A 144,179-nucleotide genomic window follows, 5' to 3' on the forward strand; every position below is an offset into this window, starting at 1 on the left:
GGGCACACCGTAGGGAACGGAACTCTGAAGCATCGCCGTAATCCCCATGAGAAACACAGATGGTGGGAAGAGGAGATCTAGGGTGTGCACTGAAGGTAGAGCCAGCAACACTTGCTGATGGATCAAACAGATGCAGAGTGAGAGGAAGAGACCAGTCAAAGCTGTGGTTTGGGGTCTGAGCAACCGGGTCAGGGTGGTATGTTTCGTGACATGGTTGGGTTTGGGAGGAAAAACTGAGCTCTCTGTGGTAAAACTTCATGTTGAAGCACTAGTAGACATCCAAGTGGATTTCTAGTCAAGTAAGCAGTGTATATGTGCATCTGCAATTAATGGAGAGGCCAGGACTGGAGAGACTGATTTGGGTATTTCAACCTGAGCCTGGATGCAGTGGGGTCACTGCGAATTGGGAAGAGAACAGGGCTCTTAGGAGAGGATATGGCAGAAAGACGGAGAAGGTGCAGCCAGTGAGATGTGAAGAAAACCAGGCGAAGGCGGTTTCCTGGATGTGGAGGGAGGTAAGTGTTGAAGAGAAACGAGAGGAAAACATACAGAAAAGTAACAAAGGAGTTGACAATTCTCCCCCACGTTTGGAAATGTGGCCCTCATTGTGGGGAGAGTACAGCACGGTAGGATCTTGATGAAGAATGACCCCGTTGAGAGGGGACATTTGAAGATACAAGAGAGTGGACTTAGAGTAAGGAGAGAAGACTCCCAAGTGGAAACAGGTGTTTACAAGGAACAGGGCAGGGCAACCTTCTCACGGGGAGGGGGCGGGTGGAAGTCCGAGTACGCATGCGCACAGGTGCGTGGCTCTGGCAGCGGGGATGTGAGCGGGTCCTCTGCTGTGATTTTCTCAGTGAAGGATGGAAGTCATCAGTTGACCATGAGGAGTGGGGTGGTGATGCTGGAGGTTTCGTGAGACAGGAAAATATGTGCAAGTACTTCTGGAAAGAAAGAGTCAAGTCAGGAAATACAGAAGGATGGCCGGTGATGCAGAGGGGCTGCTTGGGAGCTGCGGCCATACGTGTAGATCAGAACACCTGAGCGAGGGTAACCCTTCTTCACCCACAGTCAGCTGCTCAGACGCAGGTGTGCAGCGGAGGGAAAGCTGGTTATACTTTCTGAGTTAGAAAAAAGAATAGCGTTCTTGCAGATAAGTGAGACGAGGGGGATAGAGGTAAATCCACTGCGGTTTTTGTAAAAATTTCTGAAAGCAGAACTCACCCCCCCACACCATGGAGAACAAGTTAGTAATGCCTTCATAGAGAAGAGAACACACACAAGAGTCATTGATGAATTACAAGAGACAAAAAATTATCTATAGGTTTATTCATTTTCTTGTATTGTTACCAAAAACATGAATTATATTTTTACATCAGATTTATCTTCTTTTATTCAGTTAACACAGTTGTTTCTTTCATATCCTCTCCTTCATCAGCTTTATCCTTTTTTGCTTGTGTTTCTGGATGACATAAATCCTTTGAACCTGATGCTTTGGGCAACGTGGTCTTAGTTAAAGTGCCCTAGATAATTCCCAGGCTGTTCAGGAAGGCCGAGGGACTCTGGTTGGGTTCCCAACTGTGGCAGGTGTTAGTGTGATTTACAGCAGTATAAACACAGACCTTTCTGCAGGTCCATCCTTGCAGACTGCACTCCAGCACAATCAGAGCCTCCCGGGCTTTGCAGTGGAGCAAGTCCATGCACCTGCCTGCTGGCTAAGAAATCATTTCCTCACCTTGGTCTCCCTCTTCAAATCAAGTCTCAGAAACGTACCTGCTGTCTCTCAGTATTTGATGGGACCCCAGGTGCTTTCCCTTCTTAACACCTCCCAGTCAGTGGTTCTCCCAAGCTTATAAATCTGCAAGCAGGATTGGGCTTTATTACCACCTCCAGAACTGCCATGTATAGTTCGGGAAACTTCCAGTTTACTAAAAAAAGCCACTATTTAATACTCTCAGAAAACATGGTTACAGATTTCTCACTGTCCTTTCATATTTTCTAACTGAAAAATAACAATCGTTCTCTGGCTGACAGTTTATTTCATAGTGGCATCTGGCTCTGGCCATGTTATGAGATTTCTCAAGCAGCAACGGAGACCATTTAACTGAGAATGGCTCTCTTTGGTAGGAAGATTGTTAGAAGGGAACAATAAATGCCGTACACCAGCCAACCAGTGCCATGGGGAACTTTCTTATTTCTCAGAATGTACCTAATGGAATAAGGAAGGAAAATAACCCTGTTGACTATTTACAGTGAGCTAGGCATTTTCTGGTATTTCCCTAAATCCTTAGTTTTAAGGCCATTATTTTATCCTGACTTTATAAGTGGAGAAGCGGACGCTATTAAGGTTAAGTAAATTGCCTGAAGTAAATGGAACTTGCAAGTGACAGAGTCAGAATTTAAACTTGGGGCTGACTCTATCGATTTTGTTTTCCATTTCACCACACTGCCTCACCAAAATCTCAGTAGAAATATGATAAAGTCCTTGAAACTTTACCCTCTTGTTGCATTTAATTATGTCTATTAATGCAGAATGAGAAATATTGATCATTTTTTGTCTTTACAGGGAATAAATGGGAAAGATGGATTACCAGGTGCGCAGGTATGGAAAATACTGTTGAAAATAAATGTTCTAATGCAAAACTACATCCAGATTACCTGCCAGAGCTCCCGATCCAGCAGCTTGATGAGAAATCTTGATACACAGTGATTTTTAGTGCTGACATTTGTTTTTCAGGGCATCATGGGTAAGCCTGGAGAGAGAGGCCCCAAAGGAGAACGGGTATGTACATTCCTACTGTGATTGTTATTTAAGTCTGTCTCCACAACTGCCCCCTCATTTGAGTTACACAGTTATGGTCGTAGACCCCCTCGAAATCTCCGCATACGAAAAGGCTGGGGTGTATGTGATCCAAGGTCTCTGCCAGGCATAAAATGGGACCATTCAGGGAAACAGGATCAGGGCGTCTGGTTTGCTGTTCCAGTTTGGAAAGCTTCTATCAGCCTCCCGTCTCAGACACATGTCCTATTGTAACTATCACCCGTGTGTTCTTTACCTGAAGTAGGGTTTCTCCACCTCAGCACTGTTACTGTCTGGGGCAGGTAATTCTTTGTCATAGGTGCCTGTCCTGTGCTTTGTAGGATGTTTAGCAGCATCCCTGGCCTCTACCCACTAGACACTGTACAACCAAACTCCCTCCAAAAATGTCTCCTTGCAACTGCAAATGCCTCCCTGGGAGCAGAGGAATTGTCAAGACCCCCTGAGCTGGGGGAATAATACTAAGCTGAGTAAGGGGGGGGCTGGTGAGGGGGGAGAGAAAGACAAAGGGGAAAGACATATAGAGCTACTAGTAATGCCAGTTACGGCGTACGTTTTTCTTTGCATTGTTTTGGTTGTTGATGTCATTGTTGCAGCTTCCCATTCTTTTCTCTAAGGAAGCTTAGCATTTCCTGCTAGAAATGGATGCATTCCATGGCAACAGGTTCCTTGAGCACTGTTTTTCAGAGGGGTTCTAGCAAGGGCTTGCGTGTGTGTGTGTGTGTGTGTGTGTGTGTGTGTGTGTATGCATGCACACGTGCACACACGTTCTTGTGTACTGGTGTCTAGTTTACTTATTATTACCCAAATAATCCATGCTAACTGAAGGAAACACAAAAATAGAGATATATAAAGAAAAAACAAAAAAAAAGCCTACCATATCCCACTACACAGAGATAAGCACTATTGATATTTTGGACATATTTCCATCTCACTGTTATACATCATATACACATTTGCTCAATACATCGGTACAAGTGAATATATACTTTTCAAAAAATTGGTTCATACTGTTTCGTAAGTGAATTCTTTCACTTAATATATGACGACCATCTTTCCATGTCAGTAAATCTAGATCCACGTGGACATTTTAGTGGCTCTATGTTATTCCACTGTTTGGATATAGCTTTTCCAAGGTATTTGGAAAATACCCTGCTCCCTTTTCCTGGGTATTTAGGTTCTTTCTAATTTTCATGATAAAAAACCTTACTATAATGAACATCCGTGTGCCTAAACTATAGATAATTTTAATCGTGTTTATTTTGCGCATGCTCAAAGTGTGCTAGTAGTTCTTTTCTTTCTTTCTTTTTTAATCTTAGTCATCTCCGATATTTCTCCAAATGCAAGCTGGGTTGATATACTTGTGTGAGACATATTTTTATAACCAAGACAGTAGAATTGAAATTAGGTCCAACTGTTTTTCTTCTTTCTACATGGCTTCTTTCTATATCTGTTCATTTATGACCAAATAGATCTTTGTAATTGTTCATTCATTTTTATTATTTTTTAAATCAGGAGAAATAGAGTTTGGACTTCTGCAGAATAGTCACAAATAAAAGAATCATACGGTGAAATACCGGGCAGGTCAATGCACCATCCTTTCATATTCAGTGTGATCATCACCTCCTGGAACTGTGGAACTGAATGTTTGAAATGTGGTACTGAGACACCTGCTCAGTCACACACGTGTATTCTCTCATTCACATTCTCCCTCTCTCTCTCTCTCTCTCACCCCTTCCCTCTTTCATACTCTCATGCACAAACACATACAGTAGTAGACACCTTGCAGGATCAAAGTCTACATTAACGAAACTTCTTCTCAGATTCAGGCACATCTAATTTATTATGGCATCTTAATCAATGAATTCTCTTACAGTTTATTTACATTATTGAACGAATGACCTCAGTGATGACTCTCCACCCCAGTGACCTACTTTGAACCTTCCCAAAGGCTCCCTTTCTCACCTTCCTGACTCTTTAAGATACACTGCGCACGCACACACTCACACACACACATACACGTGTGCATGTAAAACACGAGCACAGAAACCAACCCACAGAAACTATTAAAGACCAAGCATACAGGAAAAAGCAGAAAAAAGGAAAAACACGTGATTTAGGAGAGATTTTGAGTGTCCTGAAGCTTTTCCGAGTGAAAACTTTCAGTGAGGAAATCTTCTTAACCATCTTCCTTCCTCATTGAAAAGGAGACCCAAGCCTGAAGTGACAGCCGCTGTTGACTTTCAAAAGTGGCATCATTCTAGACTGGCACCCGGGTACAAGTAACATCGTCACTAACTTTGTACTGAGTGCTTTCCACGTGTCGGCTTGTTCTAGGCACTTTACCTGAGTTCACTCACTTCTCAGCATCGCCTATTCAGTGGATACTCTTAATAACCCCACTTTAGGGAGAGGACGCAGGGTGCAGCGAGTTCGATTCATTTTACCCCAGGCCTCACAGCTAGTACGGGCCAGTATGAATCCAGACATCTGCTTTTAACCACAGCTAATGTGCTTCTAGAAGAGATCATTCTTATTCATTTTTTTCCTTAACAGGGTGATCAGGGAATTCCAGGAGACCGAGGCCCACAGGGTGAACGTGGAAAACCAGGCCTTCCAGGCATAAAGGGAGCCATAGGTCCTATGGGGCCCCCAGGAAATAAGGGCTCCCCGGGATCCCCGGGGCACCAAGGCCTTCCAGGCCACCCAGGCCTCCCCGGCTCCCCGGTAAGTGGGCGAGGAACTCGTGGCTGGGACTGACCACGTGTCCCTTTTACAACAAGAGCAGTCATAAACCTTTCAAGGTTAGTATAATGAACCTAAGCCGGCTTCTACAAGGGTGTCAATAGCTGTCATTTATTTCAGTTATGTGTGGACTCCCCCCTCTTAGTACTCACTAAACATCCTTCAATAGAGCCTCACAGCTAACCTGGGAGGACAGGTGACCTGTCCATCCACCTTGACGCATGCAGAAGCCGAGTGCCGACCTGTCCAACGTCACAGTTATCCAGTGGGTCAGACCCAGGCCTGACCGACTCCAAGCCCACACTCTTCAATACTATCCATAATGTCCCCTTACACTACCCAGAAAACACACGTCTGCTTCATGTTAACACTCCATTTTGTTGACAATCAGAACAACAAATCTGCCCTGTATGGTGCTTTGAAGTGGAAACCTGTTAGGCCAAGAAAGAGTGTTTGGCTAAGGAAGCCCATGTCCTTATGAGCATCGTCAGGAGGCTGGTGGATGGCCATTCCACGGAGAACTGAATCTGAAAATATCCACATCAGGAAGAAAAGGGTGTCCTAGCGTGAGGCCAGGGGGTTAAGGACCTGCCGTCCTCAGATAATCAGCCAATTCCAGAGATTGGGCCGAATTGGGCCTTCCCACCATATGCTTTGGTTTACCCACTCTTCCTACACTCTGCTTGAATAAAGCCTATACAGTGAACTCTCAGTGCTGTGTCAGTACGTGGTATTAGATGCATTCATTCAAGCTCATTTGCCCCATAAACAGTGAAAGTAAAATATTGAAACTGGAACTGTTCTGTCCCACAGAAATCATCACTTTATGAGTAACAACATACCTTGAAACCCTAACCGTCATGAAAAATAATAGCTCCCTTTTAAAAATGTCAAGGTATTATAGTAAAACGTTACCATTATAAATGTGAGATACCATTATAAATGTGAGATACCATTTTAAATGTTAGGTTCTCTGTCGAATTCATGTAGGTTTGTTTGTCAAGGGGTTAAAAATTCAACTGGCGTCGTTTACCTACTCCGCTTTACCAGATCCCGCAGCATTTTCTATCAAGGAAAGGAAATTGCTTACTACAAGTATGCTTACAATGTGCAGATTGCAAATGAACTTCACCATGAAATGGGTAAAGCTTAGTTTTATCCCATGAACAAAACCTATCAAAGAATCATTCAGTGTACTTGGAGTTCTCTTCCTTTGAAGATACATAATAAAATCATTTAGATATTGACTTTACCAGTGTCCAGGGATTAGTTACAGGTTAAAAATGTGCTTGGGGTGGTCCCGTCATAACACTGGTTCAAATTACTTCAGAAAATGAAGTAATAGGAAATGTCTTTCCTAATCGTGTGAAATCTAGTAGGAAGTATGTTCCTATCGCTGGTTACGGTGCCGGCCCACAGATTTTAAAGCATGTAGTTATGCACTTCTTCCCAGCATTTCTGTTCTTTATTCACTTGTGCTAGGTTCTGCATTAACAGGCCTTTTTTCTCTCTCTAGGCTGATGTGGTTTCATTTGAAGAAATAAAGAAGTATATTAATCAAGAGGTTCTGAGGATTTTTGAAGGTGAGATTTGCTTAATACACATGTCGGAAGTTTTCCCCCCTCCCCCCTCCCCTCAGCTGTAGGGAGTCCCTCTAGCAGCGTTCTCCAAAGATGGCAGTGCAGCTGCAGCAAGCTAAGAATCATTTTTCCTTTTGGGGGGGGGGGGCAAAGTGAGGGGAGAGGATACATTTCTAAATGGTTTTTAAAAATCAAAATAATATTGCATGACATGTGAAACGATCAGAAATTCAAATTTGTGTCCACAAATAAAGTTTCATTGGAGTGCAGTCCTACTCCTTCCTTTATGTATTTTCTTTGGTTGCTTTCATGCTGGACAGGAGGATTGAGTGTGGACAGGGACCGTATAGCCTGTAAATCCTTAAAGATGTACTATGCGACCCTTCGCAGAGAAAGTTTTCTGACGCCTGATGTAGATACTTTAATAATGCAGCCTAAGATAGCATTCCTTAAAAAAAAGTCTCCATATCACACTATTGATTCATTTTGAGTTTTCAGTTAACTAACAACCCTCTATGTTCCTTATACGAACTTTTAAAACTCAGGGGTTTCTCATTATGCGCTGCGTTCATTTTTACAACGTTAAGTGTGTGGTTTTATGTTTCTTCTTATTCAATTTCAAGTGATTGGTGTTCAAACATCATTCTCACCTGAAAATATCTTTTGGAATCTTGTCTCATAGGGCAGGCTGGCTGACCCTCATAACTTTGTGTCATTTCTAAATTTCCTAGGCATGTCATCATTCTAACTGTTGCTAGAAATGTTGACTAAGGAGGGTTAGGGCTAAATGCCATTGCGTTTGTCCTGCTCGTTCGTAAATCATCTATTAATCTATGGTATTAGCGGGTTCTGAATCCATACAGCTGTCTTAAAATCCACTCTACATTTCTTTATTTAGTCACAAGGATATTACATGATTTAATCAAATGATTTGCTAAACTCAAGATCACGTCCCTCAACTGTGAGCTTATAAGGTGGAAATTACTTGTCTTGAGAAAATAAATCTACATTGGCTCGTGGTTCCCGCTTCTTTTGCAAAGCATCCTTCCTTTGCTAAGCTAAAAATGCATTGTTGAATTTTGCAAGCAGTAGGATTACAAGATGCCCTGATTTCCTCTTAAATCTTTCACTGCCAACATGGAGTTAGCCTCTCTCCAGGAAGCCCTGAATATTTTAAGCAGTAGTTAGATTTAGAGACCAAAATCTCTCGGTGCTTGAGGGCACATTATCTTATTTCACGTGAGCACTAGAGAGAGAACAGATTAGCCCAGGGACTTTTGGTAGCTTCAGTTACAAAATAGAAAAAAATGTTTTTTCAAAGGTCATGAATTCATGCTGTTGATTTCACTTCACATTGATCCCTGCGAAGTACCTTTACCTTGCTCTGACATGATAGTTTATTAATACAATTGTCTGCTCTTTTTTTTTTTTGAGCTACCAGTTTTCTCTTTGTAATTTTAATTTTGCCCTTACATTTTAGGATCTCCTTTTATCACGTCCGTGATCTCTTATCTCAGGCAGCTTTAACGTGGAGCTTCAATTTCTTAAAATACTTTATATAAAAACAGAGTAAATAGTTCCGTAGTTAATTAGTCTAAGTTTTTAAAGGCTGGTTAAGGAGGTCAGAAAATATAGCCAGGCACTCTCAGAAAAACGTGACGTGCGGAGATACAGGAGGTGTCCGTGTTGCAAGTCCTGGGGACACTGGATAAAGGCAGAGCTCTGGTGGCCTGCCCAGCAGGGGAGGAGATGTGGCCAACTCTGCAGGGGAGGCTCCACACGGCCCTCTCAGGCCACCGGGTGGGTCCTCCCAGGAAGGGCTGTCAGCCTCCTGAGGACGGAGGTCACGGAAGCTGGGCCACTCGCCACCCATCTGTCCCACCCCCTCTCCCAGTCTCTCCCAGTCTCTCCCAGCCTGGTGAGGCCCAGTAGAGTGGTCAGTGCCCCCCGCAGAGGCCCCAGATGTCTTGGCGTCAAGACAATATTCTCAAGTGGCCCCAAAGCAAATTTTTTCCTGAGACTTCCAGACTCTGAGACTCCAAATGGGATCCCCTCTCTCTTTTTATCTCTGTTGGCCCCAGCCCTACAAAACCATCTTCTCCCGAACAAAGTTGTACCTGGAACCCAGAATTTAGTTATTCGGCACTTTAGTTCATTTGTCCCAAGATTATTTCAGGTCAGTCCATGTCATCTTCCACTTCAAAGTCACCTTTTCCATTGCCTCTGAACACCATTTATAAAAGAGAAAAACAAAATCCTCCATTTTCACAAATCTTCGAGCTCCAGGGTCACAGTTCTCTTTTTCAGAAAGCTTTCTCCGTAAAAGCCAAGATGAATTCTCACGTGTTAAAACAGTTAAGGGCTCCAGTGAAGCAGCCCCTGTCTGCGTCTCTCTGGCTGAACCACTTCACAGAGAGCTGTGTCCGTGGCAGCCAATCGCCTCTGCTCCACTCACCCCTGCAAGTCCTCAGCCTCGAGAGGGATTTTCTCTGCTCAGCAGCCGCGGGTCGTCTGCGGGGCTCAGGGGAGTCCTGCTGTCCCGCGTCATCATCCAGACCACAGCAAGGCCCTAGACCAGGCCCCGAAACTCAGGCTCTCCTCATGGAGGTTTCCAACCCCTTTGGGGATTCACAGGCGACCCCGCCAACATAGCACTCCCACAGATTTCACACTTGGGACTGTCACCCAGGCCACCGAGCCCTCTTTCAACATCCTGATGCCCCATCCCAAACCGAGCACGGTAGAAGAAAGATGGTTCTCCACCCATCCCAGGTCTGGGTTTCTGGCAGATACAATGCACAGACATACACCCAATCTAAAGTTGCATTAGATTCTTGATTTGATTGGCCAAGAGCTCAAATCCTTGTGCACGCAAGGTGGCCACACAGAAAGGGGACAGAAGCTGTGTGTCTCAGCTTAGCCCCTTTTTGTTTGATGAGGGCTCTGCAGCCAGATCTGAGAAGCTTAATTCTTGCTATGACACCCACCACCCTATTATATTTGGGGATTTATATCACCCTGCAGGCAGGATTTACCAACCTGGGCAGGCAAGTGGACAAACGTCTGACCCTCTGGGTTCTTTTTTTTTTTTTTGCAGTATGCGGGCCTCTCACTGTTGTGGCCTCTCCCGTTGCGGAGCACAGGCTCCAGACGCGCAGGTTCAGCGGCCATGGCTCACGGGCCCAGCCGTTCCGCGGCACATGGGATCTTCCCGGACCAGGGCATGAACCCGTGTCCCCTGCATCGGCAGGCGGACTCTCAACCACTGCGCCACCAGGGAAGCCCTCCTCTGGGTTCTTGAGACAAACTTAGAAACGACAAGGCCATACCGACATCTGTGGGAGGACAGGAGGATTGGGGCTGTGTCCCTGAGCAATGCTTCTCCCTCTAGATTGCCAGGGCCAGGAAAGCCCCTCACCTATGTTTTCTCCATTTTTCATACATAATTTCATCCACATATGCGTGAACATGTATGAATATGGATTATCCTGTCCTCTTGTTTCCAGGCTGCAACATCTCTACAATGAAGATATTAATTTATATATGTATTTGTATACACATATTTGTATATGTACAGTCTTCTCATAGATACACATAATTGGAGACGTAGATAGTTTTTAAAATTAGTTTCCACATCATAGTCTCTATCTCTTCCAACCTGCTTCTTTCTGTTTGTTGGGGTCTATCATTCAGCTTAGAGGGTTTCCTCAGTGCCAGCCACCCTTGGCCATGTGCTCATACCAGAGCATGGGTTCTAAAAACTGCTGGAACGTTAGGAGTGAATGGTGGCCTTGCCAACCACGAGCTTTACCGTAGGGTAATCTGGATGGTTTTGGGGGGTTTTTTTGTTTGTTTGTTTTTTAATTAAGGGACCTCAACTTCACTGTCTTGAAGTCTTTCCTTGTATTCTGGTCAGATTCCCCAAAGGAAACACTTGCATTTCCTGCCAGGTTGCCAGCATTTGGGGAGCCAGGTAGGCGGATAGGGCAGTGGTGGCCTCAACTCCAACAAGGCAATGCCCATTTCTTCTCCTTGTTTTCAGTAGGCAAGCCTGAGTCTCAACACAGTCTGGGGCCCCCAGTGCAGAGATGGTCTATTTACACTTTTCAGATGATAACCCTGCCGCCTTCTGCCGGGATTAGGAAGGGGCAACTAGGCAGCTGCACAGAGCAGAGAAGGATTTCTAAGATCATTTCTTAAACAGGCTTTCATCCAGTCCCCCTTATTTTAGTTCCCCTCCTTTAGCCCCACTTCCAGATGTAACTCCTGAACGTTTTAAGGATTTTGCGATTTAACACAGGCTGGTTCTCAGCTCCTGGTGTAAAGATTTGGTTTTCTTGAGTCTGCTAAGTCATCCACACTCTGCCATCTGGTTCTCGGCTTCCAAAGGTTAATGTCGTCTCCTTTCACATTCTCCCATTCTTGTGGTTTTCTGCCTTTAAAAGTAACTTACCATTGTTTTGCAGTGATTCAGGAAAGAGTTAAAGCAGATGCATGTGTTCAATCTACCATCTTTACTCATAATAACATTTCAAAGCAACAAAGGTGACAAAGAATTGAGCCAGAGTTAAATGTAGCAATAACAACCCTTGGACCATGATGTGCCACAAAATGAATATGAAGCCACCAAAGATGCTGTTGAATTAACAGCTAGAATGAAACTAGAAAATCATTCTCAAGACATGAAAGGAAATTACTCTTCTGATATTTTTGCCCATTAAGAGATAACTGTATCTAATTTTTGCTTCCACATTTAAGAGATGTATGGAAAAACCCCAGAACATTGGAACCAAAAAGTGATTTACAGAACAGATTACCAAGCCTATGAGTAAAAGTTATTTAACCTGAAGGGCTAAGAGGTAACAATATTATCAAGTAGATGACTGATTTCCCAAGGGAAGTACTCATTCACTACTCTCTGTTTTCCATAAGGGGGTAACAAAAGGAAATAAGTTGACACTATACCAAGAAAATGGGCAATTAAACATTTGAATGGGCATTAGGAGAAAAAAGTGAATTTCTCTCTTTGAAAATATTTACAAATTCTGTGAAATAGAAGGTAGACGTGGGCCAGATGACAAACTTCCGTCTCCGTATAATGTACTTTATTATCACATTAATATTAATGGCTGCATGATATTAACAAGCCCGTTCTCCAAGGAAAGCCAGCCATTGGTATCATTTGTTAGAATGACTGCTATGGGTTTGCCTTGGCAGATGGCCTGTGTGAGTTTGGTTTATGCAAGCTCCTATCCAAACTCTTCAATTTCCTGTCTCTTTAGAAAGCATAGCCAAAAACAGTTTAATTGACCAAAGATCCCTGAAAACAGAGGAAACGCAATTAAGAATACAAGTCTTTACAATTTATTTACCAGCTCAGAAACATATTATTTAAAATTATAGAGCATTGGAGTATGGTTCAGAGGAGGTAATTACCCTGTGCTAAATAACTGTTTTTGAGTGTATCTTAAAGCTAGATAATTTACAGCTAGAAGTAATTATTTAAAAGAACTCTCTGTTTTGCTAAAAATATTTAAAAGCACCCAAAGCAAGTTACTTACAAATTCAATTCCTACATTAAAGAGGAAAAACTAGTGCTATGAATATTTGTGTTTAGACATTGAAGATATTCAAAGAGGTATGTTTCAAATTAAGAAAAATTGTACTGAAATATATATCTATCTTTTAAGTGCAAAACAACAAATAATACGCACAGTTTCAAACTGTGATCACTGAATTTCATATCTTTTTATAAAACACCCAGTTTACGATGTAATATAAAGATATTCTATCTAGATTCAATGTGATGATTTGCAAAACTATATATATTAATTGCAAATTTGTTTTATCTGTTGTTACTGGAAACAAATGTATTAACATCAACCAAACATGCCCCAGGTGGAAAGTCAGGTAGTAAAAAGTTTTACTGGAAAGCTGGTGACTTAATGTCACTCTTAGGGATGACTCATCGGACCCTCATTGGTTTTCATCCTCATTGTCAATCAATCCACATCAGAGATTCTGGTCCTGTGGGTACTGGCATGTTTCCATTCGGCTTGCTTTGTGATTTCAGAATGTGAGTGTAGGGTGATTGCTCTTTCGTTAATTATAGCTAATACTCCACATTTGTTGGGGCTTTTCCCTTAATGATTCTATTTGAAAAGAATTTTGGTTTTATCTCCTAAACAGTGTAGGGACCTACATTTTTTTAAACAAAATTTTTATTGAAAGCCCATTGAAAAATAGGTTTTACTCAGGAGTAATTTGCTCTTTATCAAAAAACTGTAAAACATACACATCCTGTTTAAGCGAAAAGTGTCTTTAAAGTTCAACTAAGTGAATTAAACTGAGCGAAGAGACTGGAGAAAATTGAGGTAATTCTTTACAAGCTCTATATGGTTCGGCCCTTGTTTTTTCTAACTGGCAGCTATAGATTCTAATATGTTACTGTCATTTGGTTCTTAGTTGCAGAATAAACACTAATTTAATCAGTAAAACATTTTTCTAGAAGATTTGTCTACACCAAACCTATGCTGAATTTTTCACATGAAAGGGTCATTTCTTACTACTTACTAGCTACATCTTTGAAAAATAGTTAGTTTTACAAGTGAAATCATTTGAATTTTCTTTTTAAAGAAAATATGTGAAAAGAAAAAACATGTGGTTACTTTTTTATGTCATGGCAAGGATATGCCTTCCTCCAGTTTTCTATTTTAAATCTAGTTACATATATATTAGATTTCTTAAATATGAGCTATGTAAAATATAAACAAAACAAGCAAGTTTAAATACAGAATCCAGTGATACATTGTATTTATCATGGACTTTGGGTGAATTTGCATTAATGACTACCAAAATTATCCATATAGTGGCAAAATATTGAAAATGCTTTTGAGATGAAATTTAACTGAACAATAGTCTTATGTGGGGTTAATAACCAAGAATTCTACAATAATAAGTGTAACCGTGGATTTGATTATTAAAAAAAGTAATTCTGAGAATAATTATATAACAGATTTCTAGTCATCAAATAAAGCTTATTGGCAGTTAATCTTTATAGTGCACGGCACTTATAAAAACATGGATAATAATTCTTATTGGATATTGAAATGATAATCTCTCTCTGCTCTCTCCATGATTTCTTTTTTTTTTAACATCTTTATTGGAATATAATTGCTCTACAATGGTGTGTTAGTTTCTGCTTTATAATGAAGTGAATCAGCTATATGTATACGTATATCCCCATATCGCCTCCCTCTTGCGTCTCCCTCCCACCCTCCCTATCGCACCCCTCTAGGTGGTCACAAAGCACCGAGCTGATCTCCCTGTGCTATGCGGCTGCTTCCCACTAGCTAGCTATTCTACATTTGGTAGTGTATATATGTCCATGCCACTCTCTCACTTTGTCTCAGCTTACCCTTACCCTTCCCCCTGTCCTCAAGTCCATTCTCTACATCTGCCTCTTTATTCCTGTCCTGCCCCTAGGTTCTCCAGAACCATTTTTTTTTTCTAGATTCCATATATATGTGTTAGCATACAGTATTTGTTTTTCTCTTTCTGACTTACTTCACTCTGTATGACAGACTCTAGGTCCATCCACCTCACTACAAATAACTCAATTTTGTTTCTTTTTTGGCTGAGTAATTCTCCATGATTTCTGAACAAGAGCACTTAATGCAGAAAATGTTAAAGGCCCAATGCAAAGCCCTGCTTACAGAGAACGTTTAACTTAGTTAATAATATGACTTGTTTAGGAATTTTAGGGTGAAAATTTTTATTTATATTTTCATATTTACATTTTTTGGTGTTCATTTTCCAGACCCTTTAAATGTTATGAGTTATTAATGCACCAACGTCGTATGATGTAGAGTCACTTTTTTGTTGACCCTAAGCACTGACATTTGATGTACCCTGTAGGACACGCTCACGGCCAGACAGCCGAGCTCACCCGAGGTAGCAGTCTTACACAGTCCTGCCTCCCCTCCCTGGACTTTCTCTTTAGGACCCAGATGAACAGGGTTGGGCTCCAGGCAGCCTGGTGGATGAACAAAGGGCAGATGACAGTGATGTGTCCTTGAGGAGATTTAGGACGTATTCAGGTCCTAAAAGTCACATCACTCAACACTGACAAAAGATTTTTAAATGTTCTGGATAGTTTGTCAGCTTCCTGTAACTTGTGTGTTCTTAGTTTCAGCGTCTTCTTGAGGTTCACAGAAATGTACAGAGACTTTGCTGGTTTCACTCGGCCTGCAGTTGGCATTCCCTGGGCGCGTACTCCTCGGCAGCAATGCTGCGTTTGTCCCTTTGCCCAAATGAGACATCCTTCCTACTAAAACCTTGGCTGAATGATGGAACTAATTGGAAATCAAACCAAAAACAAAAAGGAAAAAAGAATAATATTGAGGGTGTATAATAGAACATTTTCTTTAAAAAGCATAAGTTGTTGACAAAGTAAAGTATTAGCCCAGTATAGAAATTAAACAGTACCATGAAATCATAATGAATAGGAAGCCAGTGACCCATCTTTTCAATAAATAAGCCTCTCTATCAATAATGCGGTTTTGTTCAAGGATATAAAGTGTCACATACATATGAGTTATCTATTGCTGCATGAGAAAATATCTCAAAACTGTAGTGGCTTAAAACAACAGTGCTTATTATCGTGCATTTTCTGTGGATCAGGGACTTAAAGGGTCACTTACTTGTGAGGTTCTCTCTCGGCGTCTGTCGTGAAGTTGCTTTCAGGGCGTCAGCCAGAGCTGACGTCCTCTGAGGGCTCAGCTGGGGCGGGAAGATCCACCTCCGGGCTCACTCACGTGGCTGTTGGCAGTTAGCTTCAGCTCACCCCCATTTGGCTCTCTTCATGCCCTCACGACGTGGCAGCTGGCTTCCCCCAGAATGAGAATCTAAGAGAGAAAGCAGCCAGGAAGCCATGAGGCTTTTATGACTTAGTGTCCCCACTTGCCTTTTTTCTATTCATTAGAAGTGAAAGGAAGTTCAGCCCACACTCCAGAATAGGGGGATTAGGCTCCACCTAATTCCATTTGGAAGGGAGTGTCAAAGACCTTGTCAACATATTTTAAACCACCACCGGCACATTCACAACACTGCTGGAAAGCGGCTTAAATGTATTATAACAACCATTTTTTAATATGAACCTGAATTCTCTCCTCAAGTCATTACCAGAGGTTAATTAGGCTCTAGGACAGCGGTCCCCAACCTTTTTGGCACCAGGGACTGGTTTCGTGGAAGACAGTTTTTCCACAAACCGGGGACTGGAGTGGTTTGGGGATGATTCAAGCGCATTACATCTATTGTGTACTTTATTTCTATTAGTATTACACTGTAATATATAATGAAATAATTATACAGCTCACCATAATGCAGAATCAGTGGGAGCCCTGAGCTTGTTTTCCTGCAACTATATGGCCCCATCCGGGGGTGATGGAAGACAGTGACACCCGACGTGTGTTGCTTATGTCCAGTCTACTCCATAAGATGCAGCTTAATTGTCACTTGCCGCTCACTGATAGGGTTTTGATATGAGTCTGCAAGCAGTTGATTTATTAGGGTCTCTGTGCAGTCAAACCTCTGTGCTCATGATAATCTGTATTTGCAGCCGCTCCCCAGCGCTAGCATCAGCGCCTCAGCTCCACCTCAGGTCATCAGGCATTAGATTCTCATAAGGACCATGCAACCTAGATCCCTCGCATGCGCAGTTCACAGTAGGATTTGTGCTCCTATGAGAATCTAATGCCGCCGCTGGTCTGACAGGAGGCGGAGCTCAGGCGGTAATGCGAGCCATGGGCAGCGGCTGTAAATACAGACGAAGCTTTGCTCCGCTTGCCTGCCGCTCACCTCCTGCTGTGTGCCCGGTTCCTAAAGGGCCATGGACCCCTGCTCTAGGGTATTGTCTGCTAGATTGGCGACATCTCTGAAGCACTGAAGGCTCTCAATCCTCTGATCAACACAATTCATCTGCATCCATATTCAAACAACTTTGTACAATCTGTTTTACTTGAACAATCAAAGAAATCTCTCCACGCTCAGACCAGTTGGTAAATTAGATGTGCTTAAATTGAAAACCAAGTAATTTTTTGTTGAATTTTATGTAAAAATATTTGAAAACTTTTGACATAAAAAGTATTTCCATAACATGCATATTATTTTCCCTTTCATCAATGAAGAGAGGATGGCTGTGTTCCTGTCCCAGCTCAAGCTACCAGCAGCAATGCTGGCTGCCCAAGCTCATGGGAGGCCTGGTCCACCAGGAAAGGATGGGTTGCCTGGGCCACCAGGAGACCCTGGGCCCCAAGGTACGTCTTTGAGGACAATATTTGTTTACCAACTCTTTAACTCTCAGTATTTATAACATGCTAATCACAGTTAAGGCAAAAATTATATCTATTTATATACATTACAAATATATATTAATATACACTAAAAGTATGTATATTAGATTATATATAATATATATACTTGGTATGTGTTTTATAAATTTATATAAAAATATGTATATATAATGATTTAATATAGGATATCTTGTTAATATTTGATATTCCAGAAATAAATTTTTAACTATTATTCATTCCAGTTTAAACCTGACTGATAATTTTCTGCTAATCTAAATGTATTTAATAACAATACTTATTATGATAATAACAGCAATAATGTGCTTATTTATCATTATTATCTGCAAATTTCTTGTCATTTATGCCTCGCTGTTAATGTAAGTAGACAACAAGAATCTTAGTATCTTAAAGAAACTGAGGAAAAAGTCTTAAGACCTGCTACTATGACTAGTGATTTGGGTCTGAAATACATTTTTGAGAAATTTTAGAATCCTTTTTCTTCTGCAAAAGTTGTGGATGGTAACTTCTGAATTAAAAAAACAATTCTCATGTTTCTAAATTTTTCAAAGCAAGACTTAAACTGGCAAAAAAAAAATTTGCTCCACTGATAACTTGACAAGAGACATGATCTTAAATGTAGCTTGGCTAAATTCAGCTGGCAAGAGCATTTTCTAGAAATGTGATTGGCAATCAGCAGAGGGGCCAAGGGGAGCCTGGTTTAGGAGATTCACAGCTCTGACAAGGAAGCATTAGATCCAATGAGAACGTACTGTGAGAGGAAAGGCCAGAGACACTGCTTTTTATGTGTTATTATAGAGGAACTCAAGGGCTCTCCTTGGAATAATCAAAAGCTTGTGTAAGGGAGAGAGACAAAGATGCTAATCTGGAAAGATGCAGGCACCCCAGTGTTCATAGCAGCACTATTTACAATAGCCAAGACAGGGAAGCAACCTAAGTGTCCAGCAACAGATGTATGGACAAAGGAGAAAAGAGAAAGTTAACACCAATATCACATAGGAATACAGTTCAAAATACCATATATGCGGAGAGTTATTTCCCTTTCACTAGTTCACTTTCCTTCCTACGGCTTCTCTATTTTCTGTAGGAAGGGCCCAAAGGTGATTGCCGTGTCCTCCCTCCCCTGAAAGAGGCACAGCTTTCCCCGGTCGTGGGGTCTGTTAGGATCCTAACTTCCCATTGAAACTGACAAGCCTTCTGGTTTAGCTAGCACAGTGCAAAACAATGGCAATGAATCACTCTAGTTTACCTGAACTGTCTTTTCTACCTAGTTTCTCTTAGGTCACAGAGAGTTTTGGCAGGGAATTGGAAGCAAGTGTAGAATCAGGTGTAGCCTTGTGTGTGTACCATTGTGTAAAGGGTGGTTAATTACCATCTTCTGCTAGTTGGGTCTGTTGTGAATTCAGAGTGTAGGAGACGGGAAGGAAGACCTTGATAGCCCATCTGAAGATGTTTGATGCCTCAAACCACGTGAAGAACCAGGACTGTTAACACCAATAGGAGAAAGATCTTGGACAGATGCTTCACACAGTGGCCATCTAAGGGGACAAGAGCAATGCATGGTCAGGATAGCAAGGAAAACCCTTCTGGAACTAGAGTCACCTGTCCACACAAACCCCTGTCTCGGGCTCCCTCCCATGCAGGGAAGGCCCACCTGGAAGGCCCATCTGGAAGGCTCTCGGGCAGAGGCCGTGCCAGGTCAGCAGTGTTCGTGCAGCTTTTGGAAACAAGACCTCTGTTCACCACTCATTGGCCTTCACTTCCGCAAAAGATTTCTATGGGTTTTATCTGCTGTGCTGCCGAGGAGACCTTATCTACTGTTTCCACTCCTGATGGGGCTTCGGATCCAGTTCTTTTTTTGTTGTTTTGCGATACGCGGGCCTCTCACTGTTGTGGCCTCTCCCGTTGCGGAGCACAGGCTCCGGATGCGCAGGCTCAGCGGCCATGGCTCACGGGCCCAGCCGCTCCGCGGCATGTGGGATCCTCCCGGACCGGGGAAAGAACCCACGTCCCCTGCATCGGCAGGCGGACTCTCAACCACTGCGCCACCAGGGAAGCCCTCCAACGTTTTTAAAAAGAATGTTTAGTAAAATTAACAAAACTCTTGTCCCACCGGAGGGTTCTGACAACAGACATATCTTGATTATAACTCAGGTGTCTCCTCAACGTTTGCATATCTCCTTTTCAGGATTTGTTACATGCCAGAAATGCAGCCAAAAAATAAAACTCGTGAAATATGGGAGTTTATAATAAGACTTGAAAGTCAAAATGACTCCTTGATCCATGGGCTGCAGAATGGATGTAGTGTTAGCAGGCATGAAAACAACATGAATCTTGTTGAACATTCTTTCAGCACCTGATCTTCTTGCAGTGAGAATAGATGCCAATATGATTCTGAGTTGGGTCACCTTGTTTGCACTTTTCCTAAATTCCCCAAAGGGCAATTGTTGATGCCTTTTTTTTAATTCAAAAAATTCAGTTTTAGATTTTAACCATCCTTTGGGTTTCGGATTATTGCCTTCCCACTGTGCTGTGGGAGGAGTGCTTTCCTTGGTGTCCTTTATTCCCAGCCCCCAAGAGTGGGAGTTGCTTTGGGGGGGGGGGTTACTAGGAGAAAATGGATCCAGCCATTCTATCCCACATCAATTTTGGAGGGGTGGTATTGGGAATGATGGTTCTTACTTTTGAACTTCTAAAGTTCAGCTGTTATTGGTTTGTAATGAAAGAAACCACCTGTTATGTATAAGCCAGTGGCCCATAGAGTAGTTGATGTGACTGATATAGATTTGACCCTTCAGATCTGTTAGCAGTAGGGGCCTTAGGAAATGGGAGGCATATGTGTGTCAGTATGGTGACGGGTTCAGTGGCCAATTAGTGGGCCAGAACAAGCAGGCCAGACAATGTGGAAGGCTTGCAGACAGCTTGTAAGGTCCCACATGAAAAGTCATCCTCCCAAATGCCAGTAACACTCTTTTTCTGACCTCATTTTTCCAGCGTGCATGTAAATGCACTGATTTACAATTTTAGAAGTAAATCCCTTGTGTTGAAAGGGAAATAAAGTCTAACACCTTAAAAACTCCAGCAAGCACAGTTCTTCAATGATGAGAATCTCTAGATGCTTTGGGTTAGGGCACTGCTGTTGTTTTATATTTTTTCCTACATAAGCTACACTGATATCAAACTCTCATCCTGCACCTAGGGGCCAAGAAAACACGTCTGTTTGCAGATAGACCAGCCTTTTAGTCTTTTACAAATTTCGAGAGAGGCCTACCCTAAAGGGTGAAAAGCTTAATTCTAGAGAATGGGGACGTTGTTTTTGACCTTATTAGCATTCCTATCTGAAGTGTTGTTGTGGAAAAAATATGTATAGCTGATTCACTTTGTTATAAAGCAGAAACTAACACACCATTGTAAAACAATTATACTCCAATGAAGATGTTAAAAAATAATAATAATAATAAGACCCTGGACTTCCCTGGTGGCGCAGTGGTAAAGAATCCACCTGCCAGTGCAGGGGACACGGATTTGATCCCTGGTGCAGGAAGATCCCACATGCTGCGGAGCAGCTAAGCCCGTGCGCCACAACTACTGAAGACCGCACGCCTAAAGCCCGTGCTCCGCAAGAAGAGAAGCCACCACAGTGAGAAACCCGCGCACCGCAACGAAGGGTAGCCCCTGCTCGCCGCAACTAGAGAAAGCAACGTTTTCCACATTTCCTGCGCGCAACAACGAAGACCCAACACAGCCACAAATAAATAAGTAAATAATAAATAAGACCCTAAGGCTTTTGGGGAGCCTTCATAAGGAATGAGCTTGGGACCTTATTAGGAAAGTTAAGAGTAGAAAGTTCTCATGTGCTTTGTGCACTTCAACATCTTTATCTGTTAATAGTGGGTCCGTATTTACCTAATGATGTGAGACATTTGTACAAACAAGTTGTTACATTTGACAGGACACGTGTAAATGTTACCTTATTATACAAATACACAAGTTATTGTTTCTTGTTTTGTGATACCATATGCACTGAAATCCATATGGAATAATATATTTTGCATTATATTGAAATTGAGAATTGAGTTTAAATATATTTTGCATTATATTGAAATCTGAGAACTGAGTTTAAATATGTAGCTTTTAGCACCTACGTTGTTCATTTGGAATTGTGTTCAGTGTCGTTAACCCTCTTGTTAATCGGAAGTTCATGTATCTTCACTTATTTTTCTTTCTTCCTCATTTTTTTAGCCTATGATCTTAAGCCCTCACTGAGATGACTTGAGAGCCACCTTAACGAGGTGTCTGTAATAGCAGGAGCTGGGTTGAACTATATTAAATATACCTCAGGTGGTAAATGTTATTTTACTGCAGAAGTGTTTAAATATAGATTTGGAAGGGTGCTTTCAAATGACCCTAAGTCCAAACATTTCTCCTTACTGCTCACGTTTGTTAAATGAAGGTCACTTACATAAAAGAAATCCTGGTGATATTTTAAACTTGAATTATGTATCTATTTAGTATTCACTCCACTGTTCTCTCTAGGATCTAGGATTGTATTGAATCTCTGTAACATAGTTTTCAGATATAAATGTGTGAAGATAGTCCACTGGGTGGATTTTCAATATACACCTCAAAATATTTCCTGAATGTATATCAGTCTGTTGCGAGAGAACACGCTTACTTTTTTGTCTCTCTTTTTGTATATCTCCCATTTAGGCTACCGAGGACAGAAGGGAGAAAGAGGGGAACCGGGAATGGGGCTTCCAGGGAGCCCAGGTCTTCCTGGGACCTCAGGTAATAGTGATATTATCATCTTCACAGCATGAGCAAACCTCCCAAAATAGAAGCCATGCCTGCTCCCCAATGGCCCTTAGGTATCGCTGCAGGCGACACTGAATGACCCACGTTGGTTGGAGGGAGGGAGGAAAAGCCATATGTTGACCCATGTTCTGATGGGATCTTTTATTTCATTAGCTCCGGGCCTGCCAGGCTCACCAGGTGCCCCAGGGCCCCAGGGCCCCCCAGGACCCAGTGGAAGGTGTAACCCAGGAGACTGCCTGTATCCCGTCTCTCACGCCCGTCAGCAGACGGGTGGGAAATAACCATACCTGAGGACGACTTGATTCCCAGCCATCCCTCCTTGACGTTGGAGCTTTCTTAATACTGTCAGACCCTCACGATTCATGGGTGACTTTTTTTTTTGATGTAGGCCAGACATTAAGAGCAAAAATTGGAATCCTATTCCTATAGTAATGGTGATATCAGCCTTTTTAGAATTTTTCCAAATTCATTCCATGTGTCTTGTTTCACCATTATTATGATTTTTATTCAGAGTTTTCTTTGAAATATGCAAGCAAATCATATCATTAGTTCTTCTTCAAGAGGAAGTGACATCTTATGATTTAGCAGACTGACGGCGATGTACGATTTATAATCTCATCAACTTGTATTTGGCCTTTGATTTCTGAATTTTACAGTTTCAGACTTACCTGAAAGTTTTCTTGGTGTTTAAATTTACTAGCATTGCTAAAAATCTCATCACCTTTTTTGATATAGTGCATTGTTCCTGCTGAACGTTTTTTGACTCCTTTTTATAGCTTAAGAATTCTTATACCATCCTGTATCCATTCTACTTATTCAGAGAAATAGATAGGCAATAAGACCTTCACTTCATAACTTATATTTTGGAAGAAAACCCAGGCGGCCGTTTTATCAGGGAGCCCAAAATCCTACCATAGCCAACTGCTGAAATGATTTTGTCGATTCTGTGTAATGAGCTCCATTCAAAGCAATCCCACCGGCATGAGTATGTCCTGCATAAGAAGGGAGGCAAGAAGTCAAAGCCCAGCACTGTGGCCCCTGCACTGAGTTTCTCATTTGGGAAACAGAAAGCTGTTTTCCCTAGAAGGTATCTGGTGGTGAAGGCACCAAGCTGTCTTTAGTACTTTCGAAGCTTAAAGGGCCTCGCAAGGTCTTTGGGCCCCTGTATCCATTATCCTTCTGACCTCATCACTCTCAGAGTTTAAGAACCAGCCATCAGAACAAAGGATGGGACTTGTAGCAGCTGGAAAAGAAACCCCCTTGACCTAGAAGATGAATGTGCGGTGTCAGCAGACACATATTGCCAAGCCCAGAAGCTCTGGTGGAGAAGGATGTTTCTCAGAAGCTGCAGCAAGAGGTGCGGGGCAGAGAAGGAAAGCCACGAGACCCAACATGCAGCCAGCACCGAGACCAAAGAGTCCACGCACTGCAGGGAAACAGGCACTGCCCGGACCACGTCCTCTGGCCAGGAACGAGAATGTGTGATTGCCAACCACATGGCTAAACGGTTCTTCTATTGCCTGGCTCTACATTATTTTGAGAAACTGTTGGTTGAAAACAATGGATTTCCTAGGGCACCGAGCATGAGGATATTGCTGACGTCTAAGTGGTGGGTCCCAGGGATGCTGAGAGCGCCCAGAGCCCCCCCGCTGCAGACATCCCATCCCGAGGCCGTCGGGGCAAGCTGGGGAAAGCTGTGAGCAGGGTCTTGTGGGGAGCGTTGCTACATGAAGGCGGCTTCGTTCAAACGCACCCAGGGTTTCAACTGGGTTTCACTGTAGACGGATGAACTGCTGGTCAGGTACTGTCTACGTGGCTGTGCGTACATGCAACCTTTTCATTATTTCATGTTGAATGATGCTGTATATTTCACTTCCAAGTTTATTTATTTTCTTTTCCAAGGTCATTTTATTTATTTCAAGTGTTGTTAACTTTAAATTGATTTTCTTCTTCATTTTCTTTCCTGTGCAATACCTACAATGGTGCTGTGTTTTAGACTTGACACAATCAGAATATACATACACATTTTCTTAGTAAAATGATCATTTATCACTCCCCCCCCAAAAAAATGTACAGAGATCTAAAATCTGGTGCTATGTGTATATCTTGAGCTTTTAATTTGTGGAACTTTAATTTGTTGAATTTTCTGAAAGCTTTACAACTCCTCTGCCACTCATAAATTTACTTGAACTTGTCATAAAGCTCAACATTTTATATGTTTTCAAAGATTATTTTTTCAAATTAGTAATAGTTTGGTTCTCCTTTTGCCTCTTTGCTAATCCGGAAGTATTTATTTTAGCATTTTACTGTTTTCATGAACTTTTTTGCTATTGGTGATCCATGTATTTTTGTTTTCTTTGAGTCGATCACTTCACAGACATAAGAAGACTCGCTTCACTTTCTTGTTTTATAAATTCTGCTTATTTTAATTCCAGAGAATATGTCACGTATCCTTTCTTACAAATGGTATATTTAGGAACCTTTCTTGTTCTAAATTCCATTAAGGCTGGGCTGGTTTATCCCTGCTTCAAGAATCTGGATTTATTCAGCTGGTTTGAGGAGCTGGTGCATATTACAAAGTAGAGCTGTCACAATGACACAGCCTGTTTTTTAACAACCGACACACGTGACTCAATCTACCTGGGGCGTAACCAGGGGAACAGGCTGTGTCACGTGGAGCGAGCCTCTGCTCAGCTGCCTGTGTGTCCACCGCCTCATCTCTGTACGCGAGATGGGGCCAAAAGCAGCAAGAAAGCCTGAGTCCAGCTAATACAACACCAAATAAAGCAGAGAGTTGGCAGTTGCCTGATTCTTTTAACAAAGAGAAAGGGGATAATTAAGGCCCCAAAGTCAGGTGTGAAAATTTCCCCTAACTGGCTTGGTGGTTGCCAATTCTCTTGTATTGTTTTTGTTTTTTCCATTCCAAAACCTTTGTTTACTTTCACACAGCTGTCAGTAATGTCCACAGCAGGGAAGAGGAATGACCACATTTCCTGAATTATCTCTTCTTTGGACTCCAGACAACATAATGTTTAAATACAAAATAATTTTGGCCATGATGGCTATTAAAAATTAAAATTGTGTTTACCCTATATGTTTGATTTCCAGTCTAACATTTTATACCAAGGTCAGTTAACACTGTCAGATAGAAATCTTTCTATGCAAAGAACAATATATGACTTCAGTTAATATTTATGGCCTTTGGAACCTAAAGGAAAAAGGAAGAATAATTCATGAGTTTGTTCACTGTTCTTTCCTACTGAAGACATTAACCATTTTTTCATAACAGAAACACAGCCAGTCTTAACCTTTGAAAGTTTTCACCTCATGATCAAAGTAATCTGATTAATGACTTTAAAGTATTGATAATCCCATATGCTTATTTCTATGTTTCATGACATTGTTGAAACTTTAAAATTGTAGTCACTTTTATTATAGAACTTCAGTAATTATCTTAAGATGTGTTATCTGTAAAAGATGCCATTTGATGTTTGGGTTATAAAATAATGTTTTATGAGTATGTTTTAGGAGTTAAATAAGATTTAGCCTTTCTGCAGTCTTTCTAATCTGTTGAGAACCTGTGATATACCTCCTGTTGTCCACAAGATGGTGTTTAAAGCAATTTGTATCAGAAGAACTGAACAGACTTGCAGAAATACAAATCTGGAAACAGTTTAGTGGGCAACAACTCAATCAGAACCTTTGCTTTTGCACTTATTCTTTTTTACTTTTGTAAATAATTTCTTGTTAATTTATCTTTTGTTATCTTGTTTTGTTCATTTATATTTTTCTTCATTTTAAGTATCTTTATGAAGCAGGCACAGTAACTCTTGATTTGTTGGCTGTTTCAATTTTATTTCGTCAGGGGATTTATATGCCTAGTTAACTTGCAAAGTTACTATTTGTAACTTTAGTTTGTACGCTACCCTCCTATTTTAGTGATTAACATGAAAACCCTTGAGGAATCATCTTACCTTCTAAACAGAAGAGAAAGTCTCTTTTGGCAAATGAAAAGAATTTGGCTTATCACAAGAAGTAGACCATTTACAGACTTAGACAATGTCCAAATCTCCATATTGTTCAAAGTACTTAAAATTTTACAATTAGATTTGTATAATTATATTTTTCTAGAAATGTATCACTGTTTACAAAAGTAAGGTAAGGAACACTATTTTTCAAAATACCATTTAAATTTTCCTAACACTGGTAATAATATCCTGATACTGAGAGCCTCCAGGTTAAGTTATATGCTTAAGTTTTTTCCAGTGAAGTCTCAGAATAGTTTTGCAGGTTTGTTCATTGCTCTCATTTTTAAATTATTTTTCACATTTGTCCGTGTCCACCTTCTTAAGACACACAAGTGTTTATTGTCACTGCTTCCCGTGTTCTTTCCCAGTACTCTAGTGTGAAGGATCAGACCCCTTTTTATACCCCTATCTCTCTCTCTCTCAGGGGTTACACGGCCTTCCAAGAGGGGGAGGTGCAGACAGAATTGAATTTGTGTCTTTTATGCCTATTACTTCAGAGCAACTTAGCCCATTGAATTGTATTCATTCATTAGTTGCCAGGTAAAGGTAGCATTAATGACATTAAATGTGTTTAACTACTAGCAGTCTCAGGAAACAAGACAAATTGATAACTTCAGTTTTATTGTGCGGTATAGCTGGAGCTGTAACCAAAACATTTCACTCAGCAAAGTCATGCCAGGGTAACTGGTCAAGCTCGTTAAATTGAATGAAGAACCAGATGAGCACAGAGACCTCATCCAGAGAAGCAGACCCAGAAGAGCAAAAATTTACCTCGAAGATAAGGCAGGCTTATAAAACCAAGCTAAGTCTAAGAAAATCTAAATGGAAAAAATGTCGTGTTCAGAACCAGCAGTGAGTGATACAGGTTACAACTCAAAGAGTTACCTACTTGCTTCACGAATTTGTCAAAGGAGAATACTAATAAAGTAGGAGGTTTCACTAAACTTGGGGGTAGTTCAATAAGCTTTGAGTTTATCCGAAGGGTGTGTGTCGCTTGACGATTAGAAGCATATGGGTATAAAGATGCTAATTACATGACAACTTTTTATCTGGCTGTATTATTTAAAGTACATTTTAGGGAAAAATATTTTTCGGTGTATTAATGTATTTAAATTCAGATTGTTTTATGGCATATTTTATAACTATTTTTAAGATTTAGGATGCATTTTTTGCCCATTTTGTTTGTTCCCTATCTTACCTCATCAAGCTCTTTAATTCAACATACTGATGTGAAGTGGAATGGCGCTAGTTTTTTGCTAGATCCCACATGGATATAATGCTTTGAGGCCTAGATTCCTGTACATTCATGATGCATGATGAGCTTGTCCGTTATCTCAGCAATAAAGGATTTGACCCTAAATGGGGGAATTCCGAGGTGCCGTTGTTAACAGCATCTCTTCTTTGGCCGAAGGCTCACATTTCCGTCATTCTGATGGGTCTCAACCACAGGGCAACTGCGGAAGCACTCACATGCCCCGCGTGAGCCACACGGATGCCCGAGGAACCAGCAAATGGGCCTGTTGCAGGGTTTGGCTCGACACCATGCTGGTAATTACACTTATGTTTGTCACGTGAATCAATGCTTAGGTCGTAATAATTAAGTTTATAGCCCATCTCCAGGGCAGCTCTAAAAAGCTTGGTCTAATGATTTCAGATGAGAATTAAAAGCAGAAATAAAGGTCAGCGAGTAGCCAGGCCTTTGTGACTTTTGTCCCACAGAGTGATCTGCTCACTAAATCACGTGGGCTTGAGCGAGACGAGAATGTCACAGTTAACTTTTCTCATAAACAGAAGCTCTTCCATCATGAGTGACAGGCCAATAGGCGACGAAAGGTTAAATACACAGCATGTTTCCTTAACTGAGATGAATCACACGAAAACATGCCAGTGGATTTAGATGTCCGCTTAGACTGGGAAACGATTTATGTAGTTCTTAACTGTCGTCACCCTCAGATCCCCTTATGACATAGTATATAAATTGACCACGTGCTCAGATACCTCTAAGATATTTTCAGGGCTTTTCATACAAGAATTTTCAACTTGGAGATCAGAGACGATTTCAAATACATCTTTTAAAAAGTTAGTTTCTTGGAGCCAGTTTCCATCATTTGTTCTTTCTCTAGGTATTCTTAGAAAACTTGGCGTCGAGAGCAGGATGCGAAGGCATTGTTAAGGGGAAAGTTAGCATGGATTCCCATTTATTACGATTAAAAATAGGATCGGTCAGCATCCGCTTTCTGATAACCGGATCTAACAAATACATTACAGTTCCTCTAGTTAACCATTTAAAGAGCACTTGAGCATGTGTATTTATAGTCATACATTCTTATGGTAAACCAATTTTGATTTAATATTTACCGAGCCATATGCATTGATGCCGCCACGTCCTAGATCACAAGCTCGCTAACAAAGGCCCAGTGCACCACTGAAAAGTATCTATTTTACTCTAGGAAAAAAACAAAGAGACTTGACCTATATTTATTGAACACAAATCTTCTAAAAAGATATTTTAAATAACTTATGTCCATTCCCTGTTTGTAAACAGCAGGATTACTAGTTGGCTAGTATTTCTTTTTTTCTTAATATTGCTTTTTCACACCTTTTGCCAGGGCTCCCAGAAAATGTTTAAAAGCAATTTTCTTGATATTTGGTGTGATTTTATGTATTTCTAGTGATCTTCCCCCCATACTGATCTATTTTTAAACCCAGAGATGTTGGATATCAGAGAGGCTGTAATAGCCAAAAAATTAAATACTACAAGCAGAGGTGATCTTCTAAAGCGGGGATTTACATTCAGCGTATTTCAGGCTGCAAGTAAATCAGATTTTATTTATGATGTTTAAGAATAGCAATATTCGTTTAGTCAGCTTGAAGTACTAAGTGTCCATAAATAATCAAATCAGTCATGAAACTGATGTGACTCATTCATACTCCTCTGCTAGACAAAGTCAATTATCCCAAACTATGCCAGGCAATTGATGTGCTCAGTCACCCTGGGAAGTGATGTCCATAGTTTTTAATCAACCTGTCAGATCTTTGGGATGAAAATCAGGTCAGGATGCCATAGAAGCACTGACTGGAAATAAATCATTTGCCCTTGGGTAAGTGACATGCCCATTTCTAACCACCTGTTATTATTCACATGCTCTTCTCAGCAACTCTGACACTTCATCCAACTTTGAAAAATAATCCCAAAGGTTTTGAAGATTTCTGTTTTGCTAGAGAGAGAGATTTGGTCTAATTCAGTATGCATCAACTCTCTTTCATGGAGACGATTTGTGAGATGCTTTTCTTTGCAATTTCTCTGTCAAGTATTTACTGCTTCTGTAAACTATTTGACCGAACTGGATTTACAGTGGATTGTTCCCACCATTTGGAATGTGCTCATTTTGCCCAATCTCTCTGTAAGTGGTTGTTTCCGGTCTTGCTGTGTCTGTGAAGCTTGCTGTACTGCCTTTTGTATATCAAGTTTGGAAAACAGTTGATTCAACTTTTCTTTGAAATTTTATTTTTTTTTAATTTTCTTATGAATCTGAAAGTATAGAACTGAGAAACATATTTATTTGGTTATCTAATTTTTCTTTTGTTGTATTTGACTATGTTACTCCAGTTAAAATAAAACCACCTTGGTGAAAAGACAAGGCAGTTTCTTTGCATTTATTTGACTATATGCCACAGTACCTGAAAAGGTTTGCCATTCATATGAAGGCAATTTTAAGTAGTTATGACAGATATCTCTGCTTCCAAAGATTCTCTCTTCCCCAAGAAGGAAGACCATCCTTCCCAGGGTGTCAGTGGCCCTGATCTATTGCGGCCAAGTTGGAATTATTTCCCTTAAACACAATCCATACCAGAAGCACAGAACTAGATGCCGTGAGCAGTTTAAAAGAATCCCAAGTACAGACTATATAATGATTGATTTCACCAAACGAATCGGGCTAAAGTTTTTAAATGTAAAGAAAGTACACCTGAGGGAAAAAAAAATGGCATCAAAGATGCTATTGGGGCTCACTCCCCTTGATGTGAGAGAATGGAGTGCCATAAACTAAAAAGATATTGGCTGTTTGGAGCGCAGTGCTATGGCCTGGGACAAGTCAGTCGTATGCACTGTGACATAAAATGAATATATTAAGTCTGATCGATAGTTAACACGATGTTGTTGATGAAACAGCAGGCCAATGTGATTATGTAAGTAGTAATAAAGCGCTTGAGTGGTCAGGCAATACCTATCTTATTGATAAGAATATAGTGCTTCAGCTGAGCTGCCTTTATAAGAAAAACGGCAAAACAAATCATTTTTGCATCCGTGAAGTTCTAAATAGGAGGGCGCTAACGCACCATTGAAGTCAGCGGTTCCACTCCTAGAAACCAAGCAAGGCTAGGCTTAGGGGCCCCGTGAAATCTCTGACATAGCGTGCAAGCAGATTTGCATATCCTTCTGGGGTATGGGTTCATAGTTTTCACTTCATTTCAGAAAGGTCCGTGAAGCCCTCCCCATCTCCCCCCAGTCCCCCACCAAACATATACATACGAAGAACTCTGTCACAAAACGACACCCTCTGGGGAGCAGTAAGGGCGTTTTAATTTCTCTGTAGAATAAATCACTAACATTATAAACATAAGCCTACAGAAATGAGGAAAGTTTTAAGTATCTAAATAATCTCAGTGACTTTTTTTCATTGAACATGACTATAAGAAAACATGGCAAGAGATCAAGAAACCGTATTTATTGCTTCTTTGGTACAACCAGAGACGTTACCTCAAACCTTTAAAATAAATAATCTCATCAATAAAACTTACGAATGGCAGGATATTAAGATTCCTTCTTTGCTTTCACACAGAAGAGCCCAAAATATTCGCGGGTTTGGGATACAGTACAGTGCCACAGAAATTCAAGCTGATGCTGAGAACCCACACGTGCAGCATGGAAACCGCTCCGAGCGGCACAGCATCCCTGGCCCTCCCGGGATTTGGGGGGATTTTGAGCACCAGTTCTATTGACGGTAGTGGGGTTTCTTCATAGCCAGTCTGGTGATCATACAGCTGAAACTATCATCTGGGAACAAGCTCTCAATAAAAAATGAAAATAACTGCCGAAACGGAGGTAAACCAAACAGCTGTTTTTGTTTATTGGCTCAGTGGCCCATGACGTAACACACATGGATAGCACACGGAAGTTCCAGATCCTGGGGACAGGACTACTGTCAGTTCACTTCAAGGGAAGGTTTTATTTGTTAGTTTGATCGATGACCCTGTGGCTCCTCTCCAAGGAAAAGGAAAGAGGATTTATTGAATAGCACCATTGTTCTAAACCTGACGGTCAGGTGGGACTTCTATCAATAGAATAACATTGAAGGTAATGCACCGTCACCTGGGCCCTGGCTTCTGGGGGCGTTTCTCCTCCAAGCCCTTCACCAGGCATGGTTTGTGCAGACAGCCGTGCTGCACTAAGCCTTTGATGGATCTGGACCTTTGCTATTAAATGCCCGCTGCCCAGCCTGTAAGGTGCAGGAGGCTGGCTCGCAGAAACCAGGAGGGCCAGGAGGTCCCGGGGGGCCGGGTACACCAGGGATGCCTGCCACCCCTGGGGGGCCTCGCTCACCATCCCGGCCATTCCTCCCGTAGCTGGCAGGACCTGGGTCACCTGAAACACACAGAAGATGCACGTGTAAGCAGGAGTGCCCTCATGGCTAGAGACACAGAAGGCACTGGACCCTCCACCCTGCCCACTGCCCGGCAGCGTGTACAGAGGCCCTTGACAGACGCTTTTAGAAATGACAGAGGGTGATTGAAGCAGGCAATGATGATGACAATGATATAATAAAACTCCTTCATTGCAGTTGGGTTGCTTCAAAATTAAAAGTGTTAGGAGACCTCACATCTCTCACCCCTATTTCCATCAGAGGAGCTGAACTGCACAGTATGGCAGCCTCTCTACACAGACACCTACCGAGCCTGGGAACGTGGCCGTGTCAAATCGGGGGTGAACCGTAAGTGCCAAACACATCTGGACTTCGATTTTTTAATAATTCATTAATAACTTTGGTACTTATTACACGATGAAATTATAATATTTTGGACACTGGGTTAAATAATTATTAAATCATACTATAAATATACATATTAAATATTATTAAAATGAATTTCACCTGATTCTTTGGACTTTTCTAACGTGGCTGCTAGCAGATTTAAAATTATGCACTCAACTCATGTGGTTCATGTTGGGTTTCTTTGAACAGCACTCCGCTAGCAGCTGCCCTTATTTCTAGCGGGTCCTCAATTTCCGGGCAGGGAGATGTACAGCTCGGTGGTGGGCAGATGCAGACAGGTGGCTGGAAGTTCTCGCTCTGCCATTTATGAGTCAGGTGACATCAGCAAGGCACTCACCTCCCCGTCTCTTCTTCTACAGGACGGATGACGCTTGCCTGATAATAAAGTTCCGAGCCTGAATGCACCCGATAAATGACTATTCGAATGCTACTGATTCACGTCTCTTAGAATACTGTGCAATGCACCCTGCAAAGCTACCGGAAATTCCTCTCATCGGGGGCTTTACCCCAGCCGGAACTACACGGTGTCCTAGGTTTCTTGGGGGCGTCGCTTTCTTTTGTCAAGTCCAGAGGTTGTTCGGTTCACCCACGAACCAGTGAGGCACGGCTCCCGTAACCGAGAGACATTTCTGCTGAGCGGTACACGCAGTGACCACAGGGGCAGGGAGTGTAGGTTGGGATGGGCAGCTCCTGTGTTTAAGCAGTGTCACCAGAACACAGCATGGCCATTAGTTTCCATGTTGCCCCAGCTGCTTTGGCACTACAAGGGCACAGGTGTGGGCGGCAACAGAAGCCACCTGGCCTGCAGACCTCAAAGAATGTGGTCCTTTACCCAAAAAGTTTGCTGACTCCTGATGTAGTAAAGAAACTGCCCTGGATTAAGAAATTCGCCCTCTGTCTTCACGGGAGACCACAGACGTAATGGAAGCTGTAACACATCAGGGTTATGGAGGCAGCAGGAAGGGCTGAGGCATGCGGTGACCTGGAGAGTGGACGCCAGCATGTCCCCGCTGCCATGGCGAACACGGGCCAGGGCTGCCAGACCTCTGGTCATTTCAAGGGCAACTCAGAAGCTGAGTTTTTAAATAAATAGCTTTCCTTTTTTAGCCACTAATTTACTTTTTTAACATGTGTAACGCCAGCCTCCTGCCTAAGACCTAAAACTTCAGGGAGTTTATTTTCTACTACACAAGCAGTATGAAAAAGCAGAAGGAGAACTTTTTTTCAAGTTGAGCTCCCCCATCTTAACACAATCCAGGAGAGGGTGTTTTCAATGACTGAGTTTATTCCAGATTCCTGCTTATCCTCCAAGGAAAGAGTTGATGAAACCGTCCTGTCTCCCCTGGATTTATTCTAAGACAAGCACATGGAGTCCAAGTCTTCCTCTGGCAAACACAGCAAGTTGCCCTTTGGAGCGTTGGGTAAGTCATCACCAGCCCACCAGCATTCCCTTTACCCTGTGCCACTCACTGGCGATCCCACTTTCCTGGTGTGTAAACTGAGAGAGTGAAGGTGAAATCCAGAGTCACACAGTCACGTGGCTAGAAAGCGCCGGAGTTAGAAATGAGGGCCCTGGACCCCTCCTCCATCCTAACTGTGCTTCCACACCTACTGATTTGCTAACTCTGACAAGGTGCATCCATGAGTGCGTGTGTGTGTGTGTGGTTTAATTCATTGAGCCTGAATTGACTGAGAGGCAGAAAGAGACACGATAGCCAAGCATTACTAACGATTCTTCTGCAACTCTATCACAAGTGACTAAAGCTATTTTTCTATTTTTCTGAGGTTTCATCCTGTAAAAATGGCCAGAGGAAAAAAAAAAAAAACAGCCTTCCCATAACAGCTTATGAGTTTCTGGTGAGCCCTGACCTTGGGCATCTACCCTCCAAGGTGCTCTAAGGCTATTATGTGGGAGCCAAATTTGGGGGTGACACCAAGTCATTCAGGAAGTCCAGCAGCTGCATTAGCAAATATTTATAAACCACTTTTCAACTCTTAGGAGGAAGGGAAAGCACGGATCTGAAGCGTTCTCATTCTGCTTTGCCTACCTCACGGGTCTGTAGCTACACTAACTGCCTAACGATTACACAGTTTTCTGAAATTTCAAGGACCTGTAAAATGTTATTGCCAAACCTCTCATGATTTTTTTTTAAAAAAATGAATGTCTGTGCCATTCTCTGAGCTGACAGGAGAGGGCAGTCGTGTTACACTGACAGAGGCGCAACCTGGCTGGAACATTCTTTGGGACCTAATAAATAATACCTGCTACGAAATAAAAGGGGCTGTACATGACAGGCTTTAAAAACAAAACAAAACCTGGAAATAATTTTCAGCATTAAATAGGGAATTTCTTACATTTCTCACCTCGTACCGAGCTAACTTTTGTGGTGTTTGACAAAGCACATATGTTCAAGGATGTGGTGTATAAAGTGGCCTGTTTACATAAGATGCCCACGACCGAATAAAATAGTGGAAACAGGACAGCAGTGGAAATAGAGGAGAGATGACTACTGCTACACATAAGCCTAAAACAGGTGTGCCCCTTGCGCTTGGGGACTTTTTCCACCCAGTATTCACAAGTGAATCTCACCTATCTGCAAATCTTGCACAAGAAACCTGGCATGATGAGCGCAGGTCAGCTCTAACCTCCCGGGCACATTCACACACGACCATCATTTAACTTCCTCCTTCCCCCAGTGCGTTTAGATGCACAAAGAGGAAGTGAAGACCCACTCTCAAATATTTTTTCTTCAAATCCCCAGAGTGCCAAGGAACTAGTCCCCAATGGACCAGGCAGGCAAAAAGATACTGGTGATGAGACAGCCCCATCCAACAACCCACCGAAGGCCTCTGGTAAGAGACGGGAGGTAGGGGCAGGGATGGGGTCTAAGGCCCCAGGGGTCTCGCTCGATGTGGTCCCCACAGCTCCAAGAGAGAGGCAGAAAGGGGATCGTGCCGAAGTCAGATGCCAGGATGGCGAGATAGACTCAGCATACACCCGGACCACCAGTGCATCATTTTGTCCACGACGTGAACCTGGGCGTGTGAACACTGGCCTCTGTCACTTACTACCTGGGAGACCTTTGTCAGGGCCTGTGACCTTTGTAAGTCTGTATTTCTTCAAATACAAAAGGAAGAAAAAATAATAATAATAGTAATGAGCTAAAATTGCAGAATGTTTGCCATAAGCCACGCACTAACCTAAGTGCTTTCCATGTATGAACACATCCACAGACCCTCCTAGATGAGTCCATAGGGCAGATAGGGGTATAACCCCCCAATGTGCAGGGGACAAGCTGAGCACACAGAGGTGGCAGAGCTGAAAAGGAGTGACACAGCAGAACCTACCCCAGGGCAGCCTCGTTCGGAGCCCATCCTTCTTACACACCTGCCCTGCTGGCTTCTGGCTGCAGGTGAGAAGCAAGCTAGACGATTTAGGTCTACGTTTAGACAACAGAGCACTACAGCCAAAGTGACAGTCCATGCCACGGTCATAATAATAACCCGTGGTCCACATTAGGCGATGTACCATCACAAACCCGAAGGGCACATAATACTTAACACTGGACAAGCTGAGAGAAGGAGGGGAGATCGAGAACGAAAACAGTCCAGAAAGAATAAAGCAATCCTGACAACTGATAGATCATGAAGGTATTAGTTAACCTTTTTCCAAGGATATCAGATGTGTTAGCACCAAGAATGACCAAAGGATCTCCTTTCCATTCAGGAGAATTCGCGTCCCAAATCCAACAATCGGGACAACAAAGGGGGTCACAGAATACCCTGTTCTGCAGGCTCCTTCCTTTACATAAGACGTATATTTACCTAGAAGGTTTCGGACAAGTTCCTGGACACAGTCCTGGTGAAGGTCCCCCCGGGTCCTGAAGTCCTCGTAAGGTCATGTTTGTGAGAGACCAGAAATCACATTCCTAACCACATTCCTTGCTCTAGGGGGGAAATGAAAAATGGCCCAGCCTCTCAGTGGATAATGAACGAGTGACATGATTTACTGTGACCCAGCACTTTGCATTTGTGATGTGGAGTTGAAGTAGATTTCACGGAGGGAAGGTCCGAGATGTCAGAGGTGGCACCGGCTGACAGAAGAGTAGCGTCTTCTTACTGAGAGCCAGGGGAGAAGCCACAGGGACTGAACTAGGGTCCACCTCTGACCTTCATCTACCTCAAAACGCAGAAGTGCATTTGTTACGTTAATAATAGTACCAATAGCTAACATTTCTTGAGCACCCACTATAGCCGGAAACTGTCCTAAGCACTCTACGTGGATTGATTTTTCTTTAATTCTCAGAATTAGCCTCTCCGGGAGATGTGATTATTGACTATTATCACTCTTTCATAAGTGAGGAAACAGGCACTGGGCAGTCAAGAACTTGCCCGATGTCATAAAGCTAGTAAGTGAGAGTCAGGATTTGAGCCCAGATGTCTGATTTATGGAACCCACACTCCCAAGAGTCCACTTTCAGAGGGCTCACTTTAGAGGCGGAATGGCCCTAAAAGCTCTTGTTCAGGGACTTGATGGATTTGGGAAACTGTCATCTGAGTACGTTTAGGTGTAGACAAGGGGATGTGAGCTGACCCAAAACCAAAGCCCCAGCTCAGCTGGTGCCTCAAGGAGACTGCTAAATATGGACCCTTTGAGCCTGTGTGGTAAAGCACCGAGGAGACTGCACGCTTCAGAAACCTGGCCTTAATTTTTTCAAGAATAATCTGTAACTCCGATTTTTCACTAAATAATGTCAAATATCCTCTCAATGAAAATGTAACAAAAGCACAGAAAAAGAAAGACCAGATTTCCAAGTGGTACCAGGAAGGGAGGGGCAAGGGCTGGCAAACGGCAGAAAGGAAACGGAAAAGGGCAGGTTTCGGGGTCCTGAACTGGGGAGCCCACGAAGCTTTTTAAGAAATCAGATCTAAGTATTAATTCCAAGACCAGCTGCAACAAATCGAACCATTGTCATAAAGGAAATGCAATGAGGGCCAGGCAGAGATGCCAGAGATGCCTTGCCCTACCTTACCACTCGCAGCACAGATGACAGGTGTGCTAAAAAGCAAACCTGTGGAGCCCCCTGGGGCAGAGCAAGGGCCCCGGAGCACCAGGCAAGCCCGAGGTGAGGCATAACGCGCCCCCTCGTGGCATCCCGGGACACTGCACAAATCCAAGCTGGTCTTTTTCGATCTTCCCATTTTTAAACTCAAAATGGGGTTTATGAACAGATTTTTAAAAAATAAGAGTCACCAGAAATGATCATGTATTTCTGTTAAAGGAAAATCGTGCTAATAGTGCAAGTTGCTGATCCAAGAACTGTTATTTGTCAACCAAATGCGCAAAGGAGAAATTGTCAGTCTCTCCTATAAATACATAGATAACTAAGTAAATGGTACAGACGATATTTTATCAGCTTTCAAACCTCCTATTCCTACCATTGATAAAGGAGACGCGCACTCGGTAAATTCTGTTTTCCTTTTCTCTCTTCTAAATATCCATCAATGAATCCAGACTTTATTGTTTACTAAAAGCTTCTTGTCTGGGTCCCATTGAACTCCAACCAGGTTTTCTGTCCTTTTCCAATCATAAAGGCTTCCTTTTCCAATCACAAAAATTCATCAGTTTGTGAAAACATCTCGACAGCCCGTGAATCGCCGTTTTAGAAAGGCAGTGTTTGAGCTATCTCCAAATGCATTTTTTAAAAATTCTTTTAAATGAGAAAGCCAAACCCAGGAGCAATGCAATGGATAATTAAAAAGCAATGATGCTTCAGGCTGCAATTATAGCCACAATCTGCTATGTAAGCCTCCGGTAGAATTAGAAAATGATCATTTCTTTTGCTAGATTTCCCTCAACGAAGTTTTCCAAATCCACTGTGGGAGTGTGGGGCACCCCCCTGCACAAGCCCCCCTCCCTGGGCTGGTGTCCCCAGAGCTTTGGGGCCCTTCCTGAGCCCTGGCCCAGCAGTGATCAGAGCGTTTGCTGGGAGACTGCAGGCCATTCATGCTCTTCAACTGAACTGGCTTTCGGCCCGCGAGGCTGCTTCTGTGGTTGGACCTGGCAGTCATTCCCAACGTGCAGCAGCCTGGACTCTGGCCACAGAGTAGCCAGTGTGTAAAAAGAACAGACGGCCAGTGAGAGGACCCGGGCTCTCACACAGAGGCCACTTTGTCACCTCGGTCGACCCAGCTGGGATGCGTCCTTGGGCATGACTTTCGTGAGTAGGAATGTTTCAGGTTTATTTATTTGGGGATGTGGGCCTCTGGAGGGTCTGGATGTTTGAAGGAGAAGCTTTTAGAATAAGATGTCAGTTACTCCCCATGCGTCACGAATAGCTGAAGACGTGGACTCGTTTTCCTGCTGCTCTGACTTTTTGGTTTAAAGGAAAAGAAGAGGGAACTCTCAACTGGGCTAGAAGTGGACAGGACCCCATTCATTCAGAATTTTATAACGAGTGCATTGTGGTTGGACCTTGACACTATTTTTTAAAGTACTTATTCAAGAAAGTAATATTTCAGGGAGCGAGACGCAAGAGGGAAGAGATATGGGAACATATGTATAGGTATAACTGATTCACTTTGTTATAAAGCAGAAACTAACACACCATTGTAAAGCAATTATACTCTAATAAAGATGTAAAAAAAAAAAAGAAAGTAATATTTCAAGCCCTGACATGTATTTTCTCTCAAAGAATACAGACGTGATTTACAGACTATTTAACTCCTCATTAAAGTTGGTTCTGAAAGATCCACGCCAGCCGTCACTGCACATCACATGATAAACAGAGGTAAACAAAGAGCAGTTCTTTAAAATGTGATCCAATTCAGACCACCCACTGGCTGCCAAGTTCCCACCTCATCCTGTTTATTCTTACCTGGGAGACCTGAAGTCCCGGGCAAACCTTTGGGACCTCTTCCTGGGGGGCCACGATCACCTCTTTCCCCCATGTCACCTGCGTTTCATTAGAGAAATGTTATTTTTCTATATGTCTATAAAAATAAAGTTCCATATTTTTAAACTTAAAGCAAAGCCTACATTCAGAAACCAAAAAGTAGGAAGTTGCCACAGTGTAGGTCGTAGTAAGTATGTAGCAAGGCAAAAATCAAGTTAATTATATTGAGATCTAAGAGGGAAAAAAATCAAATGATCATATCTGTAGATGCTGGAAAGATATTTGACAATTAAACATGCATCCCTGATACAACAGTCAATAAAATAAGACTCAGACTATTTCCTTAACATGATAGAGTATATCTATCTCAGCACTGAAGCTGGCATAATGCTTAACGAGAAACACAGAGCAGCTTCATTATAGTCAGAACATTACAAAGATGCCCACTTTATCATTATTATTTATTATTTGGTTTGAGCCATCCCTAGTTTCAGATGATATGACTGCTTATCTTAAACCCTAGAAAATCAACTCAAAATCTACTAAAAGCAATAAAAGAATTCAGTAAAGTAGCAAGGTACGAAATACATGGAAATCAATCATTTTCATGTATACAAACAACAATCAGTGATAAGATGTAGTGAACAAAGATCCCACTTGTAATAGCAACTAAATGATCAAATAACTAGGAAAATAAGTTTAATCAGAAATATGCAGATCCAACATGAAAACAGATCCCATTTGTAACAGCAACTAACTTACTAAATAACTAGGAATAAGTTTAATCAGAAATATGCAAATCCAACATGAAAAAAAATTGAACAGAAGATTGAAAACGATCTAAATATCCATTAAAGGGTTAAATACACTATGGTACTTCCACAGAGCAGAATACTATGCACAGGTGAAGAAGAACCAGAAAGGTCTTTGAAATGATCCCCAAGATATTGTTAAGTGAAAAAAGCAAGGCCCAGATCACTTACTAATGGACAGCATGATTTGTTGTTAAAAGGATGTAGGGAAAATAAATATATTCATAGATCCTTTATAGCATCACTGGTAAGGGTATGTAGGAAACTAATAATAGAGATTCCCTAATGAGAAGGATAAAGGAAACCAGACAGATGGGAGACAGGGGTGGGAGAGACACTCTTCACTAAATATCTTTTTAGACATTTTAATTTCTTGAACAATGTAAATTTAGTATCACCAAAAATAAATTAATGAAGTTTCAAAATTTAAAGTGTGTTGTCATCAGTGCCTCCATTTCACTTCTCATTATTTATAGGGAATGTACTTTGGATTGCAACCAACCATGTGTGTTTGCAAGACAGTTGATTGAATTCGGGGATTCGGCAGCCACAGAACAAAGTTACATGAATTATCCTGGCCCTGCAGAGACCAAACTTAGAAACTTGGCCTCATTAACAAGATGACCTAATACCTTAGTTAACTGGTCCTAAATGACGTGTGCCGCTTCTGGTACAAGACCAGTCCTACTATCCCATTGGTACAGTAGTATATTATTATTTCACTACATTGTTACAAGATGCAATAGCATTTTGCCACAAATTCTATACATAATCACTTTTTCCAAATATTTGCCCAACCTCATTGACTATCGACAGGTTTGTTACAATTTAAAAAACAAAGTCACAAGTGCACAACAAAAATAGGAAGAATATCTATACAACCATCTGTGCATTTGTCAAATAGTCAAAAATCTCAAATTGTGACATGAATGTTTAAAAGTTACCATACTTTAACTTTAGCTGTGAATGTCCTTGTGTGAACATTTTTATGGTGAATCAACTACATTTTGAAATCAATTTAAATTTTATAGATACTGTGAAAGGATGTACAGCTCAGCTTGAACTCATACATAAACTAGCTGTTTCTTACACTCATCGTCAGTATGGCCTTACTGTATTAGGAAGATATGACAATTAGCATTTTTAAAACTAACAGCTTAAGCTCTCTTGTTAACTTAGCAATTTAAATGTGTCACCTCGTAATTTTTGAGGCTGGCAGTGAGAATGTGCCACATTTTCTGAAGACACGGGATGAAGATTATAAATTAAAATGCAACTTTCACAGCGATAGTGACAGTTAAGCGCGCTCTAGCGTGAAGCCGCACCAACTTCAAAATGTTGTTTGCAAGGAATAAGACCGCGGTCTCTTTAAAAGGACTATTTTATATATCAATATATGTTACCAAACGTATAGGAAAAGACGGAAATAAAGGGCGAAGTGATGTGAAATTTCCGGAGAGATATGAAAACTCTTAAGGAAAACAATGGTAATTCTAGAACTGAAAAGTACAAGACCTGAAAGTAAAAATTCATTGGATGGGATTGCCTGCATATTTGGATACTGCAGAATAAAGGGAATACAGACAGCATGGTGACAGTAATAAACAGCATTTTATGATACATAGAATAACATTTTCTCCAAATTAAAAAAAAGACCTCTGTCTTAACTTTGAAACTGGTTTTTGGTGATCAGTCATGGGAAAACACATTTTCGACGAGCCCCGGGACAGAGCCACACTGCAACCTGCAGCGGCCGTCGTGTGTCAGCTCTGCTACCCCCAGGGTTAATCTACTTCTTCAAACACTGGTCACGTCTTCCTTCAAGACATAGGAAGCCTGGCTCAGGGAACTAAAGTCCACCTTTGTTAGCCTATTGTCAGAAAAGACATATAAAAAGCTTGTAAAATAAGCTTTGGATAAGGTATGAAGAGAATAAGCAGTTTGATTCAAAACAGAGTTGGGGAAACTAGAGAAGTTCTCATTGCTCCAAAATTGCTCTCAATTTCATCTGTTTGGAAGCTATAATTGATGCTCTACCTCCAGGTGAGCAGATTAATAACGGAAAAGGTGAGTCTCAGATATGCCCGGTGTACTTTCCCCAGCCTTCGTTAACACAGGGACACGTCTGCTTGACCCACACTAGAAGACCTAAAAATACACACAGCCTTCCTCAAAGGGAATTAAAATAAACAAACCATGAACATTTACAAAGAGTATTTATGACGTGAAAGACTGACTTAATTCTAAGTAAAGTGGACCCAGGGCCAGTCAGGTGCCTTTCGCGTTTCTGCTCAAGCATCACATGAAATGAACACACAGCTCTAATGTGTTTGTGTAAAAGTGTGCAAAACATGTCGGTGAAAACCAAAAAATACACAGACATGATGGAAGCTTTCAGTACGGTCTGAGGCTTTTTTCTACTAGCTCCTGTTAAAAATGTTCCACTGTTGTTTTTCAAAGTAACTTTTTAGGAAGAAAACAGTGATTTGATTAAGACATAGCCTGAACTGTTAAAAGCTTTAGTAAAACTTATTTGTTTTAATAAAACTTATCTACATAGGAATTTCTCTGGAAAAAGACCCTCAGAGCAACTCTATGGCAAACCAAGACTTCCACCATCCCTTCTTTGTTAAGCATGAAAACAAAAAAGCAACAGGTGACAATGAAACACGTCTCTTCTCCGATTGGTGGAACAGTTGAGTTTCAAATGGTGATGTGTTTATTCTCAAGGAAAATTTGTTTTACTACCTTTGGGTAGTAGCACACTATGTGTTTTCTACTAAGTAGGGCTGCTAATGTATGTGGTGGACAAGAAAGGTCAAGTCCAATTACCTAAAACCATACATCTCCAAATGTATGACAGCAGCAACTGAAATAGAAAATCTGATTATTCCTTTCTGCCCACACCCCAAGTCTTAAGAAGTAGAACTCAGAGGAGATGCTGCTTTAAAGGAACCCAATGCCAAGAAAGGTATGGAGGAGGGCGGGGTGAGAAAGCTCTTTAGAAAAAAGAAAAGAACTATCTCACTTCTAGATTATAGGCTATGTCATAAACACCACAGAAAAAATAGGAGGAAGCCCCTTATAACATCGAACTCTGCTTGATGAATGAACTTAGTGCCAGAGACATTTCTCAGGTTCCAAATATAGGAATATATTTTTCTTCCCTTCAAAATAAGGTTCACTGCGGGAGTCAACCCAGCGCAACCCAGACACAATTCCACACTGTGATTCCCAGCTTCCCAGAAAGTGTCCAGATCATGTCACCTTTGTTTCCAGAGCTTCTCAGCCCTGATTGCTTGTTCAGATAACCTGGGGAATATTTTCAAAGCCTGGGGCCTAGACCAAGTCAATCAAAATCTCTGGGCACGGGACCCAGACGTGAGCAGTGTTTAAAGCTCCTTGGGTCAGTCCCATGTGGAGCCCAGGCTGGAGAAGGCAGCCCTCAGCAGGCTCTCCTGGTGGAGCAAGTACACAGACATTTTCCTGTCTTAGGAAATAAGATGGGACTTCAGGAGCGGGCTCTTACTAACTCAAAGTCAAGATCAGCCCCAAATATGGAGACTTCCTTTTGGCCGGAGAAAACAGGGCTGTGATCCTCTTAGCCCTACAAGGTGGTCCTTCCCTGGGAAGGCGGGACCTTGCCTGTAGGGTAAGGACCACCCTACACTTGTGCATTTCCACTGCGGGCCCCTCTCCAGAGTTGCTGACTCAGGGGGTCTCTGGTGATGTTGGTGCTGCAGGGACCACTCTTTCGGAACCGTTGTACTTCAGTTCACTTCAGTGAACTCACCAAGGCAGAGAAGTTATCCGTGGGCTGGGGCACAACAGGGCGAGCTCAGCCAGCAGTCCGCCCACAGCATGGAGTTCCCTAGAATGGTTTACGGAGCGAACGGGGCCCGACCACAGGGAGAGCACCTCCGCTATGTATTCCTGAGTGCAAGCTCAAAGCAGGACCAAGATGAATGAATGGCTAAGGGGTTCTTTCAGAGAAGAGGTCCAGATCTCTTTAAGGTGAACTCGGAGCTCTCTCCATATGATTTTGTCCAGCCTCCAAAAACATGGAAATCGTGTCAGATTTACAGGAGGCCCCAATTAGGGCTCTTTTTTTTTTTTTTTTTTTTAACACGCAGCTCTGCACATGCCAAAAAAACAAAAAACGTAATTAACAACACTGTTCCAGCTGAGAGTGTCGTGAACCAAACACATCAGGCATTCATCTACAGATCCCGAAAGGCATCTTGTTTGACCTCTGACCGTTAGCACCATAATATTTATCCCTAACTGGAGCACCACTGCCTAAAAAACAAAAGTCCCTCTCTTGTTCTTGATGCCACATTTTTCTGAAGTTCCCCAGAGAGCTGTCAGTCACTTATCATGGTGCAGAAACTCTGCACTTTTAGTCCCTTCTGTCGATTATCCCAGGCCCACCAGCCCCCATGCTGACATACTCACCTCATCTAGCAAACACCATCAGAGGCAGCCAGTTCTTCTGCAAATCCTGCAGAATACCTAACACACTCACAATCCTGCTGGCCTACAAAATACTGGTTTCCAGGGCTTAACTTGCTTTAAATAAAAGGAGAAGAAACAAACTCCCTCACACCCTCTCACATGTTAAATAAGGAATAAAGTTGTACCTCAGAGCCGGAAAAAAAAAAAAAAAAAAAACAGCAAAACTGATATCCAACGTCACTCTTTAAAAGAAGAGGGAGGCGGCTTTGATGCATGCTGTGATTTTTCTGATGTCCTGCTAACAAATTTTGTTACTTGAAGTAACAGATAACATTCAAGGGCCAGTTGCCATCTTAGAAGAGTTCTACAATGATATTAAGGTCTCAAAAAAAAAAACTTTAAAGATCCTTTACCAGATCCTGTAAAGTTTACCTTGAACTATGAGTAAAGCAGTGTAACTGTAAAAGATTGGTACCAAAAGTCAAGGGACCTTAATTCCAGTATTGGGTCTACTGTCGTCACACACCAAGGCCAAGAAAATATCAAACGATAGTTTTCTAATCTTTACCATCACCACAGTAAAAGAGAACAATCCATCTTCTTGTCTCCTAGATACCTGGCACTTTAGGACAAGTGAATCCATCTGAAAAAAAGCCAGTGTGTGTTCCTGGTTCCACGTGGACAAAATGCCTTACCTTTCGCTCCCCTCAAACCAAGAGCCCCGGGGGGGCCTTTCATGCCCGGGAGGCCTCGAAGTCCCATCTGGCCTGGGAAACCGTTCTCTCCCGGGGGGCCTGGGGGACCAGGGGGGCCAGGCCGTCCGGGGAGGCCCGAGGCTCCGGAGTCCGGACGCTTGAGACTTGCAGCCATCTCAGCAAAATGCTCTAAAAGATAATAAACAAAACAGTCCAGGTGAGTCAGAAATATGAAAGTGATTCGAACGAAAAAAGAACTATTTCAAGTGCCTTTTTTCTAAATGTGTCACCAGAGCTTCAAAACTGCTGGTGAGGCCTGAATAAAGCTGGGTCATTGTCCACGGGCTTTCTGCCAGGAGGTTTCACTGGTGCTGCTTTGTTCAGCCCTCCCTGGATGGACCCTGCTGCTCTGAGACGAGGGGATAAAAGACCTTAAACTTCAGGGCTGAGCGGTGTCCAAAGAGATGAGTGTGTCACCTGAACCTGGCTGGTTACCTGAAAACCCGGGACGAAAAGAAAGTGAGCTTCTCAACACAGGAAGAAGTGGACACCCAGAAGCTTCTCAAATGCAAGGACATTGTCCAGAATTAGTACTGAGATACCGTTTGAGACCTAGGCTCACGTTTTTAGTTTGAAGATATTAAGTAATATGAAATACCCTGAGGATTCATGACTTTCTATTAATTCTCCTTCTCAAAAGTTTTTTCACGCTTGGAAGAGACACCAGACATTAAAGAAAGCCTGCTTCTTAGAAATGGTCACTGCCTGTCTTAAAAACTCATAACTGTGTAGGCTCTTTCAGGAAGCATTAAATAGATTAAGAAACATCCACTAAAACCATGGAGAACAAAACATTTTCCCATTAAAATAGGGGAAATATTTTTGTGTGATTTTTTTTTTTAATTTAGGGTGTGAAGGAGAAAATGAATTGGAAACACATTTCTCAACAAGATTTTTAAATTGTTCAAATGCAGGTATCCTAAGTTGGCCTTACTTAAGTGAGAGTTAACATAAAGTCATAATTTTCTCAACACTTAATGTTTAAACTGGAAATATCCTTTCAAGATAAGATGTCTGCGATATTGGTTTTCAAATATAGAGGGGACCATTTCATTCTGAAAAACTCTATGATTCTACTAGATAAATTATACTATCTCCTGAACACACAAAAGATGAGTGTTTCTTCGTGATAGAATTGGTTCCAACCAGAATCGAATAAAAAATAGCAATCACCATAGGCTTCTTATGGGCAGAAGTCTGCCAGTTACTTCTCATATAATCTATAGAGAGAGCCTAGGTCAGTGCCAGGTACACACCAAGTGGTAGGATATTAAGAGGGGAAAGAGCCTGAGAATTTGTGTTCCAAAGGGGGGAAAAAAGGTGTCTGTATCTGTGTGTGTGTGTGTGTGTGTGTGTGTGTGTGTGTGTGTGTGCATGCTTTCTTGTAAATTAACCACATTGGCAAAAAAAAAAAAAAAAAAAATCCTGGCGAGCCCAGAAAGGTACTATTTTTCCTTGAGGCTCTAAGCTATTGCACATGGCGACAAATTGTACAGAACAGACGTGAAATTACTAGTATTCAAAATCCCCCGCCTTTAAAGCACACAAAACGTCAAGCGGCCATGATTTATTTACCTCGAATGACTCGCATGCAAACCTGCTTAATGTGCTGATCGGTGGGGGCTCTGCCCTGGGACAGAAAAGACAAAAGCCAGTTTGTACACGGAACCACAAAGAGGACATTGTTCAATGGTAAACCGACAGGCTGGGCAAGGAAACAGGTGGCTGGAACCAGAAGAGCTGGCCCCATGCTGCTGAGGAGCTGAGGTCTGGCCCTACCCCCGCGCTCCCTCCCTCCTGGGATGGAGTCTCCAAAGGGAAACCCCAGGGGCTGCCCAGCACTCACGGGAGGGCCCTGGATCCCAGGCAGGCCGGTGGCGCCCTGTTCTCCCTGCACGCCTCGCGGGCCAGGGGGTCCTTGTGGTCCTTCCACCCCAGGAAGCCCCCGGCTTCCTTCCGGTCCCCTCAAGCCAGGCTCCCCGGGGCTACCTGCCTGGAACACAGGGGCGCACTGTTAGTCCAGGCTAGACACAAGGAATGCGTCTGCTTCATGTTAATACAAGCGCTGCAGTGAAATTGTGGGTTTACTTACGTTCTGTCTCCCAAGCCGTGTTTGCTCAGAGCTTACAAAGCCTCAAGGTAAACACACGTAATGCCACACAGCAGCTCTCCAATCTCTTAGAATTCCAGTTCAAGTAAACGTTTTAAAGATCTTTCTTTGGGGTATAGTTATTATTTCAAAATATTAATGGGAAGAATATATTTTAAAACCACATTCTTCACACTTTAAGTCACTTCTAAGAGCAGGTTAATTTTTAATAAAACGTGTTAACTTTTTCTGGCCACAGAAAGGCCACTGAGTTCACAAGACATGTCACCTTCTATATCACCAATATAGAAAGCATAAAATAAAGATATTTCCAAGAACATAAGTTATTTAGCCTTTATAACATTCTTTGGAGAGTTTGAAGAAGCCAGATGTATCCAGGAATTATAAAATACTAACATAAAACTAAATCAATGCATTTAAAATGCCAGAACAAGAAAAGTGAGTCCATAGTTTATCTAAGTATTGAGGAAGTTAAAAATCTAAACATTAAAGATGTTAAAAATAAACCAATTATTTCCTTGGCACGAAAGCATATACCAATTAAATTTTTCTTCTGAAAGCAGACCACTAAAAGTATCTTTAAAGTCCTCGTCTACAAAAACTGCTTTAAAGAGAGACTAAATTAATTCACTTTTTCTTAAACTACCTCTGGTGGAATTTGTGGCAAAGTAGTTTCAGTGGACTGCTGTTTTCAGAATAAAAACGGGAAGATAAATGCACAGGAGACATTGAGGGAACACCACTGCTCGAGATCTGAATGTTCATAAAGCAGCTCAATCCTGCTTCTTTTTCATATGCAACATTTATCTAGGGAAAGCCAACTTGTTCAAAAAGCTCAAATGTTTTAAACTGAAGAAATAAAGGTGATGAAGCAAGGCTTTCACTAGACACATCTAAAGAAAGTTCACGGAGTGTGCTTTATACACAAAAAAATTGATATTCATCTTAGTCAACCTGTCAAAATTGCCTCTATGAAGAAATTATGGCTTAAAAGATTTCCAGAGTCAGGGTCAAGGGGGAAAGCTAAGCACGTGTTATGGAACAAAGGTTGGGGAACTGTCGGGTGACGGGTATGCAAGACCATAGCAACTTCTAAAAAAAACCCGGAGGAGAAGCCAAAATGAATTCAGAATGCGCTAAACAGCTGGTGGAAGAAAAAGGAGGCCAAATCAGAATGTATTACCTTGCTGGCAACATCTGAAATTTTGCTAGAACAAGGAGCAGGGCATTTTTGATGAAGAGATCAAGGGCCAACATGACCAGGACGTCACAAGGGCCCTGGGTCTTTGGGAAAGAATTCCTCACTTGAGGAGGGATACGCTGATGTAGAAACCAGCGTGCAGACCTCACCCGCTTACCAGCTTTGTCTTGCTGAAATCACTGAGAAATGGAAAAGCTTTTCTGTTAGTAACTCTGTCCCCTGATTCTGGGACGGTGCACTTCAATTTCATCTGTATTACTTGGGTAATGTCAGGAAAGACAGGGGTAGGAAGGGAGGTGATGGATCAAGAGCTAATTCCTAGTATTATATCCAAATTTAAATGAAATTAACTCATTTTCACACCTGCATTGTCCATCCACTTTTTTCTTTTATAACTTGAATTCTCACCTTTGAACATTACTGATTATTTCTAGACAGTGAAGGAGGATTTCCATTACCAAATTCTATCAAGGTTTACTCTTTACATTGTTCTCAATCCTAAACGACTTCTGTCAAAGATTCTTAGGCATAAAGATGTTATTTGAAGCTTGAGACTGTCACATGGTGTTTAAAGGCAGTATGTAAACAGGTAAGATAATATAATGTAACAATTTCCATCTCAGTGCTGTGTGAAGAGCCCAGGGCAGGGCACTGTAACCAAGGCTGGATGGGTCCTCCCGGAGAAAGCTGAGCTGAGGATGGGGTTAAAGCTCAGGTAGGAGGTGCTATTCTAAGGAAAGAGAAAGAGTGTCCAGGACTAGAAGAAGCCCACGAGGCATTAAACAGCATGTGCCAAGCAAAAAGAACCACAGACAGACGACGTTCCAGAGAGGTCGGAGATGAGGCTGGTGAGGCTCATCGAAGGCTTTGTATACATTTGCTAAGAGTCTGAATTATTCTATAAAATGTTATTCTTAAAGGGTTTTAAGCAGAGGAGGAATAGATAGTGGGCTTTATCTTTTCATCTAGATGACATTGGCTGTCACAAGGATAACACATTGGACCAGGACAGAGAGAAGTCAGGGGCGGGGATTCCAGAAACAAGAAGACTTGGAGATTCATGGAAACTGGTGATAGATGCACTTGAGATTGAAGTCTGAGCTTCCTCCTTTCTGCTTGTATTATCTTAAATTTCTTATTTTATTAGATGTGCGTTCCTTTCAAATTAGCAAGCCATTCTAGATTTGCTATTAATTGGTTCTATAATTCTGAATACATCTAATCTCTAAGGACATCAGTTTCATTTCTGTAAAATGATAAATTGAATGAGATGGTTATTTTCTCGCTCTAATAATTATCTGTATTTTCTTAGGTATCGTGCCTACATCTTACTTCCCCAACGAGAACACACAGAAGATTAAGAAAATTGCTGAAATATTTGCAATGCTATGACTGACAACGAAATTCACTTATGTTCTTGTCACTGCAAAGCACAGGTCGGTTCTTATAAAATAAACCATTTGTGGAAGAAATTACGACGTATATTCAGTGAGCCACTTTAATGTGAAAAAAGAACCCTTCCTTTAGAGTGATTAGGTCAAAAGGCAGTTCCATTTACACTGTTGTGAGGTTTTTTCTTTGGACTAATCCACTACTTAGAGAATAAATGTAGGTGTTAATTTCCCTAAAGGTAAATCCTTTTAGAATTGAATTTTCTAGAATGCTTTCATAAAGCTGAGCATTGCATTTTCTATAGCTTTATTCATATTTTTATTTTTTATACCGTTACTGTTCATTATACTTACAGATCCCTTTGGGCCAGGTAATCCTATGTCTCCCTAAATCAATAAAACAAAATTACATTAGAACAATGTTTACTAAGAACTCTAAAAAGCTTATCATGCTGCCAAACTCAATAGAAAACCATGAACAGAACCATGACACTACAGAAAAAAATTAGATTCACAATTTGGATTCTGGTCCCCTCCCGGCCTTTGGCTAACTTGTCTGTTAAATAATAGGGTTGAATCACAGCTCCCCAAGGCTGCATTCAGATTTAAAATGCTAGGTGTGGAGAACTGAAATGTGCAAGTCAAAAGACATTAAGCTAGCATGCTGTTATAAAACATAATAGACATTTAAACCAGATGACTTCATTTCTGAAACTCTAACAATATTTTTAAACTCATCCCCAAAAGTCTATCAAACCAAATATGCATGCTCTTATGCTTAAAAAAAAAACCTTGACTATCTCCCACCACTAGTTCTAGGTATGAATTCAGCTCATCTTAGCACGTCAGTGCATGTCCACTACAAAACAGGACGACTTAAAACATCCCCTTAAGGACCTCCCTGGAGGTCCAGTGGTTAAGACTCCACGCTTCCAACACAGGGGGCACGGGTTCGATCCCTCGTAGGGGAGCTAAGATCCCACAAGCTGCACAGTGCGGCCAAAAATTAATAAACAAAAATTTAAAAATAAATAAATTAAGAAATAAAACATCCTCTTAGCTTATAAAATGAACACTTTCAACAGAAAATAAAATTGAAATCCCCCTTTTTCTAATTTACTTAATAGTTAGGAAGCTTTGCCTCATTCAGATGTTAACTGAAATCCTAAAACTCTGAATAAAACACTATCAGCATTTTCTCCTGTACTAAAAGCTCTCTGAAACCGTTTTCTGAGAATTCTGTCACGCACACACCCCCCAAAGGACCAATCATAAGTTTCCACACGAGGTCCTGTTACATTGTGTCATAACCATAAAGGATGCGCCAGCAGACCTAGCAGTGCTGTGGAGGTGATGACTTGCTCTCCTCCCCGCCTTCCTGGAGATTTAGCAGAAGGCTCCCCTGGACCTGGAATCACTTCTCTGGAGGGTCTTAGACTCCAAAAGGCCGTGGAGAATACCCGCAGTCAAACTCGGGAGCCTCAACTCTCTAACTACAATAATCTATAATACAAACTATAATAAAGCTTTAATTTTGTTTCCGTGATGGGCACTATTCATAGACTTGTCTACAGCCACATAAGAATCACCTTGAATGTCTACATTGAAAACCACAAGAAAACATGCCCTCCGTAAGGAACGCTTTGTCCTCCCAACACTTAAGGCCACGTCTATCGATGTTGCCGTGTTTCCCCTCCACTTTACTTGATCTTGGGTGCGATTCTCGGGGGTTGTTTTTTAGCTTATGTAAGAAACATATTACCTTTAAAGAAGTCAGCAAGGATAGCAAGGTCAGAGAAAAGAAAAAGTACGTATGCTTCTAATACAGTCCAAAATCAGTGAGTCTCCATCAATAACCGGAAAAAAAAAGGGTCTTACCAGTTCACCCCTTTCTCCCAGTTCTCCCTCTTCACCAGAGGCACCCTAAAAGTTAAAAGTCACATTTTTTAAGTTCTTAGTTCCTTGGCTCAATTTTAACCAGTCAGCATTGAGAAGTATTCAAAAGTCCCTGCAGTGCCCCCAAGATCATGCAGAAATATGAAATGATCTCAGTGGTTTTCCTATCTAGCTGTCAGGGGCTTGTCCAACCCAGAAAACAGCCCAGAGAAAAGCCAGAAGGTGAAGTTGAGTTTCTGCTAAAGGTAAAGATTAATGACTATAGTCAGCAATTTTATAATTAGGTAATACTTAAAAAGGGTTCTTAGAGTTGAGAAAAAAACAAACAAACAAACAAAAAAACACCAGGGCAAGGACTAACTCTAATTCACATGCATTGTTTATTTGCTAAGGTCTTGGTAAAGAAAAAACAAAACATTATGATGCGGCTATGGAAGGCCTCATCAGACTGGAGTAAACCAATCTGTTGCGTAAGAGAGACAGGGCCATTCTTTTCAAAGGAAGGACAATGTGTATTCTTGAAGGCAGAGCCGTCATTCGCTCCGGCTTATTAAAATGGTAGATAAGGCTACAGACCAAATTAAACCCTGCGTTTCACTCACTATGAAGTACATTGAGCCTCCACATTTTACCCACACCGCAGGTCAGCCAGTGCCCCCTGCTGGTAAGGCACATTAAGTGCTGCATTTCACGCATGGCACCTACCTGTTCACCCTTTGGACCAGGTTCACCAACTACGCCCTGTAATGAATAAGATATACTTTTTCAGTGTTTTGAGGTTTTTAACTATATAATTTCAAACGAACCAACTCCCCTTACTGGGCTGGTGAATAGGAACAAGTATGAATAATCCCTATCACCTCACCACCTAGCAAGAGTCAGGTCAGACCTGGAGAAACTGACAGTTGTCCAAAAAAAGTCACTGGCAACCTGAAGTGCCCTCTAATCACATCCATGTAAAATGTAACTAGTAGGACTGGAAGTTTAGAACTAAATAGGATGTGTGATTACAGCTGAAATTTTTACTTTACTCAGCTTTTATTTTTCCCTTCTGATAAATTACTATATTAATAGATTTTTTTTTTGTTTCTTAATCTCAACTCTCAGTAATTTATCTTTCTTGATAGCTCTCTATGGTAATTTCTAGAAAAATTCTCCATTGGGCCAAAAGCGACCTTGGTTTCTCAACATAGTAGAAATCACCCTTCCAAATAAGGAACTTTCTGGACAGCTAGGTATCTTACCCTGTCACCTTTCATTCCAGGAAGTCCAGGGGGGCCAGGCAAGCCGGGGAAGCCAGGTCTGCCTAGAGAACCCTGAAAGGCAAACACAGAGTCCCCAGAACCACTGCTACCGCAACTTTGAAAGCACATAAGCCAGACACAACCTTGGGTGTGTGGACTCCTGTCTAGAATAAATGTGCTGTGTTGGTTTAACTCTGCTTCTCAAATTTGTCACTCTCCCAACTCCCAGGAGAAGAGACCCAGTCCCCCCCCCCCCGGACTCCATCCCACCTCTGAGGTCCCCAGTGCCAGGGCTAGCACCCCTTCCCAACAGTGGGCTCTTTGAGCTGAGTCCCCGCCTCACTGGCTGTGTAAACAAGCAAGGCTGGAGAAGTAAAAGGGCGGCATTCACGCACTCGCTCTCCAAGTCCAAGAACAACCAGGAGCCAAATGTAGCACTTTGTATCTCTCCCAGTTTTCGAATAAATGCTACAAGCCACACTGATTAAAATACCCTTTAAGGGTCTCCTAGATTTAATTTGAAATTCCTCATTTACATTTTCACACATTCACATAGGAATAGAAGTCAAGTAAGGATGATGCAATTACCCTTTGTAAATTATTTTTCTCTCCTTGCTTCTTTTAAAAGACTTATTGTGTTTTGTATGAAGCAAATAAACTGCGGGACCAGAATTATTACTTACCAGTTTACCTGGTAGTCCTGGGGGTCCTACTGGTCCTTCTTCACCTCTACTGCCCTAGAAACACACAAACATGATGGTCAACCAGACAGTCTGCCGAAATGCAAATGTTTAATCACTATTTCAATGAAGTAACATGCTACCTAGGTTTTTGTTTAAATATAAAGGTCACCAAAGTATTCTCCCCATCTTCAACTGAAGGCAGAGACCTTTATATTAAATGCCTGCAGCCTCGTCAGTGTCCATCCTGAGTTCTAACAGTCCTAACGCTGTTCGTTGTGAATACAGACTGTTCCATGGACATCATACCTGATACATCTACAAGAAATGGCAATTAGGAGTTTTCAGCATCTACTTCACCATCCAAATTAGATTATGGTGATTTGTGTACATGATTTACCCTCTCATTTAGACTACATATTCTTGAGGTATAGGTATAGTAAAATTTTGAATTCCACATAAATGTGTAAAACACAGAGTAAATTTCAGGTCTACAGTACATTTTAAAGCAGCATCTGGCAAGTGATCTTGAACCTCGAAAGAGTGAAAAAGACACAGGACAGAGATGTTCGCCCTCAAATTACTACTGTAACTTCAAAAAGACATAAATAGTAGAAATGTATAAAGTTTCTGAAAAAGTCTTTGTTCTACTCATTCTAAACATGTCTTAAAAGATTAAATAGACTTTGGAAAGTACAATTTATAATGTAGATGCACCAAAAGCAACACTCTCATTTCATTTTGTGAGCCAATATCAATTTATTTGAAACTCGAAGCCCTTTGAGAAAAGGAAACACCACGAACTCTTCAATTTCTTTCTCTGAGAACTTCATACACTTTTATGCAGTCTGACAGAAGCTTGTTTCATTTCTAACTCAAGTTCAACTAAGCTGAACACTGAGGTTGCTGGATAAATAATCACATTTCCTGGATGGTGTACACAAAATGAAGGCAGTCTTTTGAGTTTGTTTTTCTTTAAAATGACATGACAACTTCATATTAATGTTTAATATTTATAAGTGCTTCTGATAAGATTATCCTGATCTGACCCATATGTTATTCATTCATCTATAAAAAGAACAAAATGTCAAGATCTATAAACCTTCTGCATTTTCAGTTGCTCTAGAGGACTGAGAATTGTATGCCAAATTACAAGTTTCTAGCTATAATTTCATATGACTTACAGGTGATTTAAACAAAATACTCTTAAATGCTTTTCAAAAACTTTTATATGAAGGTTCTGTCTAATGCATGAGTTTGAATAATACATTGGTAGGCAACCCTTGTGAGCAGCTTGGAAGCCAGAAGCAGTACCCCATGTGGACAGATGTTAGAAGGATATATTGATAAGTCAGGTGAAAACCAGCCCTTATGATAGATTCTTCTGTGTGTCTCTACACATAAAGATGGGGTTTCACTCCATTAATATGACCCAGTACTTCCAAGTTCAAGATAGATTTTCTTCAGTACATCTGCTCTGCTGGCATTTTCAAATTATTTCTGAACTGCATCCTGATTGAGATCCTAAATGTCATTGAGATAAAATGACTTTAATTCACAGAACGATTAACAGTCATTGGTGGGAAACATAATTAATCGTGTCAGAAAGGGAAAGGAAAGTTCTCGACACAACCTCAAGCATTCATGTCTAAATAAATGAACCATTATTCCGTCTTATCCAAAACAAAGATGATTAACATACTCTTTTCCTCTTCCACAAACCAAAAGGCTAAATGAAAATAAAGGACTCTATAACCTTTCATTTACTTTTGGAGAGATTAATTATCTTTTCAGTCAAAGACAAAGATTTTCTCTGCTGGAATCTTATTTTCTCTGTCTTTCATGCGCTCTCATTATTCAGTTCAGAAGTCTTTTCCAAGCCCCGGCAGCCCTTGGTAATACCTACGAACGGCTCAGAACCCAGTCTACGCAGCCTGCTCTGCTGACCTATAGCCATGACAGGGCAACACACGTAGGACCGGGGGAGGGATGGGTGAAATTACGGGCATTCACTTTTCTGTCCCTGCACAAATAGACAACATGTGGGTCCTCATTTTCATTTCACGTCTAGCTTATAAATCCTTGGCTATTCTGAACTTAGGTATTTCTATAGAAATCATCCCACTGTGCGAAAAGGTAATGTTTATTTTCACAAGGACCAAACAGCTACCAAAAAAAAAAAAAGGGGGGGCAAGATTTTCTCATGGCCATTCTTATGATTTCTATGTGTTCTAAAAACATGCATATTCTTCCTCTAAGTTCTTTAATTTCACCTGTAACTAAGATGAACGTGAGAAATTGAGATATAAATAGTAATCTCTAAAAAAACACAGGTTAAACTAAACACATCCTGCAGGGAGCAATTCACCCTAACCTGGTAACAACAAGAGTGCTAAAAAAATGATAAATCTCTTCTGTTTCAACAGCTATGGTGAAACCACATTCTCAGATGTGGGCCAGGGAGGCTGGTGGGGAAATGGCTCTTCTGTCCCATGGCTGATATTTACAAACCTCTTGACAGAAGTTATGGGTTTTAACAAGAGAATTGGAAGGAACCAGATAAAAAGGCAACATCCTACCACTGAAAATGCGAAGACCATAAGAAAATGCTCTATTTTTCTCTTGGGTGCTCTGTGCCACCATATTTATCTCCAACATGTTAAGACACATCTTCCAATTCGTCCCTATCTAAGAAGCCAATCAAGGCTTAAAGAAAAGAAAAGATGCAGACCCTCTACCAATGATTCCGAACCCTGGCTGTGCATCAGAATCCCCTGAGGAGGTTTTAGAAATACATTTCACTGGTGTCTTCACCACCCCACCTCCTCTCTCCCCTCTGCATTCCACCCCTCTCCCCCAGGTCCTGATTCTGTAGGTCTGGGGTAAGACCCAGGAAATTACTGGGGCTTGTGTTCTGTTCGTTTGCCTTCACCAGCTTGACTTAGATTCTTGTTAAATGCTCACTGTGACAGCTCCATAAATACTAAAATTTGCTAAATGTGTTTTGTGCCGTTAGAATTTGCCAGGCTAACTTCAAATAAAAACATGCAGCGGGGCTTCCCCGGTGGTGCAGTGGTTGAGAGTCCGCCTGCCGATGCAGGGGACGCGGGTTCGTGCCCCGGTCTGGGAAGATCCCACATGCCGTGGAGCGGCTAAGCCCGTGAGCCGTGGCCGCTGAACCTGCGCGTCCGGAGCCTGTGCTCCGCAACGGGAGAGGCCACAACAGTGAGAGGCCCGCGTACCGCAAAAAAAAAAAAAAAAAACAAACATGCAGCGGAACCTTGACATTGGAGGCATTAGAGGGTGGAAATGGGGACCTGGACACTAAGCCCCAAGGCCAGGTCTGAAGTTTGGCTCCGCCAGGCACCAGCTGACTCCAGGCAGGCAACTCAACCCCTGTGTGCCTCCGTCTCCTCATCTGTAAAATGGGCTTTGGGGAGGATTGAGTAGATACATGAAGTACTTAGAACAACGTCCAGCTCATAGTAAGCACTGCAGACGTGCTAGTTATTATGTTTATCCAAGGAATAAAGACATCAGTCAAAATGATGGTTTTCAATCAAATGTTCCATTAAATGTTCTTTTTGCTTCAAATCTTCCAAATTTCTTTAAAAGCATGAGTTATGCTTGGAAAAAACAAGTCTTTAGTCCTCATTCCTCGAGTTTCTGTCAGATCACTAAGAAGGCGCCTTTTTTATAAAGAAATCCTAGCAGCTGTTCTGTAAAACTCATTTTAATAAATACAAATACTTCAACATGGAAGTCTCCCTTTCAAAATGGAACTATTAGACTTCTAAAATACCACCAAAAAATGCGTTTTATCATACTTGGGTTGTCATAATTATTTTACCAAAAAAAATGGACTTTACTCCACTGTGCTCTAGATTGTGGTGGTGGTTGTATTTGCCTGATAACCCCAAATGCTAACTAGATGAATAACAAACATTATCCTTAGTACCTTGCCAGTTTCAGAACTGGGAAATTATAAATCACTATGCTCAGTCTGCAGTACGCCCTAAATGCCTCTTTCTGGCAAAAAGGATGTTCAACCCAGAAGATGAGTTATGACTGCTAAAGACTGCTGCTTTTACAAACCCATTTTCATATTAACATTGGCAGATCATATTAGTCCTACTACAGGGATGATTTTTAGGCTTGCCACAGAATTTTTTTTTTTTTTTTTGTGGTACGCGGGCGTCTCACTGTTGTGGCCTCTCCCGTTGCGGAGCACAGGCTCCGGACGCGCAGGCTCAGTGGCCATGGCTCACGGGCCCAGCCGCTCCGCGGCACGTGGGATCTTCCCGGACCGGGGCACGAGCCCGTGTCCCCTGCATCGGCAGGCGGACTCTCAACCACTGCGCCACCAGGGAAGCCCCACAGAAATATTTTTTAAGATTCATTCAATTTTACAACATTGTGTACTTTGTATTTCTCTCCAGTGTAGGTTTAAATATCCCCTCACACAGAAGCAGATGACAATCTGTTTACACTATAACCATCACAGCTGCTTCACGAAGTGTTGACTGGGAGACTATTCCAGAGCCTGATGGGGTAGGAAGGTAGCTTAGGTCGCTCAACTGCACAGCATGTGGGACCTCTGTGCCGAAGCTGCTGGTGATGGGGTCAGGTTAGAAGACTTCAAGAGAGAGGAGACAGGCTTCCACGTTCCACGGGTGTATAGTCTTCAGAAAACTGGGGGTAGATCGGTGTGGCACTCATCCCAGTCGAAATCACGAGAGCAGAGCAAACACAACTAACTCAACAAAAGCCCTGGCAAGTTCTGGGAAGCCTGGAAGAGGAAGCCGGACCGGAGCGACTACACGATGGGACCAAATCAGAGGCCCCAGCCACCTGCTGGCTCTAAACCAGGAGTCACCCAGACGCATGTGTAAACACAGGGGAATGTGACAGAGAAAGCCGGAAGCACAAGCCAAGTGGTAAAGATACGTGCTCATACGTAATCCCTAGAGATGCCAAAACTCCAATATTTTTTTGCCGTGGCGTTGGCGAAAGTTGATGGAACAATGGTGAGGAAAGGGGAGAATTTAATTTCAAAGACAGACTACAGTTAACCTTGATTCTTTCACAGGACACATTAGAAATAGGTTTCATTCCTTCTACTCAGCTTCTCAATTGAAGATTTGCAGGAAGAACTGATCAACCTTGTGGGGAATAGGTGACAATGTGTGAATTTACCAAGAAAATGAATTTAATGATGGAAAATGAAAGAACAAATGTATCTTTCAGTAAGTACATTTGGTGTAAAAACTCTGATCCAGAACTATAGTATTTATAACCACACGTGATACTCTTCTGAAAAATTTATAGTAGGTGAAAAGTCAATTATGAACAGAGGCAGCATAGCAAGATTTACTGTACCTCCCATCCAACGCATTTCAAGGAATATTTATTGAGCACGACCTTACGGCAGGCCCCGAGGAAAGAGATGTAGGGAACACAAATGTGGATCAGACATGTTCCTGACTTCCTGCAGTTTCCACACCACAGGGCAAAAAGGGACCAAGGGTTACAGGTTCAGAATAAGGAGAGATCACTTCTATCTGGGGGGTAGGGCGTCATCAGAGATGGTTCCGTTGCAGAATTAACACCTCAGTTGTATCTAGGAGGGCACATGGGATGTCCAGTCAGAGAAACAGAGGAAAAATCCATCTCAGTTGCAGGGCATCACAAAGAAAACAGGCAGTCTGAGAAGTGCAGAGAGTGTTTGGGAATTAGCATGAAGTCTAGCTTGGCTGGAACACAGGCTCTTAGCAAGGCAGAAACGGGAAGTAAAACTAGGGGATAAACAGACTTCAGGCTTTCCTTTACTGTCAGTGGAAATCCACTGAAGATTTTTAAATGAAGAAGAGAAATGATGCTGGATGCTGTACTTTGCAAAGACCAATATGGAGGCACGTGCAGACTTGGAGCCCTACCGTTCCCCAGGCATTTACGTTTGTCACCAGGACTGCGGGGACACGGCTGGAGTTCTAGATGCAGGACACCCTGCGATGTGCAAGAGTCCTGGAGAACGGAGAGCTATCCCAGCCAGAATACCAAGAGTACCCTGCTGCGAGCCGCAGTAGAAGGAAAGATGGGAGCAGGGAAGGCAAATCAGGAAATGGCTGCAACAATCAAGCAGCAGTGAACCACCTGAGCCAGGGGGTGGACGTGGGCTTAGAAAGAAGAGTCAGACAGGAGGCTTTAGAGAGGACGTGGTAGGATGAGCAGGTCCACCTGGGGGCAGGAACGTGATGGTGAAGAAACACCAAGGCTTTGAGCCTCGGTGACGGCAACAGTGGGAAGAACGCGGACGCTTACAGAAACTAACAAGCAAAACCGGAATCAGGCCCAAAACCCTGCGCAGGCATAACTTCCTCGGATCCGCCGCCCTCCCGTGAGCGAAGTCAACACCGCCTCCACCGCACGCCATCGCTTCCGAAGGCCGGCCTCGAGTCCTGAGCTGGGGATGGGCCGAGCCCACTGCACCCGTGCGGCTTGTGCCCCGTGCCTGGCCCTGCCATCAGCAGGGGGACCTGCAACTGTACTGCTTTCTGCTCTATAACGTGTGCACGAGATGAAATAGGCAATTTTCTCAAAGCTCCAGCACCCTTCCTCCACACCGTTCAGTCTTTCTGTTGCTTCAGAAATAGGATCCAGCTATGACCTCACTGCTCTGACAGACAGTCGAGGGAAAGTATTGGACACCGCCTGGTACTGGTCAGCTGACGAACAGCGGTGAGAAGTGGGAAAACTCCACTCTCCACTCTCATATTGCGAGACACCTGGGATATTTCACTTTTCCGAAGCGTGAAAATCCTCACTCAACATACTCAAGAGATGCTCTTTAGAAAGTAACGATGATATTTGGGAACGTTTCCGTGTTCTCACTTGGAGTTCTTTGTGTTACCCAGCAGGCTTTGAAGATAAGAACTTAAAATCAAGACCAGGGAGACTTTTTTTAAAGTTAAATTTGAGTGCACCATGTTTCATTTCCAAATCAGTTTCTCTCTAAGGGTTAAAGTGTATCTAGTGAGAAACTATACATAGCTATATTTGCTGCAAAATAGACACATTTACAAATTCACACTAAAAGAAGTCTGGCAGGTTCTCAAAAGATTAAAATAGAGTTATCACACGACCCAGCAATTCCCCTCGTAGGTATGTACTCAAGAGAAATGAAACAAGTCAACACAAAAACTTGTAGAAAAATGTCCACAGCAGCATTAATCATAATGGCCAAAAAGTGGAAACAACCCCCATGCCCATCGATGCATGAATGGATGAATAAAACGTGGTACATCCATACAATTGAATACTATTTGGCAATAAAAAGGAATGAAGTACTGATACATGGTACAGCATAGAAGAACCTTGAAACATTATGCTAAGTGAGAGAAGCCAATCATTAAAAAACCCACATACTGCATGATTCCATTTATATGAAATTTCCAGAATGGGCAAATCTATAGAAAGTGGATGAGTGGTTTCCCAGGTTTGAGAGGACTGGGTGGGTGGGTGGGTGGGGGCGGGGAAATGTTGAATTGCAAGTGGATCCAGAGTTTCTTTTTGAGGTGATGAAAATGTTTTAAAGTGGACTGTGGTGACGATTGCACAATTCTGCACATGTACTAAAACTCAGTGGATTGTATACTTTAAATGGGTGAATTATATAGTATGTGAATTATACCTCAATAAGGTTGTTTTTTTAATCACACTAAAATATTTCCTACATCATGGGATGAGAGCAGAAAGGGTCAACATGTTTTTTTTTAAATACTTCATTTTTGTTTCTACTTTCTAGGGGAAAGAAAGCATATTGTATATCTAAGTAGCATTCCTGTTCCATTGTTTATCTGGATTATCACATGTTAAAACGTCTGAAGGCATTCCTGGATGAGTTAATGGATGAATGAATAAAGGAAGGAAGGGAGGGAGGGAGGGAGGGAGAGGCGGGAAGGAAGACCCAGCAAAGCCTGGGGAAGGCACTTTGGGAGGGGTCCACAGAGAAGGAATACTCACAGGGAGGCCCCGAGGTCCTCGGGGTCCCACCTCTCCTGGTGGCCCCTGGCGGCCCTGTTATAAGGAAGGCAGGTAAAGAAAAAGTTAAACTCCCTAATCCTTTGCTTAGTGATTACAACAGATTACAAGGTATGAAAAGGTAACCTATGGCAACTTACCGGTTTGCCTGAATTCCCCAGTTGACCGGGCTTCCCTGGAGCACCTGTGTTACCCTGAAGGCAAAATACAATATTTAGAGTAATTCAGGCAGTAAATAAGCGTAATAATCAACCTGTCTTACCCAGACTGGGTATTTCTTACACTTAAATAGCATTACTTTCCTGATTTTACATTGAGATGTAAACTCTCTTTCTTGGTGGGTACATCAAAGTTCTTTAGATTTAGGTTAGGATACTGTTTTGTCACTTCCAGAGGCATAATATAGACGTCAAAAATGTTTAAAAGCGGAGGTCAGATGTCCAAAAATGAAGGTCTTTAGACAGACAAGAATAAGAGGATTTTTCTTTCTTTACAATATTAATTATATATGTCTTTCTTCATCATTTCCACCTCTAATACAGTTCTTGGAGACTTTTTATTGATACCTGACGTTGACACCATTAAAATTGTAAAAGGTCATGCCAACATGAGGAAATAAGGGATGTGCCAGCAAGCTCCAGGGAAAGCAGGTGTCTGGGATCCCACCCCACCATCAGTTGCTCATGGTCTACTTCCTAGGGCACATCTCTGCTCAAGACTCCATGAGTCACTACGATCGGAGGCCTGGAGCCATGTAATCTAATAGTAATCAATTTCTACGTTATTCACAGTTTATCTATTTTATTTAAAGTAACGCTATATTTTATCCCTTTAACTTTTTCTTTCAACTGTTGTCCTTAAGTGCTAGAATATAAGCACTTAAAACTGATCATTATGTGAACAAAATGCTTAATATCTTTTAGCTTAAGATAAATCATCTTAATAATATATGCACTGACAATTTCTATGGCTTAATATCGTCCTCACAGTAAGTCGTAAAGAGCAAATCAAACTTTCCCTGTTTTACACTGGCAGAGGATGACTCTTTCAAGAAGGCAGTCTGATCAGCAACGCTTTGTCAAAGTACTATTTCTGCAGCTGGGAAAGAGATTAGCTTCTGAAGCCTTAAGGCCTTCTTGATTTCTCCTTAAGGTCAAACATATAAAAGGCAGGTTGGAAATATATAAAATGATAAATAAAATATATTAGTAAAAGAATAAAGAAATAGAGAAAAATATTAACTACAAAGTTTTCATCTTTTACCTTTTCACCGGCAACACCCTTTGCGCCAGGAATTCCAGGTATACCCTGAAAGCATGCACACAGAACTTAGGCTTAATCACCTCCTCTGAGAATCCGTGAGATGCCAAGCCCACTGCATACTGCCGAGGGGCTGGGGGCATCGTGACAACCTCAAAGCTTTAGAGGGAGATCCTTCCTAGTTCCCCAGTTTGAACAGTTACAGACCTACCCACAGTGTAGAAGGCAACTTTACTGTAACTGGCTTGTTATGTCTGAATACCCTTACAGCAAATTCTAGCTCTAAACTAAAGTTACTTTTCAAGGATGAACTTCCAAATTAGAATCCTATTTTCAGATCAACAGGAGCTCTTCCTGGCATGATTTCATGTGTGGAATACAAAGCACGGACCTATCAAAAACTCTAAGCCTTAAGTAGAAAAAGAGAATGGCAAGAGAATGCTGGGTCTGAGATTTGGTGCCACTGGGAGGCCTGATTTCTCTGATTATTTTAAGGTGTCAGATATCATAATAAACCGAGGGCAGCCCTCATCATTACCAAGTATCCCTTTTAACTTGAAATAATTGCCTCCAAAGGGCCAAGAATACACGCGGTATAACCCACATGAACTTCCAGCCACATTAATGCAGGAAAACACCAACTTGAATAATTCAAAATAGCACACGATCAAACAATGAAATCGTATTATCTCACATTGTTCCCTGAACATCCTCTCAACCTCTTATGGCTCAACCCTGGTACAAGAGCTTCAGAACTGGTTAAAAGTAGGAGGAAGTATAAAGCCTGGACCACAGCTCAGGTTTAGTGAAACGATATAAGGAAGGTTTAGTGAACTCTAGAGAGAGGAGGGATGCAAAATATAAAGTTAAAGCTCAGTGTGGCTACCAGAGAAATAACTAGTTATTCAGAGAAAAAGTACAGAAATGTCAATGTAAAACTGTAAAAATATAAAATGAAAGCATCATTTCTTCTCCAGAACTTATCAAATTACATACATAACATGTTTCTCCCCCAAGTGCATATATTCAAAATATGTATATAAACCAATCAACATTTAAATATTCAAATACTTACAGGTAACCCCTGCAACCCTGCTTCCCCAGGAGGTCCAGGTTTCCCTAGTTCACCCTGAAAAAAATTTTTGTTGAATCTGTATGAACTGCTGTCCTTCTTTTAAGAAAAGGAAAGGCCAAGACCTTCTAAGTAAAAGGAGTATCCGCACAGCTGACCTTACGTGCACTTTCATAGCATGACCCAGTTCAGGGTGGGGAGATGGGATAGGACTTAGGACAGAAATGCAATCAGAATACGTTAATTTCCTTCTGCCTACTCTCATCAATGGGGCAATTTTACTGACTTTCTGAAACCAAGCAAACAAACATTCTATTCTAATAATTTTTTTTTATTGAAGTGTGGTTGATTTAGAATGTTGTGTTAATTTCTGCTGTACAGCCAAGTGACTCAGTTATACACATAGATACATTCTTTTCATTATTCTTTTCCATTATGGTTTATCTCAGGACACTGGATATAGTCCCTTGTGCTATACAGTAGGACCTTGTTGTTTATCCATCCTATATATAATAGTTTGCATTTGCTAATCCCAACCTCCCAGTCCGTCCCTCCCCAAACTCCTCCCCCTTGGCAACCACAAGTCTGTTCTCTATGTCTGTGAGTCTGTTTTGTGTTTTGCAGATAGGTTCATTTGTGCCATGTTTTAGATTCCACTTGTAATTGATATCATACGGTATTTGTCTTTCTCTTTCTGACTTCTAATAAGTATCTTGAACTGACACTTGATTAAAAAATTAGAAGGAGGAAAAAGTCAAAACCAGCTCAATAAAAGTCCCGGTGACGTAGTAATGAAAACCCTGTGCTTGGCTGGCCCCGGGCAGGGACAACTCCACCACCTTTAGACTAAATCACACAGCTACCTTTGTTCCCGGCATTCCAGGTATCCCGTCCCGGCCATCCACACCTGGCAAGCCCTAAAGACGCACAAAGAAGCACACTGTCTCTTAGAAACACATTCTTCTTCCCTTCATCACTTTCTAAAGTTTTATTAAAATAATCACTTTGAAAAATGGGCTTGATGACTACAGCTCACGTACCGTGTCGCCCTTGGGCCCAGGGAGACCAGGAATTCCTCGAGAACCTTGAGCCCCCTGCAGGGCAGAAGGGAGAAGACAGACAAGACACAATCAATTACCACGTGTACTTAGGTCACATCAAAGAGACCAGCACAACCTGCATGCTCGCAGTGATTAATGCGAATTCGAACTCACTCTGTCTCCCTTGGGACCTGTTTCTCCTAGAGGTCCTCGCCGCCCTTGATCACCCTGTATGAAAATAAAATTGCGTTTAAGTAAGCAAAAGTAACTTTTTGATAGACTTTCGAAATTATAAAACACCATCTACGTTACCTTACTATTGCCCTTTCATCCCAATGGCTTTGCTCTATCGTGGATGCCTCAAGAAATCTTTTTATAAAAATTATATTGTCCTCAAAATTGATATTACCATAAAGATAATTGAGACGTACATGTCTATTGATTTCATTGTAAAGGCATAATGCTCTGTGCTCTTTGGATGAATAAGTATAATAAAATTAAGGTCCACACTGCAGGTAACCTTGACATCAGTAACTATATCTACACATCCTCTAGCCTCATTGACTATCGTGGTGGGTTGAGGTTTGGACGAGTTGCCAACCTTTTCTCCATATTACTTACTCCCCCAGTCAATAATAATGATTTCTGTCACAATTACCCAGCTAATGTTGATATATGGTACAGGCGGTAATAGATGAGAAGAGGTGTCTTCCTAAAATATAGCTTTGGTTGAATTGCTTAACTGCTCTGAAACCTCAAATGGCTTCCTGTTGCTACTGGATCACTTCGGATCGCCCAGATTGGCATCAAACACTCTCCATCACGTGCTTCGACCTTATCTATTCAAGTTCATCTTCTCAAAAGGAGCTCTCCACCCAGGCCGTGCCAGCCCTAAGGCAGCACATACCCCCATCACCCCAACAGGGCTTCTTCCCACCTGTGCCCCGCCTCCCCCCCCAGCACGGCTTTGCAGGCCCTCCTTCCTCTCAGGCCCGCTTGGTGCATTACCTCCACCACATGTTCTGGAGGTTGATCTTAAAATGTTATCCTTCAGTTACATTCTGTCCTTCCCACTGGACCTTGATAGTTGGAAATTCTATTTTACTATACCTCTTCTTCTTTTCAATGTGGTGTGAGAGATATTAATGAACAGCTCTTTGGTTTGTTTACTTCCAAAACAGGTGTGAGGCAGCCCACAATAAGGACACGTGTGCACATGGCCGTCAGAATATCAAATAATGAGATCAGAGATCACAGGAGAGAAAAATGACAGAACTACCCAAGAACTTCAAGTGAGAGAGTTTCTGTGGCTCTAAGCACCCCAGCAACCAAAGCAAAAGGAAAACGCAGCAAAAGCATAAAAACTTAACAATTTGACTGTACTTATGAGAAAAACAAAACCCATAACAAGTCAGAAGAACATTTCTCTGTACAAAAAAGAGATGCCTGTCTTAATTTTAAAATTTTAAATAAATATAGAAACTATTGCCCATTTTTCCACCTTATTCACACATAAAGACACTTGCACACACACACGTACATATAGCAAAAAAAACCTATCATTGATCATTGCGAAAAAAATCTATCAGTGGATCCCATGAAAGGAAAACTACTCACAGGTGCACCAGGGAGACCTTGTGGTCCGGGTTCTCCATCTAAGCCCCGAGCGCCCTGGAAATAAACGAGACAAAGAAATGAACTTGAGATCAGCCATGTATGCTAAAGGGCACACCAGTCTTTCTAAAGAACTTCAATAGCCAGATAAAAAGGAGGTTTTGTGTTTTGTAATATATACTCTATTCATCAGTGAACCCGAGGAGTATTTAATCAGAAAGTTCAGGTGTTAAAACACTGGTTTACATTCTCTCATCCCACCAAAAGCACCTACACCCAATCTTTGATACCACCCTGAATATTTTAAGTTAACAAACACTGAGTCCATTCCTGATTGCTGATATGAGCTACCTGTTTAGAGAACTTGGCAAGCCTATTGGAAAAGGTTTGGTCATCACACTCCAGGGTTCTCAGGATCCCTACAGGGATTCATTGATGGTGAAGACCAAGGGGCCACCCAAATAGTAGCTGCTGGGGACTCCGCAGCCACCACACCAGTGGGAGGGATTTCTGGGACTCGAGATCCCCACCCAGACCTAGAATCAGGAGTCCAGCCGTGTGATTCAGAGGAACGAATTGTAATAAGGATTTAAGCATCCCCTCTTCCATCCTGGATAGATGGCAGGTTCAGTATGTGTAAAGTAATTGATCTATTTTCTCCACAACAGATTTACCCTGCTGAGTGATGGTGGCTAAAAACTACAGAGCTTCATAAATCTAATCATCGTGAAACTATCTCTGTCTTTGTTATCTATTGCACCTATCGCCTCCCTATTTTCATTATAAGGATCAAAATGTGATTTGAAAACAAAAATATGGGGGTTTTAGCGCTCTCTACATATGCTGCATGACAAGACACACTCCCCTGTTTAAAGCTTCTTCTCATCTACCAGGGGAACGAGAAGACAGATGGGCACCTGAAGTGAACAAGCCATCTCCTGACGAACAGGCTTGAGAGGAGGAGATGATAAAAGAAATGGAAAACAGTCAAAAGGGTATTGGGTAGATGTCAGGCCAAGAAAACCAGGTGGACGGTGTCTGCAGTAAGAATTAAAAATTAGAAAACCTTTGCTAGAAGGTTCAGACGTGGGTAGAATCAAAGAAAGAAGCAGAGGCACCACAGAGCCTTGAAAGTCTCTGATCCCTAAAACTAGAATAACAGCAGAAGGTGTTCTCCTTCCACCAGTGAAGAAGAGGTTTGGGAGACCTGAAAAAGCCCTTGAAGTCGTCACTCACATTGCCTGGTGGAAGGAGAGCCAGCCTTCGAGTTATAGAAATGGCTCGGACACTGCCCGTCTCTCTCCCTTTCTCTCTCTCTCTCTCTTATTGCTGTTCAGCACCAGCTCAGACCCAAACTGCTGTTACTAGGTAACCACCCCGCAGGTCTGAATTCACCGGAAGAGCTTTTTTCTTTTTAATGAAAGTAATTTGACAAAAATCAGAGGAAATGAGAAATTTTGAAAACTACCAAGTAGCAAAATACCTCAAATAAAGAGCATATCAAGAACAGTAATTGGTTTCAAAGTGAGGGTCACGTATTTTAGGAAGTGATTTAAACCCAGAAAAAGCAAAAGCCTGTGTATCAGCAACTTCAAAATAAATGGGATTTATTTTTTAATAACAGAAGAGCACACACAGAATGTTACTTAAGGAAACATGAGTACAGAAATGCAAAATATGTTTTTAAAAATACAGTGTTTTTAGAAAAAAAACCGCATTCTATAGGAAACAGAAGAGGGAGATGGGCACAATGAGAAAACCTAGACAGACAGAGAAAGTGGCTGAAAAAATGAAATTGATGGAATTATTCATGAAGCAGTTCCTTCGATCCACAAAAATGTGCATCTCTTTTTTAAAAAGGTTGAATTTCATTTACTGAGCACCTACAATGTGCCCGTTCTCCTTGTCTGGTTGCTAATGAAAGACTCTGTGCTTCTGTGCAGAACAACATGAATTAGCCTCAGAGGTTCTGCAGAGGGTGAGGCGAGGGTCAGGAGGGGTGGTGGGCAAAGAGCCCCGTTTTTAATTTTCTGGAGCCTACAAATGGGCTTTCCTAACAAACTTTCTACAAAGTGCTGACCATTTCCTTAACATCTGAGAGAAGCTAGACATGCCCCCTCCACTCATACACACACACACACACACACACACACACACACACACACAGAGCAAGAAAAATATTTCTGAGCTCATCATGAACGTTCAAGCTTGCGTTGTTATTGCTTCTTCTATTCACTCAGACAAGCCATCCCTGCCCTGCCCTGCCCTGCCCACCAAGGGCAACGCATCATCCTCCGCTCCACCTCTCCATCCTCCCCTGCTTTTGCCGGGCACTCCAGGTACTGTGTCAGTGTTACCAGTGTCAACTACTGATAAAGACAACAGATTAAGTGAAACAGCCCTGCTTACTCCTATTTACCCAAAATAATTTAAAATATATAATAATAACAAGTATCCTGTGTATGACTCATTTCTATCATCTACGTTTATAACAGAAAGTAAGGACCCAACTGAACATCTACAAAGCACCAAGTAAGAAATAAAAAGTGACGTTGTTAAAGATAAGAGGTTATTTGAAATGGCCCCAGACCTAAACATTTATGCATTTTGGTAGTGTATCATCACCATCATCATCTTACTTTTTCCCCTTTGGCCCCAGCTATGCCAGTGATGCCTCTCGAACCTTGGGCTCCCTGGAAATGTAAAAAAGAGAAGTAAGTTCTTTTAGTTGAAGCACACATTCTTTGATGTCATCACAAAAGCTGATCGAGAAGGATGTTATCATAACCAAAGGTAACACTGAGAAAAAGTGACATTATATTGCAGACAAACTTTCCTGGTTTCGAAGAAAAATCCAAAAGGAATTCTTCTGATGTCAAAACCCTTTTTAAGAATTCTGAAGACTTACACAAATCTGGAATCGGAACAATGACTGATGGCAAAAGAGTAAGTATCATTAGCATCAGAGAATCTTGCTAAAGCCTTTGACTTTTAACTCACACAGAATACACTGCCACTTTTGCCTCCTTCGTGGTTTGTAACGTGGTTACGGGTCACATGATCGTGATTTTAAACTTTGGACTAATTTTTCCCCACCAGTGTGTGCCATCCAAGGCAATAGGTTCCCAGGCAGCCCACAAAAGCTTCTTCCTATAAGTGTAGCTGGGGTCTCCATCATTCACTTGCCATCACTCTACGTTACACCATTTCTACGATAAAAGGCATTGTGAATTCCAATTTGGGGCAGGAGGAAGCCATCTCCTCCCTTCTCGGGCACAGGAGTGCGTAATCCTCAAAATGAGGGTGCAGGGTGTCGATCCTTCAACACTGAGTGTTGTCATTCTTGACTGTCTGGACCCACAGCAGCAGGGCTCCAGAAACAGATGCCGTAGAGATGCTCCCTGGGGAGAAGCAGCGGGCAGACGCCCCATCAGGAAAACGGGGTAGCCACTTCCGGGCAACTTGCTAACTGTCCACAATGGCTTAGGATAAAGTAGCTCTAGGCCAGTCATTTCCCCGTGCTCTCACTGGAGAAAAGGGGGCATCTCCAACTGTTTGTTTTACATCCAGGTCAGTCCCGGTTCTCTGTAGATCAGTTAGGAATGGCCTGAAATACACATGGCCAGGGTGATCCAGTCAGGACACAAAGTGAGATCTGGCCAAATCAGAATAAAGCCACTCATTCTTGTGGGGCTTATTTTCTGACTCTGAAGGTAATTCAAAAAAGAATTCCAGAAATATTTGGGTCAATAGCAGAGACATGAGAATGACATGTGTTGTCTCCCGAGCTCGTGCATAAGTGTTCCAAAAAGCATACTTTTTACAAATCTTGCATTCCTTGACAGATGCTGTATATTTAAAAGATGAAAAACTGTGAATTTTACAGAAATATTTTGGCATATCCTCTCCCAAACCCCAGAAGTTCAGCAAGCAGTAATGATATCCTCCAAAGACCACCAGGGTCCCACAACATAGTTAAATATGTTTCTAAAAATACTTCACCAGAGGTCCTTGAGCTCCAACCTGTCCAATTCCGCCCTGGTCTCCTTCTTCACCCTGAAAAAACAGAGAGAAGGGCACCAAATGCTAATCCAGCAAATGGACACTGAAATGGGCTCGGTCTAACTTGGCACGTGGTAAGTTCATCTGGCATCTCCTGAATTAGTCTACTATACTTGCTTAAATTATTTTATATGAGTAGTCCATATTAATTGCAGAACATTCAGAAAATAGAGATGCATATAAATAAAGTCACCCAAATCTCACCTTTCCACTATAAACACCAGTAACATTTTGGATGCTATCCTTTCAAAGCTTTTCTAAAGAGAGAGAGAGGAGGGGAGGGAAAGAGGAAGAGGGGGAGAGAGAGGGGGAGTGTATGCATTCATGTTCTAAGTATGTGTGTTGTGGGTGTATTATTAAGAAAGTGTGATCACACTATGCAAACTTTTCCTTAAACTATAATATTTTAAATTATGATTTTCATTTTAACTTTTTCATTATAGTTTTTGTACCATGCACAGTTTTTTTTTTAAAAATTGTACTTAAATCTAAATCTGTCTTTTCTTCCATGGCTTCTACCTTTGATGGTGCTCGGAAAAGCCTTCTCTGACACCCCCAAAATATATAAATATTCATCTATATTTTTCTTCTAGTAATTTTATAGTTCATTTCTTACATAGAAATTTTTAATTATCATTAATTTATTTTTATGTAAATATAGAGTAGAAATCTTTTTTTTTTCCTGATAACTGGCACTCTATCCAATATCATTTATTGAATAATAGATTCTCTCCACCCAGGCTGAAAAATTCATCTTTAATGTACGTTAAATTGATAAATATACTTGTTTCTGGACTTCCTTCCTATTCAGCTATACTGAATCATACTGCTGTATGATGTTGTCAATACCATAACGTTTTAATTATCGAAATTCTATAATACATTTTAATCTCAGGTTGGGAGAATTCCTTTACCCTTATTTTTCATTTATAGTTACTCTTATTTTCAGATTTTCTTAAATGTTTACCCTTCCACATGAACTTTGGAATTGTTGGGCGGATCTTCACAAAAACACTGCTTGCTTTGTATTAGGACTTCATTAAATTAATAGATTATAGAGAGAGAGTTAGAATCTTCACAATACTGAGTCTTTCCATCTCAGAACTCAGTGTATCTTCATATTTAGTCAAAACGTTTTCTTTTTCTTTCCACCAATAAAGTTTTGTTCTTTTCATTTTGTTGAATACTTCTTAAGTTTGTTCTAAAGTATTTTGACTACCTGGTGGCTATTGCCAATGGAATCTTCTTCCATTATGTTTTTTAACTAATTATTGGTTTAACTTTTTGATACTAATTTTATAATCTCTGATATACTTTAAAATGTTAGGATATTCTAAACAGAAATCCAACTACTGTTTCTTACAGAAAGATTACTTTATGGACTCTGGGAAAAAAGTTATTTTCTCTCTGACAAAGGTTTTACTTTTCACAATAGATATACTGTTTTACATTTTCTGTGGTAATGAATGACTTAAATTGTGAAATTCATCATGAGAAACATTCTTAGTTTTTGATATTTGTTCATAATGGTAGATTAAAATCCAGTTCTATTGTTTATTACATGCTTCAATTCACCCATTTTCTTACTCCACGTGCTATACTTTATACATAAGAGATTTTTGCACACAAACACACACATACACACACACCCACAAAGAAATACAAAAAATTTAGTAGCAGTGTTAATATAGAACATTTGGGCATCTAGTGCAAAGAACTAGGCTATACCTAAATAATTTACACTTGATTTTTGAATGAACTCTGAGAGTCTTACATAGTGGATCTTTGTCTCATAAGTATATTCAGATTACATTCCGTCAGAACATAAGATTGACAGTGGAGGGAGATGGTCCTAATGGGAAAGCCAGTGAATAAGCTAGTTTATGGAGCGGATAATCAACACATGTGTATGATTAAATACTACTTGTATTTCCCCATAAGTACAAAAACAACAGTGATTGTAATTTTTCATTAGCAGGTTTTGGGGTATTTTCCCATAGATTCTTGATAAACCTTGGAGTAATGTATTTGACTGAAATATTTCACCAGCAGATGAATCGCACACAATAACTAATCAATAACCACAAAGCTAAATGACATATTTAGGAATAGCAACTTATTACCGTTTTACTGAAAGATTTTTGACCATTCTTATCTTTATAAACAATTTTTTAAATCTTCATTAATTAATTTGTAGAGTAAACTCAAGGCAGAACCGTGAATCTGAAAGTAAATTTCAGACCCCTATAGTCTCATAATTCTTCATCTTTCTGCTTTCAGTTTACAGTTAAAGGCATCTATTAGCCCTTTCAAGTTTCATTGTTCAAGGAGCTATCTTATCTTCATAGGCCGATTTTCAAAGACACCACTGAAAGTTTTAAGTGACATAAACATGTGAAATAAATTAAAGGAGTTTTCAACAACTTTTTTTTTTTTTTTTTTTGCGGTACGCGGGCCTCTCACTGTTGTGGCCTCTCCCGTTGCGGAGCACAGGCTCCGAACACGCAGGCTCAGCGGTCATGGCTCACGGGCCCAGCCGCTCCGCGGCATGTGGGATCTTCCCGGACCGGGCCACGAACCCGTGTCCCCTGCATCGGCGGGCGGACTCTCAACCACTGCGCCACCAGGGAAGCCCTCAACAACTTTTAATGAAAATTTTGGCCAGTTACCCAACACACCAAACAATTTGCAGGTTCCCCAATGAAGACCAAACCAAATTTGAAAGTCCAGATCACTAACTTGTACAGGTCTCAAAAATGCTAGTTTCGTGGGAGAGTGGAGAGACACTCTGGCGGACAGGTCCATTCCCAAATCCCATGGGATGGGGAAGCGGAAGTTCCCCAAAGAAAAGAGGTCACCCCCCAAAAAAGAAAGGGATGCAGGGCATCAAAAATAGCAGAAGTCTACTAAATCTGCTTTATTATACATATTACCTCCTGAATATTTGGTGTGATTTAATATTCCTACACACTTGTTTTTGAGGTTAGATCATAGTCTATTATATGTATATGTCATACTTAATTTAGCCATATTGGACATTTTTCATTTCTGCTCCCTTAGCGCTTAGAAGAAACCCTGGCACGTAGTGGGTACTTAATAAATATTTGTTGGTTTTTTTAAATTACAAATTGAAAAATTCAATGGAGGAATGAGCACACAGAGAAATTTCCAAAGTACTTGATTTTTTTTTCTATTTTCTCCAATTTGACATCAAGAACCCAGCTGTTATATGCCAGATAAATAAAATGCCTTAACCATTCAGAGCCTAAATAATAAAAGACTTTTTAAATGAATGTTCATACTGTAATAAGGTACTGGAAATTGGCTTATTTATCCTCATTATCTGAGATTGTTCAACAGCTTTACCTAAGGAGTTCAAGAATATTAATGCCTGGGAATTGCCTGGCGGTCCAGTGGTTAGGACTCCGTGCTTTCACTGCCGAGGGCCCAGGTTCGATCCCTGGCCGGGGCAATAAGATCCTGCAAGCCCTGCGGCACGGCCAAAAAAAAACGGAATATTAATGCCTGCCTGAAGGTATTAATAAATTGCCTCTCAAGCTCTTAACTTCTAAAGAAAAAGACTTCTGCCACCCAATAAAGGTGTAGAAGGACATATTCAACAGAGTCTAGAAGACCCGCATTGATAAGAACAGTTTGACTTTGTAAAATATTATGGAATTAACTGGAACTAAAATTCTACCGTACAAGAAGTCAAATTCTTAGTTACTCTAAAGAGATTTCATCCTAATGGATGAAAAGAAAAGGCAAATAGGTCACCTTGCTTTAAATTTCAGCCTTGGATTTTCTGTAGGACATGCCAGCCCCAATGCAAGTTGTGCTGTGGATTTCAGTTTCTACCCAGAATATAATATAAGTGCCAATTGCTAACTTCCAGATTACTCAAAATCTAAGTTACACTGAAATTAGGTCAGAAACAGATAAATTATTTCAGAACTTAAGATGAGAGGCTATGAGCCAATTACCAACTTCCCTGTTTGCTAGTCTCAGCAACACTTGTCATAAAATTTTACTCCTGTCATAAAATTTTGCTTAGTGGAGTGGAACAACCAGCTAGAATAACACTTGACTATCAAAACCATCAAGGAAAAGAGCTGAGTGTGACTGATTTGAAAAGAAAAGCAAGGGGTAGCAATACAGGAAAGAATGAAAGTGTATGACGCTTTCTTTATTCTGATTTTTGTAACTGAACAATGTTAGAATATGATGCTTAATCAGAATATTGATGCATCTACTGAGAACTTGTTAATCATCACTGGAAAAGGAAGGGTAAAATAGTATGCTTTTATTATCCCTTATAATTCTTTTTTTTTTTTGCGGTACACGGGCCTCTCACTGTTGTGGCCTCTCCCGTTGCGGAGCACAGACTCCGGACGCGCAGGCTCAGCGGCCATGGCTCACGGGCCCAGCCGCTCCGCGGCATGTGGGATCTTCCCAGACCGGGGCACGAACCCACGTCCCCTGCATCGGCAGGCGGACTCTCAACCACTGCGCCACCAGGGAAGCCCCCTTATAATTCTTTATAATGAAAGTGATCACGACCTCCTAATCACAATTTTCCCACTAAATATTCATTGTCCTTACCTTGTGACCTTGTCTTCCAGGTTCACCAATCTCTCCTTTAGCCCCTTTATGACCCTAACAAATGCAAAAGTACGTAAGTACAGAAATAAATAAATAGACAAGCAAACAAACGTGTTGAGTTTGGCACAGAAAGTGGTCAGAAGGCTCACGAAATGACCTTGCTCCCCCCAAATCTATGTCCATAGGCTGCTAACAGAAAGGTTATGTCAGAGAAATGACAGCCTTAGAAGACCTTAATAACACCATGTGGGCTACATGACCACAGTATATAATAAATATCAGTTTCAGTTAATAGACAAACTCTGTTCGAGAATAGCAAACACCCCGTTACCTAGTTCAGCCACTGGGCAATGACTCACTGCCAGCCGGTCCCTAACCCTACCCCCTCAGCTCCCTCCCACAGTTGGGCGAAGGGCATGGAGTCTTCTCCAGCATCAGTAACTCGCTCTCCAGAGGTGACGGCTGACACACCCAACGGGCTACTCTCTGCTCTCTGGAGGCTCCCCTGAAAACCCTCTGCTTCCTCTGTGCCCATCTCCTTCCTGGAAGCAGAAGAAGGGCTTCCCCAGACACACGACTTTCTGCCTCTTCTTGTACACAGTTTAAGTGCAGGTGACAAGCTATAAGCGGCAGCCCGTGAAGGTTGCAGAACATGTGCAGAAATCCTCATCTTTCACTGTCAAGCCACCTGTTCTAAGCATATGTGCGCTTCGGATCAGGGACATGGGGCAAGTGTGAAATAAACATTCTGAAATTAAGTCTGTCAGAGCTTCCTTCCTCAGAACCTTTCTTGTACCAAGGGTGCAAGTCTCTGTGAAAAACAAGACACCAAGCCAGGCCCAAGCCTTCTGCAGTTATGGGAACCCACCAAAGCTAACCTCCACGAAAATCACAGTGGGAAACCCAGGGCCTTGGAGCCTTTGAGATCTTTGGCAGAACTTCCCTGGTCTGGACTAGAGAGAGAAAGCCATTTAACCCCAGCTTTTGGTATTTATTCTCTTATTTTTATGGGCAATTTTGAAGTAGTTATGATGGCAGAGTGAGAGAAAAACACTTTTGGAAAGTCTCTTTTCTTCTCTATTTTGCACAGTTTTTCCAATTCTTTTTAACTAAAACAATTTCACATACATCATGTGTACCATCCCTGGCCCGCATCTCTCATCACTGGAGCAAACTTCTGAACCTTCATTTGGTGTTGTAGAGTCCCTCCATCCAATACATTTCACTGGTATTTCTTCCCTGAACAGCACTGAATAATCAAGCATCTGTGTCTGTCAGGGTACCAGCGGGAATCTCCAGGACTGTATAAGGACCACAGAATAAGCGACACAGACTTGCCCAATCCATCAAAGTGGGCACTCCGCACCAGAAAGGCCAGTGCTTCAAGGAAAGGCTCTACTTTTCCTGTGGATAATACTCTTGAAAACAGAAAACAGAATACAGCATGGAAATTATTCTCTTACCCTCATGCCTGGCAGGCCTGGATATCCAGAGCGACCCGGTGGACAGGAATTGGGACACTGCCAGAGAGATAGACAGTAAACCAGAGCTTCTACTTTATGACAAAATGGTACCTCCTTTAGGATTCCAGCTACAGAACCCCAATTCAATTATATTCATGAAATAACTCTGACTACCCCCTTTCCTTTTTTATTCTTTTATTTTTAAACTCGGAAATATTCCTAGCTTACAGAAAAGTACAGAGAACATAACAAACGCTTCCCCCACGTATCCGCCACCCAGATTTAATGTGTGTTACTATTTTTCCATATTTACTTCAGATTTAACTTGTTAAAGGAATAAAATGATTGCAGACAGACCACTGTCCCAGGCCATGACCTCTGTCCCCTCCCACCTGCCCCCCACTCCAACAGCTCTGTCCTGAGGGTCACGTCCCCCCAACAATGGACCAAAATTGCATTTAGTGCAGTTTTCCTACATCGTTTCAATATTAGTCTATAAGTAAAACAAGTCTCAGAGCGGATTGTTTGACTTCTGGTGAAAAAGCATGTCTTAGTCATAAAGTAAAAAGATTATGGAAAAAAAGATATTTCTATAATGAAAAATGGTTTTTCTGAGTGTACACAAGCGACCAGTTCACCAGTCCGGCCGACTGCTCTGCTATCTGAGTAAAGTAAAAGACAGAAATACAACATATTCCAGTGAGGTCATTTTAAAGAGAATTCACCTTTTAAAGAGAATTCCTGGTCTTTGACCTAAACTGTACTTTGTTCAAAGGAAAATGTCTTACCAATGGATCTCCATCATGAAAGCCAATTGTTCCCTAAAGTAAAGAAAATACTAAAGGTAAGAATATAGTGAAACATTTTAATTCAGACTACTAATAACAGAAAGTTCACTGGACAAAAATACAATCAATGTATTTGTTCAATAACCTATACGGAATAAATAGCGTATAATACGCTAACATTCTAAAAACTTGACTTGGCCTCTTCTGTTTGGAGAAAACTAAATTGCAGTAGATTATTTCTTTCAGGGGATTGAAGGGAAATAAAATGAGAGAATAGAAAATATGGAGGACTCTAAATCGTAAATTAAAAATAAGGATAATCTCCTAATTAACTGCATTTTTAAAAGTACTTAACTGTGTAAATCCTTCGTAAAAACGAGTTCCTTTGAAAATGTTCCCTTTATATGTCCAAGTTTTGAACATTTGAGACATCACAAGCCTCAAAGCACTTCAAATACAATGAGTAAACCATTCCCCGTGAAAACCATCTTTTAAATTATTGTGATTTCTCTACTATTCTGGCCCAAAAAGACCATGCTCTGAATGAGTGAAAAAATCATAGCCATTCTGGAATTTTAGGACAATGACTTGATTTAAAGGTACTTCCATTTTTGGTTCTTAGGTTTCTTTAATCCCAACTCTCAGACACAGAGAAATTCAAGCTTCAAATAACTTACGCTGGGTCCCGGGGGACCAGGGGGGCCCGGTGGTCCTCTTCTCCCAGGGTCACCCTAAGTTATTTGAAAATTGTGACACAGTGGTTATACACATGTCAAAACATAGTGCGTAAAGTGGTGAGGCATGAGAAACTGACATTCCTAGAAACCCTGCAGAGCTCAGCCTGCATGGACCTGCCACCAAAATAGATGGGGGACCCACAATCCAACTACCTCCACAAAACCAGAAGAATAAAGGACTTCCGGTCTCACCAAAGTAGTAAGACAAGGCAGAGGGAGACTTGGGGAAAAAAGCCAGTCCTTCTCTATAGGATGATCGCTTTATCTACTCTGCAAACAAACTGGAAACACTACGTATTGCTCTAGTTGATTATCAGGGGAACCAGGACAGCCAACAAACTGGAAACACTACGTATTTCTCTAGTTGATTTTCAGGGGAACCAGAACAGCCGACACTGCTGATGCTGCCCAGCTAACAGCAGCAAGGAAGGCTTGCGCCTGCCTGAAGCTGCAACAGGGAAAGTCGTCACCTCTGCAGGGCCAGCCACCCCTGGGGCTCTTCACCCAGAAGCTATCCCTCGGTCTGTCACTGCACGCTCTTGCCATTGGGACAGAAGGTCAAGATGGCTAAATTCAAATAAGCCATTCAGATGAAAATGGAGTCCAGTTAGACTTATTATCCAGAGTTGACTCCTGGCACATCTTTTCCTTCCTAATGTTCTATCATAAGAAGTCAAAAGCATCTGACAATCAATTTTACAATCATTTCATATTCATTCATCATTCACTAAATAAATTTGTCAAACAGTAGCTCCTACAGACTCTCCGTGGATTTACTATTATCTATCGTTCAGAGAACATCAATGATTCAACGTTTTTTGAATGTTTATTGAATATGAACATCAAACACATTACCAGCAATTTCTTCCATGAAGTTCAGCTCTTTACTGACTAAAGTTAACTTCTGTCAGTTCGATTATGATTTCATGATCCTAACATAAGTGTACATGGTAGTAATTTTAGACTATTCACTTCATTTCCTGCAGGGAGACTAATAAAAGAGACACTGGACCCCAATCCTGGCTTAGAGTCTGTAAAACGAAGGTGACACTTCTCCACTTGATCACTAATTCTATAAGTTGGGAAGAAAAGTTTAGCTGAAAACTTCGGGGAAAAAATTTAAATCACTCTACAAAAATGAGGGAGCATTATCACCCTGGTCTTCATCAATATTATAAACTGGAATGAAATTCATCTGCCATTTCTTGGATTTGCAGGGGGAAGCATACAGCTAGGGCAATGAGCCTTCCCTAGTAACATCTTCCGTTAAATCAGCAAATGTCTACCAATGCACTGTGTGCGCGTGTACTCACAATTGGTCCAACACGGCCAAGCTCTCCGGGGAGGCCTGCTCCCCCAGGAGGACCCTGCAGTCATCAAATTAAAGGGACACGGTGATTTACGGATGCTTTTACAATCTATGACAAGTGATATCAAATATGATAAACTGACTTAGAATTACGTATCTGTGCTAGCTTTGGTTTCCAACGAGACGACTCATTGGGCCAAATTTTAATTACTTATATAGAAATTAATTAAATTAACAGAAATTCCTTAAATTAATAAAATACTTTTAGCAGAATAGGGGTGCTGTCATAGTAGCCCCCTAAGATCATTCAGGTAAGACACTATAAACGCCACTGGGTACAGTGTTAGCTGGAGAGTAGGGTCCGGATCTGAGAAATGGGCCATTTTTGTAGACTATGTAAAACAGACCAAGAGATAATACTTACAGGAGGTCCAGGAATACCACGGCCCTAAAAGATTAAAATAAATGTTGTTACGGTACGTGACCCATACTTAGTGTAAATACAGACACAGAAATAACTCAGTTCAAAAATAAACAATAGGGAACTAAGATCCCGCATGCCACAGGGCAACTAAGCCCACGCGCCACAATTAGAGAGCCCACATGCCACAACTAGAGAAGCCTGAGTGCTGCAACGAAGAGCCCATGTGCCGCAACTAAGACCCAAAGCAGCCAAAATAAATAAATAAATTAATTAATTTAAAAAAATAAATAAAGTTTATCACTAAATAAACATAAGATGTTCATTCTACAGAAAGGACTGGGTAAGGAAAAGCAAACACGGCTCTACTTCTAAAGGAAGAAATTTGCTTCAGCTCCTCAAATATTCTTTTGATGTCTAAGCTAACCAGTAATATTTTTTCCAAATTTCTTTTAAAGAAAACCAAGATACCATTACTCACAAAGAGGCACAACCAGACTTTTTCATATTCTTTTCCATTGTAGGTTATTACAAGATGATGAATATAGCTCCCTGTGCTATACAGTAGGTCCTTGTTGATTTTCTATTTTGTATGTAGTAGTTTGTATACACTAATCCCAAACTCCTAATTTATCCCTCCCCCTCTTCCCCCTTTAGTAACCATAAGTTTGTTTTCTATGTCTGTGGGCCTATTTCTGTTTTGTAAATGAGTTCACTTGTATCATGTTTTAAATTCTGCATATAAGTGATATCACTTGTCATGTTTTATAAGAAACCTACATTAAAAGCAATACAATACTGCTTTAAAGTTTATAATGTGATATTTGGAAGTTCCCCAAACTTCCTCTCCCTAGTTTAGGAGAGAACTTCCTAAAGTTCTCTCCCTTTAGCACAGAGAGGCGGGGGAGAAGAAAAGGGTTTAGAAACACACCCTTCGACAGGTAGGGCTATATGCAGACACCAAATCCATTAGATACTGAAAATGAAACGGTGTCACTCATGAAATAACCTCCAATGGATCCTAATTTAGTATGCTGAATTTTATTTTAGAGCTGGTCACCCCATCTCACACTCCTTTACATTTTCTATCTCTTGAGCAACACCGAACTGCGTGTAATCAAGGGTTGAAACCACGCCTTCCGCAGCCTCGCAGCCTGGATTCCAAGCACAGGACCCAGTACATAAGAAGCTCTAATTCTACGCTTGTTGAACTTAATAAAACTGAGCATCAGCTACCTAGAGCCCCTATTCTCTCTATGCTTTCCGGGGTCAGTCTCCCGGCCTTGGGTTTCCTCTCCTCTGTTGGCTTGAATCCCTTGTATTCATAACTGTCTCTGATACCATATTCCTGATAGCTTATACTTCCAGACCTCCTTTCTCTCTGATACCATATTCCTGATAGCTTATATTTCCAGACCTCCTTTCCTAAAATATCCTTATATGAAGGACCCAGTGGAATCAGTGTACATCCTCTGATAATGATATTATTTTTTTAACATCTTTATTGGAGTATAATTGCTTTATAATGGTGTGTTAGTTTCTGCTTTATAACAAAATGAATCAGCTATACACATATATATATCCCCATATCTCCTCCTTCTTGCGTCTCCCTCCCACCCTCCCTATCCCCCCCTCCAGGCGGTCACAAAACACCGAGCTGATCTCCCTGTGCTATGCGGCTGCTTCCCACTAGCTATCTACCTTACGTTTGGTAGTGTATATATGTCCATGCCTCTCTCTCGCTTTGTCACAGCTCACCCTTCCCCCTCCCCATATCCTCAAGTCCGTTCTCTATTATTTCTAATTATCTAGGCAGCCACAAGTATGAATTTCACATGAGCAGTATGTTTTAATGATAAGTGGGACTTTTTTTAAGCCATTCTTTGAAAAATTACTTCTATTTGAACATTTTAATATGTGGATCAATTTGGGGAATAAATGTTCTGCTTGGCAATACCAAAGTAATCAATAAGTTATTTCATTATCAGAGACCTAGAGGTTTGATAAATTTCACTAAATCTAAAAAAAAAAGGCATCTCTATAAGATGTTGAGCTCTGAGCTGAAAATATGGGAGAAAGGCCAGCAAGATATTCACTTCTGCAGATGGACTTATAATGGAAAAGTTGATGGACACTGAAATAAGGCAAAGAAAACAGTAAGAATAGAAAACAAGGAGGAAAAATACAGATTCCTGACAAGAACAAAAGAGGAATGAAGAGCAGAATAGAAAAAAAGATAGCAGCCTGAGATCCCAGTTCTCTTGTAGACTGAAATAACACAAGTCTGCCAGATTGTGCAATGTAGAAAAAGACTTGCCAGGGAACCAGGTGGGTGATAATATCTGACATATCTGACAGCCAGTATTTCATTAGAGATAAAACCAGTTGTGAAGAAAGTGGTGTGATGCCCAGGTCTAAACACTGAATACTTAGATTTGCTGTTGTTATGCAAGAAACATTTTCCATCAGTGGGGACAGAGAGGGGGATGTCTATTAGGAAACGCTACCTGCAAACAGATGTATGTATTTTACACCATACATTCAAATTGCTCTAAAATTTCTCTACTCATAGTCAGAATGCTTATCACAGCAGATAAGTCATAAACTCCTTTGTGATGTGTATTACGTAGAAAACTACATTGAAAAATTTCATAGTGGCAGAATTTTACCTAAAGATAGGAGATTATCAACCACGTCACTTTACATTTACTTACTGGAAATCCACGAGGTCCTGGCACGCCAGGTTCTCCCTAAAAATAAAAATAGCTCCATTGTACTTAGCTTTTAGCAGAATGAATATGTAAGTATGCAAACTGGGTAAATATTGAGATCATTACAACACTCCATCTTGGTGTTTGGGATGTAATTTAATTCAACTGAAACACGATTTTAGTTGAACAAGTGTATTTCAGCTACTTCACAACTAATCTGTTAGTTGATATGGAAACACCACAATGAAATTATGCTCCCACACTTAATGAATACCAGCAATTAATACCAGGTGGCTAACTTACTTTCTGTCCTCTCGGTCCAACAGAGCCAGGAGATCCATTAGGTCCCGTTAATCCCTAATAAAGCAAGATGATGTTATAACTAATACAGCATCCTTAGGCAAACCACTAAGTGGATAATTTTGCTTAATTTGTTAATTATATACAGGATGGTTACCTATGTAGGGTACAAATATTTGTAAAGAAATACCTTTGCATATTCTTTCTGAAAGCTAATGTTTAAGATCTGCCTGTTAGTCACTTTCTGTTGATAAATTCTATCCTATTCCTAACTTCCTGCTAAATGCATTGTTTATCACAGGGTTCAATAATTTAGTACTTTTGTCTCTGCTTTGAAAAATGCAAACTAATAGTTACAGTGTTCTAATAGGTAAGTCTGATAGGACGACAGGTCTTGTCTCTGCCATTTAGCCATATTTATGTACCTCCTTGACTTCGTTTATAAAACAAATACACTGTATGTCTCTGTAGCTTTTGAATCACGTCTTGAGAGGTAAAATGTTCCTTCAATAGTAATTAAAACTAATCCATCGCATTATTGCCTTAGAGCCGTCTAAAGCTCTCTAGTCATCTTAGCAATGATGACTGCTTATGGAATACATTAACTTTTAAATTTGAATCACTTGAGAGCATGTATGTTTCTAGGTTATCTCCCTTAGTAAAACAGCTATTATTAAGTATACATTTTCATGTGTGCCACTCAGTATGTAGAATTTAAGTCAGTTACTGAAAATTAATAGGGAAAATGACAATGTTTGGAAGTGATGCTTTAATAACCGCTTTAGCTTTACATATGATGGTTATAAATGTGTTTCACAGTAGTTGACTTAATAGATATCAAAGCATGATAACACTACATGTACATCCAAATTTCCACATCAGGTAAAGATGCATTTTTTTTTTTTTTTTTTTTTTGGCGGTACGCGGGCCTCTCACTGTTGTGGCCTCTCCCGTTGCGGAGCACAGGCTCCGGACGCGCAGGCTCAGCGGCCATGGCTCACGGGCCCAGCCGCTCCGCGGCATGTGGGATCCTCCCGGACCGGGGCACGAACCAGGTCCCCTGCATCGGCAGGTGGACTCTCAACCACTGCGCCACCAGGGAAGCCCGTATTTTTATCTTTGTAATTTTTTCTTTACTTTTAGATGTTGTCATTTATAATGTAATCTTGAAGGGAACACCTTGCTAAAGACAAATATGTGTATGTGTATCTATAGATATATACATACATATATGTACATATACATATATGCATGCATATACAATATAAATACCTTATAAAACCTATACATTATCAAGATTTTGAAAAAGGCTAAAATGATACTAATTGAGGGATGGATTCCTTGAAAATATGAAAGCCCTACTTAAAAATAATCACCAAAATCCATATTTAATCTGTCATAGTCTGCATAAATATCAATAAAATGCATTCATGCAGCTTATATAGAAAACTATTTCACTGATCACCACTTTTACATTTCTCTACGTCAATTAATTTCCCTCATAGCTCCAAAGAGTGAATCAAAGGAGGTAGAAAAGAATGAGTTGAAAATGTTAATTACTAGAAATTTACCAAAGAATAAAGTTATTAAACACACACGGAAGAGTTTTTGACAGGCTGAGATTTTCAATCTCCCCAGTATAACTGTAATGCTGTAACTTGGGAACAGGTCCCAGCATCTTAGTTGCTGAGCACCTATGGTAATGGAACGTTGGCTTTTGTATTTCAGCAAACAAACCATTCCTGCAGGGGCACTCTGGTAACACATGTGGCACATGGGTTTTATAAACCTCAGGGCATGTCTGACGAATGGGACATCTAATGTCCACTCTATGCATATACCCTCCAAGACCAATCCTGGTCAATCCCCACACACACAGCCAGCTAACCATCTCAGTGATTGAAGTAACTGACAAGCTACTGTATATGGTAGAACTTCAGCTCCATAATAAGGAAGCAGAATGGCTGGATACCCTGGAGGCTGCTTCCAGTCACTTCTTATTTATACTGTCTTCCACAGACATGATAAACTATGTCTAATCACTAGGAGGCTCTTTGAATGAATGAAAATATATTCTGGTGTCTGATGATCCAGTGGACTCTTCTATGAAATAGCCATGTAGAAAAGCATAAGCTCCACGAGGACAGGACTGTGTCCATTACAATCCTAGCACATTGTCCCAACATCTAACACACACTCCGTACACGACTACTGAATAAATTACTTTGGGTGTTGGGTGGAGGGATTTCACACCTGTCCTTCCACATCATCTTTACTTTCGGTTCAAATCCCACCTCTGGCACTTAATTGCTGTGCAACCATGGTCAAGTTGCTCAACTGTATGTAGCCTCAGTTTCCTAATCTGTAAAATAGGTATAATGTTAATATCTACCTCATATGGTAATTCTGAACATTCACTGGGATATTACACACAGAGTGTTTACAACAGTGCCTGGCAGGGCGGGCACTGAGTCAATGTTAGCTGTTCTTATCGTCATCATCATTGTGTGGTCAGACTACACTAGATGCTAATGAAGAGTTCACATGAAGTGATGTTCCCTGCCCTCTGGGAGCTTAAAACCTCATTCAGAAGGGGTTCTGCAAATAAGCAGGCAAAAAATTCTAGGTATTAACCACGGGCACTGTGCTTCACAGCCCCCGTCACATTTTTTTTGCTGCCTGACTATTTCCACTTACACTGACCTTTCAGAGTAGTTTCTTTATTACTCACTACCCTAATCATATCACATCTATCTATCAGGGATGATAGTTGTATACATTCAGGGGATGTTCTAACCTCTTTCCTGTAAAAAGTAGCATGGCTTAACTATAATTCCTGTACTTCATTCTAATTCCTCTTCTCTGTATCTGAGATGGATGCTATACGAGTGAAAAAAAAAAATACTACTTTACAGAGCTCACCAAGCATGCCACAGCAAAAGTGCCTATAAGAATATAAGTTATGAATGATAACAGCACAGCTGTCCTTTGGGAGCAGAGCTTACATCCAAGCTCTGACCTCTTTAATTTTACACATCTCTAAGGGAAAAGAATCAACTTACTAAAGCCTTAGCAGGAAAGGAGGGATTTTATATGGATGTACATAAATCTCCTACAATTTACATTTACAGATGCACGCATACAACTCCAGCTTGCAATCATTCTTATTTGTCAGAGAAATGACTAGAGGAAAATATTGCCAGCGGCAGAAAGAATTGCTGTCATATGAATGCTTATGCAGATGAAGTTCTATACGGGACGATATTAAAGCCAACTGTGTTCTGAAACTTCCTGCCGCTGTCCGGCAGGGCACACCAGCCATCAACAGTAATTTCCTTCCAACATTCCAGCCACTCAGCTCAAGAGACCCAACACGTAATCCCACAAGACTAGCTGCCATGACTCGTTTACCTTTTCTGTCACAAATCCACTTGATTCAGGATAATTACCTTGAAGCCATGTTCCTTTCAGATCCTTCCAAACACCATCTGATTAACCATTTGTTAACATTACGAAAAAATACAGCTTTGCCATGAACCAAGGTTGGAGGGTTCGGGTCCCACCACTACACTTAGGTTCACCTACCAAGAAAGATAACTTACGCTTTCCCACTTACTTAGCTCTCAAGCCCAGAGACAAACAGCAAACTCTGATCCAGTTTCTGGTATTTCATTAGTCTCAAGGTCTATTCTCAATGTAGGGTAAAAGGTCTGTTTAAAATGTCAAATGTGTCAAAGAGTGGAATAAAAAAACTTTTCAGGTCAGGATTTTGTAAGCTGCATGTGGCTCCATTTCAAAATTTGGCGAACATGAAATTTATACCAATATTTACAAGTAATTATAAAATATCAATTAAAATATTTTTACTATCCATTGAATTTTTAATATCATATTTCTTGGTTGGTAATTCAGATAACAAAAATTCACTATCATTCTTTTTCTCCCTATTTTCTCCAAATATTCATCTATTTAAGAACCTCATTCATATCTGTATGAGGCAAAGCTATCTGGAAAGAAAGTGACTCTAAAAATCAAGAAATCTGGTTCCTTTCACCATCTTAGCCACTGAATAACTCTGGGCCCCTGGGGGAACTACTTGTCCTCATAATTATTCAGTGTCCTTGTCTGTGAAGAATAAAATTAGCCAAACCTACTTTCCAGCTTATTGTAAAGTTAAAGGAAATAATGTTTGTGACTGCATTTGAAAAAAAAGTTCTACTCAAATGCAAATTAGTATGGTTCATTTTTTGCTCGGTTCTAAAAATGCCCAAAATACTGGCACATACACGAGTTTCTTACTTTATCTCTCCTTCCTTTCTCTTTCTCTTTTTCTCTTGCTTTCCTTTGCAATCCCAGAAGATTGATTCAATGCCCTCATCAGTGTCTCCCTGAGGACCTCCCAGGGTCAAAGTTCTATGATATAAGAAACCTTACTATTTTACACTTTTTAACTTTGGAAATCTGATTTGGAAATCTGCACTGTGGTACTGCAACTATAGACAAAGGAGAAAAAAAAAACTATTCGTAGGTGTTATTTACATTGTACTTCTGAAGATTTTGAAGACCTTTCATTTGTTTATCCCAAGTTTCTGTTTAAGTGTGGAAATTACTTTATAAAGCAAAACCAGGCATTGTCTTTACTCTTCTTTATAGGTGAAGAATTTGTTGCGCCTGCTACAAAAGCACCATAATTCTAGTCCTCTGTCTGAAATTATGGCAACTCAATAGTGAGACAAGACTTCAGGCCATTGGTTTATGCTTCAACCGCCACAACAATCAATAATAATGATAGTCATTTAATCATCAATTTTCTTTTCACATAAAACAAGGTCCACGTTTCAAAGGAATGCAGAAATAAATCCAACCCGTATTGGGCTACTGGTTTACTTAGTGGCCTTGTATTTATCAGACGTTTTTGTTATCATGTGTCATAAGTAATTCACGGAGTTTCAAAGAAAAGCTTGATAGCCAACAAGTTATATAATTTCAGTTTGTATTATATGAATATTGGTCTCTGGGAACCTCATGCACTGCCACTTTGCGTACATAGAAAATTCAAACTAGGGCCTTTGAAGCATAAAACAAAGTCGATATCTCCTAAGGCAATGAATAGCATAGACAAATATTTTCATTATGCTAATCTCGATAAAGAAAGCACATCTTAATAACCACTAACATCTAGCTGTGTGGTTTTTCTTTTTCTCAAAATGAAGGCTCTGTCTTAAACTCCAGTCAAAACTTCTCGGAATCTATAATCACAGGTTTTCGGGTGCTTTTTTTTGATTTAGAAAAGTCCTTAGTTCGGGGAAACCACATGAAATGGTAACTTGAAGGATAACTTGAGGGACCCAGCCTTGTCTGTTCTCTGAGAGCAGGTGCCAGATCTCACTTCACTTCATATCCAGCGGCAAAGTCAAGGAGTGGCCTGCGGTGAGACCTCAATAAATATTAGTCCAGTGTACGGACAGAGAAGCCGAGAGGCCTGAAGTCCTTTTACTCTGAAGAAATGTTACTTAGTGTTAGGTTTATCACACAGCTCAGCATCTGAGCGTCCCTCATATGGGGGGGGAGGCAGGTGTGCTGGTGGGTAGGCTGGGGAGAGGCTGCTGCTTCCCGGTCTTCAGGCAACCCTAGTCAGCTTATTTCTGTCAGTGATGTCAGCCAAGAAAACACCCATGGAAAGAGAGGAGACTAGTTTTGAATTTCCTCTTCCACGTGTACTGACCAGTTCCCTGCCCCAGCCCTGCTTCCACCCACCCCCACTCACTTCAGACCCTCCCCTCAAGAGCATCTTTCTCTTCTCTTTTCCTTGGGATTTAGGAGAACCCCAAGAACCTTCCCCTGCAGGTTCCTTTTCTAAATGCATTTAGGGGGTGCCGGAAGGCAAGGGCAGAGACGGCTTGCTGGGAAGCCCCTGCAGAGGCCAGTCGGATCCCTCCTCCCCGGCACCGGCTGAGCAGGGGAGTGGACAGTTAGAGGCAGGAACCAGTACCCACCTATGTTTTCAGAGAGCAGGAAATGCCAGCGCTGCGTGATCTCCCCGGGGAGCTGCGCGGAGCCTCCACCCTCGAAGACCCACGCGCAGAAACGGCCACGTCCGTGCCAAGCCCGCGCGCAAGGCCAAGTTCAGGGCCACAGCCCTGCTGCAGCTGGGACCACGGTCACCCCCATGCCTGCAGCCTGCGCCTCTCTACACGCACACACGCACACACGCACACACGCCTTGGGCCCGGCTGCGCCCCCAGTTCCCACTACTCACGTCTGCGCCCGGCGTGCCAGGTTTGCCCGGAGCTCCCGGCTTTCCCGGCTCTCCCGGGGGGCCCTGGGCAGGGAGGACGAGAGGCAGGGAGAGAAAAAAGGAGAGAAAAGGGGACAGAGTTGAGACTCTTCTGACGCACGTGGCTGCAGACCACGTCGGAAGGAAGGAAGTGGAGGGCCAAGGTGCTGACCCACTTACCGGGGGGCCCGGGGGACCCTTCGGACCTCGGTCACCCTGGAGGACAGGAGAAAAGGGAGAGCAGTCCGTGAGAGGGGGGCGCTGGGGACCCCTCCGGGAGAATCCCTCACAAATCAGGGACAGGGACGGGCTAAACGATGCTGGTCCATGACCAACTGGGGTCACAGGACACGTGACCTCCTCCCTCCGAAACTCCCAGGCTTCCAGGCTCACCCACGTCCCAACCTGCCTTTGGGTGGGGGGCTCGGGCGCTCTCAAATAACCCACCCGAGCCGCTGGGGGAAGGTGACACTTACGTCGATGCCGTCGATGCCCGGGACTCCAGGGGGGCCCGGCGGCCCCGGAGGACCCTGCTCACCCGGGGGGCCCCTCTGACAAGAAAGCGCACACGGATTAGTGGAGTACGTGGGGCAACGACGCGAAACTGGACACCAGGGCCCAAGGCCCCCCGCGCGGCCCGGTAAAGACATTGCCCTGCAGAGGCCGGGGTTTGAACCCAACATAACACGGGGCGGGGGGGGGGGGGCGGGAAATCGAACTTCCAAGGGAACTTCTTCCCCTCCTCAAGGTTCTCAGTGAGGCTGACAGTGAGGTTAGAGCACAGTCCAGGCCCCCAGGGTGGAGTCCTCACGTCTACAGAGCATTCAACCGAAGGGGGCTTGTGAGGAAGAGGGGGCCTCTTCCTCAAGGGTCGATCTTGAAGCTGGTGGTCACTGAATACCTCGATTTAATCGGTGATTGCGGGTCAGTGTTTTGGCCAAAGTGGAACAGGTAGGAGCGGAGGCGCTCCAGCCCAGATCAACTACAGTGTCATTCTGTAGACCTTCCTGTGCTCAGGAGAAAGCTGGGGGAATCCTCTCAGGGAAAGACAAGGGAGGATGGGGGTGGGTGGGGAAAGCGGTGAAACTCAGCGAGCGCCTGGCCTCCTTTCAGATCCGCCTGCAGCGATTCTCTTGCAGGAGGTCTGGGCACCTCGCTTCAGAAACACCCCAAATTTCAGGCTGACCCTAGGGTGTGACCCCTTTTATCGGCTGCAAACAGCTCAGCTTTGATGGTGTTAGAGGGAAGGCTGGCCTCTGAAATAGTTTGCACACGTTGCTTAGGGAATGTGAGATTTTTTTTCTCTGTCTCTCTTCTAAATTTAAAAAAAGAAAGAAAGAAAAAAGCTTCATTCTGATGAAAGGAAACTTGGTTTTTCTAAACTCCGGGGACCAGACAGGTTACAATGGGGTCTTTGTAAGTGAAACCTCAAACGGCGCTAGCTCCCCTGCCCCCGCGGGGTCCTGTCCTGGGCGGAGGGAGGAGAGGCCGAGCCTTCGGGAAGCTGCCGAAATTTCGAGGCGAGTCCGGGCCGCGGGTCCACCCTGACCAGCGGGCACAGTGGGCGGGATGCAAAGTTTGCTGGAACCCCGCCTACTCACACTGGGCTGCCCTGGACCGCGCCAGGAGGGGGAGGGGACGGGGGAGGAGAGGGGGAGGGAAAGGGGGAGGGGATGGAAGGGGAAAGGGGAGGGAGGGGAGGGGAAGGGAGGGAAGGAGGGAGGGGAGGGGAGGGGGGAGGGGGAAGGGGGAGGGGAAGGGGGGAGGGGCAGTCAGGCTGAAGAGTAAACCCCGGCCTCCAGCCTCCGCCGGCCTCCACCAACTGAGCCTGCAGTATGGGGGCCCGGTGGGCGAGGGGGCGCCCTTTCCGGGACCGTAGGGGTCACCTAGGGCCCCCGCCTCCCACCGTGCTCGCCGCAGGATGCGCGGGGCCCGGCAGCCCACGGGATGCTCGGCACCTTCCCTGAGGCTCCCCCGACGGCTGCGCCCCCTGGCTTACCAGGTCGGTGGTCTCGCTGGGCTGGAGAAGAAAAGATGGGGAGACTGTGGGAAGGCGTCCCCCTAAACCCGCGCGCAACTTACTTGAGCCGCGCACAGGCAGAGCCCCGACAGCAGCAGTCCCAGCCCGAGGGCCCCGCGGTCCCGCGCCGACCAGGCCATCCCCGCCGCGCGCCGCTAATCCCCGGGCCCGCCCTCCACGCGCGCACAGTGGCGCTTGTCCCCACAAAGAGCGCCCCCAGACAGAGAGGCCTAAGTTCCTCCTGTTTGTGAGTGGCCCCGGAGAGGGTCCTGGGGATTGGAGGAGAGCTTGCGGGGCCGGGAGGACGGATAGAATGACAACAGTCCCTTTTAACCCCTTCCCCGCGGCCGCTCAGGCCGGTTCTGCACGCGCCCCTCCCGCCCCAGGGCAGCATCCTGCTGTCCTAGGAGCCGAGGCGACGGCCTGCGTGCCACTGAGGGCTGCGACCGGCAGTGTTCTTGCGGAGATGTTTGCGAGGGGAGGAGGGAGGGTCGTCAGCCACCCAAGGTAGAAACAGACACCCCCGCCCCAAGGTGGTTTCTACCCGCCCAGCTGTGGGTGGGACCGGTGCTTCCTTACTATCTGGGCTGTGCTGCAAAGCCTGGATTCTTTAGAGGAAGAGAGTGGGGAGGGGGGATTTTGAGGAGGTGGCGAGAGCTACGCTGGGTGGAAGTGGTCTTTGCAGGTGGTCCAGGGACTCACTGTTACCCTCGTTGGCAGCTCCTGGCAAGTTTCTCTCCTGGGTCGCAGTGGGTCACAATGAATCAGCATCCACTGGAGTTCAAACTGGGGAAAGACAGCAGCCAGTCAGTTCAGGTCTTTTTGGAGCACAGAAGCAGGTCGTTTAAAAAGGAGATGAGTTTGTAAGTGTGGTCCAATGGTTAAGTGTCTGGTCACCAACTTGAACTTGATCTCAGCGGACCAGGACTTTTGTTCCTGAATACCATTTTTTTTCCAATGGAAACGGGCTGCAAACCCTTCCCACTTTTCTCCTATCATTGGATGTAGATGACTTTAGCTCTGCACTGCTCCAGCACAGCCCTGGGCAGGAAACCCACCACTGGCACTGACTTTCTATTTCTGTCCTCACCACAACGTTCAAGAGGTAGAGTCTGTTAAAATGAGTCTCGAAGAGAACAGGAAACTGTCCTAGGCACAAGCCAATAAGTGTCAGAGTCTGGATGGGATCCCAGAGGACATATGCACTGACACTTCACACGGGAAAAGATTAGAAACAGAGGCGGCACCAGGAATAAAGTAGAGAAAGGAAAATTGGGTCCTGGGAGAATATGCGTGCTAGACATTTGCCACGGAGTGTCACAGCTTAAAATGGAAATAGGAAGGTCTGGAAGTGGAGGGAATGAGAGAAATTTAGGACTCAGGAAAAAACAAGGTAATGAAAAATATTTCAGTTTAACTAATTCATTGGTTGAAGAGATATAAAATTCCTAGACAACTGAAAGTCAGGTGTGTCTTGACAACTTCTTACCTTTTAGCAGGTGTTAAGGGAGAAAGAACAGGAGAGAAACAGAACAAAGGAAGAGTGGCCAGGTCTGAATCTGAAAGCCTCAGGTGAGAAGGTAAAAAAAAAAAAAAAAAAAAAATGTACCCCACAGGAAGCCTTCCACCACGTGCCACTCTGGCCCCTCTTCAATGAGGAAGTTCCTTGTCAGGCATTTCTATTTGGATCCATGTTTCTTGGTCAGTTGATTCTCCTGACATTCTGCACATGTCCAGTTCCCAAATCTAAACATAATGTCATCTAAATATAAAGTAGCTTAATGTAAGGTAATCTCTTTTCTTTCATCCAATGGTGATTTGCACTCCATCCCTCCTGCCAAAATGACTCCATCTACTGGATCTAGAATCAAGTTAGACACATTTTTCCCATTGTTACAGAAGCAACCAGAGTTGAAGTTACTGGATGGAAGGTCAGAGTTGGAAGGAATGAAAGATGAAGTCCTTTCCTTCTCCCCACAGAGGAAGGGAAAGTTAACCAAAATTTTATAAAGGAGTGAAAATACGACATCAAGCTTTGACATTCCTGCATTGGTGACCCTTCTCACAGGCCCTGGAATTCTCCTCTTCCTCCAATTTTTCTTGTTTCCCTCAGCCCTACTATGACTTTTCTCCAGAAAATGTGGACACTGGAAAAACGAATTCAGTGAGATGAAAAGAAAGTGAGCAGCTAAATCAAGACATATTTTAGGGTGGAAAGTTATCTACAAATTGTATGAAAACTATGCTGATCTGCGTGTTCTTGGTGTGAATTATTTAACAATTGCATATTGACATCCTACAAAAGAACTGCTTTCCAAACCACACAATAGCTTGCAACTAAGGAAATCACTTTAATCAAACACTTTGTTTTGCATCATAATAGTCTTGTTTGCTTGGGAGGGATTTTATCTTGGTTCTGTTCCAACCTGCCGAGGAAACTGTAAAAGGAAGATGAAAGAATGGAACAACCTTTTCCTTAATGACTACTAAGTACCCGGCATGCCCCCAACAGCTCTTGGAGGCCAGTCACACTCGGGTAAAGAGGCTCAGAGGGGTTAAATCATTTGCCAGGTCGCACAGCTAGTAAACGTCAGAGCTGGCATTCCAAATGTTCCTGACTCTAAAATAAGGACTTTCTCTGCTATCCCGGTCAGCCTCCTTGGAGAATGCGGCATCTCTCCAGAATGAATCATGATTTTCTAAGCAGGTAACCCATGCGTGTGGTGATTGAACATTTGTATTAAAGAAGAATAGAAAAGAAGAAGACAGACCTAGAAATTAAAACTGCATAAACTTACTTCCTACATGTACTAGAAAACTTCAGAACTCGACTAATAAATTTTCATAAGAACTCAAAACTTACCCTACTTGCATGCTTGTTATAGAAACAGATCCAGAAGCAAACTTTCTACTGTTCCTCCCAAAACTGGCAGCCGTTTCTATGTGCAGTTACATATTCATGTGTATGACAAAATATCACATAGGAAATGTGATTTCTTTTCCTCAGTGACCAGATAAAAGTTTTACCAGAATAAGAAAAGGTGCCTCCCCGTCCCTGACTCTCAGAATAAAAGAGACCACTCATACAGTGTTATTCACTAAGTCCTTTGTGAATTGGTATCAAACTAGGCATGCATTGTATGTGGGTGATTCTTTGATTCTCAAAAATAATTCATACCTTAACCGCCTTGAGAAATTTTAATTATATGGCTAACCAGGAAACCTATATCCTTTGTTTAGATAGTTCATTAAAGTTACTTATTGCAAATGCAAAGTAATTCATTAAGCTATTTTCTCAAAAATGTAATTCTGTCTGGATAAATAGGTACACCTGTGTAAGTAGGCGCGATGCAGTTGTGGTGCAGGATAAGGGGGAATGGAATGGAATTCACTTGTGAATACAGGCTGGGTTGTGACAGAGTGTCACCCAGATCAGAGGTTTCTGAACACATCTGTGCTTCCACATAAACACCACCTATGCGCTAATAATCATCTATACAACAACCGTTTGGGGGCATACAATATGAATTCTAATTTCCATGCTAATTATTTTGAAGGAAGATTGGCAGAGTTCCCTGGTAAAAGTCACTCTCGTTATACATCTAAAATGCTGATTTCCACACATCTCTCATTTTCAAACCTGGAATCATTCTTCACTTTGAAGACCCATGAACAAAACATATGCGACTAATGTTTTAATTTAGTCCGTCAGCAAACATTTTTCAAGTCTCAATATAAGCCAAGCACTAAGGAAATATTCTACGGGAACCAGATATTCTCCTCCCCATAATGGGCTTACAGTATGTGACACGAAAAAAAAGAATACAAGCAGAGAAATAAAAAGTTAAAAGTTTTTTTTAATCTGTTAAGCAGAACATGAAAGGCCCTAGGACAATCCATATTTGTTAACGTAAAATACCTCTGCATTGTTTCAAGGCAAACTGAGTTGTGTGAGTGTAAGTTGTCTTACATCTGCCTAGATTCATCATTATCCAATTCTTTTCAATAGGACTCTGAGGTATAATTCTATCCCCTAAGCTAGAGTAGGGTCCAGCTGACAACACATTAAACCAAGGAATTTTGGCCCCAACTCTCTACTCTTTTAATAGGGCTAGAGATTTCTACTTACTTTGCTAGGTTATTGACAAATATTAATAAGGTACTTAAGCCATTCAGAAGAACTAAACAAAAACTAATAGCAGACAACTACCTTTTCCTCCGAGAGAGAATTTTAATGACAAACTATGGAACTTGACTCTATATTAAGGAGAATGGCACAAGGCTTAATTTTTTGCAAACCGAATTATGATTAAATTTTATATACATTGCCTAAAAACTAGCCCTTCAAATATAAATTCTTTAATAGGAGAGGTGATTCATTAAGCTTTTTGTCTAGTCAGTAGCAACAAAGATTTAAAGAAATACTTGAATTCACAGATCTCATGCTTCTTTTCAGTTTATGATGACATGTTGTTCTCTACCATCATAAGGGACCTCCTCTAGGTGAAGCTTCCTGGTTGCTGAGCTGGAGGTTCTGAGCTGTGACAAAATCAGAAATTCCCCTAACTTTGTGTAGACTAGGCCATGCAGTTCCAGACTTAGTGCCAAGAATGTGGTTAAATATGAGTGGGCAACACTCATCCAAATCACACCAAAGGCAGAGGCAGAATGGTGAAAGGGGAAAGCAGTGGACTTGGAGTTAGCAGACTGGCAACTAGTCATTTACTCATTTTTTAAGTCAGCATATCTTTGTGTAGCACATTCATGTGCTTCAAGAAAGATAGTATGGAAGACACAAAAATGTTTAGTGTATAGGACAGTATCTAAGCTGAAAAATGTTTTTGAAAATAAATATGACAGCAGTTGAGATGAGAAAGATATACTTCTGGCTAAGGTCATCAACAAGGGGATCATATAACATGGAATACATAAGGAGGGACCTGAAGGCATTTAAGGTTTTCATAAGCAGAGATGGGGAGGTTGAAGGATAGAGTTCTGAAGAGAGGAGGTGACAATAACACCAACAAATTGAACCTAGAATAAATGAACACGTTTCCAGAAACATACAGACTGACAAGACCGGGTCAAGAAGAAACAGATAATTTGAACAAACAGATCACTAGAAGTGAAATAGAATCTGTAATTTTTTAAAAATCCTTACAAACAAAAGTCCAGGACCAGATGTCTTCACTGGGGAATTCTACCGAACATACAAAGAAGAACTTATACCTATCCTTCTCAAACTAGTCCCAAAAATTGAAGAGGAGGGAACACTCCCAAATTCATTCTATGAGGCCACCATCACCCTGATACCAAAACCAGACAAAGACACTACAAAAAAAGAAAATTACAGGCCAATATCTTAGATGAATACAGATGCAAAAATCCTCAACAAAATATTAACAAACCAAATCCAATAATACATAAAAAGAATCAGACACCATTATCAAGTTGGAGTCATTCCAGTGCCACAAGGATGGTTCAACATACACAAATCAATCAATATGATACACTACATTAAGAAAACAAAGGATAAAAATCACACGATCATCTCAACAGATGCAGAAAAAGCATTTGACAAAATTCGGCATCCATTCATGATAAAAATGCTCACCAAGCTGGGTATAGAGGGAACATATCTCAACATAATAAAGATCATTTATGACAAACCACAGCCAACATAATACTCAACAGTGAAAAGCTGAAAGCCTTTCCTCTAAAATCAGGAGCAAGACAAGGATGTCCACTCTCACCACTTTTATTCAACATAGTATTGTAAGTCCTAGCCACAGCAATCAAACAAGAAAAAGAAATAAAGTATATCTAATTTGGAAGGGAAGAGGTAAAACTGTCACTATCTGCAGAGGATATGATACTCTGTATAGAGAACCATAAAGTCTCTACACAAAACTATTAGAACTAATAAATGAATTCAGCAATGTAGCAGGATACAAGATTAATATACAGAAATCTGTTGTGTTTCTTTACACTAATAATGAGATATCAGAAAGAGAAAAAAAAATCCTGTTTAAAATTGCATTAAAAGAATAAAATACCTAAGAATAAAACTTAACCAAGAAGGTGAAAGATCTACACTCTGAAAACTATAAAACATTGATGAAGGAAATTGAAGATGATACAAAGAAATGGAAAGACATCCCATGCTCTTGGATTAGGAGAATTAATATTGTTAAGATGGCCATAATACCCAAAACAATCTACATATTTAATGCAATCTCTATCAAAATACCCATCACATTTTTCACAGCACTAAAACAAATAAACCTAAAATTTATATGGAACCATAAAAGACACAGAATTGCCAAGTCAGTCTTGAGAAAAAAGAACAAAGTTGGAGATATAACCCTTCCAGACTATACTACAAAGCTATAGTAATCAAAACAGTGTGGTACAGTATCAGCACAAAAACAGACACATAGATCAATGGAACAGAATAGACAGCCCAGAAATAAACCAATTAATGGTCAATTAATCTATGACAAGGAAAGCAAGAATATACAGTGGAGAAAAGACAGTCTCTTCAACAAGTGGTGCTGGGGAAGCTGGACAGCTACATGTAAATCAGTGAAATTCGAAAACACCCTCACACCATACACAAAAATAGACTCAGAATGGCTTAAAAACCTAAATATAAGGCATGATACCATGAAGCTCCTAGAAGAGGACATAGGCAAAACATTCTTTGACATAAATCATAACAGTATTTTCTTAGAACATTCTCCCAAGGCAAAAGAAATAAAAGCAAAAATAAACAAATGGGACCTAACCAAACTTAAAACCTTTTGCACAGCAAAGGAAACCATCAACAAAATGAAAAGACAACCTACAGAATGGGAAAGAACATTGTCAAAGAATGCAACTGACAAGGAATTGATATCCCAACTATACAAACAGTTCATATAACTCAATACAGTATGGAAAAACAAACAATGCAATTGAAAAATGGACAGAAAACCTAAATAGGCATTTTTCCAAAGAAGACATACAGATGGCCAATAAGCACGTGAAAAGAAGCTCAATATCACTAATTATTAGAGGAAATGCAAATCAAAACTACAATGAGCTATCACCTCACACTAGTCAGAATGGCTACCATCAAAAAGTCTACAAGTGATATATGCTGGACAGAGTGTGGAGAAAAGGGAACCCTCCTACACTGTTGGTGGGAATGTAAACTGATACAGCCACTAAGGAAAACAGTATGGAGGTTCCTTTAAAAAACAATAATTAAAAAAAATTTTTTAAAAAATAAAACCTACCATATGATCCAGCAATCCCACTCCTGGGTATATATCCAGAAAAAAATGAAAACCCTAATTTGAAAAAACACATGCCCCTCAATGTTCCTAGCAACACTATTTACAATAGCCAAGACATGGAAGCATCCTAAATGTCCATCAACAGATGACTAGACAAAGAAGATATGGTACATATATACAATGCAATATCACTCAGTCTTTTAAAAAATGAAATTTTGCCATTTGCAGCAACATGGATGGACCTAGAGATTGTCATACTAACTGAAGTTAGCCAGACAGAGACAGGCAAATATATATTATATGACATAACTCTTATGTGGAATCTAAAAAATAATACAAATGAAGCTATATACAAAACAGAAACAGACTCAAAGACATAGAAAACAAACTTATGATTACCAAAGGGGAGAAGGAGGAAAGGAGGCACAAATTAGGAGTATGGGATTAACAGATGCAAGTTACTATACATAAAATAGATAAGCAACAAGGATTTACTGTATAGCACAGGGAACTATACCCAATATCTTACAATAACCTATAATGGAATATAATCTGAAAAAAGACTGAATCATCATTACGCTGTACACCTGAAACTAATGCAATATTGCAAATCAACTATACTTCAAAAAAAAAAAAAAAAAAGGTCTCCTCTTAAGATGCTCCTAAATGCTCTGTCCTTATCTGCCCCTCCAATATACTGTCAAAACTCAGCCAAAGAGATGCTTTAAAAAGAAAACATGTTGTTTATCTAGCCCAATTATCTGATAGCTTTCTATCTCACACATGACAGGAAAGCCAGGGTGCTGACAGTGTCTCTCACCTTCACATCATGGTCCCTCTCCAGCCTCAGAGCCTGCTTCTCTCCGTCTCATCCCAGCTACACTGGTCTCCATGCTTTCCTCAAAGACAGCCGACAACACTAACACAGTCCCTTTAACTCACTCTCTCTTTGTGGAATCCTCCTCCCCCAGATAGTATATACGTGCTAATTCCCCCACTCCTTCGTGTTTTGTTTTGTTTTGTTTTCTCAAGGAGGCTCTCTCTCCAGGCACTCCAATTGTCTTCTTTTTTCTCTACAGCAGTTATGACCACCTGTCGTACTATAAACCTATTGATTTACTCATCTGTGTTCATCACCTCTCCCTAGAAAGAATGTAAGCACCGTTGCAGCTTTAATTTCTGTCTATAACTTAGCAGATGTTTGGTAAGTAGTTACTGAGTGTTAATAAATGAATACATAGAAATGGATAAGAAATATAATGAAGAAAGTATTGTTAGTATTTGCCTTCTTGTTTGATTACAACTCAGGGCAAGCCCCTTCCCCTGTCTGGGTTTTAATTTCTTCATGTATAGACTGAGAGGTTGGAATTACATAGACTTAGTTTCCTATAGCTCTGAAAGCCCATGATTCTATGGATACCATGTTGTAACCAAAGAAACTAACAATAGAGAAATTAACGTGAAGAGAAGGGAAAATGCCGTTGAATGAATCTCTTGCTTTCTAGTCACCCAGTCTACATAACAAAGATTCTTTATGATCTTAGTCTGTATACATTTTAGGAAAAATAGAATACTAATAACAATGATTTTTTTTTTCATTGCAACAGTCTGGGCACAGCTGAAGCCAATAAAAGTTTTCGTACTTTCTATTTTCCATTGAAAGCAAGTTTGGCCGTCATTTAGTTTTCACTCTGGTTGTCCTTAGCACCTTCCCCCATCATGGCTCCTCCTGTGATAGCAGCTCTATTTTCTGTGCTCTTCTTGTTTTATTGCCACCTAGTGCAAGATCCAGCGGATGTAGCAAGCTTTTATCTCTGAAAGACTAACAGTCAACGTTCAAAAATAACCTGATCAAATCACACCAAAGTGTTATAAAAAGTATTTTCTATGGATATGTACAGATAACACTACCATTTCTTTCATATTTATTTAATACTTCCTAGTGAAAGAGTATTTGTAAAAAGCACTTGTCAAAAGCAACGTAATAAGCAAACAATAGTTTAGATATTTTGCACAGTAGATATGCATTTCTTAAATCACTGAAAACATAACTTTCCTATAATATTTCTCAAATACCAGAAATAATATTAATCACAACCTCATAAGTTATCTTTCCCATGTTATCATTCATGAAACTTTCTTTGTACACTGGGAAGTTAGTATGACAATTCTGTGGGATAGAGAGAAAGACATAGCTTCTCCATCCTGGGTTTTGCTGGTTCTTTCTATAATATTTGCTCTCACATTTTCTCTGAATTAAAAAAAAATAACATAGAGCAACACAGTTGAAATATAATTTTTAAAAGCATTATATCTGTCTGATTAATTATGTTCTGCCTTGGTTTATTCAGAATATGCATAGGTAAAAAGATAAAGGGTTTTCCTCCTGCACTGCTGGTGGGAATGTGAATTGATACAGCCACTGTGGAGAACAGTATGGAGGTTCCTTAAAAAACTACAAATAGAATTACCATATGACCCAGCAATCCCACTACGTGGCACATACCCAGAGAAAACCATAATTCAAAAAGACACATGCACCCCAATGTTCATGGCAGCACTGTTTACAATAGCCAGGATGTGGAAGCAACCTAGATGCTAATCCACAGACAAATGGATAAAAAAGATGTGGTATCTATATACAATGGAATATTACTCAGCCATAAAGAGGAACAAAATTGAGTCATTTGTAGAGACATAGATGGACCTAGAGACTGTCATACAGAGTGAAGTAAGTCAGAAAGCGAAAAACAAATATCATATATTAACACATATATGTGGAATCTAGAAAAATGGTACAGATGAACCAGTTTGCAAGGCAGAAATAGAGACACAGATGTAGAGAACAAACGTATGGACACCAAGGGGGGAAAGCGGGGGTGGTGGTGGTGGGATGAATTGGGAGATTGGGATTGACATGTATACACTAATATGTATAAAATGGATAACTAATAAGAACCTGTTGTATAAAAAAATAAAATAAAATAAAATTCAAATGTAAAAAAAAAGATAAAGGGTTTGAATCATGTATTTGTAAAGCCATATATACTTTCATCCTCCCTCAAACAAGCCCAAACCCCTAATGTACATCCCTGACAAGGTAGAAAGCCTTACTTTGTTTTCTAATGGAGCTGTACCAAATAACTCTCCTGGGCAACCACGTTGCCAACAAACAATAAAGAACCTGCCATAAAATCACGTTTTTATGGTATACTGCCAAGAAACTGAGTTTTGCCGTGGATTAATGGCACCAGCCTAAAATACGGGCACAAAGGCAAATAGAAAATATGGAATTTATGGCTTTGAAGTCAAACTATGTATTATAGCAGTACTTTGGGGAAAATATAAATACTCTGAGCCCACTAAATAACCACGAATGATGCGAAGGTGTTTGAGTTGTACAGCACGGGAGCAGCTGTTCTGCAAGTCTTATGTAAACCTCTTGAAATTGGTTTCCTTTTCCAATTTAGAAAAGGGAAAGAGACAAAAGATGGGCTAGATCGGGAGAAATCACAAACAAGCACAATATAAATGAGTCTCTTAGTGTTAGCGCCCCATCAAATGTTGTTTTCCACTGCATTTTTATTATGCAGTTCCTAGGGTTACCTTTTGACATCTGTTAATACCTTTAAAAGGGGCGCTTGCTTTACTAAAGAAAAGCAAGTGCCGATCCTGAAAAAAGTATTTAATTAATGTGGAGTGTCAAAGATTAGAATGAATCTGATTTCATGAAGGAAAACAGAAAAATACACTGTTACTTGTTGCTTTCATGTTAGCAGCACATTTCATTTTAATCTAAAATCTCTCACAAGGAATACTGAATACTTGCTGTCTCCAAATCAAGAGAAAAGTGCCCTATCAGGATACGTCTTCTACCACTCAGAATACACAGATTCTGCTGTTCACCACTCTGTAAGTCTTCCAAGAGACAGTCACTTCAGTCATTGATGATAACTTGAGATTTCAGCCAATGTGAGATCATAGGCCACAAAATAAAAACAAGGGCATAGGGACAATTCATGGGCATTTGGGTTTGTCTGGAGACTCGTATGAGTACTTGACTATTCTTAGTCTAGAAAAGTAAAGAGCAGTGTTGGAAAACTAATAAAGCTAGAAAAGGTAAGAATTCACAGATATGGGAATTCCCACATGAGAATTCCTTTTCCTAGAACACTGGACTTTATCTTCTCCTGGGTAACTCTCCTCTCCCCCTAGGATTCCTCTCAAAGGCCACCTCCCACAGGAAACCTCCTTGGACTTCACTCCCATGCCTCCCTGCCCCCATCTGAGTGAAGAGCCTTTTCCCTGTGCCTCCCTCCACTTTCCTGATCCTTATCGTGTTATTTTGTCATCGTTTACTTATCTCAACCACTCACCCTCCCAGGAACTGGGAGAACAAGACCTGTGACTTGTTTAATTCTGTACACGCAGTATAGAGGCAAAAACTGAAAGCTCACTAGAGGGTGGTCTGGTGGTTAAGATTCTGCCCTCCCAATGCAGGGGGCACGGGTTTGATCCCTGGCTGGGGAACTAAGTTCCCGCATGCCCTGCGGTGTAGCCAAAAAGTAAATAAAAAACAAAAACAAAAGCTCACTAAATGAATAACAAGTAGGACCAATGTCTGAGGACATGTTTTATACTGCACAGTTTTCCTTCTTTTAAAAAAATTTATTTTATTTTGTCCTGCAAAGTAAATTCTGAAAAATCTATGCAAATCACAAATACCTTCCAAAATGAGAATGATGAGATCCTTTATAAGAAAAGATATGTGGTTATTACATATGTTTCTATTTTTCTCAAAGGAAAGTTAGTTGGCATAGACAAAATAAGGTAGATTAGAAATTTTATGCCTAACACTGTTTCTTACAAGCCAAGAAACCTACATGAAGCCATGTCTTCAACTGAAAAATAGAATCCAATCTGTGTTTGCTCTCTTATGAAATTGTTGAAAGGATAAAGTAAGTTAATGGGAATAGAAGTATTTTTTAAACTTTTACATTGGTATATTAGGGGTATTAAGATGCTAAAAAAGCATAAATGGGATGTAATTACGTAGAGTTTTCTACTTCTTTGTCTTATACAGGGTAAAAGTTGAGGAATATGTTTTGGTGACAAGTTTGAGTTTGACATTGTCACAGTCTGTCCTTGGACATAAGTAGGATATTTTTGGACCTATAACCTTGATCTATTTTAGTTATTGTTACCACCACCAACCACATCATCAAATACAGAACGTTAATGACACGTTAGACTCAAGTCTCTTTTGTGTTTCCTTGTGGTAGAGTCAGAATTCAGTACAAAAGAAAAAAATCGTTCATGCCTGTTCCAAATACTTTTAACATGGACAGTGTGCTGACTTCGAAAAGCTCCTTGGTGGAACAAAAGTGAAATGTAACACCAGCTGCCGGCATCTTAGTTGCATTCCTGCACATGGCAGAATAAAATTGAAGATAACTGTCCCAACTGGTCTCCACTGTGATGTAAGACTACACTTGGCAGACAACCTACAGTCAGCTGTAACATGATTGGCTAGACTATAATATAACGAAGTAATACTGAGACTTTACTGCTCTGGCCATCAGTCAACTTAATAGCATCTTAGCATGCAGAATTCAGAATTATATTGACTTGAAATGTTTTTCAAGAGCAATGAATTAGTAAATCAATTATACAAGTACTTGACTGATATCCATCACAGTGAGGACATACCCTAAGGTCTCCTTCCCTCACCTATGGTCCAGAAGTGACACAGACATGGCAGAGGTTGTGTTGTCTGAAAGCCACCCCAGTGCCATTGCAAAGATCTTGCTGCACAAAATTTCAAGATGGCGCCACGATGGTCCCATTGGCTTTCTAATCCAACCACTTGAGTGTGATAACTCATTATTTGGAGGAATACTTTCTCAAGTGTCTACAAGTCAGAGCAGTAATGTGGCAGTTAAAAATTGCTTCCTGTCCATCACAGAATATAGAAATTTCACACTATCCTTCACACTAATCACACTTCTTCCCTTGAAAATAAGTTATTTGAACAATTCCATTACTGAGATGCCCGATAACCTTTCTTTCTTTGGACAAGTGCACAGGAACCATTCAAAATCATTGTGTCACCTCTGCTACACTCCATGATATGAGTTCTGTGACTACAATTTAACAGCTCTGTACGAGAGACAGAAGTAGGGTGGGGGGAGGAATCAATAGTTTATTTATTGAGCTCTAAATTCTTTTGTTTTTTCCAACAGATCACTTGCCCAGTAAGATATAGTTTTTAAATTCCCGTAACAATATTATGAAATATCCTTTTAAAGGATAGCTCAGTGAAAGTTTAACGATTCAAAATGATAGAACTATATGGTACTAGTTGGCACAATTATTGTGTCATCATACAATTCCTTACCTTTATATCCATGGGTCTCTACAGCAAAATCACGAACAGAGCTCTAAAATCCTTTACTTTCATAATATGTCATGCGAGACCTACTTCTAAATAAAGAAATATTGTGCTGTCTACATGATTTTCATTCTTGTGGGTCAGATACCATACAGCCTCCTAACCTTGCCTCTCACCTGCCCTCACCACACCCCACCACACACACTCACTCACATTTTCACACACACATTTCATCCAAACCAGCCAGGCTCCAGATCTTTGAATGTGCCTACTTACTCTCTTACTTCTATTTCCTTTAATGCTCTTTCTCTCAGCTAGAATATACTTTCTCCTCTTTTTACCAATTCAAATCCTTCCATTTCAAGGTTTCATTGCTTCTGAAAAGCATGGGATTCTTGACTAAATGAATCCACCACTCATCTTAACCTTACTTTGAATATGCTCATTGGTTATTTATAAGCAATATGTACCACACAAGTCTGGGTTTCTTTCAATTTGCCTCAAAGGATTCTGGGTGCTCCAGGTGGGCATGTAGCATCTCCCAAGTAGACCTCAAGCTCCTTAGGACGAGGAAACATCTACTCAACTTGCTCTGATTCCCCATTCCATCTGGCAAGTGTTCTGCTCAAAAGAGGCACTGAAGGCATTTTGCAAAACTGCTTGAATGACTTTGAAAGATGAATAACTGTCCATTGTTTAAGATACTTGCATGATCTTTAAAGATGTCTGAGGTATTAATTTTCACCAATCTGGGTTTGTTTTAATCTCCCACAGTGCACGTTTGTATACTTACCGGAACAGAAACTTGAGGATTATCCACAAGTTTTCCCAGCACAGCAAAGCCATCGACATCGATCTGGCCTCTTGGCTTTATAGGTAAGGACTCGATCCTGTTGCAGTCAACAAAAAGAGTTGCACTGCTCCTTTCCACGCCAATCATGAGCTTATGCCACTGGGAATCAAACAAGGAGGGCAAATTCGAAAAGGTCACCGTTTGGAGACTTCCGTCCAGTCCCTTGTATGAAAATGCAACAGATTTTGTTTCGCCATTAATCTTCACGCCAACTTGCTCCTTCCCCGAGGAATCTTGAATCTGCCAAACGCTCCAGTTCTTTTCAAGTGTGCTTCCAGTCATCCGAAAAGTGGTTAGAAAGGAATATTCTTCAGGCAGCCCACTGGGATATAATTGCCTGAGCAAAATTTTAAGACAGTAAATATAAACCTTGTTTTCTGTACCCAAGCATAGTACCATATTTCCTAATTATGCTGTTTTAGATTCTAGACCTACAGAAAGGCTCCAGTGTGAAAAACCATGTACAAGTTGTTCTTTCATGACTGTTCATAAAGACCTTCACTGAAGTTCATTCGTGTACATTAATGTTTCATCTTAAAATACACATTAAAAAAACCCTCCCTCGTAGCTAAGGAGTGTTCCCAAATGTCACATAATCCCAACAGTATTACTATTTATGCTACCTAAAGAGCTACTATTCAGCAATTCCACCTCAAAAAACACATTCCGACAAAAACACATTCTTGCAAAGTTCTGGGCAACATTCTTCCACAAATGAGAGAAGAGATCATTTGGAATCCAAAGCAGCTCTACCAGTTTAGGACACCCTTTAATTAAAGTGGGTTCTTGAAATTTTATTTTAACGTAATATGTTAGGATTTTTTGTTATTTCCATAATTGCTTGGATTTTCCCTTCCCCAAGTGTAACCTAGACTCATAAGTATTTTGAGAACTGGTCACTTGCAGACTTGAGAAGCCCCTTCACACTGGGCGTGTCTGTCTTTTCCAAGGACTTCAGTGTGTTAAAGTAGCAGCTGGTTGCTTGTCACTGGACATGTGACAAGGGAAAGGTGACCAGTTATTAATTCTCTACTCCAACCCAGTTGTTCCTCAATCTGCCAGTTAAATCTGTATCATGGCAACTTCCTTTACTGCTCTAAATGGCTGCATAAGACTTCATTGTTCCTCCTGCATCCCCCATCTCTGTGGAGGTAGCCATCTGGAGCTGCACCAGCTACCTGGGTCTTCTGTTGAAGCCAAGCGGCTAAAGGCTGAAGACCGAACTTTAAAAAATCAGGACATAGTAAATGTAAACATCGCCGTTACATCTTTACCTTCAGGGGCTTGAAGGTTGTTTCCTTCTACCTTCCTCCTTATAAGCACAGAAAAATTCCTAAGCAAAGGAGAAATCCTAGGAAAACTAGATGCCAATTAACTTTGTTTGAACAGTTACGGACCAGGATCCAAAGTCCCAAATAACCTTCCTTCAGGTCAAACTCCTGTTTTACGGCCCTCTTCTTGTGTAAAGAAGAAAAGGCAAGAAGAAACAGCTAAGTGGATACTGGTTTAATTTGTTACAAACTAATATGAATAACATAAAAATTCATTGTATTAGCATATGCACTCTGCCCGTTACTTTAAAATATATTGCTGGGGTCGAAAAGTTCTAAACCAAAATTTTCCTCAGCCCCAAACGTTTAGCTGTCATAGCTAGCTGTCAACTATGTCAACAAATGTCATTGCTTTGTTAGTTTTATAAAAATAACAAAAATGTGAAAGCTTCATCTGAGTATTCTTTTATCATCCAAGTACTTCTTTAGCCATTATTTTCTAAGATGACTTTAGTTTTTATTTATAACACTGGGTGAATTCAATTTTCAGTTCATATTTTTAATTGATTACTGGTGATGTTTATTATTCTTATTGCAAAGCTTTCAATTTGCTAAATATATTTTACATCTGTCAAGTGTACAGGAGGTTTAAATATGTACATTTTAGAAGATTCAGTTTGGAACTAAAGAAGAAAAAAACGTATGCAAGAACTATTTACTATCCTACCTTCCCAGAAAAAGGATGTCTAACATATCTATTTTGATATTTGTTTTTAATATAGATTCTGTTTGTCATTTTGACTTTAAATTTCTCAGATTACACCTATTCCAGAATCTTCTAGAGAAGAAACTAAGGTTCACTAATGACAGTATAAGACATTGCCTACTTTAAATTAATATTGATATGTTAGTATTGATAATACTAGATCCATACACATATCCTTAAACTATTCATGCCCTTTGATCCAATACTTTTCATTTTGGAAACTTAAGAGAGTAATCACAAAATGGTGAAACAGTTTTATTTACAAAACATGTATTGCATCATTTTTAATAACAAAAAGTTGGAAATAATGTAAATGCTCAATAAAATAGTAATTGTAAACAGTGAAAAGAAGATATTGCCTACTGTGTAATTGTAAAACCTTATGGAAGTTTATACATCTCATTTAGCCAACCTTGATTAATTTGGAGCTAGGAGGTAACTTAAAAGTCTTATTCAATGGTGAAATTTGGCAAGTCTCCATTTAAATTATAATTTTTTTTATTATTCTTTCCAACCAATGACCTGAATTTAACTAGATACTTAAAGAGTTTTAGGGGGAGCCCAAGATAGTTATTGTTGAGGTGTGAGTTTTTCCAAGAAGGAAAATAATCCTAATATTTTATCTTCTCTACCTTAAAGCATTAATTTTCTAGGCTTTTAAAAACTTGTCTGTGTAAAAAAAATAAAATAAAAAATATCAAAAAGTAAAAAACTTATCTGTGTCACCTATATATTTGTTTAAAGATGTACTGAGCAAGCCTGCAGAATTTCATCAGTCTCTAGGAAAAACAAGTCTAGGCGTTTTGATCCTAGAAGTCACAGTAACTTCTCATGACTCCTCTGCAAAGACATTATGAGGTTAACAGAGGGATCTCTCCCAATTTGTGCTTCGTCCAATCTCTCCTGCTAAGTGAACAAAGTGATTGTGTTGAAGGTAGGATATGACAAAATGTCTTCATTTACTTCTGACTTGGTCACGTAATGCCAAAAAGTTTTTTAAAATGGGAGGTGATTGAGGTTGCTGGAAGAATAATTCATGATAAACATGTGGCTAAGTCCAGAGCGGCCATCTCTCTTTCTCCATATATATGAGTATAATATGTGTGTTTGTGTGTCTACACAAATGTCATCAGGATTATCATGCTATTACTCTTTCGAACTAGGTTAATGCAGTAAGAGGAAAGAGAATGGTAAGAGGAAAAACATGGTGAGAAGAGAAAATTCCTTTGAGTGTTCAAGTTAATAAAATATATATGTGTGTGTGTGTTTATTTGTGTACACCTAAGGCCATTTAAAAGTCCTCATAAGTTTAAGTTATAGGGCTTCCCTGGTGGTGCAGTGGTTGAGAGTCCGCCTGCCGATGCAGGGGACACGTGTTCGTGCCCCGGTCCGGGAAGATCCCACATGCCGCGGAGCGGCTGGGCCCGTGAGCCATGGCCGCTGAGCCTGCGCGTCCGGAGCCTGTGCTCCGCAACGGGAGAGGCCACAGCAGTGCGAGGCCCGCGTACCACAAAAAAAAAAAAAAAAAGTTTAAGTTATAGAACAGTCAGTCCCATTTACTTTTTTGAACAACTGAGATTCTTTTCTGGCAACTATGCTCTACACATCGATAAGTAAACTTGACAGGATACATAATTTATAAGAAGCTGAATCTATAAATGATTTATTTCATTATGTTACAATCTGCACAGAATACCTTAAAAGGAGAACCATAGGGTTTGAATAAAACATAAGAAATCTTTGAACCTTGGAACATTTGTTTAGGACCTTAACCCAAAGAAAAGCTAAGGACTGTTACTGCAAACAAACATAATATATTTGAAGTACAAGTTGAGATTGTGACACTCTTATGGCTAAAAAAAAGAATAAAAAGCACCAAAATTATGTGGCTTCTAATATTTCTAAAAAATTGAAACATAAATAAGGATGAATCGTGACTCTATCACATTAGCTCCATATGCCATACTCTCCCTCCCAAAAAGATCATGCTAATAGTTTCTTTCACTCCTTCGGAGCCTATATTCTCCTGCACAGATTCCCTTAAAAACCAAGACAGTCTACTGCATGCATGGCTTGAGAGCAGTCCTGGTCCCTGCCTTTCCTGAGTGAATAGGACTTGGAGGGCAGCTCGCAAAGAAAGAATCCACTAAGGTGAAAGCACCCCCATCTGCACCTCTCTCTTCTACTGCTCTCCACCACTTACAATAAACATTTCACCAATACCCGTGTACTAGGCTCTATTCGTCATCTCCGTGTACTAACGTTTTCCCTTCATGGCAACCTAATGGCATCATTATTATCATTCCTAGTTTTAAACTGAGGGAACAGAATCAAAGACAGTCTAAGCAACTTGCCCAAGGGACTCCACCTATCTCAGCCCTCTGGCTCTCTTCCTTCCTTTTTTATTTCTTTCTGCTACTCTCTTCTTCTATTCCTTCCTCCTTCTTTCTTCATATCTTAATAAACCTTGCCAGTAAAACAAGAGCCTTTAGTCCTTGTGGGAGCAAGGAGTCAAGGAGACAGAAAATACGGGACATTGGTAAAAATGTCCTGTGATGTTTTCACCTGTGGAAAATATTTCGTGATCACTCTAGGCACTTAGAGAAAAACAACAGCAAAGATGAGCAGGAGGTAGGAAGGCTCCATGGCCTCAAGTTTATCGACCTCTGAACTTAGAGTTAATGACAGTCCAGATTGTACCTTAAATTATAGAGAAGAAAGGTCAACATTGAGGGTCTCGTGTCATGTTTAATTATTTTATTGAAGAAAGAAAAACCAAAGTATTCTAAAGCTTATTTAAGAACACATCCAGCACATGAAAAGAAAATATAAGAAAAAAGTCAATGGCTGCTATCATGCCTTTAATCTTTCCAAATGTGACTCGTTTCCAGGTCAGTATGGGATAGTGGTTAGAAGCTCAGCTTCTGAAATGATTCTCCCTGGGTTTCAATCCCCCCAGCACCTCCTAACCCTGTGGCCTTATGCAAGTAACAAACTTTCTGGCCTCGGTTTTCTCCTCCATGAAATGTGGATAATAATGTCCCCACCACAAAATTGTAATGAAAATGTTTATTAGTAAATCTATAAAAAGAGCTTATACAGTACACTATTTTGTTTTATAAAATATAGTATGTTCAAAACACGAATTTCTATCTGCAATCTGGCACTATATCAGGATATTCTAATTTTAACAAAATGTTCATTATTATAGACATTTAGAATTTCATGATATCCTTTTACTGCTCTTATAAATCATTCTTTACCTTTACATCTTAATTTCTATCAAAGCCCTAGTTTTCTCATTCATATACCAAAGGAATCTTAATTACATGTTTCACAGTGCCCTAAAGCATTCAATCGTCATCATTATCGTTACATTTAAGGTTCTTAGGTGATATAAAACTGAAAACCCTGAAGCTCATTCCTAACAACGGCATGATTCAAAACTTACACATGCACTAAACCACCTCAGTTATAATAATGTAAAGAAGAAAAGGCTTAGTTCCAGAGAAGGAGATGCAGGAATTTTAAAGTGTTATCACTACCATTGTTTCTGTTATCATTATTCTAGTTTTGCTTTTGTTTGGTTCCTGCCAGGAGCCAAGCACTAGATGTGTGGATCTATTTCAGCACCAGGATGCTTGAACAGCGCCATCGTGAGCCTTCCAACCGCTCAGCGGTTTCTAGTTAAATTTATGGGGAGCTGCAAGAGCGAGGAGATATGGGGATATATGTATATGTATAGCTGATTTCACCTTGTTATAAAGCAGAAACTAACACATCATTCTAAAGCAACTATACTCCAGGCACTTTTCACAGAGGGTCCTTTCAGGCAAAACCAGACAAATTTTAGAAAAACAGAGAGCAAAGTAATAAGAACATGTCCTGAATCAATGTATAATAGCCTCAGTGATCCTTTTTTCCTGGAATGGAAAGTAAATTACACACTGAAAACATGAAGAGCATTCACATATTCAGGTACTAAAGATAGGTAGGTAAATAAATTCCTTCATCTTTAAATAAAATCATGATCCAAGAAACACTGAGCAGGAGATGACTCTCAAGACTGATTAGATTTTAATTTTTTAAGTTGCGCTTGAGGCAGATAATTAGATCAAGTATTTGTTTTACATTACCTGGTTGGAATCCTGAAGTCTACCTTCTTTCCCAGTTTGTAAGCCACTTGTAATGCAGTTGACCCCACTACCCTCTGGATAGCTTTTCTAGATGCGGCTTTATCTATCTGGAACTGAGAAATCAGGTCAAACCCTACAGAAAGAGAACACGAAATAAAAGTCTAAAATGAGATTGGTTTCATTCCTTTCTACAACTTTCCCAAATAAAACATATATCAGGTAGGTTTATAGAAAACGTGCATTGTCAATATGATACACTGATATTCACCTGGTAAATCATCTTGTCCAATCCTGACCTTTGGACAGAGTTCATTTTCACCATTAGCATTTGAACTAACAGGGAACCCTGCAAAAGAGATGACATGTCATCCTACCTCAACCCCTACAGGGATCATGGGGATATAGCAATAATAATGAGCTGGGCAACTGTTTAAAGTACAAAGTTATACAAAACATACTAAACTATGCTATATTTACTTACAAGTAGTGTATTTGGCTTTAACTCTATGACTCTATGATTATAATTTATTCATCTTCAACCCATCCTGGAAGTGAGGCAAGGCACAAGGTTGTTTTAACAATTTGTGTTGGGAAAATGTTCCCTTTGGGGAAGTTCAGAATTTGTTCTTTTTGGAACCAGAGCTGCATGATGTTCTGAATGGCACAGTGTCAGAAGACTGTTTGGAAAACTTCTGGTGGTTTGGGCTAGAAGATATTCCTTTAACACCACAAATTTTAGAAATCCTGAGAGAATCCAGAGAGCCAGTTCAATGGGACTTCTGAAAAGTGAAGTTCTTAAGAATTTTTGTCAAGTTGAGAAAGGAGTTGAGGATGTCTTAGGATTCATTAACCCTAAACAAAATATAGAGGATGCACTTAATTTCATAAATTTATTCTAAGAGATCAAATAAGCGTTCCAACTAGACTATTACCAGCATCTTAGAATAAGGAAGAGTGACAAGACAAAAGAATTGTGAGAATTAAACCCTCAATCACAAGAAGGATGAGAAATTCTAGAATGAAATTGGGTGCTCCTTACTCAAGTGAAAGGTTGTAGGGGGGGACAGTTTTTTCAACAACACAGAAGGCTTCTTGTAACTGTCCAACCCCGGTGCCCTGCTGGTCCTCACCTGGTGACAGACACGTCCTAGATTTCAGAAAAAGCATTTTCCAGTTACACAGCTTTGGCCTGGCCATTTCAGTACATCAAACATACTCTTTATATGCCCCCTGACCCCAGATTATTGGCTTCCATCCATCTATCCATCCATCATTACCAATCACCATCTGAACCAGGGAGGCGCTGGGTGAGGCACTGCAGCACACAGATTAGGTCTCCTGCCCAGCTGTGATCACAGCCAGGACTTTTCCATGTGCAACACTGACCACGGAAAACAAGCTATAGAGCACACCCACAGCCAAGGCAGAGTTGAAGAAGGAGGGTGTGAAGGGTCCTGGATGCCTCACTCAGCCACAGCCCTGCTTGATCCTTTCCAGAACGAGTAACGTTGTGAAATCTAGAAACTGTGGCCCTTACTTGGGCGGCGCTTGACAGTTGCGGATGCCCAAGGTCCCACAAAGCTGCATACAAAGAAGAGAAATGGGATTTTCCTGAAGAGAAGAGAAAAACAATGACTCAAACAGGGGTCTCTCCACATGGGGACTGCTTCACTATTTTAAATATGGCACACCTGATGAATGCAGGTGACCAGCCCTCAGTCTAGTTTACTTTTTCCATTTTCTTTATTAAATCCGATGAAGAGATTTAATGAGTTCTCACATTTCTGTCTCGCTTTCTCCATACCTACCTGTCTCACTATTTCTACACCCATATCCTTGTCTCTGTTTTCGTTTATCTTCCTTTTTCTGCATCTCCATTTGGGTGGCTGTCTCTTTCTCCCTCTTTCTCTGGCTCTCTCCTGTCTCTCATTTTTGCTCTTTTCTGTCTCACTCCATCATCTGTCTCTCTGTCTCTCTGCTCTCCCCTCTCCCCTCCTACCACCACTGCAAAAACACAGACCTTGGGTTCCAAGGATCCCCAGCCCAGTCTCCCCACGACTCTTTTCTGCGTCAAGGTCTTACCAGAAGTTCTTCATTTTCCCGACTGGTTTTCCTTTGTTGCCAACAGTCCCAATGAAGAAGGGGTTGTGGGGAGTCAGTGCTCCCCCGAGACCCCTTCAGTGCCACCCCAGGCCAGCCTTGGTCCCTCCTGCCCCTGTGAGGGCTTAAAGCAAAGGGAGTGAACCAGAGGCATCTGGTGACACTTTAAGCCAAAGCAGAGGGAAGGGGTGGGAAGAGGCCGCCCTGTAAGGCCAGGCCTAGCCAGGGGTGTGTCCCCAAAGCTAACAAGGTTACACTGAAGGAGGGATTAGCAAGGGAACGTTTGCGGAAAAGAAAAAAAAAAAATCAGGATGTGGAGAAATTCACCAGAAAAAATCCAGACAAGCTGCTATAGGAATACAGTGGAAGCTTTGAGAACTGCTCTAGGAATACACTGCAAGCTTTTGGAGGACTTGGGTAAAGAGGGGCTCCCTGGAAGGCAGGGATGTGGGAATTCACAGGGGCCCTGGTGCCCAGCCAACCTAGGTTTGAATCCGGTTTGTTCTGAAGCTCTTCAGCTGTTGGCCTCAGGCAAAGTAGTTAATCTGCCTGTAACTTAGTTGCCTTAACTGCAATACAAGTTGAACATAGTTACCCCAAACAATTGTTAAAGAATTAAACAAAATAGAAGAGCCTCACACCTGGCTTTTGAAAACCATCATTATTCCCCATAATCATTGTCATTGTAGCTAACACTTCACCATGTGTGCTGCTCTATTGAAAGTACTTGACGCCTGATAACATTTAATTCTCATTGCACTATAAGGTAAGACTAAAATGATCTCTATTCTAGAAATGAGACAACTGGGGCACAGAAAATGAAGTAACTTGTAACTTCAAAGTTGCACAGCTAATTTACTCAATACACTGCAAGCTCTCTGTACTTGATGGCTGGAAATCTTGATAAAATGTAACATCAAGCCCAGGTCTTATTTCTTCTTAAACTCTATAGTTACAGCACCAGAGCTGAGCAGAATATCCTCGGAAGTCAGCAACATATTATGCTCTGAAAACAAGTTGAGTTCCAGTTACAAGGAGCACAGACCTGGAGAAAGAGATTTGTATCAGCCCCGTGTCATACATACCCACCCTCTCCCAGAACCTGAGCAGCTTGAGAGCAAGCCCCCATGCCACTCACTCAGGACGGTCGAGCCCAAAATCAAGGACTTTCAGGGTCGGAGCGTCCAATGATCCTAATAAGTCCATGGTATCTAGCATGAAGTTGTTTTGCTTCCTTGACGTTTCTTTAATTTTTAAATTAATTAAACTTTCTATTTCACTGCAAAATAAGCAGTGTTGCTTCTTATGTTTTGTTTGGTGCCCCCCCACCCAAAAAAAATCCTTTCCTCTTCTGCCTCTCTCAGCTTGCTGGAGGGTTTGGCCTGACAAGTTGGGAGCTAGGCAAACTCCACTGTCCATTTGCCCCCCAACGCTTTTCTGTTCATGACCTATCTGTTGGACCCCTGTCTCCCCCCAGCGTTGGGACATCCATTTCCTCACGTTGTCTGGGGCTTTCCACACGGCCCTGTCATTCTTCTTTCATCTATCAAAGTTGCAGTTTCCTAGGGCAGCCATTCTGGCTGAGTCACAGAATTACAGAGGGTCTTAGCTTATTCTTATAAGTCAGCCAGGGCTTATCTTACATAAATGGAGCCGTTTATTAGCCCAAAGAACTGACCCTCTACTGGTAGGACATCAGAGGAGAAATTGTGCAGCTGGGGACCTCCTGACATCCTGAAATCACACAGGGTAAGCCAGCCCTAGCTCCACAGGGAAAAGGGCCTTTTCCAAAGGGACCATCTCCACTGAAGTTCTCTATTTGCGATACAGATCCTCTAATATTAATACTCTGGGAAAGAAGAGGCAGATTTCCCTATGGAATTAAGTGTTCGAGAAATCCTTTTGTTAAGTGTTTTAGAAATCTCACCTCTGCTTTTGCCTTCTCCCCCTCCCACTTTGAAGAATCCTCTCCAGCTAGGATCTGAAGACAAGTGAGGGAGAGACTTTAATAAAAGATAAAAGAATAGAGAAGAAAATGGGTTTGTTTATAAGTAGTTGGGCTTCTTTCCAGCTTGGCAGTTTTATTTAAGGTGGTAAAGAGCAAGCAACAACTCTATTAAGGAAGAATGTAAATCCAGAGAAAACAAGATATTTTTATCTCACACACATATTTAGGACAGTTTTTCTCCTCCCCCCACCCCCATTTTCTCTTAATCATATTTCCTAATATGACATTAGAGTCTCACAGGGAACAGTGCAAACCCCAAGCTATTCCTGTCTGGGTCAGGTTGCATCCTAAAATCATAGGCACACAAGATTTTTTATCATTAACTCTGTTCCCTCACCTTACTTAACAGTTCTGATCCTGAAAAACCATGTGGAAATGAAATCTGGTCAATCATATCAGACTGTAAATGCACTGACAGCTTGATATTTTAAATGATCCATTTTGTAAATAAAAGTATTTGATACAGAGTAACTGTGTTTTTACCCTTCTTTACTCCCTCCCCACCCAGACACACTGTCCTCTACACAACATACATATATACTAATATTTTCCCTTCTATAAACCCAGAATTTTATTTATTTACAGTTTAAATCAGGGAACATCACCACAAATGATCATATGCCTTGGTCATCTGCTTTCTTTTACTCAGTTTACTCAGTCATTCAACAAACACTTCTTGAATCACTATGTATCCCGAGTATATGCCACTGCTACAAAGGGCTAGGAGTTGAAGTGACAAAAGGATGAATAAACACAACCTTGCCCTGAGGAAGCCCATGGCCCAGTGGGGAATCCAATATAAAAATGACTACAAGATAGCGAGTGAAAGAGGCTGCAGCATCACTGAAAACAAGTATGAACTCAGTCCAGGAACACTGGGAAATTTTTCATTTAAAAAACCTTTTCTTTTTTAATTGAAGTAAAATTGGCATGTAACGTTATAGAAGTTTCAGGTGCACAGCTTTATAATTTGGCGTCTGTATACACTACAAAATGATCAGCAATGAAGGTCTAGTTACCATCTGTCACCACACAATTTATCTTTCACCCATTTGGCTGACCCCCGAACCCCCTACCCCATTGGTAATCACTAATTTGGTCTCTGTATATACGAGTTCGTTTTTGTTCTGTTTTCTTTGTTCATTTGTTTGTTTCTTTGTTTGTTTTAGATCCTACATATGAGTGAAATTGTACAGTATTTGTCTTTTTCCTTCTCTCTGTGTGTGTGTGTATATATATATATATATATACAATGGAATATATATATATATATAGCACATCTTCTTTATCCATCCATCCATTGATGGACATGGGTTATTTTCAAATCTTGACTATTTTAAATAATGCTGCAACAAAATAAGGGTATATATATATTTTTGAATTAGTGGCTCCACCAATTTATGGTCCCACCAACAGTATTAGACGGTTCCTGTGTCTCCACATCCTTGCCAACACTTGTTACTTCTTGTCTTTTAGAAATGCCATTCTAACAGGTGCGAGGTGATATTTCATTGTGGTTTTGATATGCATCTCCCTAATAATTAGTGATGTTGAATATCTGTTCATGTGTCTGTTGGCCATTTGTATGTATTCTTTGAAAAACGTCTCTTCAGAACCTCTGCCTATTTTTTAATCAGGTTGTTTGGGTTTTTATTGTTGAGTTCTATGAGATCCTGATATATTTTGTATATTAAGTCCTTATCAGATATTTGATTTGCAAATATCTTCTTCCATTCAGTAAGTTACCTTTTAATTTTGATGATGGATTCCTTCACTGTGCAGAAGCTTTTTTGTTTGACATAATCCCATTTGTTTACTTTTGCTTTTGTTTCCCTTGCTTTTGGAGTCAGATCCACAAAAACATCACTAAGTCTGATGTCAAGGAGCTTACCACCTGTGTCCTCTTCTGGGAATTTTATGGCTTCAGGTCTTACATTCAAATCTTTAATCCATTTTGAGGTAATTTTTGTGTGTGGTGTAAGACAGGGGTCCAGTCTCATTCTTTGCATGTTGTTGTCCAGTTTTCTCAATACCATTTACTTAAGAGACTGTCCTTTCTCCATTTTATGTCCTTGGATCCTCTGTCATAAATTAACTGTACATATATGTGTCCATATAGTTAATGCCAATATCATACTCTTTGATTACTATAGCTGTGTAGTAAAATCTAAAATCAAGGAGCATGATAATGCCAATTTTATTCTTATTCTCAAGATTGCTTTGGCTTTGGGGGATCTTTTGCACCTCCACACAAATTTTATAATTATTTGTTCTAGTCCTGTGAAAAATGCCATTGGAATCTTAATGGGGATTGCATTGACTTTGTAGATTGCTTTGGGTAGTATGGATATTTTCACAATATTAATTCTTCCAACTCATGGGCATGAAATATAGTTCCATTTATTTGTGTCTTCTTCAATTTCTTTCATCAGAGACTTATAGTTTTCAGTGTATAGGTCTTTCACCTCCCTGGTTAAATTTCTCCCTAGGTGTTTTTTGTTTGTTTTTGATTGAACTGCAAATGGAATTGCTTTCTTGATTTCTTTTTCTGATACCTTGTTATTAGTGTATAGAAACTCCACAGATTTCTGTATATTGATTTTGTGTCCTGCAACTTTACTGACTTTATGTTTTTTGATTGGAGAATTTAGTCCATTTACATTTTAAGTAATTATTGATAGGTATGTATTTACTGCCATCTTGTTAATTTTTTCGGGCCATTTTTGTAGTTCTTCTCTGTTCCTTTCTTCTTTTTCTTTCTTCCCTTGGGGTTTGATGACTTTTTTAGTGTAATGTTTAGGTTCCTTTCTCATTTTTTGTGTGTGTATTTACTATACCTGTTTGATTTGCTGTTACCGTGGGGCTCATCTATAATATTCTATGCATATAATGGTCTGTTTTAAATTGATAACAACTTAAATTTGAACACATTCCATAACTTTATGTTTTTACTTCCCTCACCACATTTTATTTTTTTGGCATCACCTTTTATATGTTTTCATTTAATGCATCCTTAGCTAAGTATTGTAGTTTCAGTTTATTTTACTACTTTTGTCTCTTAACCTTCATACTTGCTTTATAAGTGATTGATCCATTACCTTTACTATAAAACTACTTTTTCTAGTGAAATTTTTACTTTGCTATGTTTCTTTGTTATTAATTAGTGCCATTTCTTTTTAGATCAAAGAAGTCCCTTTAACATTTTTCGTAAGACCGGTTTAGTGGTGATGAACTTCTTCAGCTTTTGCTTATCTGGAAAACTTTTAATCTCTCCTTTAACTCTGAATGATAACTTGCTAGGTAGAGAATTCCTTTTTAAAGGTTTTTTTCCTTTGGGAACTTGGAATATGTCATGCCACTCCATTTTGGCCTTCAAAATTTCTGCTGAAAAATCTGCTGATAAGGGAAATCCCATAGACTTATGGGATTTCCCTTATACATAACAAGGTATTTTTCTTTTGCTGCTTTTAAGATTCTCTCTTTAACTTATATCATTTTCATTATAATGTGTCTTAGTGTGGATCTCTGTGGGTTCAACTTGTTTGGAAGTCTCTGGGGTTCCTGGACCTTGATGTCTGTTTCCTTCCCAAGATTAGGGAGGTTTTCAGCCATTTTTTCTTGAAGGAAGTTTTATGGCTCTCTTTCTCTTTTCCACTTGGGACCACTGAAATGTGAATGCTATTTCTGCTTGATGTTGTCCCAAAGTTCCCTTAAGGTATCTTTACTTTTTAAAATTCTTTTTTCTTTTTGCTGCTCTAAGTGAGTTCCATTACTTTGTCTTGCAGCTCACTGGTCCATTCTTCTGCTTTATTCAGTCTGCTATTGAATCCCTCTAGCGTATTTTTCAGTTCAGTTTTTGTATTCTTCTGTTCTGTAACTGCTGTTTGGTACTTTCTTATATTTTCTGTCTCTTTGTTGAAATTCTCACTATGATCATCGATTCTTCTCCCAAGTTCAGTGAGTATCCCTATGACCAATACTTTGAACTCTTTATCAGGTGGATTGCTGATCTCCATGTTATTAAGATCTTTTTCTGAGGTTTTGTCTGTTCTTTCATTCAAAACTTATTCCTCTGTCTCCTCATTTTGCCTGACTCACTGTGCTTGTTTTTATGTATTAGGCAAATCAGCTATTTCTCCCAATCTTGAAGGAGTGGACCTGGGTAGGAGATGTCCCATGGGGCCCAGAAGCACAGTCTCCCCTGGCCACCAGAGCTGGGTGCTCAACGGGCATCCCTGGTGTGGTCTGGTCATGCCCACTTACTGTGGCATGGGTATGGGGGGTGCTGTCATCTAGTTCAGCTAGATGCATGCAGCTGTGGCATGCAGCTGTGGCATGGGGATGGGTGAGGGTCTCAGCAGGGTGCACCTCCCAGCACTAGCACATTAGAGAGAGAGTTACAAAGTGGCTCCCACCAGCATTGGCATTAGTAAGGTAGAATAAGATCACAGAATGGTACTCACCTGTGTGTCTGTCCCAGGGAGAGCCCCAGAAGGTCCCTGCCTCTCCAGCTTATGCCTTAAGATTAGTAAGTGGGTCTCCCTCACATATGGCCCAGGCAGTTTTCAAACTGGTGTTTTCCGCTCTGTATCCCAGGGTGACTGAGTCTGTGCAGGAGCCCTTCTTCCCCTACAGTACTATGGTTTTCCTGGACATAATCCCCATTGTTTTTCAAACCCAGGCATTTGGAGGCTTCATCTCTCCTGTACAGGACCTAAGGGTTGGGGCTCCTGATGTGGAACACAAAGCCCTCACTCCTTATGGGAAAATTCCACATTTTCTTAACTACCTCTCAATTTTGGATCACTGTTCCTGGAGTGGGGTTTTGTGTGTGTGTGAGAGATTGTGTCTCTGATCCTCTTACCCATCTCAATGCTGCCCTTTCATCCCTTATTGTGGAGGCTCTGTTCATCCAGTCTTCAGGTCTTTTTCAGAGGAAACCATTCCACGTATAGTTGTTGATTTGTTGTATCCGATGGACGAGGTGAACTCAGGATCTCCCTACACCACCATCTTGAACCAGGAACTCTCAAGGAGGTGAAATCTTAAAGAATGAATAGATGCCTACCAAGAGAAAAAACAGGTACAGTGCATTTGGGGCAGAAGAAACAACAGAAACCATGACAAAAAGGTAGAGGAGTATACTTCAGGAACCATAAGTTTAGTTCTGGAACTCTCACTTGGTAAATACTTATTGGTGACTTTTCTACCATGAGCCCTGAATGGATCTCAGCTCATAAATATGGCAGAGCAAGACCAGGTGCCTGCCCCATGGAGCTTACATGCTTCTGGGGAGACAGATACTAAATATGTTTATAAGAAGAAACAGGATAATTTCAGTTGGAACTATTATTTTTAAAAAATTTTAAAAAGGGTAAAGTGTGCTAGAGGAAGGGAAGGGTGGGTTTAGAGACTGATCTAGACTGAGCTGTCAGAGAAGGCTTATCTGAGATGGTAAATTTTAACTCAGACAAGATGAGAATGAGGAGGTAAGACTGATGGGTGGAACATTGGAAAAGGACTGGGTGGGGAAGTAGAAGTTTGAGTAGCTGAGTAGATGGTGATTCTTTTAAAATGACAGTTAGAAGGACCATGGGGGAGGAGATGAGTAGGGGATCTTGAAAATCTTTGAAAGAGTTTGGACTTCATTCTGGCTGTTAAGCAAATGAGTGAAGAGTTTGAGGCCAAGAATGACTTTTCAGATGTGTATTCAGAAAGATGGTTCTGGCATTTCTGGAAAGATGGATTGAATGGATTTGATAAATACGCATACATACAACTGAAACAAGAGTTTCAGAAAATAGTACTTACCCACGTAAGTGTGGTGCACTCTATTTTCTGTTTTATTCTATTACATGTTTTAGTGATGTGATCAACTCAATAAATTGATTTCAGGAACACCTAATGCATTGCAACCCATGGTTTGAAAAACATTGGGTTAGAATATAGCTGCACTAGAAATGCCAAGAGGTAGTTTCTTCTTATTTCCCAGTACAGGGCACAATAGTTGGGATGCCCCATAAAACTCATGAATGGTAGAACAAGTTCCTTGCTTTTAACAGGACTGTATTTTTTGGAAAGTATTCTTTTGAAGTTCCCATTAACTTATAGCATTAATTATAGATGCCACGACTCCCATTATTAATTACATTATAGAGTAAAACAAAGAAGAGGCACTTTAAAAACAAGCTTCCTTATAGTATCTAGGCTTACGTTTTCTTCCGTCTCTCTTGTCTTTAAAAATAAAAGACCCAAAATGCCTAAGGGCACATGTCAGTTGTGTGAGGATGCCACAAATCAGATACAGCAAGGGCCTGAAATTTATCAGAGAAATCTGGCTGAGAGGCTAATTAACAATCAGAGAGTGGCTAAAACTAGGACTCCCACGGTTTTGCATTGGGTTCAGTTTTTACTGTAAAGAAATTTCACCACAATCAAAGTTCTATTTTGAATCTGCTTATTTTGGTTCTATACTTGTAATTGTAGCCTAATCATATATAGCAAGCAAATAGAGCCCCATGATGACAGCCATTTCTCTCTGAAATCACTCGCAGATAAATGTGTCCTTGCCATAGACCATTAATACAACAATGTGCTATTTAACATAAACCCCATCCCTACCCCCAAGCCTTTCAGTGTGTTACTTTTGTTTCCTCTAAAATATGAGAATTTCCCTTTCCCCAAGAAAGAGAAAAATCAATTCTCCTCCACCATGTGTGGGCTTCCAACACCTATTTTGCTACGTCTGCTGCCTTGTGGATCTTCAGTTTGTAGCAGTTGATTGTCCTGAGCCTCTTTTTCTACTTCCAAGAAACTTCACATTCTGGTACCTCAGCATGTTTTTTGACATACTGTAATCTCCTTCTCTAACAGTTGTTCCCAAAGCTACACCAGAACCACCTGGACAGCTTGTTAAAAACACATCAAGGGCTCCACCCACCAGAGTTTCTGATTCAGAAGATTTCAGGTGGGCCTGAGAATTTACATTTCTAGCAAGGTCCCGGGTGCCACTGGTTCTACTGGTCAAGAAAGGCTGCTCATAAAAGTAATGGTTTCACAGCTCACCCTTCCCCCTCCGCATATCCTCAAGTCCGTTCTCTAGTAGGTCTGTGTCTTTATTCCCGTCTTACCCCTAGGTTCTTCATGACATTTTTTTTTCTTAAATTCCATATATATGTGTTAGCATACGGTATTTGTCTTTCTCTTTCTGACTTACTTCACTCTGTATGACAGACTCTAGGTCTATCCACCTCATTACAAATAGAGGCATGGACATATATACACTACCAAACGTAAGGTAGATAGCTAGCGGGAAGCAGCCGCATAGCACAGGGAGATCAGCTCGGTGCTTTGTGACCGCCTGGAGGGGTGGGATCGGGAGGGTGGGAGGGAGGGAGATGCAAGAGGGAAGAGATATGGGAACATATGTGTATGTAGAACTGATTCACTTTGTTATAAAGCAGAAACTAACACACCATTGTAAAGCAATTATACCCCAATAAAGATGTTTAAAAAATAACTAAGTAAATAAAGACCATATATTAACCTTAAAAAAAAAAAAAAGTAATGGTTTCAGCTCCATTAAGCTACCCCTCCTTTTTACAGCTTATATTGACTGTAGCATTTAATAAGTGTTTGCAGGATAAGTTTTTAAAATAATTATCAGTTGAACTCATAAGACCTACAGGAACTTTTGTGATCATGAAGAAAAAAACTGTACTAATTTCCTTACTGGATATGTATTAAAGAAATGTACTTGAAATTAAATGAAGTACAGGAAACCAAGCCTTCCCTTCTGTACTATTATCAACTATCAACCAAAAACTAGAAAGTGCGTTCCTGAATTCCATGTTACCCTTTATCAATATATATAGAAAGATCCTTGATTCTGAATTGTTCTTCCTCTTTTATGAAAGAAGCCTTAAATAAACATTGTTTAATGTTACATCCCAAGAAATTTCATATGGATTCACGAGCTTCCACACTCTGGGAAAATGTTTTGTCTGCACTAGATGGCAGTGTAACCCTGAAATTTGAAACCAAAGCTAAGGCATCGGACTAGAATCTGATTTCCGGTCTTTAAGAAGACAATTTTGACTTTATGCAAATATTCCATTCATGGTTATTCTCCATATGTATATATTGGAGTATTATAATTGATTCCATTTTGGGATTGCTCTCAGAATAAATGCACAAATACAATGCACTCTGATTGTTCAGAAAGTCTTTTGAAGGAGAAAGACATTAAATGAACAATTAAATTTAACTCTGCCCCAAGAGGTGAGCCATCCACTCTGTCCCCCTCACCACCACCAAACTGAGCCTTACAACTAAGGAGGCCATCCCCAAGGTTAAGAGTATGGGCTCTGAAACCAGGTAGGTTCAACTCAGCACTACCCCCTTCTAGCTGGGAAACACCGAAGAGTTCGCTAATCTCCCTGTGACTCAGTTTCCTCATGTGTCGATATGAATAATAAAAGCAACCACCTTATAGGTATATTTTAAGGGTTAAACTGGAGTTTAACATGGTGCCTGGAACTCAATAAATTTCAGCTACAAATGTTTTTGTTACTGTAACTCACTCTCCTAAACATAATTCTCCCACTCAGTCTCACTCTGCTGGGGCAAGCAGTGGCTAATTGAGATCTCCTTAGAAAAGCTTTCCCTGTGTGGGGTGTACGGTTGTGCTAGAAGCTGAAAACTCCCAGGCAATATACAACTACTGGAAAACCCACTTACAGCTATCAAAGTAAACCAATCGGAAGCCCCCTCCTCCCTGCCATACTCACATCTTTGGCTGTTTGCTACACGTTTATGATTCTTCCTCCTACAAAACTGCCCTTATTAAGCCCTGTAAGCTCAGTTCAGCATCAATAAAACCTTCTCTTTCATAATGCTGTGTGGTTCTTCAAGAACATCTATCATCATAATCTCCTTTGTATCTCACAACAAGCCAACAAGATAGATGTGACCATCCTGTTTTCCTGGTGAAGATGGAAGACAGCTGCCTAAGTTCATGGTGACAGCGGAGGTACCCAAGTCTATTGACTGAATCTGAAACAGATACAACAATGAAACTGCTGCTTACTATATACATATATATCTATATCTATGTCTGTATATAATCGGTTTCTTCATTTTAGAAGCAATATGTGATCATTATAGAAAAGTAGAAAATATAGACATAGAGAAAGAAAAAAGGAAAAAAAATCACTCAGTGAGACAACTCACTATTACCATTTTAGGATATTTTTTCCCGTTCCTTTTCTATGTGCAAGTTGTGATCATATTCTACATAGTTTCACAACCTCTGTAAATACACGTCACGAAGAGCGTAGCATTTTCCTTCCCCAAATTTAAATGCAATGATGTGGCATGTACAGAATAGAAAGCAAAGCCCAGGTGTAAGAACTTAGCCCTGAAGTCAAGATTACACCTTTTAATTCTAACTGCTGTAACCTCTAAAGAACAACTGTACAGAAAGGACCATTGAGTAATTGGGGCAGATTCTTCCAGCAGCTCATGGTTTTTGAAAGACATTCCTTTTCTCACCCAAAGCCATGTGGGACCATAAACTCACAACCAACTGACTAACCACAAAGCAGCAGAGGTGTGGCAGGCATTCCAGAGGCAGCAGGGCCACCACAGGGGAGCCATGCTTCCTGCCATTCCTGCATTTCAAATATCCCTGAAGCCATGGCTGGTGCCAGGAATAGCAATGACAACTGACACATGGGCAGGTGATAAAGAGTCTTTGTCGTTAAGGGCTGACCTTAGAGCCCACACAAGCTGAAAGGGCTCTAGCATTAGCACAGTGATTCCAGGCAGCCGTCTGTCCAGAATGAACCAGAGGAGTGGACAGGTGGGCAGGGCGTACAGAGGTGCTGACAGTGGGTCAGGACCGGAGCCACTGGTGTCACCCCAGTCTGTCTGGACCAAGGGCTTCTCCCAGGCTTCCAGGGCTTTTTCTAGAAGTGCAAAATAAGGAGGATATGGGAGAAGGGATCCCTCTACCATGCCGGGAACTGCTTCATGCTTTAAAAAGACGTCATCCCCTTCAATCTACACGACTCACTGCCATTTTATAGGGGAGGTGAGTGAGGTTCAAAGATGTTAGAAAACTTGCTAAGGGACACAGATGGCATGCCAAACCTAAGTTTGGTTTATCTGACACCAAAGCCAATGTTCTTCCTATAATTTGTTGTTTCTGAGTCCACACTCACACACACACACACACACACACACACACACTCACACACATGCACAGTAAGCTTAAGTACATTTTCCATCTCACTGTGCATCTAATCCTTCACGATAATTTTCCTTTCTTCATAAACCCCCAAGTGTACAGGGTAGTATAATAATTTTCCTGTTTCCCTCATTGGTCCATATTTTAAAAAGTAGAAATATAATCTATATTGGAAATTTTAAAAATGAATAAATAAACCTCAAGCTAAGAACTCCTTCAAGAGCTGATAAAATTTGCCCTTGTACAGGTCAACAACTTGGTGCCCTAATTGAGTGAGCTGCGTCCAAAGGTTTGCATTACTGGTGCTTTGCTAAAAACTACAAAAAGTAGTAGTAAAGGTCTTTTCTATATTTTCATATGGTTCTATTCATATCAAAATTTGTCTCAAATTTTAAACTCTTACAGGTTAGGGACCTCGATTATTTATCATCTCTCTTCCTTTATGACCTACTGCAGCCAGCGTTCGTATATACTTCATCACTCAGAACTTCAGGCAACACCATATTTAAAGCACAGTGCTGGGTACTAAGGAAATTTTAGAGCCAAATAACACTTTATCTGCCCTCGAGGAAGAAGGACACACACACACACACACACACACACACACACACACACACACACACATCCCAAAGCTGTGAAGCACGCTTTGGCCTAAAAGGACCCCTGAATGAAAATAAGTAGAACCACAAAGTGTTCTAGAGACAGAAAGGTAAAACTAACAGATACTGTCTAGAAAGATTCAAGAGCATTTCACCGAGGAAAGTGACATTTTAACATGACCTTGAGGGACGAATCAGATTTTACGGGCAGAAAGGGTGACAAGGCAGTTGGAATAAGGAGAACAAAACCTCAGAGGCATGATGATGTGAGGCATGTATTTAATTATGTCAAAGACATGACTTCACTCTTTGAAAATATTATTTGTGTGCCATTATGAACCCGGGGGTTGAGAAAACTCGTCATTAAACCCCACTTGGTAAATAAATAAATAAGGGCTCTAACAATGTTTTTGACTGTCTTCTATTAAGCTGCCTATCACATTCCTATTTTGTCACTGGAAAACAAATCAGCAACCCATTTGCTGTCATGGAAAAGGTAGAAGTAAGAGTTTCAGTGGTAGGGTGGCACAGTTCCAGGAGAAACTTTTTGTCGTCTGCAAAGGCTTCTCAGTTTGAGAATTTCATCAAGAAAAAAGGAAGATCAGGTGCCTGATGCCAGGAGCGAGGGTAAAGGAGGGACGATGTCTTCACTAGGACACACAAGGTATTTGCTACCACTTGAAGTACAGCTTACTTTTTCCCTTTAATATCAGTATTAAGCTATGAAGCCTGCCTTAAGTCAGGGGCTAGGAAGGGTCGATGGCATAACCAGTGAGCAATGCTTTCACTTCCTTGGGGGAAAGCGAATCAGTAAATAAAGATCTACATTACTTTAAAAACTAACCGTCCAAGAGAATCCTGGGTACACACTAAGCGATGGCTTCAGCCTGCAAGAGCGAGGGCACACAGCCTAGAACGGGAGATGCGCTGTGTGCAGGGAAAAGATCTGAAATTGAAGCTGCTCTGAATGGTGAAATAAGCTCTGGAGTGAAGCTCAAACGGGAGACAGGGAAGACGCAGAGTGGAGCCAGAGCAACCTCAATGGAAATCAGCATGCCCGTGGCGGATCTCCTAAAACCTATTCAGTCAAGCAGAACAAAATAATAAAGAAGCAACAAAAGAATAAATGACCCAGAATTATTGGCCTCTCCAAGCAGAACTTGCTACGGAGCATTGGTTTCAGGAGCAGATGTGGAGAAACTGCAGCCCCACCAGGCTTTCATCACTTGTAGATGTTCTTACAAGCTCTGTCATCTGACGGGATACTGCCGAAAGCCAGAAGAACGTGTAAAACATTATTCAAGAATCGCAGGAATCTGTCTCTTGGTACAATACTGGGAAATGTCATTTGGCTACAGATTTGTACCATAATAAAGTTGTCCGTAAATACACACTATAAACACAGATGGCAAGAAATAAATAACTTTGATGTTATATCCAGAGGTTAAATGATAGATCCTTGGTGTGTTATTGTGAGACGTTATTTTAAAAGAAAATCCACGAAGTTAGGTGACCCTCACTGGACTATAAATAACCATAAAAAGGGTTTTTTTTTTTAAAGAGACTGAAAGATTATTAAAAACCCTCAGGGTTTTGCTGTGTTGCCCACAAAGCCCACCATATTCATTTCTATCGTTCTGTGTCCAGAGTCACACTGGCAACAAATTCAGCTGTAACTTGTATACTTGCCATGCATGAGTTTTCTTTAAAAATATATGTTTCCTGCCAAGCCTAAGTACCACTGTTTTCTCAAATGAGAAATAGGGAAAGTAATCTTAATACAAGATTTTTCCCTTCAGGGACTATAGCCTCCCTCTGAACGCCCTTCTACAGCACCCTTCCCTGCCCTTCTCTGCAAGCCCCAACCCCTCCACGAAGCACCTCCCACCCTGGACCTCAAGCCAGGTGTTCTGCATTCTTTTTTTTTTTTTAAGGGTTTTTTATCTTTCTTTTTAAATCTTTATTGGAGTATAATTGCTTTACAATGGTGTATTCGTTTCTGCTTTATAACAAAGTGAATACACTATATCTGTACATATATCCCCATATCTCTTCCCTCTTGTAACTCCTCCCCTCCCACCCTCTCTATCCCACCCCTCTAGGTGGTCACAAAGCACCGAGCTGATCTCCTTGTGCTATGCGGCTGCTTCCCACTAGCTGTCTATTTTACGTTTGGTAGTGTATATAAGTCCATGCCACTCTCTCACTTTGTTCCAGCTTACCCTTCCCCCTCCACGTGTCCTCAAGTCCATTCTCTAGTAGGTCTGCGTCTTTATTGCCGTTCTGCCCCTAGGTTCATCATAACCTTTTTTTTTCTTTTTAGATTCCATATATATGTGTTAGCATATGGTATTTGTTTTTCTCCTTCTGACTTACTTCATTCTGTATGACAGACTCTAGGTCCATCCACCTCACTACAAATAACTCAATTTCGTTTGTTTTTATGGCTGAGTAATATTCCATTGTATATATGTGCCACGTCTTCTTTATCCATTCATCTGTCAATGGACACATAGATTGCTTCCACATCCTGGCTATTGTAAATAGAGCTGCAATGAACATTGTGGTACATGAATCTTTTTGAATTATGCTTTTCTCAGGGTATATGCCCAGTAGTGGGACTGTTGGGTCGTATGGTAGTTCTATTTTAGTTTTTTAAAGAACCTCCATACTGTTCTCCATAGTGGCTGTATCAATTTACATTTTCACCAACAGTGCAAGAGGGTGCCCTTTTGTCCACACCTTCTGCAGCATTTATTGTTTGTAGATATTTTGAATGGCCATTCTGACTGGTGTGAGATGATATCTCATTGTAGTTTTGATTTGCATTTCTCTAATGATTAATGAGGTTGAGCATTCTTTCATGTGTTTGTTGGCAATCTGTATATCTTCTTTGGAGAAATGTCTATTTAGGTCTTCTGCCCATTTTTGGATTGGGTTGTTTGTTCTTTTGATATTGAGCTACATGAGCTGCTTGTAAATTTTGGAGATTAATCCTTTGTCAGTTGCTTCATTTGCAAATATTTTCTCCCATTCTGAGGTTTGTTTTTTGTCTTGTTTATGGTTTCCTTTGCTGTGCAAAAGCTTTTAAGTTTCATTAGGTCCCATTTGTTTATTTTTGGTTTTATTTCCATTTCTGTAGGAGGTGGGCCAAAAAGGATCTTGCTGTGATTTATGTCGTAGAGTGATCTGCCATATGTTTTCCTCTAAGAGTTTTATAGTATCTGGCCTTACAGTTAGCTCTTTAATCCATTTTCAGTTTACTATTGTATATGGTGTTAGGGAGTGTTCTAATTTCATTCTTTTACATGTAGCTGTCCAGTTTTCCCAGCACCACTTATTGAAGGGGCTGTCCTTTCTCCACTGTATATTCTTGCCTCCTTTATCAAAGATAAGGTGACCATATGTGTCTGGGTTTATCTCTGGGCTTTCTATCCTGTTTCATTGATCAATATTTCTGTTTTTGTGCCAGTACCATACTGTCTTGATTACTGTGGCTTTGTACTATAGTCTGAAGTCCAGGAGCCTGATTCCTACAGCTCCATTTTTCTTTCTCAAGATTGCTTTGGCTATTCAGGGTCTTTTGTGTTTCCAAACAAATTGTGAAATTTTTTGTTCTAGCTCTGTGAAAAATGCCATTGGTAGTTTGATAGGGATTGCATTGAATCTGTAGATTACTTTGGGTAGTAGAGTCATTTTCACAATGTTGATTCTTCTAACCCAAGAACATGGTATTTCTCTCCATCTGTTTGTATCATCTTTAATTTCTTCCATCAGTGTCTTATAGATTTCTGCATACAGCTCTTTTGTCTCCTTAGGTAGGTTTATTCCTAGGTACTTTATTCCTTTTGTTGCAATGGTAAATGGGTGTGTTTCCTTAATTTCTCTTTCAGATTTTTCATCATTAGTGTATAGGAATGCAAAAGATTTCTGTGCATTCATTTTGTATCCTGCTACTTTACCAAATTCATTGATTAGCTCTAGTAGTTTTCTGGTAGAATCTTTAGGATACTCTGTGTATAGTATCATGTCATCTGCAAATAGTGACAGCTTTACTTCATCTTTTCCCATGTAGATTCCTTTTATTTCTTTTTCATCTCTAATTGCTGTGGCTAAAACTTCCAAAACAATGTTGAATAATAGTGGTGAGAGTGGGCAAACTTGTCTTGTTCTTGATCTTAGTGGAAATGGTTTCAGTTTTTCACCATTGAGGACGATGGTGGCTGTGGGCTTGTCGTATATGGCCTTTATCATGTTGAGGTAAGTTCCCTCTATGTCTACTTTCTGGAGGGTTTTTAATCATAAATTCCTTTAGCATTTGTTGTAAAGCTCGTTTGGTGGTGCTGAATTCTCTTAGCTTTGGCTTGTCTGTAAAGATTTTAATTTCTCCATCGATTCTGAATGATATCCTTACTGGGTAATCTTGGTTGTAGGTTTTTCCCTTTCATCACTTTAAATATGTACTGCCACTCCCTTCTGGCTTGCAGAGCTTCTGCTGAAAGATCAGCTGTTAACCTTATGGGGATTCCCTTGTATGTTATTTGTTGCTTTTCCCTTGCTGTTTTACTATTTTTTCTTTGTATTTAAATTTTGATAGTTTGATTAATATGTGTCTTGGCATGTTTCTCCTTGGATTTATCCTCTATGGGACTCTCTGCACTTCCTCGACTTAATATTTCCTTTCCCATATTAGGGAAGTTTTCCACTATAATCTCTTCAAATATTTTCTCAGTCCCTTTCTTTTTCTCTTCTTCCTCTGGGACCCCTATAATTCTAATGTTCGTGCATTTAATGTTGTCCCTGAGACTGTCCTCAATTCTTTTCATTCTTTTTTAAGAATTCTCCTCTGAGGTAGTTATTTCTACTATTTTATCTTCCAGGTCACTTATCCGTTCTTCCACCTCAGTTATTCTGCTATTGATTCCTTCTAGAGAAGTTTTAATTTCATTTATTGTGTTGTTCATTATTGTTTGTTTGCTCTTTCATTCTTCTAGGTCCTTGTTAAACGTTTCTTGTTTTTTCTCCATTCTATTTCCAGGATTTTGGACCATCTTTACTATCATTACTCTGAATACTTTTTCAGGTAGACTGCCTATTTCCTCTTCATTTGTTAGGTCTGGTGGGTTTTTACCTTGCTCCTTCATCTGCTGTGTGTTTCTCTGTCTTCTCATTTTGCTTAACTTACTGTGTTTGGGGTCTCCCTTTCGCAGGCTGCAAGTTCGTAGTTCCCGTTGTTTTTGTTGTCTGCCCCCACTGGCTAAGGTTGGTTCAGTGGGTTGTGTAGGCTTCCTGGTGGAGGGGACTAGTGCCTGTGTTCTGGTGGATGAGGCTGGATCCTGTCTTTCTCGTGGGCAGTTCCATATCCGGTGGTGTGTTTTGGGGTGTTTGTGACCTTATTATGATTTTAGGCAGCCTTTCTGCTAGTCAGTGGGGTTGTATTCCTGTCTTGCTAGTTGTTTGGCATAGGGTGTCCAGCACTGTAGCTTGCTGGTTGTTGAGTGGAGCTCGGTCTTGGCATTGAGATGGAGATCTCTGGGAGAGCTTTCACCATTTGATATTACATGGAGCTGGGAGGTCTCTGGTGGACCAGTGTCCTGAGCTCGGCTCTCCCATCTCAGAGGCACAGGCCTGACACCCGGCTGGAGCACCAAGACCCTGTCATCCAGACGGAAAAAGAGGAAAAGGAAAAAAATATATATATATCGTTGCTCCCAAAGCCCACCTCCTCAATTTGGGATAATTCGTTGTCTATTCAGGTATTCCACAGATGCAGGTACACCAAGTTGACTGTGGAGATTTAATCCGCTGCTTCTGAGGCTGCTGGGAGAGATTTCCCTTTCTCTTCTTTGTTCTCACAGCTCCCAGGGCTCAGCTTTGGATTTGGCCCTGCCTCTGCGTGTAGGTCGCCGGAGGGCGTCTGTTCTTCACGCAAACAGGACGGGGTAAAGGAGCCGCTGATTCGGGGGCTCTGGCTCACTCAGGCCGGAGGGAGGGAGGGGCACGGAGTGCGGGGCGGGCCTGCAGTGGCAGAGGCCGGCGTGACATTGCACCAGCCTGAGGCGCGCCGTGCGTTCTCCCAGGTAAGTTGTCCCTGGATCCCGGGACCCTGGCAGTGGCGGGCTGCACAGGCTCCCGGTAGGGGGGTGTGAGTAGTGACCTGTGCTTGCACACAGGCTTCTTGGTGGCGGCCGCAGCAGCCTTAGCATCTCGTGCCCGTCTCTGGGATCCGCGGTTTTAGCCGCGGCTCGCGCCCGTCTCTGGAGCTCCTTTAAGCAGTGGTCTTAATGCCCTCTCCTTGCGCACCGGGAAACAAAGAGGGAAGAAAAAGTCTCTTGCCTCTTCGGCAGGTCCAGACTCTTCCCCGGACTCCCTCTCGGCTAGCTGTGGTGCACTAACCCCCTGCAGGCTGTGTTCACGTCGCCAACCCCAGTCCTCTCCCTGCGCTCCCACCGAAGCCCGAGCCTAGCTCCCAGCCCCGCCCGCCCCGGCGGCTGAGCAGACAAGCCTCTCGGACTGGTGAGTGCCGGTCGGCACCGATCCTCTGTGCGGGAATCTCCCCGCTTTGCCCTCCGCACCCCTGTTGCTGCGCTCTCCTCCGCAGCTCCGAAGCCCCCTCCGCCACCCGCAGTCTCCGCCCGCGAAGGGGCTCCTAGTGTGTGGAAACATTTCCTCCTTCACAGCTCCCTCCCACTGGTGCAGGTACAGTCCCTATCCTTTTGTCTCTGTTTATTCTTTTTTCTTTTGCCCTACCCAGGTACGTGGGGGCTTTCTTGCCTTTTGGGAGGTCTGAGGTCTTCTGCCAGCGTTCAGTGGTTGTTCTGTAGGAGTTGTTCCACGTGTAGATGTATTTCTGGTGTATCTGTGGGGAGGAAGGTGATCTCCGCGTCTTACCCTTCCGCCATCTTGAAGGTCTCCTTGAGGGTTTTTTAAATTAAAGTATACTTGATTTACCGTGTTGTGTTACTTTCTGCTTGCAGCAAAGTGATTCAGCTTTACATATACACATATATAGACATATATATATATACACATTCTTTTTTAATATTCTTTTCCATTAGAGTTAATCATAGCATATTGAACACAGTTCCCAGGGCTCTACAGTAGGACCTTGTTGTCTATCCATTCTATATATAATAGTTTACATCTGCTCTCTCCAACTCCCACTCCATCCCTTCCCACCCGCCCCCACTTGGCAACCACAAGTCTATTCTCTATGTCTGTGACTCTGTTTCATAGATAGGTTAATTTGTGTCACATTTCAGATTCCACATATAAGTATTATCATATGGTGTTTGTCTTTCTCTTTCTGGCTTACTTCACTTAGTATGATAATTTCTTGCATCCATGTTGCTGCAAATGGCATTATTTCATTGTTTTTTCATGGCTGAGTAGTATTCCATTCTATATATGTACCACATCTTCTTTATCCATTGCTCTGTTGATGGACATTTAGGTTGTTTCTGTGTTCTGCATTCTGATTGCTCGTGGGAAAAGCTATTTGCATGGAATGATGTCGCATTCCATTCCCCAGGCAGGAGGATATAGTGGAGAAGGCAGGGATGTCTAAAATCAGGAGACTTGGCCTTGAGCCCCCCTCGTTCCACCAGTGGTGTCTTCAATTGGTCTTTTTTTAAATTTATTTTTATTTATTATTTTTGGCTGCATTGGGTCTTTGTTGCTGCGTGTGGGCTTTCTCTAGCTGCAGTGAGTGGGAGCTACTCTTCATTGCAATGCATGGGTTTCTCATTGCGGTGGCTTCTCTTGTTGCTGAGCACAGGCTCTAGGCCTGCGGGCTTCAGTAGTTGTGGCACACGGGCTCGGTAGTTATTGCTCACGGGCTCTAGTGCGCAGGCTCAGTAATTGTGGCATGTGGTTGCTCCGCGGCATGTGGGATCTTCCTGGACCAGGGCTCGAACCTGTGTCCCCTGCACTGGCAGGCGGATTCTTAACTACTGCACCACCAGGGAAGTCCCCTTCGTTGGTCTTAAAACCACTGAGCTGGTTTCCTTTTCTGTCCAGTGGGGACCCCCTTAGAAGTTCACTGTGAGACCCAAGCTCATCCACGCGAGAGAGCTTTGTCAAGTGTCAAGTAACCTACAAAGGTAATTATTGTTTCGGAAGTATTTAGGGAGTACCTATGATGTGCAAGACCACAGTTTCGCAAAGTAAGTTCCCTAAGCAATACCCCATGACTTCAACTCAGTTTGACAAATATCCATGAAACAGGCTCTTGAGATCCAAAAGTAAACATGGTCCCTGTCACTTGTCTGGCAGGAAGGACAGAGAAACAGTGATGGTGTCAGTACAATAAATAAATCCCGTAAAGGAAGAGCTTACTGGGAATGTGTTAGGTCTGTGTAGAAAGGCAGATGGAGAGGCTTAAGCCTAGATGTCCACGGGTAAAGTCTGCAGGAGATGGCAGAGTGTGAAATCTGTTTCCAAGTACTGGGTTTCTTTTTCCAGAAAAGGGGAAAAGGACCAGACATGGCATTGGATCAACCAGCGCAGTAAGGCAGCTGGTTGCTGGGGGGGTGGGAGTGGAGGTGACCACAGAGACTCAGCTGTTCTGGGAAAGCGTAAGGGTGGGTTCGCACGACCTCCAGCAGAAGCCTGATCACCGTGGTGCGGGGGGAAGAGAATGGTGCCGAAAGAGTCAGGGAACCAGGGATGGGAAAACAGGGACGTCGGTTCCAGGAGGACAGGACCTACCAGACAGGTTTCTTGTTTGTTTCTTTTTTAAATCATAACTTTAAAATAGCAATTTTATCTGAGCACTCTTCTAAGCATTTCATCTATAGTGACTCATTTAATCACACAGCAACCGAGAGTGGTAGGCGCAGTTATCCCCACTGGAGGGATGAGGAAACTGAGATGGGGAGAGTTTGACCACATTGTGGGCTGAAAAGAGGGAGCCAGCACCTATAGGGAGAGCAAAGATGCTATCTGAACTCAAAGGAGGGACTGCTCGGGGATTACGGATGATCGGTGTTGTCCTTTCCACATTTTTTAACTCCTAACTTCTCTACCATAGGCATTATCATCTTTGTAATCAGAAAACTAAACCATACAAAAATGGGCAATCATGGCTTCCCTGGTGGTGCAGTGCTTAAGAATCTACCTGCCAATGCAAGGGACACGGGTTCGATCCCTGGTCCGGGAAGATCTCACATGCCGCGGAGCAACTAAGCCCGTGCGCCGCAGCTACTGAGCCTGCGCTCTAGAGCCCATGAGCCACAACTACTGAAGCCCACACGCTTAGAGCCCGTGCTCCGCAACAGCAGAAGCCACTGCAATGAGAAGCCTGCAAACCGCAATGAAGAGTAGCCCCCACTCGTCACAGCTAGAGAAAAGCCCGCGTGCGGCAACAAAGACCCAACGAAGCCAAAAATAAATATTTTTTAATGGACGATATGTTAGTGATTAATATTGTCTTTAAATTTGTCCTTATGTCTTCTATATAAAAATAAGCTTTCCAATAAGAGAGTTAGCATCCTGAGGGTAGGAACGGTCGCTTATTTCTCCTTTCCCCCCACCGTCTGCACCTGAGGCATGTGTGTGTGTGTGTGTGTGTGTGTGTGTGTGTGTGTGTATGTGTGTGGGGGGGGGCTTTTAAAGGGAACAAAATTAAACCCAACCAAACCCAGACCCTTGTTAATAATGCCTCAAATTTAGCTTTCCACACGCTAACTACCCTGTGTTGCTGTCCTTGAGTACCTTTAGTATGTGCTTTAATTCTTTTTCCTTCTCCTTCCATTATCCCATCTCCCACTACCACTAGTTAAGGACCTAGGATATAGGCATCCTCTTCTGGGGCCGGCCGGCCAGATGGCAGATATGTCCTGCCATGGGCTGTCACTGTCTTATGTTGGGGATTCACAGCTTTCCCCTGTAACATCACCCAGATATCTGAGTAATAATCTGAGCATACTGTCATTTTTGTTTCTTTGTCATTTTCATAAGCTGAGTTATAAATTAAATTGCAGTCTTTTACATTCAATCTTAACGTAACTTTCCTTCAATGTATTGATTTTTTTTAAGTTTGTGCTTGTTGCCGATGTTGTTTTTCTAGGGAAGAGAAAGCAAAAATGCCATTTTTCCTATATTTTGATATTCCTTTCTGTCTTCTCCCTCTCTCTTAGCCAACGCATCCTGAAGTTCATGCTTCTCTTCCTCCTATGAAAACTGTTCCCCTTGGTTTCCTCACCGCTATACGTTAAAATTTCAAGGGAGGAAGCCTGAACTCCTAGGTCCATTCATGGGGATCACTTCCTCCCAAGTTCAATGCAGGTCCTGTAGGGCTTTGTCGGGGAAGAAGACAGTCATGGGCGAGGAAGAAAGGTATCAGCCTGTCTCCATGCACTGGCCTGTGTGGACCTGCGCTCAGCACGTTCACAAAAGATGGGGAGGTTGTAAGTGTAAGTGTGTAAGAACTGCTTCCCACTTCTTCCAGAAGTGCAGGTGAGAGGGGTCCCAGGATGAGCGTGAAAAGAGAACTCCCTTAAATAGAATGCTGGTTCTACTCGATACAAAAGAATGTGTGTATATACATATATATATAAACTGAAACACTTGACTGTACAGCAGAAATTAACACAATATTGTAAATCAACTATACTTCGATTAAAATAAAGGATTTTTTAAAAAGCTGTCACACAATGCCTGAAATTCTGGACCTATTTGTCCTCTGAATTTTTGATCCATTTGAGACATTATAGCTGTGTGAAACAGTATATTAAAATGACTTGCTGACCTTTTTAAAAATTCCGGTGCTTGGATCTACTCAAGCAGATCTGGGTAGATCAGACTTAATTGTTCAGAGGTTCAGATTTAATTGCCTGGGCATCAGTATTTTCTTAAATCCCTCTCCCCAGCCCCTCACGCCCTCCACGTCCACCCCCAGTGATTCTAACACGTAGTCAGGTTGGGAACCATTGCTATAGAGCCAGTCCAAAAACCTAAAAGTTTTAGGGGTGGTTGAACATCTATGTATCCTCATTGGATCTTGAAATACATTCTAGATCTAGTTTCTTTCTAATTAAGATAAGATTACATCTGAGGTGACAGTCAAAGTTCTTCGCCAAATTATCTCCTGTTTACTACAAACATGCACAGAAATATTAAACTCAAACATCACCTACAGGGCTGCTCTGGGGACGAACCAAGAAATTTGACCTAGTTATCTTTACACCAGCTGCACGTGACATCGCTAAACTTGCTAACGAGACAGCAAAGTCATTTGGGAGGGAATGTTTCCGTGTTAATTAATATGACTTTGATCCAAGAAAGCAAAGAAGCGTATTCTGCTGAAAGTAATTAGAAGATGTGGCACTTTAAAAAAAACATCTAGTCAGAGAGATTATAAAACTCTGGCCCTGAACATCAGGATATATGTGAGCTTTGGGATGTGGAGAGCCATTCCTTGCTTCAACTCCTAGTTTCCAAGTCTGGAATAAAGCAGTATTCAGGTGCTCTAAATACAGTCTGTTCATATTTAAAATAACAGAAACTTTCACCTCTCAGTGACTCGTGAAAACTGTAGAAGTGCACCCCAGTGTAGAGGGCAGAAACTGCGAGAAACCATGCTTCAGAGTTTTATCTACGAACAGCCGCAGCTGTGGTCTCTCCTCAGTTCATTCCTGGTTGGTTTCATTTTCAAGTTAGGCAATTAGATTGAGACCCTTTCCTCAAGGGGCAAGAACCTTTTTCCTGCAACTCACAGAGGACAGTGAAACACGATTCTCCTGACCCTCAGTTTGAGTGGCTCTTTGTCTCATGAAACTTCTAGGCTCAGGTTCATGTCACACACACGCACACTGTCTTTGCAAAGAATCCACAGTTCATCCTCAATAATATATAAACCAAAAGTCTAAGGTGACCAACTCATCCCAGTTTGCCCAGGACTTTCCCGGTTTTAGAAAACCCGGCGTCCTGGGAGCCACCCTCCCGTCCCGGTCCTAAGCAGATCAAGATGACTGGTTACCCTAAAAACAACCAGAATCAGACTCCAGCCCAGAGTGGACTTGGAGCTGTCGGAGCCATCCTTGGGGCCAGCCGTTCCTTCCTTATAACGGTCAGCGGTACCTGCGGAAGACGATCGACTGATCCACCAGCTCCCCCCCACGCCCCCTCCCCTCATGGGACCTGCCACCATGCTCTGTATGTGTTATCTGGAATCCTGCCAACAATGTGGAGGCTAATTGTCCTTACCCCAATATTAGAATATAAAGAAATAGAGGCTCTGATAAATTAAGTGAGCTGACCAAGACCACACTGGTGGTACCTGGTAGGGCAGGAACCCATCACCAATAATACGTCAGAAGAACTACATAGAGAAGATTTCATAAGAGCTAAGGCAAAACTAAGTAATAAAACATGGAGGAAGAATGGGAATGACAAACAAAATATCAGACTCTATATGAATTCAATCAAATGTGAGGCATAAACAAGACAACCCGAAGCTAATTGATGGATTACAAATCGCCCAAAGTCAAACTCATACGCTTCTTTATAATATCCTGCCAAGTATTCAAATGAATACCGTGGCCTTAGGCAAAAAAGGATTTTCTATTCATATGTATGAAATATTTTGTTCCTAATTATTTCTCCTTAGAGCGAATAATAATGTCTAGCATAAATATGATGTGTTGCTTAAATTTTTGTATTTTAATTTATCCTCTATGTTTACAAGGATCATAAAGTTGCTATATAACTGTCTAACTGTCTAACAGGGGCAAAAAAACTGTTGGTTTATAATTTACATCTTAGCTGTGCGTATTTGTTCTCAGCATATATTTAAATATGTGCTGATGTAAATCGGCACATATTTTTGGACCAAAATAACTGCAAAGATATTCCTAAAGCAATTCATGTCTGCTGTCCTTTTCTTGACATTCCTTTATACTCCTAATTTTCCCTATATGTCAGTCCTATTATCTGCCTCCTTACAGTGGATCTTTGGAAAAGCACAAACCAAAGGACCTGTCCTTCTAGTAGCTACTACAGTAGCTACTAGTAGTACTTCTAGTAGCTACACCTAGAGGAAAGGAGCTGACACCCATCAGTGATAATGAGAGTGAGTCTCGATGATGTGTGATGGCCCAGGGCAGGGTCCCCATGTGAATCTCTCAATAGAATGGCAGAGAGGCAGACTTTCTGATACTGATTTTTGATTAATTTTTTTAATGTGTGCTCCTATGTTATACCACCTTAAGGTTGTCCAGCAGCTTAAAAAAATTAATATACTCTTAACTGTTGTCAGACAACTAGATTTACAAGTGGCAGAATCAACAACCAGACCTAACATTGTCTGGGTCTCAATAATTTCCAAAGTCTCCAGTATTGTGGGTTACCAAACACCTCTGACATCTGGAAAAGTTGAATAAAATGTCTTTAGGATACCATTTCCATCCATCTTTAGGGTATCTTTTTCTCTGAGAAATCTTGAACATAGCACATTTCAGCACTTTCCATAAAGATCTTTTTTTTGAGGCATAGTTCATTTACAATGTTGTATTACTCTCAAGTATACAGCAAAGTGGTTCAGTTTTATATATATATATATATATATATATATACACACACACACACACACACACATTTATATGTATGTATTCTTTTTCAGATTCTTTTCCATTATAGGTTATACAAGATATTGAATATAGTGCCTTGTGCTATTCAGTAGCCCCTTGTTTTTTATCAATTTTATATATAGTAGTGTGTATCTGTTAATTCCAAACTCCTAATTTATCCCTCCCCTCCCCTTTCCCCTTTGATAACCATAAGTTTGTTTTCTATGTCCATGAGTCTATTTCTGTTTTGTAAATAAGTTTGTTTGGATCATTTTTTAAGAGATCTTTTACTGAGGAAACCCTGTAGAGCCTTTATGTCGGCATGGAAATGAGAGCCCATCAAAATGTTATACTCTATCAAAAATGGACTCAGGTACTTCAAGCTTTTACCAACTGGCCATGATAGAGCAGAATGGATATAATGTAGCCTCTGTGGATTAGATACTCTCTAATCTAATGTAGGATGTGCAGGCAGCGAAGGTGGCTCCCTTCGGACTTTATGTGTAAATTAAATGGATTCTGCCATGGACTCAATTTTTGGGCCCCCCTGTCGCCCACAATTCACAAGTTGAAATCTTAATCCCTGACGTGTTGGTATTAGGTGGTGGGGCCTTTGGGAGGGGATCAGTCGTGAGCGTGGAGCCCTCACTGTAGGGATGGTGCCCATGAACGAGAGGACCAGAGAGCTCCCTGGCCTCTTGCACCACGTGAGGTCACAGCAAGAAGACTACAGTCCGTGAAGCAGGAATTAGGTTCTCACCAGACATCGAATCTCCTGGCACTTGACCTTGGACTTCCCAGCCTCCAGAATGGTAAGGAATAAATTTCTATTGTTTGTAAACCACCCAGTCTGTGGTGACTTGTTATTGCAGTTTAAACTGACCAAGACAGGTTCTCACAGCATCTTTTTTTTTTTTTAACATCTTTATTGGAGTATAGTCGCTTTACAATGGTGTGTTAGTTTCTGCTGTAGAACAAAGTGAATCAGCTATACGTATACATATATCCCCATATCTCCTCCCTCTTGCGTCTCCCTCTTCCTATTTGTGAGTGGGAAGAGTCCGGGCTGGGAACTCTTTAACCAGCTAATGAGGGACATAAGAGAATCAAGAGTGGGAGAAAAAGATTTAGTTCCTTTTACTTTAAATTAAGTACTGTATGGACTTATCATAATCTAATACTGTTGCCAGATTTTCTTTAAAAAAAATTCTTATAACTGCTTGATCTGCACTATCAGAGGAAAAAATGGCAAAGGATAACCTGAAATAAAAGCAAATCAAATTTTATAATTGTAATATCTGTAAACTCCTGAAAGTTTAATGGTTGTATTTTTTTAACAACCAGCCATGTAGAGGAAGATTTTATATTTGTCATATTGCCTGATAAATATGCAGGTGACTTCCTTCTTTGGCTATATTCTGTTTCATCATCAGTGGGAAAAAAAGTAACATGCAAGCTTAGTCACTAAACTCATGAAAAACAGATGGACATTCTGAATAGTGCTACAAATTGAGCCATAGGGGCTTCCCTGGTGGCGCAGTGGTTGGGAGTCCGCCTGCCGATGCAGGGGACACGGGTTCGTGCCCCGGTCCGGGAAGATCCCACATGCCGCGGAGCGGCTGGGCCCGTGAGCCGTGGCCGCTGAGCCTGCGCGTCCGGAGACTGTGCTCCGCAACGGGAGAGGCCACAACAGTGAGAGGCCCGCGTACCGCAAAAAAAAAAAAATTGAGCCATAAAAAGAGAGAGACCCCTAAAATAAGTAAATAATGCTTTTGCACAAAAACTCAAATCAAAGGTTAAAAGCTTGGCACTGTTTCCGAATACCAATTCAGTGCAAGCCAGTACACATGTGTAATTATAAATTCCAGGTCATGTTTCCTATTTACCTATGCTCCGCTCTTTTCTGCACCAATCACTAGACATTAGCAAGACAAGATTAAGCACAAATGGACAAGTTAATTGACAATGCCATTAGAATTGTGGAGAGAACTGAAATAACTCTCAAGCTAATTGTTGAGTGGGGAAGTTGGCTTTTACAGTTTCCATTTTGCAGAAATCTTTACACACATCTTTTTTCCTCCAGAAACTCGACATTGTGTGAAGCTGTACTGACGTGAGGTAGGGGACATGATCTGGAAAAATTCTGGATCAGGTGTTTCAGAATTCTCACCAGTAGCAAATCAAGCAAAAACCAGGTTGAAAGATTCCCAAAAGCATCTTATAATCTGCTAACAGCAAACTGTGAGTCACGTCTATTTTTTGATCCTCTGCAAGAGTACAAAACAGGAAATAATTTTAGAATGTAATAATGTTTCTTTCCAGTTACTTAGAGAGATTTGACTTTAAATTCCGGTCTTTCTCAGTTGTCACATAAATATTGGGTTGGCCAAAACGTTTGTTCGGGTTTTTCCCTAACATCTTATGGAAAAACCCGAACAAACTTTTTGGCCAATCCAATACCTTCTCCGCATCCTGAATACTAGCTGTGTCATAACAATCTCCCAGGAGGGACTCATCAAACAAAGTGTCACACCCAGGCAAGTCATATAACATGTATGGCACGGTAGTTCACAGCAGCCAAATCTAAAGAAACCTGGAAAAACTCAAACCCAATTCTAAGTAGGTGTCAGTATCCATGTGAGATGATAGTGGCCACTGATGACAAAAATTATGCAATCTAAACAAAATGACTATATAGTGATCCCACATAAATGTACAAACATGACAAAAAAGATTAAAACTAGGCACCATTATTAAATATAAAATCCAGTTATTGATACATGTGTGCAACTAGAGATTATATCTCTCCATCCTTTATGCTACAGACATTGGGAAACAGGGCAGCAAGAGATGCCAGAGACCTAGTCCAAAGGGTCAAGGGCTCTTCCCCTCCAGCAGCCCCTACAGTGAGGAGAGGAGAGCATGGAGATGCTGAAGCCCCGTTTGTTGATGACTTAGGTGACAGTAGTATCTTTTTTTTTTTTTTTTTTTGCGGTACACGGGCCTCTCACTGTTGTGGCCTCTCCCGTTGCGGAGCACAGGCTCCGGACGCGCAGGCTCAGTGGCCATGGCTCACGGGCCCAGCCGCTCCGCGGCATGTGGGATCTTCCCGGACCGGGGCACGAACCCGTGTCCCCTGCATCGGCAGGCGGACTCTCAACCACTGCGCCACCAGGGAAGCCCCACTAGTATCTTTTAAAGTACTTCAGGGCTCAAGCTGAAGATGAAGAGCATTTCCAAACCATACTGCCTGATGAGACCTGTCAAGGGTCTAAAATTCTACCCTCCTTGCAAGCTAATGAGACAGGCTGCCACGTATTCACAGTTGCTGGCAGAAGACACGAGATTCCTGGCTCAGAGGCAAAGGACAGTTTACCATTCCTAGCTGTAGCCAGA

At 41.3% G+C, this 144,179-nt stretch overlaps 2 protein-coding genes across 3 annotated transcripts in view; one reads left to right on the forward strand and one right to left on the reverse strand.

Moving 5' to 3' along the window:
• Nucleotides 1–23,193, forward strand: part of COL19A1 (collagen type XIX alpha 1 chain) — a 362,938-nt gene extending 339,745 nt beyond the window's left edge. The window contains exons 45-51 of the mRNA XM_029223905.1: nucleotides 2,567–2,602; nucleotides 2,738–2,782; nucleotides 5,375–5,545; nucleotides 7,080–7,146; nucleotides 17,331–17,459; nucleotides 22,224–22,301; nucleotides 22,482–23,193. Coding sequence (XP_029079738.1) covers nucleotides 2,567–2,602; nucleotides 2,738–2,782; nucleotides 5,375–5,545; nucleotides 7,080–7,146; nucleotides 17,331–17,459; nucleotides 22,224–22,301; nucleotides 22,482–22,609 — 654 coding nt within the window. The 3' untranslated portion in view covers nucleotides 22,610–23,193. The remainder of the gene's footprint in view (nucleotides 1–2,566; nucleotides 2,603–2,737; nucleotides 2,783–5,374; nucleotides 5,546–7,079; nucleotides 7,147–17,330; nucleotides 17,460–22,223; nucleotides 22,302–22,481) is intronic.
• An 8,264-nt stretch (nucleotides 23,194–31,457) lies between these two features.
• COL9A1 (collagen type IX alpha 1 chain) lies at nucleotides 31,458–114,452 on the reverse strand. Of its 2 annotated transcripts, XM_029223941.1 has the most exons (38): nucleotides 114,342–114,452; nucleotides 113,797–113,870; nucleotides 112,528–112,605; nucleotides 112,260–112,392; nucleotides 106,027–106,423; nucleotides 92,265–92,348; nucleotides 91,542–91,562; nucleotides 90,019–90,093; nucleotides 89,723–89,758; nucleotides 89,525–89,587; nucleotides 83,269–83,322; nucleotides 82,969–83,004; nucleotides 80,258–80,281; nucleotides 79,838–79,891; nucleotides 78,465–78,518; nucleotides 77,788–77,820; nucleotides 77,000–77,056; nucleotides 75,537–75,590; nucleotides 70,875–70,928; nucleotides 69,512–69,565; nucleotides 66,876–66,929; nucleotides 65,433–65,486; nucleotides 65,259–65,312; nucleotides 65,082–65,135; nucleotides 64,222–64,275; nucleotides 63,150–63,194; nucleotides 62,027–62,080; nucleotides 61,869–61,922; nucleotides 53,850–53,903; nucleotides 53,167–53,238; nucleotides 52,628–52,663; nucleotides 51,905–51,949; nucleotides 50,381–50,413; nucleotides 47,171–47,317; nucleotides 46,900–46,954; nucleotides 45,265–45,453; nucleotides 39,285–39,362; nucleotides 31,785–32,000 (listed from the first exon to the last, which is right to left on the reverse strand). In XM_029223941.1, exons 1-38 carry the CDS (start codon nucleotides 114,353–114,355, stop codon nucleotides 31,804–31,806), a joined length of 2,778 nt encoding a protein of 925 aa, XP_029079774.1. In that variant the 5' UTR covers nucleotides 114,356–114,452; the 3' UTR covers nucleotides 31,785–31,803. The 2 variants fall into 2 exon arrangements, with proteins under 2 accessions (XP_029079775.1, XP_029079774.1); XM_029223942.1 differs by lacking the exons at nucleotides 91,542–91,562; nucleotides 92,265–92,348; nucleotides 106,027–106,423; ... (2 more) ...; nucleotides 113,797–113,870; nucleotides 114,342–114,452 and adding an exon at nucleotides 91,625–91,735 and having other exon boundaries at nucleotides 31,458–32,000.
• Nucleotides 114,453–144,179: the final 29,727 nt, after the last annotated feature.

This window comes from Monodon monoceros, unplaced genomic scaffold (assembly GCF_005190385.1).
Source record: "Monodon monoceros isolate NGI ecotype Baffin Bay Population unplaced genomic scaffold, NGI_Narwhal_1 Super_Scaffold_15, whole genome shotgun sequence".
Classification (NCBI taxonomy): Eukaryota; Metazoa; Chordata; class Mammalia; order Artiodactyla; family Monodontidae; genus Monodon; species Monodon monoceros.

Bases quoted from the DNA above. Each gene is read 5' to 3' on its own strand.
- COL9A1 (XM_029223941.1), bottom strand. The intron at 80,282-82,968 runs GTAAGTAAATGT...TTAATCTTTTAG, and splicing joins CAGGACCTCGTGGATTTCCA to GGCCGTGGTATTCCTGGACC. The intron at 46,955-47,170 runs GTGAGTGCTGGG...TTTCTGTCCCAG, and splicing joins CTGGGATCCAGGGCCCTCCC to GGCAGAGCCCCCACCGATCA.